This window comes from Balaenoptera physalus (genome assembly GCF_965194825.1).
Source record: "Balaenoptera physalus genome assembly, chromosome: 19".
Lineage (NCBI taxonomy): Eukaryota > Metazoa > Chordata > Mammalia > Artiodactyla > Balaenopteridae > Balaenoptera > Balaenoptera physalus.
Window position 1 is genome coordinate 7,853,057 of NC_138900.1, and position 137,744 is coordinate 7,990,800.

Consider the following 137,744-nt stretch of genomic DNA (forward strand, 5'->3'; position numbering starts at 1 on the left):
CCTCCTGAGTCTGGGCCCTTCCCCATCCCTCCAGCGGCTCTCCTCAGAGACAGCCCTCCTCATCCCACCTCCAGCCTGCAGCCTTGCTAGAGGGTCTGAGTGTGTTACATGGCCCTGCTAACTCCACTCCATGGATAGATACACACCACACACACACACACACACACACACACACACACACACACACACACACACCATTCTCTCGCTCCTGGACCTCCCTCTCTCTCCACCTCGCACATCCTTTACCCGTCTCCCCCTCTACGTCTTACTGCAATGTCACGTGGACTAACTTACAGACCATCCCAGCTATCCTCAGCTCCCCACTCTGTCCTCATCACACTTGGGTCCCCTTTGACCCGCTGTTCTCATCATCCCAGGCCTCTGTCCAGTTGGCCCATTCCTACCAGTAAGACCTGATGCCCCTACAGGGGAGTGAGGGAGGGGAGAAACACGTGGCCTGAGCGTGGGGTGGGGTCCGTCCTGGGGGAGGACAGGGCCTGGGAGCTGGGGAGGCTGCCCCTCTGTGGATCACATCCCCTCAGGCTGAGCTGGGCAGCCGACCCTCCGAACCTGGGTAACAGACCAACAGTGTTGTGATGGAGGACGGTCTGGGCAGACAGGATGAAACTAACTCCTGTGGCGGAGCTGTGGGCTTTACAGACACAGTGGCCTGAACCCTTCCCCCAATCCAAGTTTTCTAGTGGGGAGTGAGGTGAAGTGATCACTCTCAGGTCAGAAAGAATCCAAAGCCCAACTCTACTGACTGATAATCTCAAGAGCGCTGCCATCCCTAATGCCTATAAAAACCCTTGAGAGAGGAACTGAGATCCCCACTGGATGGGAGGAAACTGAGGCTCAGAGAGGGGGAGTCATTTTCCCAAGAACACACAGCTGTCTCAGCTCCCTGACCTTCCCGCTACTCCTTGGGGCCCTCAGGACCTGCCAGTCCAGGCCTCTCAAACCTCTTGGGAGTCAAAAACTCCTTACATCTCTCCAAAGAGTGGTCCATGAACCCCCTGCATCAGCATCTCACTTTGGGATGCTTGCTAGACATACAGGCTCCTGGACCCACAGAAGCCCCGGGTTGGGCCCTGGAATCTGTGTTGCTCTTTTTAAACATTTCCTCCATAATCTGGATAAGCGGTAAGGTTTGAGAGCCACTGCTTTTGAAAATCTGATCAACACTCCCCAGCAAAATGTACATGGTAAGTGGTCCTCATGTGAGCTGTGTGAGAAGCACTGGAGTGAGCCTGGGTTCCAATCCTGCCTCTGACCACCCCTCAGCTGCGTTTCTTTGGGCAGGTGACCTCGCCTCTCTGCCTCAGTGTTCACATCTGTAAAATGGGGATGATGACAGCCCCAGTCTCACAGAGCTGCTGTGAGAAGGAAACATGCCAAGCACTCAGCACATGGCACCTGGCACGTGGATGTGCTAAATGGGCAAGGGCATGCTCTGTGTCAGGTACTGAGTTAAGTAAGCACTTTTTACGTAGGTGGTTGCATTTAAACATCATGAAGTAGACACTATAAATGCCATTTTACACCAAAGGAGACTGAGCTACAGAAACGAGTCGTCACTTGCCCACGGAAACAGTGAGACACTTACACGCGGGGGTCTGATTCCACAGCCTAGGCCCAGAGCCGCCACTCTTCTTTACACCCCCTGGTTTCACACAGACATCCAGCATATTCATCAGTCCTCTCGGGCTCACCCAGCTCCAGTCCAGTGCACCCATTTTAAAGATGACAATGAAGAGCTTCTAGGACCCACACTTACCCAGGGACCCCCAGGCAGTCTCTTTCCTGAGGGCAGTGGGGAGAAAGCTGGGAAAGGGGAACAGAAAGCCGGGCCTGATGTGCCCTCACTCCATCCTGTTCCTAGCCTGTTCCTGCAACCAGCACGCGCGACGCTGTAGGTTCAACTCTGAGCTGTTCAGGCTGTCGGGCGGCCGGAGTGGGGGTGTTTGTGAGCGGTGCCGCCACCACACAGCCGGGCGGCACTGCCACTACTGCCAGCCGGGGTTCTGGAGGGACCCTAGCCAGCCCATCAACAGCCGCAAGGCCTGCAGGGGTGAGTGCAGCCTGAAGCCCAGCCTACAGGGAAAGGAGGCAGGCAGGTCTGAGGGGGGAAGGGCCGGGGGCCTGGATCCTGGGTCTGAGCAGGGAGGGGCTGGGGGGTCTGGATCCGGGGTCTGAGGGGGCAGGGGCCGGGGGCCTGGATCCTGGGTCTGAGGGAGGAGTGGCCAGGGAATTCCAGTCTCCTCAGTCCTTGGGGAGGAAGAGGCTGGGAGCCTGCACCCCACATCCCCAGCTCCTCTCCTCGTGTAGCCTGCCAGTGCCATCCTATCGGGGCGACAGGTGGTACCTGCAACCAGACCAGTGGGCAGTGCTCCTGCAAGTTAGGGGTCACTGGCCTGACATGCAGCCGCTGTGGTCCCGGCTACCAGCAGAGCCGCTCCCCCAGGATGCCCTGCCAGCGTGAGTCCTGAGGGACAGGGCCCAAGTCTGAAGTGGGGTGGGAAGGAGACATCCCAGATCTCCAGGGGGCAGGTGCCGTGAGGACCTGGTCCGTAGGAGACGGAAGCTAGAGAGTGGAGGCCGGACTCTGAGTCCTTAGGGAGGTGAAGACTGAAAGTCCAGTCTCCTCCATCTTGGGGACGAAGAGGGTGGGAGCCTGGATTCCTGGGTCTGAGGGAGGAAGGGGCTGGGGACCTGGACTTCTGAGTCTTAAGAAAGTGGCTAGGGACCAGGACTCCAGGTCCTGGGGGAGAAAGGCAAAGTGTGCTTCCACTCTTGGGCCTCAGGGGAATAGACATTTGGGGTCTGGATGCCTGGCTTCCTCGGGGGGAGCGGGCTGCGGATGGGAGGCACTAAGGCCCTGTCTCTCCTCTGCTCTTTCACAGGAATTCCAGAGGCAACCACCACCCTTGCTACAACCGCTCATGCTTACAGCTCAGGTAAGGCAGGCTGGCCTAGAAACCCCTGGCAGCAAGAGGGATCAGGGATGGGCTGACGGGGCCGCCAGGTGGGGATCCAGGGGTGCTCCACCGAGCCCAGTCCCCAAGGGTTCAGGCACCCCAGCCGTCCGTCAAGATGAAATGCAGGGGATGGGCAGGGGCAGAACGCTGCAGTCCAGGCCTCAGGAGCCCACTGCAGACAGCCTGACCCTCCCCAGACCCTCAGTGTCAAAACTACTGCAATATCTCGGACACCAGGGTCCACATGAGCCTTCGGAGGTACTGCCAGCAGGACTACGGTGAGTGCTGGGGAGGAAAAGGCCAGCAGCGGCACAGGGGTTCCGATCTGCTGCAAGCCACCCCCTTCTCTGGCCTTCAGTTTCCTCAGCTTAAATGGGAAGGGGTGTTGGACTCTACAGGGCCTTTCCTGATCTAGAACCTAACAGGACAGCAGACAATGGGCAGAAGGGGCAGTGGGGAGGGGCTGCTCCCTACCTTCCTAGGTCTCCTCTCTCCCCATGTTATTGGCCTTGCAGAGTTTCACGATCTCCTTCAGCCTGACATCTCTGAGGGAGGGAGGTGGCCTCCTGAGGATGGAAGGAGAACGGGGAACTGGTTGAATGGAAGGGACCCTTGCACCGTCTTGTCTGTCTCGGACCCTCTGCCTCCTATCAGGGTCTGAGATATCGGAGCCCCACTCCCACAGACTCACCCCACCGTTCCATAATCCACCAATCCACACCAGCCCCCGACCCCAGGGCCTGTGGCCGCAGGCTCTCTTGGACAATCAGTTCCGCCCAGTCCCAGTTACTTCCCTCAATGGTATAGGATCCCAGACCTCTCCTCCCTGAGGCTCAGCATCTGGCCACTAGTGTCCTTGAACTTCAAAGGTGGAGGCTTCTCCCCCCACCTCCCACAGGGACCTTCTGCCCCAAAAACCCAGCTTGTCTGCCAGAGTCCTGCTCCCAACACGTCTCACCTCACCCCCTCAGAGAGGACACGTCTCTGAATCACCACTAGTATGACCTCGACCCTCAGCTTCCAAGGACTGATCTCCTTCTGGCCCACAAATTAATCCTAAATGCAGATCCCTCCCGTGGCAATACCCCTGTTTTCCAAGGGCTCTGTCTGCTCCTAACACCTTCTGACCCCTTGGCATTAGAGACCTGGACTTGCCTCTTGGGCCTTGTTCCCAGCCCCACCCACTGCAGGGTCCTCCTGGGACCTCTAACCTTTTAAGTAATCCCTGTACCCGCTGCTTCTAATATGACCCCCAAAGCGCCCCATCTGGCATATTCCTGGTGGGCCCCTGGGTTCCTCGCCCTGTCTGGCCTCCTCTCCAGAGGGACCCCCACCCCCGCCTTCCCAATCACAATCCTGTGACCCAACCTCTCGCTCCATAAGCCCCGCCCTCCTTGCTTTGACCCATCTCCCCAGAAAGATCTCACTCCTCACAGCACACGACCAAACCCCCAGACCTCTCACCCTCAAAGGTTCAAGGTCTCTCCCTACTGATGCGATCCCGGAAGCCCACTCTCGGGTCCCGGGCCCCTCCCCACCAGGACTGACCCCACGGGACCCAGAGGCTCCCCACCGCCCAGGCCTGACATCTCCCCTCCCCGCAGTGCTCCGCGCGCAGGTGCTGGCGTCCGAGGCGGCAGGCCCGGCGTGGCAGCGGCTGGCCGTGCGCGTCCTGTCTGTATACAAGCAGCCGGCGCGGCCTGTGCACCGCGGCGGCCAGGACGCCTGGGTGCCCCGCGCCGACCTGGCCTGTGGCTGCTTGCGCCTGCGGCCCGCCACCCACTACCTGCTGCTGGGCAGCGCGGCCGCCGGCTCCGACCCCGCGCGCCTCGTCCTCGACCGCCACGGCCTCGCGCTGCCCTGGAGGCCGCGCTGGGCCCGGCCGCTGCGACGGCTGCAGCAGGAGGAGCGCGCCGGAGGCTGCCACGGCCTGCGGCCTTCGACACCGAGCCCCGAACCCAGGATCTAGAGCCGGAGTCGGGCGGCCTCGAACTCCAAGGAAGGAGCTGGAAGCAACCGCGAGAGGAGTCTTCTACCTCGACGGTGCGTCCCTCAGCAAGCCAATCAGACGCTGCGGAGCCCCTGACGTCACTTGCATGCGCCAGCACCGAGGAGGCATGAGGGACTTTTAAATAAAGGCGGCAAAGCTCTTGGTCTCTGGCTAGGACACTCGGCCTGTGACCTACGCAGCTAGTCCCCTCAATAAAGTCTCAACTCTTGGGGAAAGTCGGCTACAGACCCCTGACCTGTGCTGGGAGGGTATCTGAGGGGCAAATGAAGAAGGCCACGAGGAAATCTGTGGAGCCGAATATGGCTACAGCTCTCTGACACAATAGCCAATCCAATGAAAGAGCTGATATGACGTCACTGGGTGCTAGTCGGATTTATGTTGCCTGACGATTGGTTAAAGCCGGTGGGAGGGGAGGGTGGCTAGAAAAGGCGGGAAATACAACTGAGGAAAGCACAGCAGTGTCAGATTTCCAGAAAGTTCCAGATTGAGAAACACTTGGTTTCTGATGGCCCCAGGATGGTCTCTGAGAAAAGAATAATGGAACTTTGAGTGACTATCTGAACAGGGTTCTCATGGGTTCACCTGGTCTTGAAGCACAGCCTAAACCCCTGCCTGAGGGAATAGCCAATTGGGAGCCACAGAGTGGTGTGACGTCACTTGGTGCTAGGCAGAATTCGATTCCACCCAACAGCTGGGTACCTACAGGCCAGAGGGATGGGGTTAAAAAGGCAGGAAGCTTAAGTACTATGGAATGGAAGGCCGTCGAGGCCTATGATCTTCCTTGTCACCCTGGCCTCTGCCCCCACAATCAACAAAAAAATTTCAAATTTGGGTGACCTTGGTAGGAGAGAAAGTGAGCTAGTACTTTGAAGGAATCTCAGACAAAGTGATATGACTTAAGGTCCACTGGGGCCTAGAGAGCAACCTATTCTTTCCCTGAGAGAAAAGCAGGCCTCTTAGCCAGTGGGGAGTCAGGCTGGGCCATGCTGTCATTGGGTGCTAGGCAGAGAGAACAGACCCTCCCGCCAATGTTCTGGGTATGCTCCTGAGGAGACTAAGAAAGGCAGGAAATAGCCTTCAGGAGGTGACTATTTGACCCCCAGGCTACCAATACTATCCTATATATGGGGAGGCTTGCCTTTGGCTTCCAACTGGGACCTGGGTGCGGGCATCTCTGAAGCAGGAGTTAGGAGTCTTTAAGGGGTTTTCTAAGAAGAGTTCTGTGTTTCAGAAAAGTTCTAGATTCCTTATCTTGCTCTTTCCATCCTTTCTTAAAATCAGTTCAATTGGGCACTTACCCCACTACTTCACCCTCACATCTACTTACAACTTTAATAATATATTGGCCAGGGACTTCCCTGGTGGTGCAGTGGTTAAGAATCCGCCTGCCAATGCAGGGGACACGGGTTTGAGCCCTGGTCCGGGAAGATCCCACAAGCCGCGGAGCCCGGGCGCCACAACTACTGAGCCTGTGCTCTAGAGCCCGCGAGCCACGACTACTGAGCCCTCGTGCCACAACTACTGAAGTCCGCGCGTGCCTAGAGCCCGTGCTCTGCAACAAGAGAAGCCAACGCAATGAGAAGCACACGCACCACAACGAAGAGTAGCCCCCTCTTGCTGCAACTAGAGAAAGCCTGCACACATTGAAGACCCAATGCTGCCAAAAATAAATGAATAAAATAAATAAATTTATTAAAAAAAATATATTAGCTAGCTTTTTTACGAACAAAACTGAGTTTATTAGGGACTAGCAGAGAAATCACAATCAGCGATATGCAAAGATGGGTGACCATAAGCAAATACAGAGAACAAGCAAGGGGAACATGCTTTTATAGGGAAAAGAGGAGAGTTGGGGGGGCCGTAATAACCAAAGAGTCCATTGGAGGAAACTGGGAGTCCAAAGTATGGAGGTTTCGCATTGGTTGGCCTGCTACAGTCTGACTGGCTGAGCTGCCCTGGATGGAGAGAAGTTTTCTTCTTCCTTCTGATAGTAGCCTAGAGGTACCTTCCTATCACAGATGTAGGTTTACTTCTCTCCTGTTAATTGAGGTCTCCTGGCAGGATCCGAGAGCTCCCCCTACAGGCCTGTCCCAACTCCAACTCTACCTGAGGTTTCTTCAGTTACACATACTAAATATGTTCATAATTCGGCCATTTTTTTTACCATTTCCACTGCTACCACCTTGAGCCAAGCCATCACCACTCTTTGCCCGGATTACAGGTAGTCTCCATACTGGTCTCCCCACTACCCTCTTAGAGTCTTCTTCACACAAAAGCTAGGATAATGATTTCAAACCTAAGTCAGACCGTGCTGTTACTATGCTCAAAACTCTTGATTGTCTTCCCATCTTTCTCAGAATAAGATCCGAAGTCTTTGCCCTGCCCTACAAAGCCTTACTTGATCCACTCCCACCCCATACCTGACCTCACCTCTTACAACTCTCCCTCATTCACCCCTCTGCAGCTACACTGGTCTCCTTCCTGTTCCTTTAAAAACCAAGAACACTCTGCTTCAGGGCCTTTGCACTTGCCCTTCTCTCTTCCTGGGACACACTGCCTTGTAGAGCAGCAAGCTAGTTCCCGTACACCATTAAGGACTTCCATTAGTCAGGTTAGGCTAGCCCTGTTGGCTTGACACAATGAGAGTTGATTTCTTTCTCATGTCCCTGTCCCACGCAAGTCAGCAAGGGGCGATTTTCCACACAGTCACTGAAGCACCCAGGCTCAGAGGCAACCACCGTCTTGTCACTGCACCAGCTGCAACCCATGGTATCCTTGATCACTGGGGAGGGGGGAGAGAGACAGACAGACAGACAGACAGACAGAGGGTATTGAATGGTCCCACACAAGAAATAGATGCTTTGGCCCAGGAACGACTCTAGCCCTTCCACTCACAGCTCATTAGTCAGGATTACAGTTGCACAAAGGCAGGAAAGCAGAATTCTCCTATATGCCCAGAAAGAGAGAAGAACCAGTGTATTAGTTTTCTATTGCTGCCATAACAAAGTAACACAAATTCAGCTGCTAAAACAACACAGATTTATTCTCTGACAATTCTGGAGGTCCAAAGCCCAACATGGATTTTACTGGGCTGAAATCAAGGTGTCAGCAAAGCTGCATTCCTTCTGGAACCTCTAGGGAAGAATGTTTCCTTTCCATTCCCTGCTCCTAGAGGCCACTTGCATTCCTTGGTTCATGGCCCCTTCCTCTAACTTCAAAGCCAATAATGGTAAGTCGAGTCCTTTTCACACTTCAAATTTCTCCTGCCTCTTCTTTTTCTCCTCCTTCTCCTCCTCCTCCTTCTTCTTCTTCCTCTCTTTTTTTTTTAAAAAAAAATTTGTCTCCTGCCTCTTCTTCTGTCCTCACATCTTTTTCTCCTCACAGCCTGGAAAGTTTCTCTGCTTTTAAAGGCCAATGTGATTAGATGGAGCCCACCCAGATAATCTAGAATGATCTCTCCATCTCAAGGACCTTAACCTTAATCATATCTGTAAAGTACATTTTGGCATATAAGGTAACATAGTCACTGGTTCCAAGGATTAGAGTGTGGACACCTTTGGAGGCCATTATTCTGCCTACTACCACTAGATATGGGTGAGCACTAGAATTTTCCACCACAAGGCTCTGTTCAAATTTCAGAGCATCAGAGAAAACTTCCCTGATGACCTTAACTAAATAGAAGCTTCCTCCTATCATTCTCATTCTTTTGTCCTGCTTTATTTTTCTTTTTAGCACATATCTTTTTAGCACCTGATATATTAAATGTTCCTCTATTGTTTACTATTTCTCTATTTCTTCCACTAGAACGTGAGCTCCATGGGAGCAGGGATTTTGTATCCCCTACATCTAGAAAGGTGTATGACATGTAGTATATGCTCAATAAATACTTGTTGAAAGACTGGTCAACGAATGGTCTAACTTGCAGCCCAACTGAACCTGAAGTGGTACCTCAAGCATCTGTATTATTAGGAGCCATAGTAAACCCCAAATAACATTGGCTTAAACAAAATAGAAATTTATTTCTCTCTTGCACCAAAGAGGTCTGAAGATGGTCACACCACTAGGAACCTTGTTGCTTTCCTCTCCACCATCCTTAGAAGGATCCTTGTCTTCATGGTCCAAAGTGGCAGCTAGTGCTACAGCCAGCACATCTAGATCCATGCAGCAAGATGGAGGCAGGCAAAGAGAAAAGACCAAAAGCTCCATGCAGCTGACTTACCATGTTTTCCAAAAGCTGCTACACAATCCCTCTGTTCTCATCTCATTGGCCAGAATTTAGTCACATGGCCACACCTAGCTGCAAGAGAGTGTGGAAATATAGCCTTTAATGCTGGGCTGTCTCAGACCCAACTAAATAGGATGTTTTGATGTCAAGGAAAGAGAAGAGAAAGGATATTTGGGGAAATTAATGGGCCTGGCTTAATGCCAGGCCCTCAGCCAACCAGAATACAGAGTATACAATGACGTCATGAGGTGTTAGGCTGAGCAGTATTTTGACATTTCTAGAAAAAGAGAAGCTGAGATTGGAAGTAGATGATGTATGGCCATGACCTTTCATCCTATGTCCTGTTGCCCTCACCTTGGATTTGTGGCTGTTTCGTTTGATGCTCTAACCCAAGCCCCTAGGACACAGTAAGTACGCAACAAATATTTGCTGAATAAATGGGCAGGTCCTATTATTATACCCATTATACAGATGAAGCAATTGAGGCTTCCAGGGGGACTTCACCTTGAGATGGGGGCAGGGATTAAAACACACATGTGTTTGGGTTTGGCTAGAATCCTTAACCACCTCTTCGATAAAGAAACTGAACGAGAGGAACTTCCCAGGTGGTCCAGTGGTTACGAATCCGCCTTCCAATGCAGGGGACATGGGTTTGATCCCTGGTCGGGGAACTAAGATCCCACATGCTGCGGGGCAACTGAGCCCAGTGCACTGCAACTACTGAGCCTGCGCACCGCAATGAAAAACCCCGTGTGCCGCAACAGAAGATCCCACATGCTGCAACTAAGACCTGACACGGCCAAATAAATAAATAAATACAAATCTAAATCTTAAAAAAAAAAGAAGAAGAAGAAAGAAAGAAGCAATGATAGAGGCAAGGAGACTTAGCATCCATCACACAAGTAGCTGGCAAGTAGCCGGCATTCAAACTTAGTTCTCCAGAGCTGAGCTATCCAATCAGTAGCCACTGCCACATTGGTGGTGGATGGATAACATATCCGACAGAGCAGATAAAGAACATTTCCATCATCGCAGAAACTTCTATTGGACGGCACTGCTCTCGAGACGATTTTCATGAAGTGCATGGACTCTGGAGCCAGACCACCTGGGTTCAAATCCCTCTCTGTCCCTCAGTTTTCTCATCTGTGAAATGGGGGTGGTGATGATGATGATAATAGGAAGTAACCCACAGGGCATATTATGAGGATTAAATGAATTAACATGTGTAGGTAATGGGCTTAGAACAGTGTCTGGCACAGAGTAAGAGCCATTGGAGTTTGTTTTTATTATTTAAACACCGGTGGCCACACATCCCCCAGGAGAGGCGAACCCAGAAGGTGAGAACACAGATCGGGAGGATTTTTCCCAGGCTCTCCCAGAGAGTTAAGAGCAGGGAAGGAGGGGCGAGGAGGCCAAGGGGGGCTGTGGGAACCACCCGGGCCTGGAGAGTCCTGGCCCTGCTGCCTCCTACGCAGGGGTTGGGGATGTAGGAGACAAAAGTGAGGAGCCGGGCAAGCCGCATATGTTCTTTTTGACCCAAACTTTGTTCCCAGTGCCTGAGACGAATAGGCGTGAAATTCACATCTGGGACCCACCTCCGGCCTGGCCATTCCCTCCCGCCTCTGGGCATTGAGCCCAGTCTGTCTTGCTGCTATAATGGAAGCAGCACAGGTGGCTTCCAGAAGTCAGAAGAGGCCCCTGCCCACCACAGCATCACTGATGGCTTCCTGAAAGAGCAGACTCCTGAAATGCATATGAGCTGAGCACGAATTTGCCCAGCGGAGGAGGTAGAAAGAAAGGCCAAGTTAGAAGTTACAGTTTGTGCAAAGGTCCAGAGGCCAGAGGGCCCGGTGTGGTAAGAGAGGAGAAATGAGACTGGGGATAGGGAGTAGCCAGGGCATGTGGGGCCTCTAAGACCAGGCTGAGGGCCTGAGTTTTTCCCCAGTGCCCCTGGGGAACCCTGGGAGGTCTATGACCAGACGATGGGCAGGATCAGCCCTGTATGAGAAATAAACGTGATATGGACCATCACAGAGGCGGCTCTGTTCACTGGGCCAGCCCCAAGAAGGCCTTGAATACAGCCTGCAAGTCAGGAAACTTCTCTCAGAGGATGTGACATCTGAGGTAGGTCTTGAAGGACAGAGGAGGGACTTGGACATGACAAGAAAGGTGGAGAGGTGGGGACTTTGTCCAGAGGTGCTGGGGAGTTATGGGAAGGCTATAACTAGGGGAGAGGTGAGGTCAACTCTGAATGTAGAAGACCCCTCCGGGGTCCCTGGAGGGTAGACTGGAGGGGGAGGGAGACTGCGGTGGGGGGAGGGGCTGGAGGGAGGATCCTGGTGGGAGAAGATGAGTTCTGAGCCAGGGCTGGGGTTATGGGGACAGAAAGAGGGTCAGGAAAATGTTGCCTACACTGGGAAGACTTCCTCTTACCCCCATGTAAGAAAATCTTTTTCTTAGCCATTTCTGAATGCAATGCCACAGTCCCTATATTTTACTTCATTCACTCACTTATTCATTCATTCAACATATTCTCCCAAGTTCTCCCTGGGAAATGCTGGGACCAGGACCTGAGTCAGTCCCCGAATTTGCCCTGGAGGAGCTCCCAGTCTGGGAGGGTGAGGTAGGAGAGAGACCTGGGTACAGTCACATTGGTGTGATGTGTAATAATGGGGGCAGCACAGGGCCCAGCCTGGGAGGTCAGGGAAGACTTCTTGGAGGAGGTGAGGCCCTCCCTGGGCCTTGAAGGAAACCCAAGTGTCTCCCAGGCTGATGGGAGGGGTGAGAATCTCTAGGGAGAGACATCAGGAGCATCGTCTCATTCAATCACGCCCGACTTCTCTCCTGAGGACGCCCATGTCCTTTATGCAGGGTGATGCTGGGAACTCAGAGATGGGTCAGGCCTGAGCCCTGGAGGAAGGGCACACAGGGACACAGTCCCTCTCCTAATGAGATCTGTGCTCTAATGGAGGTACCCAGGACATTGGGAAGGTCCACAGAAGACACAGACCTAGCCTGAAGGTCAGGGAGGGCTTCCTGGAGGAGGAGAGTCAAAGTGTGGGGAGAGCCTACTCTTCCTGTCATGTCAGTCTGTCTTCTCTCCCTCCATGTCTCTCTGGTTCCTTCATTGGCTCTCCCTCTGATGAATTCCATGTCTTTCTCATGATGTCACCCCACCCGTGGGGTAGGTGGCTATAAAAAATTACCACAAACTGCGGGGCTAAAAATAACAGAAATTTATTCTCTCACAGTTTTGGAGGCCAGAAGTCTGACATCAAGGTGTGGGCAGGGCCACAGTCCCTCCGAAGGCTCTAGGGGGGGATCGATCCTCGCCTCTTCCAGCTCCTGGTGGCTCCCAGTGTTCCTTGGCTTGTGGTTGCATCACCCCAATCTCTGCTTCTGTCTTCACATCACCTTCTCCTCTGTCTCAAATCTCCCCCTGCCTTTCTTTTCCCTTTTTCTTTTTTTTAAGTTGAAATATAGTTGATTTACAATATTCTGTTAGTTTCAGGTGTGCACAAAATGATTCAGTTATATATATACATATGTATATATCTATGTAGATATATACATATGTATATATATCTATATTCTTGTCTCCTGATTCTTTTCCATTATAGTTTATTAGAAGATATTGAATGTAGTTCCCTGTGCTATACAGTAAACCCCTGTTGTTTATCTATGCCTTTATTTTATAAGAACTTATCATTGGATTTAGGCTTCACCCAGACAATGTGGGATGATCTGATCTCAAGATCATTATCTTAATTACATCTCCAAAGACCCTTTTGCCAAATAAGGTCCTATTCACAGGTTCTGAGTGGGCATGTCTCTTTTTGGGGGGAGGGAGGCATCAGTCAACCCATGACATGTTGGGTGAGTTACTTCCTTCTCTGAGCCTCGGGGTTCTATCTGTATAATGGGGCTAATACTAACCCCCACCTGATGGGGCAACTTTGAGGGTTAACAAAACCTAAAGAGTGCGTGGTACAGCCCCAGTGTCTAGAAAACTCTCAATCAGAGTGGCTTCCATTTATTTATTTGGTTGCACCGGGTCTTAGTTGCGCCGGGCAGGCTCCTTAGTTGCAGCTCGCAGGCTCTTTAGTTGTGGCATGCAAACTCTTGAAGTTGTGGCATGCATGTGGATCTAGTTCCCTGACCAGGGATCGAACCCAGGCCCCCGGTGTTGGGAGCACGACTCTTAACCGCTGCGCCACCAGGGAAGTCCCTGGCTTCCGTTTCTTACTGACTTATTTGTCTGTCAGAGCTGGTTTCTTCTGCCAGTCTTTTCCTGCCACTTCCCCATAGTCTCTGCACATATGTCTCCATCATATTTTCTCCATCCTTCTTTGCTTCCTTCCTGTATAACTCTGGGCAAGCCCTTTGAGACTTGGCTTACTCATCTGTAAAATGGGATAATGACATCTTCTCTTTCATAGAGCGGTTGTGATGATTACATGAGTCAGTTCATAGAAAGTGCTCAGAACTTTGCCTGGTATGTAGTAGGTGCTTTATGTGCTGGCTGCTATTACTGTAATTATTATTACTACTACTGCTTTGGTTTCCTTTGTCTTGACTCTTTTCCCTGTCTCCGCAGCTCCCTCTGTCTTCAAGAGTCTCTCCTGACACATTCCTGCCTTTCTGAATACGTGTCTCACCAACCTCTAAGCCTCACGGGCCTTTAAGAGTCTGTCTCTCTCCATTCCTCTCTCTCTTCCTCTCCCCACCTGTGATGGTTTTAAAATAAGCCCACATTCTTTGATACCCCTCTGTTCAAGAGGAGGAGCTTAATCTCTTTCCCTTTGAATGTGGGCTAGACTTAGTGATTCACCTCCAATGAATAGAATAAAGAAGTGATGGTGTCAGGAATTCCCTGGAGGTCCAGTGGTTAGGTCTCGGTGCTTTCTGCTGGGGCCTGGGTTCAATCCCTGGTCAGGGAACTGGGATCCTGCAGGCTATGCAATGCAGCCAAAAAAAAAAAAAGGGATGGTGTGTGATTTTGGACATAGGTCATATAAGACCCTGCTCTCTCTCTCCCTCTCCCTCTCTCTCTCCAATCACTCGCTCTGAGGGGGAAGCCAGTGGCCATGTTGTGAGGACACTCAAGCAGCCCTATGGAGGGGCTTACCTGCTGAGCAGCTGAGGCCTCTTGCCAAGCACCATGTAGGTGAGCTTGGAAGTAATCTTCCAGCCCCAGTCAAGCCTTCAGATGACTGCAGCCCTGGCCAATAGCTTACTGCACCTTCATGAGAGACTCTGAGTTCTCTGTTGTTATCTGAGCCAGAGCCACCCAACTAAACTGCTCCAAAATTCCTACCCCTCAGAAACCATGAGATAATAAATATTTGTAGCTTTAAGCCACTGAGTTTTAAGATAATTTGTTATGTGACAAGGGATAATGAATATACCTTTCTTTCTCGCGTTTTCTCTGTCTCTCTCCATTTCTGACTCTCCTGGGTGTCTCCATCTCCCTCCATCACAGGTCCTTGAATGTCCATTTCCAATTCTCTATCCCTGAATGCCTCTGTGTTTCTGAATCCTCTTTAGTCTCATCCTTCATGTCAGCTGACCTGTTTCTGGGACTCTCTCCACCTATCTGGGTCTCTCCGTCTCTGTCCGTCTGTTGGTCTCTGTTCATACCTCTTCCTCTGCATGAGTGCGTCTCTTTATAGATGTGCACATGTGTCTGCCTCTTTCTCTGTCTCCTCCTATCTCTGCCCCTTGCTCTGGGTGTGTGTTTCTCTGTCGCTCTGTCTTTAGATCTCTTTTTCTGTTTCTGTCTCTCCCCACACACCTCCTGCCTGGCATCTTGCTCTTCCATCTTTAACCTGGTATGTGGGACTCTCTCTCTCCCTCTCTCTCTCTCTCTCTCTCTAGGTCTCTCTGCTTCTATCTCCAAGTTTGTGTGTCTACATCTGTCTCTCTGTGGGTCTCTGTATCTCTTTCTCTGCCTCCATCTGCATTTGTCTCCTTTTGTATTTTTTCCCTGTCATTCTGGGGGGTCTCCCTCTCTATGTCTCTCTCTCTCCTGCCGCCACCACCTCCCCCAGCAACCCCCCAACCGCCCCAGCCTGCTTTCTCATCTCTACCCTGCATCTCCCTCCACCACGGCTCTCCGTACCCATCTCAGGCTCCCCTTCCCTTCCCAAGCCTCCACTGTTCCCTGACCTCACCTCTGCTCTCCTCTGCCTTCCCGGCTCCTCCAGCCTCTCTCTCTCCCTCTCCAAGTCTCTGCCTCCCCCTCCTGGTCAGCCGCCCACATCGCGCGCCAGTCTCCCAGGGGATCCCCCAGCCGGGTTAAGGGAGCCCCTGGCGGAGGCCCGAGTGATGCATTGGGCGGGGGGCTGCAGGCACTGATGCAGGCTCCAACCTGGGTCCCCGCGACCTGGGAGACGCCGGATCCTCCGGGGCCAGCGGCCCTGAGCGGGAAGACATCCGAGGACTCTCCCAGCTCCACCTTAAGCGCCCCCCTTCCCCCTTCTGCGGAGGATGGAAACTGCCAGCTCTTGGGCCCCAGGTGTCCGGGCCACCCCCGCCTCCATGGCCCCAGCGAGGCTGGGAGCTGGGGACCAGCCCCCCAACGACCCCTCCATCCTGCCCCTGGGGCACCCCACACACACACCCACGCCAGCCCGAGGAGGAGGGTTCTCTGCTGTGAGAGCTCCCCCCACTCCCAAACAACGACAGAAAAATTAAATAACAGCAAGAGAGAGAAGAGAGGGAGGGGGAGGAGGGAGGAAGGGAGGAGAGAGAAGAGAGAGACGGAGAAACAGAAGAGGCAGGAGAGGAGGAGGTGGGGAGAGAGAGAGGAGCTGGAGGCCGAGAGGGAGAGAGTGAGGAGGAGAAGAAGGGGAGAAGGGAGAAGGGAGAAGGGAGAGGCAGGAGCAGAGAAGGGAGAGAGGGAGGGGGAGGAGGAGGTGAGAGAAGCAGGATGGAGGTATGGAGTTAGGTGGCTTGGGAGAGCGTAATGAAAAGAGAACGAAGAGGGGGGTGTGGATCAGAAACCCAGAGGTAACCCGAGGGAGAAGCAGAAGGCAGAGAGGAGTAGGAAGATCGGGAGGTAGAGGGAGAAGGAGGCTTCGGGAAAAGAGGAGAGGAAGGGGAGGCATAGAGAGGGAGGAGAGGAGAGCGGGGTGGGGGAGTGGGGGCGTCTCAGTCCCCGGCTGCCTCAGTAATTGGGGAACTGGGACTCCCTGTGGGTAGGAGAGGAAGGCTGGAAGTCCGGGTGGGGTCGGGGTTCCACAAAGAGAGGAAGAAGCTGAGAGAGGGCGGGCCAGGGCATTGGGAAGGGGTCGCCCCGAGGCCTCCCGGGGATGGGGGTTGCAGCTCGTCTGAACGCCCCTCGAGCGCTGCTACTCTGGGCCGCACTGGGGGCAGCAGGTAAGGCCTGGGGGTTGGGGCAGAAGCCCCTGACGGGGGTGGGGGAGGGGTGCCAAAGAGAGGGGTTCAGGCTGCTCTCTCCCCAGCTCACATCGGACCCGCACCTGACCCCGACGACTGGTGGAGCTACAAGGATAATCTCCAGGGAAACTTCGTGCCAGGTGCAGCCAGGGCGGGGACCCAGGAGTCTGGGCTGCCGGGCGCTTTCTTCCTGAGACCCAGGAGTTCTCTCCTTCCCGCCCCCCCTCCCCCCAGGACGCAGGAGTCCCATCCCCTTCCTCCCTCCCTCAGGAGGCCCAGCTTCTGAACCCGAGGGACTCAGCATGGGACATTATACATGCGCATTTCAAGTAGTGAGTGGGAGGGAGTGGAAGGTAAGGGAGTGTGGGGCTGGAAAAGTGTGTGTGTGTTTCCTGGGAAAGAGGCAGGTAGGTCCTGGCTCCTACTGAGAACCAGAGGTTCAGTGGCCCCGTTGCCCACCTCGTCCAGCCCTCGCTTGCAATTCCTCCTCCCCACTACATTCATTATCCGGCTGTGGGACCAGGGGGACCAAAGGAACTACAACTCCCATGGGCTCTGGGGCAGGCAGGCACTGGATGGGTAGGCTGGCAGTCTCAGGGCCTGCTGGGAGTTGTAGTTCCTTCCCCAATGACAATTTAAGAGAGGTTTGATCAAAGAGACTTGAGGTGTTGGGGGGGCCGGGGCGGTCCTTAGGAAGCTCCTCCAAGATTCTTCTAGGACCCAGGATTCTGGATCCCAGCCCCCTCCTCCCTCAAAGCCAGGAGTCCAGATTCCCAGCCCTTCGTCTCCTGGGATCCAAGGAGTCCAGACCACAGCCTTCCCAGCAGATCCCAGCCTTGGGATCCAGTCCATATTTCTGACTCCCTTTCCTCCCTGCCCCACCCCTGCTCCCAGGGCCTCCCTTCTGGGGCCTGGTGAACGCAGCCTGGAGTCTGTGTGCTGTGGGGAAGCGACAGAGCCCCGTGGATGTGGAGCTGAAGAGGGTCCTTTATGACCCCTTTCTGCCCCCGCTGAGACTCAGCACAGGCGGAGAGAAGGTAAGGGGCCTGGAGGGCGGGGTTACCAAATCCACTGGGGCTGGGCCTGAGTGGAGGTGGGGGGTAGGGCTTTGAGTTGGGAGGCTAGCCTTGGGGAAGGAGGCCTACAACACAATGGGTGGAGAGGAGGCTACTTACACTCCACAGTGGATCACCAATTGTTCCCTCCTCAAACATGGCTCCTAGTCTTCCCATCTCTTAGAATCAGTGGTAAAACAGACTCAGTGTGCCAGGCACTGTTTTCAAACTTGATAAATCCTCTAATTTTCACAACAACCCCATGAAATAGGTACTAATATTATCCTTATTTTATGGATGCAGAAACTGAGGCACAGAGAGGTTAAGTTACTTACCTGAGGTCAAACAGCTAGAGAGTGCCAGGGCTGGGATTCAAACCTAGGCAGTGTGGTCCCAGAATCCATGCTCTTGCCCGCTTTGCAATACCATTTCTTTTTTTTTTTTTTTGGCCGCGCCCCGCGGCATGTGGGATCTTGCTTCCCCGACCAGGGATCGAACCCGCAACCCCTGCACTGGAAGCGCAGAGTCTGAACCACTGGACCACCAGGGAAGTCCCACAATACCATTTCTTATAAGAGGTGGCACTACCTTTCACTCAGCCAAAAGTCTCAGAGCTATTCCCCATCCCATTTCCTCCCTCACTCCCATTTCCCATCCATGTCCTTTCTAGTCTCCTTGCTAAACAGCATTTCACTTCTTGTCCCTCCACTGCTCCCACCATCATCTTGCACCTGGACTGGTGCCATAGCCTCCTTGCTGGCCTGCTTCTCTGCCTCCTGCAGTCCATTCTCCATCCCACAGCTAGAGAGATGTTTAAAAACACAAACCAGATCATATCACTCTCTCCTACTCAAAATCCTTCTATTACGACAAGTAATAACAGCACACACTCACACAGTACTTAGCATGTGCCTGGCACTGTGCCATGGGTGTTATATACATTCAGTTATTTAAATAAAAATACAAAATACCCCATCCTTGCCCACAAGGCTGTGCACCATCTGGCTCCCATCACCACTCTCTCCTTTGCTCACTGGGCTCTGGTCCCACTGGCTTCTTCACTGTCACTAAAATAGGCCATCTCAGGGCTTTGCACTGACTGTTCTCCCTTCTGGAATGCCCTTCTCCCTGCTCCTTGCAACTAACCCCTCCTTATCCTTCAGGTCTCCATTCAAATGTCACTTCCTCATGGAAGCCTTTCTTGACACCCCACCCCCATCCCAATCTATGGGTCCCCCCCCTCCTTTTTTTTGGCTGTGCTGCTTGCAGGATCTCAGTTCCCCGAGCAGGGATTGAACCCAAACCCTGGCAGTGAAAGTGCAGAGTCCTAACCACTAGACTGCCAAGGAATTCCCTGGGTTTCCCATTATACTTTAACAGAACTCCCAGTTCTCCCCAGTGTGAGCACAGGATGTAATTAACTAAGCATTTACTTATATGATTCAGAATTTATTGTCTTTCTCTCCTCCACTGGAGCAGAAGCTCCATGAGGCCCAGAATTTTTGTCTACTTGCTCATTGCTCTTTTCCTGGCAACCTGGCAACCATAGTAGCAGCTCAATAAATATTTGTTAATTAAATTCACCACTGTTGAGCACCTACCATGGACCAGCCCAGAGTCTGGAAAGACAGTAGTGTTCAGACTATGCTGAATGATTAAATGTTGGCAGAGGGAAATGTACGAATGGAAAACAGTAGGGAAAAGATCTTCTCTCTGCATCCCTATGAAGGCCTCCACCTCTCCCACAGCTCCGGGGAACCCTGTACAACACCGGTCGCCATGTCTCCTTCCTGCCTGCGCCCCGGCCTGTGGTCAATGTGTCTGGGGGGCCCCTCCTTTATAGCCACCGACTCAGTGAACTGCGGCTGCTATTTGGAGCGCGTGACGGAGCTGGCTCTGAACACCAGATCAACCACCAGGGTTTCTCTGCTGAGGTGATGCCTGCTAACCTCTGACCCTCGACCTTCACCCTGAGTCGACCCAATTCCTCCCACCTCACCCTCCTCTTAATGCCTCATCCCATCCTCCTCCACAGAACTACCCCCCCCAACCCTGAACACTAATCCTTAACCTGACTTGGAACCCCAAAGGCCCAGAGCTGCACCCATTGCCCATTCTGTCCCCCCTGTCTGCCAGGGGACCCCACTCTCTGTGCTCCCCTCGCAGGTGCAGCTCATCCACTTCAACCAAGAACTCTATGGGAACCTCAGCACAGCCTCCCGGGGCCCCAATGGCCTGGCCATTCTCAGCCTCTTTGTCAATGTGAGCCCAGGCAAGATTCGGAGGGAGGGAGGGGCTGGAACCTGGGGTCTGAGAAGAGGGAGGCTGGAAGGCCTAGACTCCGGGGTCCTAGGGGAGGAAGGGGTTGGGGGCTTGGACTTCTGGGTTCCTATCTCCTCACCTCATACCTCCACACAGGTGGCTGGTAGCTCAAACCCGTTCCTTAGCCGCCTCCTTAACCGTGACACCATCACCCGCATCTCCTACAAGAGTAAGTCCCTGGGCATTGGAGGGTGGAGAGGGTGGGGGTCGGGTGTGCACATAGGGGAGTTCAGCAGGGGCACCCCTCTTCACTCTGACCTGATATTCCCGCAGATGATGCCTACTTTCTTCAAGACCTGAGCCTGGAGCTCCTGTTCCCCGAATCCTTTGGCTTCATCACCTATCAGGGCTCTCTCAGCACCCCACCCTGCTCGGAGACTGTTACCTGGATCCTCATTGACAGGGCCCTAAATATCACCTCCCTCCAGGTGACCCTGGCAGCACATTGCCCCCTCCCTGCCACCCCCAACCCGTTCCTTGGCCTGGGTGTCCCCTTGCCTCACCTACCCTCCTACCCCCGGTTGACAGGGAACTGGAGGGGATTCGAGAGTCTGACAACCCTGGAGAGTCTGGTGGGGGCTGAGCAAGACCCCGCCCACCCGCTCTCGGGGGCCGGGCTTCCTGCGTGACGTCACCAGAGCCATTCATTATTCACTCCCAGTTTCCCAACCCCCCCTTCCACGGCAGATGCACTCCCTGAGACTCCTGAGCCAGAATCCTCCGTCCCAGATCTTCCAGAGCCTCAGCGGTAACGGCCGGCCCCTGCAGCCCTTGGCCCACAGGGCCTTGAGGGGCAACAGGGACCCCCGGCACCCCGAGAGGCGCTGCCGAGGCCCCAACTACCGCCTGCATGGTATGATCCAGTCTGCATCCCCTCCACGTCTTGGTCTAACCCGCCTATGTGTCTCCCCTTGGTGTCTTAATATGATACAGTCCTACCCCCCTCTGCTGCTCTGTATGATCCAGCCTCTTGAGCTCTCACTCGCTCTTTCTCCCTTCCCCCTTTGTGTCAAAGTGGTACAGCCCACCTCCCGGTCATAGACCATTGCTGATCCATGATTTGTCTTCTTCGCTGCTTGCAACTTGGTGTATAACCCGAGCCCCCTGGTTTCCTAATGGTACGATCAAGTACTGGTCCGTGGTGCCTATTACTATGGCTTTCCGAAATGGTACAGCCCGAATCCTTTTCCCTGTTTTCGTGTGGTACAACCCACCTCCCTTACTGAGAAACAACATGGTACAATCCCCTTTCCCCCCCACTGCCTCCTCGTGGTTCAGCCCAGTGATCTAACGTCTACCTCTCTGGCTTCTCAACATGGTACAGCCCATACCCCCCCCCATGAATACCTTCACGTAGTTCCACCTAATGCTGAAACCGGATGTCCCTATTCCACCCTCCTGCTGCCTCCCTATGGTTCAGCCCAGTGCAGTATAACTGACCATTTCCCCCAGCTTCTCAACCTGGTACATTCCGGCTCCCCCTTCGCAGCCCTCCCTGTGGTAGAGCCCCGGGCGGCCCACCCCACCATCCCCGCCCCCTGCATGCTCCCTTCAGGGTCCATCCTACCGCGCCTTAAACTAACGCCCCCAACCCGTGTCATCTTACAGTGGATGGTACCCCCCATGGTCGCTGAGACTCCCCATCGAGGATTGCGCCTGCCTTTCCCAAGCCTCCCCACAAGGGGAGGGGAGTCACCCCCAAAACAAAGCTATTAAAGGGACAGAATACTTCCTGTATCTCAGTGGTCTGATTCTAGGGGCGGCGGGGAAATATTTGGGTATTAAAGAATAGCAGCCTTCTTCTAGAAACCAATCTCCCTCTTCCTAAACCCCACTACTCGGTTTTTTGGCTTCCCGTTTCACCAGTCATTTGGATTCGTGGCTCCTTTAAGCGGCTCTTTTCCCCTCCCACCACTTTACCCACCCTCCCCGTCAGGCAGCACGCGCAAAGCCATGTGCTTCCCCCTCCCGTCTGCCTCATTGGCCCGAACTGGGTCACGGTCCCGCCCCCAGTGCCGTCTCCCATTGGGTGAATGTAGGTCAGGGTCCCGCCTCTCTCCAAAAGGCAAGGTAACTTCACGCACTGAGACCCTCTCTCGCACTCCCAGGACTTGGCGGATCCAGGGGTCCCATTGGCTGTGCGTCTCGAGGGGTCAAGACGCGATTGGCCCGCGCTTTCAGCCGGAGGGAGGCACGCGGCTGGGGTGCAAGGCCGGAGTCGGGCGGGGGCCGAGAGGAGGGGTGCGCGCTGTGGCGTCGGGTGTTTTGGTTTGGCTTTTTTTTTTTTTTTTTTTTCCGCGAAAGAAGTTTGCTTTGGCCACGCCTCAAGGCAGCCGCCTCCTCCTGCCCTCTCCCCGGCCCTCCGCGCACACCTCTTGGTGCAGATTGCAAAGCTCCTTCCTTGGAGAGGGCTGCAGATTTTGCAAGAGCCAGGCTCGCCCACCTTGTAGAAGGAGCGCCTTGTGTCCCCTTGAACCCTCGGTTGCAAAGAGCCGGCCGCCTGATTTGATCAGCCCCTCACCCAGACTGTATGGTCTCCTGGGACCCTCTTGAGTTGCACGTTTCTGCACCGAGGACTGCAAATCCCCGTCGCTCCTAGGATTTGCAGTGTTCTGGATACTGGAGGCTTGCAAGCTACGCTCGCCCGCCCCTGGGCAGACACTCGCCCGAACCACAGGAGTGTGCTGCTGACTGGCAAGCCAGCTGTTCGCCTCTCCATGAACCCGTGAGCCTGCGGGCAGGTGCCGGGCGATGGCGCGGCCCGTGAGCGACAGGACTCCGGCCCCCCTGCTGCTGGGCAGCCCGACCGGGGCCCCCCCTGGCGGGGGAGCGCTGCTTGGGCTGCGGAGCCTTCTGCAGGGGACCAGCAAGCCCAAAGAGCCAGCCAGCTGTGAGTTCTAGCCCCCATCTCGCCCAACTCAGACACCCTGCTCCCTTAGTGCCGGGAGGGTCCACAGCTACCTCCTACGTGCCAAGAGTCCATCCTCCCAACCTTTACCTATCCAAATATTGTACTTAGCTGTTTAGGCCCCTAGATCCCTCAGCACCCAGGACCCAAAAGTACCGGTTCTCATGCCTGTCCACTCCCAGGACTCAAGACTCTAGGCCCCAGCCCCCTCTTCCTTTTGGTTCCGAGAGTCTGGACCCCTGGGGTCCAGGGAGAAGGGAGGGGGGTGTGTCGGATGCTCACACGGTTGTTACACGGGCTTGGGCGGGGCCTTCTGGGGTCACATGGAGTCTAGGGATGAGGAATGTGCCCCAGGAATAGAGCCCCTTCCTGCCCCTTAGAGTGTGGGGGCAGGGAGGAGGGGGTACAGTGCGCAGAGAGTGGGGGGGGTTGTAGATTACAGAGGAATTAACAGAGCTGTCATTTTTAAAATCTCTCCTGCCCAACCCTCCACCTACCTCTGTCTGAACTTCCATCCCCCTTCTGTGTCTCATCCCTTCCTGGGTCTCTGTCCCCATCTCTCTCTTTGCGTCCCTGTCCTCCCCTCTTTCTGAGTCTCTCTTCCTCTCTTTATCCCTTTCTCGGTCCGCCGCCCCCGTCTCTGTCTTTTCTCTCTGGGTCTCTCTCCCTCTCTGAGCCTCTGTCCCCTCCTCTCTCTGGGTGTTTGCCCTCCCTCCCGGGTCTCTCACCCACTTCCCTTCTGTCCCCCCACTCTCTGGATCTCTGCGGTGTGGGGCTCCATCCCTTCGTTCCTCGTGTCTCTCTCCTCTCGGAGTTGCTTCTTCATCTCCGTCTTCCTCCTCCTCCCCACCCTGCCCGCTCTTTCCCTGGCCCGCAGGTCTGCTGAAGGAAAAGGAGCGCAAGGCGACCCCGCCGGCAGCCACGGTCCCCGGGCCGGGCCTGGAGCCAGCGGGACCGGCGGATGCCTCAGCTGGGGCGGTAGTGGGCGGCGGGTCCCCACGGGGACGCCCGGGGGCTGCGCCCGGCCCGGGTCTGTTGGCGCCGCTACTGTGGGAGCGGACGCTGCCGTTCGGCGACGTGGAGTACGTGGACCTGGACGCCTTCCTGCTGGAGCATGGGCTCCCTCCCAGCCCGCCGCCCCCCGGCGGCCCGTCGCCAGCGCCCTCGCCCGTGCGCACACCTGCACCCTCCCCGGGGCCCGGCTCCTGCGGCTCGGCTTCCCCTCGCTCCTCGCCCGGGCACGCCCCCGCCCGGGCTGCCCTCGGGGCCGCCGGCGGCCACCGCGCAGGTGCGACGGCTGGGGCGGGGCAGGGCCCTGGTTGGGCGGGGCTTGGACTCCAGGGGGCGGGGCTGTGAGAATCTGGGGGTCAGGACGGTGGGACTGGGGCTGCATGCCCGAATTCCGGGTCCCCTAATCGGGAGATGTCGAGAGAGGAGTCCGGATTCTGTGTCCCCTAATGGATCAGGGACTGCGTATCCTGGACCTATAGGAGATGAGGGACTTGGGACCCCAAGTTCCAGGAAGCCTGCCCAGTGGTGAGGTCGTGTGAATTTTTACGTGGGACGTGAGGACAAAGGCTCTGGATACTCGAGGAGTAGGGATTGGGATCCCAGAACACTGGAGTTATTTACTGGGGAGTGGACTGCACCCCAGAATCTGGACCAGGAAGCGGTGGAACTGGGATAGGACCGGAAATCCTAGGCCCTCTACGAGGGAGGAAGACGAGGGCCGGGCACAGACTTCTGTTTCCCCAGGACAAAAGGGACTGGCAGCCCTGCCTCCTCGGCCCCCCCCCAGTGGAGAGGGGCTGGCGCCCCGGGTCCCGGAGTCCTTCAGAAGGGACCTTCATCCTGCGTCTTCCATTGCGGCAAGGACCGAGCTTTCTATATTCCTGGGGGAGGGGCCTGGGGTCCCAGAATCGTGTATATCCTAGTGGCTAGGACGTTTGGGGCCTGAGAATATCGAGGGGGTCGGTTCTCGAGTGTTCCCTAGAGAGTAGAGGGGTCTGGCTCCTTGGCGGTTGAGAGGTTCGAGCTGGAAGACCCCAGGGAGCAAGAGGAAAGGTGTGCTCCCTCGGGCACCTTGGGGTAGCCAGGGGCGGACTGCAGGTCGGGGATTCCTGGACACACCTGCTCCTGGTCCGACCTCCGGGCAGGACCAGGGCCCTCCCCTTCCCAGTCGCACATTCCCGCGCCACGTGAGTCCTCTCCTCCCTCCTCCGTGGTTCGTGCTTCGCGCACGCGCGGTCACGCGGGAGGGGGCGGGACTGGGGAACATGAGGGCGCCCGTGGCGGCAGGGGGGCGGGGCGGGAAAGCAGGCGCCAGCACGTGACTCGGCCCTGAACCTGTGTCCTGAGTTGCCCCCAGCTGGCTCTCTCTTAAAGGTACAGGCCGCTCTTATGCTTGAACCAACCTGGAACCTCAGAGCCCTTTATGCTTCTCGTCCCTAACTCTGGACTTAGTAGTTCTTAAGGAGCTAACTTGAGGTCTTTTCGGTGCATTAAATTCCTTTTCCCTGAACAGCCGGGGGTCTAGGCTTTGGTTGGGGATTCAGTTAAGAATGGTAGGACTATAGAGAAGGAAGCTAACACTGTAACTCTGAAGTCCTGAGGTTTTAGAAGCAATAATTCAGGTTCCTGTGCTACTTAGGGCAAGTCACGTATGATTGGGCCTCAGTTTTCCTGTGTGTAAAAGTGGAACTGGTTTCATGATTTCTGAGCATCTCTGTGGCTTAAGGAACCTTCATATTTTATATTAGGGAGGTTGATCCCTGGCGGGCTTTATGTTAAACCCCATAAGGGCCTTCCTTGTGGTGGATATGATACCTGAGCAGGGGGTAACCTCTGGGAACCCCCTCCCCAAAATAAATACACACTCAGGCGGCACATTCTATTTCCCCAAGGCCTGACCTCTCGGGACACACCCAGCCCTGTGGACCCAGACACGGTGGAGGTGCTGATGACCTTTGAACCTGACCCAGCTGATTTAGCCCTGTCAAGCATTCCCGGCCATGAGACCTTTGACCCTCGGAGACATCGCTTCTCAGAGGAGGAACTTAAGCCCCAGCCAATCATGAAGAAGGCGCGGAAGATCCAGGTGCCAGAGGAGCAGAAGGTGAGCATTGCTGGGTGTAGGACACAGGCTTCGTGGGTTCTGGCTCCACAGCCAGGGATGGCCCTTTCTTTAGTCAGACCTGGGTTTCTCACTTGGGATTAGCTCTCACATTCTCCTAACTTACAGTCAAGGATCAGTCCTCCTTGGCCAGGGGCTGCACAGGGACAGAGGTTTGGGCTTGAGATTTGTGAAAACCGTATCATTGTGGGATTCAGACTCAGCCAGCACTGATGGGACCAGTTTTACAGGCTTGGAGCTTCTCCTATCGGTTGGACCCAACACCCTCATTGGGGCAGGCTTCAGGCTCTACCAGGCCCAGTTGCTAAGGATAGCATTCTTTAGGAATGTGATATCAGCCTGTTTCTTCTGAGCAGCCAACTAGGCAGGGGTTGGTCCTTTAATCTCTGATCTGGGGCATCCTTCAGGGCGATTGCATCCGCCTAGGATGATGACTTTGCCAGCCCCTCTAGGCCTTGTTTTCTGGACTCACTGGTAAGAGGCCTCAGGTTCTCATTAGCGGCCAGGGCCACATTCTGATTTGGGGTGCTTTGGGCAGTGACTGCATCTCTGTAGCATTCTGTCTTTGTCAGTCCTGGGTTCTTCCCTAACAAGAAGTACCTGGGCTTGTCTCACAAGACTTTGGCATGTCCTTGTGTAAGACACAACTACTTGAAGCAGTGAGTACTGGCCTGTAAACCAAATCTAGACCAGTGGTTTCTCTTGCCATGAGGCCCTGTTGCTAGGGAGTGGGTTTACCCTAGCAAGCAGGGACTAGGCTTTAATGAAATGGGGATGGAGGGGCGTCTTTCATAGCTCTGGGTGGTCCTTCTACTAAGGAGTGGTCCTCCTCCACAGCCAAATTCCAGGACTGGAGAACTCTGAACATAATGGTGTGGGGAGGTCTCAGGATAGACCCCTTTGCAACCAGGGACTGTTGGGGAGGAGGCAGCTCCCTGGCCTCTATTCAAAGCCAGTGGGTCAGAGACTGGCTGTGGTCATTGGGACCACTTACACCTCACTTTTGTTTGCTGAGGAGGGGTGAGGTTGCCTGGGCAGCAAGGTCAAAAGGGCCCAGCTCTGAGAGGATTTTATGGGACACCAAACCCCATCAGTAGGGAACCTAGGCTTTCCTTAGCAACCAGGATCTGGAAAGGTGATGTATAGGGCAGTGCTTTTCAATGGGAGAAGTCTTCAGACCCTGAAGGTCTTGTTGCTAGGGAACAAGAATCCTTAGCAAACCAGGAGCTAACTGCAGGCCTTTTGTCAAGTGAGAAGAGCTTGGGCCTGCTCTGCACAGTGGAGACTTGAAGCTCAGTTGCTTGGGGTGGGAGGCTATCTCATGCCTTAGCTGTTGCTAGGGGCCTGCTGTCCATAGCAACCGGGGCCCTAGAAGGCCAGACCCTTGGGTACCCATTCAGGGGAGATGGGGTATCTTTTAGGCCCCACTGCTGGGTGAGAAGCAGCCCGGGGGTTGGGGGGGCGCGGTTTCTTAAGTGCACTCTGGTCCTTGAAGGCACAAGCAAAGCTGTTCCTCCCTTCTCTCGCTGGGCCGGGGCCCCTCTGGACCTCAGTGCTTTCCCACCCATCCAGGACGAGAAGTATTGGAGCCGGCGGTACAAGAATAACGAGGCAGCCAAGCGGTCCCGCGACGCCCGGAGGCTCAAGGAGAACCAGATATCGGTGCGGGCGGCCTTCCTGGAGAAGGAGAACGCCCTGCTACGGCAGGAGGTGGTGGCCGTGCGCCAGGAGCTGTCCCACTACCGCGCCGTGCTGTCCCGCTACCAGGCCCAGCACGGAGCCCTGTGAGGCCGCCCCCACCCCAACAGGCGGAGCTCTCCTCCTCCTCGCTCAGACTTGCGCCCTGACGCCCTCTTCCCTCCCCGCCCTGTGGCCCACGGGCCGGCCAGCTGGGTGCCCCAGGGATGTGATGATGCAGATAAATACATTTATATTTTTAAGAAAAAGTGAGCCTCCCCGCTCCCTCGTGGGGGCGGGGAAGGTCCTCAGTGTGTGCCCCCCGGCACGTCGGGGACCCCATCCTCCCACCGCCTCCGTTAACACGATCCTGAATAAATCTTGAGAACCCCAGAGCCAGCTGTCGTGGGGGAGGAGGCAGCTCCCTGGCCCCAGTTCAAGGCCAGCGGGTCACGCTGGCCGCAGTCCATGGGCAGGTCTGGGCTTCGATCCATAAAAGGCAGGAGCTGCTGGAAGTGCCTAGAGTCTGTTCCCTCCCACGGGCTGCTGGATGGAGGAAGGGGCGAGGGCCTGAGAGGAATGAAGCCACTACCTTTATTGCATAGACCTTTTCAATTGCTTTGAAGTCTGGGGCTAGGGGACGCACAAAAGACAGAGGAAACGAACTTCCCCGCCCCCACCCACGGGGGGAGGGACATTAGTGCAAATCGGAGCGCCGCCCGGGGAACTTGCCCCTCCTGGGCTGATTGGCCAGCTTGGTGGAGGCACCGGAGTAGACGGGTCCAGTTATCTAAGGCCTCCCCAGCCCGTACGTTCCAGGTCACGTCACTGGACTACGCGTTAAGACAGGCTCCGCCCTCAGCCGACCTGGCTTTCTACGAGCCGTTCTCGAGGGTCTGGAGTGAACCCGCCCTCGTTGATCAGGCACTACCCTTGGGGCGAGCCCACTTCTCCGTGACCGTCAGGGCCCCAACCCCCGGAATTCGGGACATCCTCCAGCATCACCTCTGGTCCCCTAGGGTAGGGCGCAATCCTGAGACCAGGCAGGACCACTGTAGCCTCCGCCCTGACTCTAGCAGCCACACCACGCCCCCTAGCTCAGGCTCCGCCCCCTCAGGAATGTAAGCCCCGCTCCGGGCGAGCTCCAAGCTTGGTTGGAGTTAAGGCTCCCGTCCAGGGCAGCCTGAAGGACCCGTGAGCAGAGTACCGAGGCCGGGATGCACCTGCGCCTGCAACGGCCCGTACTCCACCTGCTCCCCGTCCACCGTGAGCACGCCGCGGGGCGTGAGCGGCTCAAGGCGGAAGGCACGAGCCGCAGCGTAGCCCAGCTGCGGACAGCCCAGGCTGAAGTGGCTACCGCGCTCCATGGCCAGAAACAGGCGCAGGAGCGCCGCCCGTGAGATGCCACCGCGCACCCAGCACAGGTGCACCAGGCCGTCGTCAAAGCGCGCGTGGGGCGCTGCCACTAGGTCAGCCCCCAGGTGACTGGGTGAGATGGCCAAAATAAGCACAAAGTCCCCCTCCATTGTCACCCAGCCTGGGGGTAGTGGAGTGCCTAGAGGAGGGAGCAGGTGGTCAGGTGGGCCCCCAGCAGAGATGGCCACCCGGGCATCAGGGGTGGGAGGTGGGAGCCCAGAGGATGCTGGCATTTCTGAGGCCCCCTCGGTGATGGGTGAGAGCTGAGCTGCCTTGGGGGAGCCAGGCGGCGAGGGCAGCAGTGGGTCTGGGGACAGTGGAGCATCCCCAGCCCCACCCCAGTCCCCAGCCAGCTCTGGGCCCCCACCGTTGAGGGACAGGATGGGCGGGGGTTCAGGTGAGCCAGGGGAGGTCAGGGCAGGCTGAGGCAGGGGCAGGGGCAGGTCAGACACTGAGCGGTGCAGGGGTGAGTGGGCCACGGGTGGGGCTGGGCCGGGGGCTAGGGTCAGCTCTGACTTGGCACGTGGCAGGCCATGGGCAGGGGCGGGTGAGGCGGGCTCCACCGTGGCAGGGAGGTAGGAGAGGCGGCCACGGTAGGTGTGCAGTGTGGCGAGGCCCAGGACCGTGCCCAGGGTGAAGCGAGCACTGCCCAGGGCCCTGAAGCGCTCGCTCTGGATGTCCACATCTGACACAAAGCCCCAGGCCACAGACAGGAAGGAGAAACAGCGGGAGCCGGAGGCCAGAGTGACGGAGAGCAGGTCCAGCGGGTGGCTGCCACCCCGGCAGAGCAGCAGGGAGCAGTTGAGCAGCAGGTCAATGCCCAGGGCCGGCTCAAACCTTCACAGTCACACATGGACGGATACAGCGGGAAAGAGGAAACAGGCTGGGTGAGATACACAGTGCCAGGCGGGGAGGAAAAACACACAGACGGGTGGGGCAGCAGACAATGGGGAGAGGAGGCCGGGCATGTCCCGGGGCCTGCCCGCAGCCATCTGGCCACCTCCAGACGGACTCTTCTTACTGAGCCAGGTTCCCTGTCAGTTCTTTCATTCCATAAGCATTCACTGAGTGCCTCCTGTGTGCCAGGCACAGTTCTAGGCACTAGGGAGACAGCTAGGAACAAGACAGGCAAAAATGTCTGGGGGGTGTGGGGAGCATCCCTCAGCCGGACTGATCTGGCTGAGGGGAAGATGTAGCGCAGATGTGCCAGGTCCCTGTTATCCCAGGAGGGCTCCTCCCACCTACCCCCCATGCTGGTTCACGGCTCCTGCCAGCGCATTGCCCGAGCCACAGGGGAGGATGCCCACGGGGGTCTTCACGGCCTCTTCCCAGTCGGGGCGTTCTAGGAGTCCATTCAGCACCTGGAGGGTGGGAGACCAGACACCTGCGTGTTGGTCCTGGCCTCCACAGTCCCCCAGGGCTCAGGCTTGGGGCAGGGTGGTCCTGCCCTACCTCATACAGCAGCCCATCTCCGGAGACGGTGACGATGCCATCCCACTCGCTCAGGCTCAACCCCTGGACCAGCTCCCGGGCGTGGTTATGTCGTTCTAAGGTGGGGAACCAGGAAGTGAGGCAGGCTGTTCCACCCCTGACCCACCACCACTCCCCAGGACTCAGGAGTCCTAGCCCCCAGCTCCCGCCTCCATCATGACACTGCCCTTACCTGTCTGGATGAGGTTGAAGGACAGCCCCGCTTCAGAGATCATGGGCAGCACATGGTTCTTACACCACTGCCAGGCCAGGCCCCGCCCCCCAAAGGGATTGACCAATAGGAGCAATCGGGGAGGCCTTGGCAGAAGGTCGGGGGTGATTTCTGCAGAGAGAGGAGAAGGAGTCTACAGAGGTCAGGGAACCAAGCCCCTCACCTCAGAAACGGTAAATGCAAATAGCCTCCAGTGGAGGTGGTGGAGGGCTGGCATCAAAATCTGCTGGGAGTTGAAAGTTTTTTTCTCCCCGCCCTCACCAGCTCAGGCCCAGGTGTACAGCCCACCCCCGTCCCAGGTGCTGAGACAAAGGCAGGGATTCGGTGTCTAATCCCAGTGCCCTTTGGACTCACGGGTGGGAGGAGAGCTGTGGTTTCCACCTTCCACACCCCCAAACACCTGGAACCCAGGAACAGGTTATTCCACTGTGCGGTCCTCACCCCCAGCCAGCCAGGACCAAGGAAGTCCCACCAGCTGGGGACCCTGGAACCTTTACCTTCCTGTGCCAACTGAGTATCCTAGGTGGGGCCCTCTGCCTGAAAGCCTCCTCTGAATCCCCACAGCTGGATTAGATGCCATCTCTGGGCTCCTGAGACGCCCCAGGGGACCTCTGCGAGTGCCTGTCATCCAGAGTGGTGACTGAGCGTGTCTCACTTGGCTGCTCTCACCAGCCCGGGAGCCTCTGACTCATCTGTGGTCAGGACCCATGGAAGGGGGGAGGGGACAGAGACAGAAATCTCATGAGAGCAGCACACACAAATCCTTCTCTGCCTGGGATTTTGCCTTCTGTGCCCATCCCTGTCTGTGCATCACTCTTTCAGTATGAACCCAGAGAGACACACCACACAGACAGACACACAGAAAAGTAGAGACAGAGATGCCCACAGAGGGAGATCTGAGGAGACACCAAGGTGGCCTTAGGACAGAGAGGCTGCCCAGCGCCTCACCCCCGTCCCCAGGAAGTGGCAGTCCGCGGAGCAGACACGTGAGGGCAGTGGCCCAGCGCTGGGCCTCAGCACGGTTCTCCTCATAGGTGGCCGCCCCGTCGGCCCGGAAGGTGCGTGCAGCTCTGCGCCGGCCCCCACGCCGGCCCCTCGGGTAGGTGTAGATGCAGAAGTAGGCTGCTGAGTCCGAGGGGCTTCGGCTCCGCAGGGTGCAGCAGCCTGAGACCTCAGCCAGCAGGACCAGGCCACCCCGGGGCCGGGCTTCAGGCTTTGGCCGCAGCCGCTGTATGTGCAGGGCTAGTGGTGTGAGAGTGAGGGCGAAGCGTGGGCCTCGGGCTGGGTAGGAGCCAAACTCGCCATGCAGGAGTGGGGTGCTGGCGGTCAATGGCGGTGGCGGTGGGGGGGCCATGGCCTTGACCCTGTCCAGGGCGCTCCTAGGCCTGTGGCCCCAGCTCCAGGTCAGCTCCTGCTCTGGCCTCTGTGGGGAGGAAGGAGGGTAGGAGTCAGAGTCCAGGACACCCATGGTGGGCAGAGGGAAGCAGGGGCAGGGCCTGTGGATAAGAGGAGACAATGAGGGGTGCTGACAGGCAAGATGGGAGCACCAGAGACAGGCCCAGACAAAGTGTGGGAAGACTGAGGACACAGGGCAGAGGTCAGACACAGGGCAGAGGTCAGCTGGACAGGAAGGGCAGCATCCTGCAGGGTCCACGCCCAGGCATGCAAACGTTCATTCCTTTATTCCCCAAATAATTATTCAGTACTATGTGCCAATCATGGTGCCAGGCCCAGCAAACACAGCAGGGAATGAAACAGACGAAAATCCCTGCCTTCGTGGAGTTTATATTCTAATCGGAAGACAGGAAAACAAGGTAAAGACATAAAATACATATCGTGTTGGATGACGATTAAGGACTTTGGAGAAAAATAATGCAAAGGAGAGCGATCAGGATGGTGGAGACATATAAATAGACATGTAAAGATAGAGAAAAACACAACACACACACACACACACACACACACACACACACACACACACACACACACTCAACTCCAGATGGAGAAAGTAACAAGGAAGAGGCACTCAGACACAAAGAAAAAGGTCTGAGAGCCAGAGAAATACTCGGAGACAAACAGCTTCAGTGAGATGAAACCTAGTGTAATGAAAGATACTTAGAGAGCAGAGTGAGAGTTTAGGGGCTCCAGAGGCCCTCTGAGAGTCAGACAACAGAGTTAGGAGAGAAAAAGCAGACAGGAGAGGCAAAAGGTAGGGGATGTAGTAGCTGGAGAAACTGAGAAAGGGGTGTGACATGGAGCAACTAAGGGGTCAGAGAGGTAGAGGAGCCACATGCAGGCACCTGCAAGGGACAGGAGCCAAGAGTTGGACCTCAAGCACTGACCTGGGTGTCTGGCCGCCTGCTCTCCAGGGAGAGAGTGGGAACTGGGCCTGAGGTCCCCTCCCCCTGCCCTCTGCCCAGTTTCTGCCTCCTCCTTCCAGCTCACCTTTGTTCCCCACTGCCCCGCCCACCCAGTCACCTATCAGTCCTGCCCCTCACCTTCCCCAGGCGCAGAACTGCCCCAGACACACCCCCATCTGTGGACTCACTCTCAGGAGCCACCTCTGCCCCCTACCCTGGGCAGCTCTTCAAGCCCCACCCCTAAACTTGCATTGACTCCCCCCCCCCCACTTAGAGCCCTAGGTCTCCCCCAGTCCTGGGGCCTGCACCTTGGTCCCTAGGTCCCCAGGTCTCCGGCCTGGTCTCCATTCTCTCCACCCTCCATGTACCCCAGACCAGGGCCTGGGTCTCCATCCATAGGTCCCCTCAATCCATAAGCCTGAGTGTCTGTCTCCGGTTCCCCGGGTCCCGGCCCTCCATCCCCACCCCATTTCCAGAACCCAGTTCCAGACCTGGGTTTTCATTCCTGGATCCCTCAGTCCTGGTTCTGGTTCTCCATCTCCATCCCACACCCCTAGTACCCAAGTCCCGGGCCTGCGTATCTGTTCCTCTTGCTCCCTCAGTCGTCCTGACTCGGGTCCCTGTCCCGACACCCCAGACCCTCCTCACACGCCGGATCCTCCTCCAGGCGGCCACTCAAGTCAGCACCAAGTGCCCCCATCAGACCCAGGGGTGGGGGGAGGGTGTGCATCCGCTCAGCCAATGGCCGCGCGGCCGGCCTAAGTTGCACCAATAAGAGCGTGCGGGGGCGGGGCCAGCAGACTCGCGAGCTTGGCGCAGGGGCCTGCCGCGGGAGAGCGGGAGAACTGGGCGGGGTATCGCGCTTCGCGAGATCAGCCGCCATTGTAGGTGAGGGCACACGCGCAGCAGAGGCGGCTTCACGGAGACAGGGCCAGCGCCCCTGTCGCCATCTTTGTTGAGGGCAAGTGGACCTCTCCCATCCTTTGACTTTATAAAAGAGAAGGGGCAAGGGGGAGAAGGTCTTTAACTGCAGATAGAGAATAACCCTAACACAGATAACACAGACCCAGAGATATGCAAAAACAGTAAAAGGGAAGAGTGAACCAGAGTCAGAGGCAATAAGAGACCTGAAGAGAGTGTTGTCTCTTTTTCAGACAGTTACAGAGAGTCAGAGAGATAGACATAAAGAAAAGCAGAGATACAAACAAAGAGACAAAGACAATGGAATTAAGAAAGTCAAAGGTGGGCTTCCCTGGTGGCGCAGTGGTTAAGAATCCGCCTGCCAATGCAGGGGACATGGGTTCGAGCCCCGGTCCAGGAAGATCCCACATGCCTCGCGGCAACTAGAGAAAGCCCACGCAACTAGAGAAAGCCCACGCAACTAGAGAAAGCCCACGCAACTAGAGAAAGCCCACGCAGCGAAGACCCAACGCAGCCAAAAATAATAAATAAATAAAATAAATAATAAATTAAAAAAAAAAAAAAGAATGTGCAAGGTAAGGACATAAGAAAACCCAGAAAATGATGGACACGGCGAGACATGGGGACAGACACTTTCAGAATGAAAACCAGGGAGGAGAGGTTCATTAATTCACAAACTATTTACCATGGGCACAAGCCAGCGTGGGGGCAGCATGACATAAAATGACCCAGTTACATGGTAGGACAGAGACTCAGGAGAGAGACTGGGAGTATCTGAGAGAGACCTCTAGGTCAGGGGTGAGGGACAGAGAGAATGTTAGAGGCTGAGAGGAACTGAGGCCAAGAGACAGAAAGCAAAGATGTTGACAGAGAGATACAGAGAGGCAAAGACACGATGAAATTGAAAGAAATCAAGGCAAGAATAATATCAGGTGACCTAGAAACAGAATTGTAGAGACAAAGACACATGCTGAAGGAGATAGGGACTGAGCTCGCTAGAAACAGATAAATGGAGGATGAACTTCATTTATTGCCAATCAATGTACCTAGTGTTCAACTGAGAACAGCAACAGCACCAGATAACATGTGCCAAAAAATGACCCAGGGAGAGAGAGGGCCAGAAACCCAGAAAGATGGAGAGACAGGCAAACACAGTGCGTGTGCTTAGGGCTCCAGGGGAAAGAAAGACAGATACAGTAATCAAAGAGGCTGGGACTCAAAGACCAAGGAACAGGGACAAGGAAGAGAGAAGGAAACTGTGTTCCATCGTATGGTGATCTGGACTTCCAGATGGACCCTTACCTGGTCCTGCTGCTCCTCTGCTTCAAGGTGTCCATGCATCTGCAGGCCCTCTGCTGTGTTATCACATCAGCAAGACCCTGGCCCTGGGTCGGAGGCCATGGGAGGGTGGTATGGACAAGGAGTCAGGCCTCATGGTGCCGGCCTGGCCTGTGGCTCTGTGGAGGAGAGGTAAGTAGGAGCATGAAGGGCAGAGGAAAGGAGGCCAAGCTAGAAGTGCTGCAGGGCTTCCACGAAAACGAGTGGACAAGTCAGCTTCATCACTGCCCCAACCAGTCCATCTGGTCCCATCCAGTAAGGGCTAATAACAGCAATAGACGCCCCTTTTTGCAGATAAGGAAAGTAAGGCACAGAGAAGTTATACGACTGGCCCAAAATCACAGAGAGGTTGCCCAAGGTCACACCATTAGTAAGTAGCAAAGCCAAGAATTGAATTCGGTTACAGATAGTATCACCATCTTTCTGTCTCTTCTCCTCCTTGGATCTCCACCTTCCCTCTCTTTCTAGGTCTTCTAACTCCCCGGGTCACCATTTCGCCACCCTTGGTCTCTCTCCACTCCCCTTCTGGGTCTCCATTCCTCCTCCTCTTTGAATCTCTGTCTCCCTCTGAGTCTCTCCTCCCCTCTTTCAGGAGTTTTTTACTTATCCCTCTCTCCACCCCATCCCCCAAGCCCCGGGGGCCTCAGCTTGCCTCCTCTGTGCTCCAGTACCTTGCACATCCCTCAAACCGAACCCTCTGGGCCACTTGAATCTCTTGGCTGGGAAAAGCAGCCTCCAGGTGGCAGGGGCTGAGTAGGGTTCAGGGAAGGGTCATCCGGGGGCAGAGGGAGAAGCTGAACCTAAAAGGTGGAAATACAGGATGCCACAGACTGGACTGCAGCAAGAAGATCTCGGGTTAGACCTCAAATAAGACTTCCCGAGCTGCGGCCGCACCTGGGAAGCGCAGCACGAGATAAGGCAGATGTGAGCCTGATAAGGAAACGCCCAAAGCCTGAGGTCAGAGGTTTCCCGAGGTCCCGACTAGCCCCGCCAGCCCCGCCTCCTCACCTCCAATACTCGGCCCTCTAGGTCCTCCGGGAGCCACAGAGAGGCCTTCGGCGTCGGGCCAGAGCGTCACCGCGCGACGCGTCTTCCTAGCTCCGCGCGACATCTCTCTAGCTCCGAGATCCCCTTCTGCCGGAAGACTATCAAGAACAGGGACTGGATAGGGCCAGAGAGGCCTCCGACGTGCTCCTTGGCGTAGCGCTTGTTCCCCTTTAGATGTTCCTCCACCCAATTCTGGAATCGCCCATCTAGCTGGTCCTCCGATTCACCATAGAGAGACACGAGTCAAGGTAGAGCGCCGCGTCGCGCCCGTGTGACGTCACGTAGGCGCCACTCGCTGAAGGCTTTCCCCGCCCATTCTGGTTCTGTTCTCTCTTTCCGGACCTGGCTAAGCAGGAGGCGCCATCATGGTAAGCGCGTTTTGCGGCGTTCGGGGCTTGACCATCCGCTGCCATCCGCCGCAGTCTCGAGCTGGGGACGTTCCAGAGTGAGGCAGGGGTTCCAGGGTGTTCGAAGGAGGCGACTCCCGCTGTGGGGAGCTATTTTGGGAGCCCGAAGACCAGGGATGGGCGTCCTCAACCTCCCGCCCCTCCCATAATCCTGTATTATAGGTCCCATCGAATAGATGACCATATTGAGGGGCAAGGAGGTTAAGTAATATGACCGGGGGGTCACAGTGCCAGTAAGTGGCGGAGCCAGGATTCGGACACGCGCTGGTCCCACAGCCACTCATGCCTGTGGTGTCCCTGGATCCGTCACTCCCCAGCCTGAAAAGCTGGGTTCTGGGGCGGGGTTGGGGGGTTGTCAAGCGTCCGGTGCCCGGGTTTGGGGGCCAGGCAGGCTTCCGTTCGAGTCTCAACTCCCTACCCACCGTATCATCATTCTTGTGCACAGAAAGCATCTGTTAATTGGAGACCCAGTAATTATGCCTCAAAGATGTGAGTTCGAGAAGAAATAAGTCAGGAAGTGCTCACCACGGGTCCCTGCATACATTAAGTGCTGGATAAATGAGAACTATTAATAATTAGGTAGTTCTTTATTACTCATGACACTGCCTGAAAAACTTGCAGGAAAGCAGGCAGGGGGTGTACTGGAAATCGTGGGCTCCCTTCAGTTTTAGCACTACTCTGGGAAACTATACTTAATAAAGAGGTCGTTCTAGGGTTGGTCTGTGCAGAGTAGGTTCTAGAAAAAAGGGTCGTTGCCTTTATAAGAACTTGTAGGCTGCCCTTGGTTTAACTGTTTTTGATAGCACTCCACGCATGGGAGCAAGGTTTGGGAGCTTAAATAATACTTACATTGTTGAAAAATATAGCTTCTAAAAAAGTAAAAACTTGAGTTAACGCGGCTGCTGTGTTAAGGTCTTTCACGGTGCTGTGTGCCATGTGTTGAAGGCTTTTTGTGTAGAATTAGGTTTCCCCCTCCTTTTTTTTTTTTAAACAAAGGAGTCACTTGAGGCCCAGGGAGTTTTAAGTATTTTCCCAGAGGGCTCCCAATGGTGGTCTGGGATTTGTTGTCTCCAGAGACTGGGGCTTTAGCTGTTTCTTAGAGGTGAGGAATAACAATGTTTATGGGGTGAGGAATTTGCCAGATCAGAGTTGGGTTCATGGTCTTCCCTTCACCCCGGCAGGGAGTTGACATCCGCCACAACAAGGACCGAAAGGTTCGACGCAAGGAGCCCAAGAGCCAGGACATCTACTTAAGGCTGTTGGTCAAGGTGAGGTTGGGGCCTAAGACCCCTGGGCAAGGCCACCCTGGAAATATCAATACAAGTTCTAGAGCCTCCATGCTGGTATTGGTCCCGGGCTCCTCGCTGGGGCCTGCAGGGCAGGCTCGAATCTCTACTGCTTTCCCTTAGCTTCTGGAGATTCCAGTGTTTTCAGCCTCTGGGCTGGTTTACCGCAGGGGAGTGGGGAGGGGGATTTTCTGGGTCCCTGGCCAGGAGGGACCTAGGCCAGCTCTCTCCCTTGGGCTTAACGGGATGGGGAAAGCCCTAAGTCATTTGTTTGCCCCTTTGTTAGAAAGCTGGGAGGGAGGGGGGCGGGAGGGCTGCCCTGGGTTTTCATTTGCATTTTCCTTCCCCTCCAGCTGTACAGGTTTCTGGCCAGGCGAACCAACTCCACCTTCAATCAAGTTGTGCTGAAGAGGTTGTTCATGAGTCGCACCAACCGGCCACCTCTGTCCCTTTCCCGGATGGTGAGGGGCTGATGCGGAGGGCATAGCCAGCCTGGGGAGCGACTGGATCATGTCTGGAGCTGGACTTCGGGTGGAAGGGCGGGCTTGGAGCTCTCTGGTAGCAGCCTGGCTATCAGCTGGCTTAACCTCATCCAGTGGTGGGTGCAGAGCTCTGACCCTCTGATTGTAGCTGAATAGTGGGGGCATTGGACTGGCTTGGCCTCTTGGTCTCATTTTCGTTCTCATTGTGTGTGTCTGGGGGCGGGTTACAGTGGCTTTATGAGATCTTCCTGAGGTTTCAAGTTATAGAGTGTCTTCTGTGTCAGAAGCTTTCTGTAGGAGAGATCCGTGGAAGAGTCTGTTTGTATTTTCTTTGGAGATTTTCCCAGACTGGACCTGAGATTAGGCTTGTGCTAGCTTGAGAGGTGCGGCATGGGTAGGTTTAGCCCAAACGGGACACAACTGTTGGTTCTTGGGATGGCTGAATGGGTGGGATTGGATTTAACCACCAGAAGGGACTTGTTTAATGTGCATTTCATCCCCACGCCCGCAGATTCGGAAGATGAAGCTTCCCGGCCGGGAAGGCAAAACGGCCGTGGTGGTGGGGACAGTGACTGATGACGTGCGAGTCCAGGAGGTGCCCAAGCTGAAGGTGCATGGGGGGCTCAGGAGCGTGTTGGGTGGGTCAGGGTGAGGTCCTACGGACCTGGCTCAACTTCTCGTGGTGCCGGCAGGCTCATCTCACCTCTGGGTGAGGCAGGCATCGTGCCTGGGTTGGAGGGGGGATTGTCCCTCACACTGTTGATGGTGGGTATCCCTGGACAAGCCCCTTCTGGGGCCCTGCTGGTGGTGGTCGCTCTGGAGCCAGACAGCCAGAGTTCAGACCTGGATCTCTCTGCCACTTTGTTATCTCTGGACAAAGTCTTGGATCTCTTTGTGCCTCAGTTTCCTTACACGTAATAGTTTCAGGTTGCAGTGTTAACGAGATTTCTAGAAGTAAAGTGGTAAGAATGGCTGTCGTGAACTCAGGAAGCTGCCTCCAGTAGTTGGTGGTGGTGGTGATGAGGCCGAGTAAGCAGCTGGGACTCCTGCTGGGCCTGGGCAGTGGACAGGCAGCCCCAGCAGCCCCTGGGTCGCCGTCCGGGGGGCTCTGACCACGCCCGTCCCCTCTGTCCCCCAGGTGTGTGCTCTCCGGGTGAGCAGCCGCGCCCGGAGCCGCATCCTCAAGGCCGGGGGCAAGATCCTCACCTTCGACCAGCTGGCCCTGGACTCCCCCAAGGGCTGTGGCACCGTGCTCCTGTCTGGTGAGTGGGGCTGAGCGGCTCGAGGCGGGTAGGGGGGTGGGAGGGGGTCTGTCACGAGCTGTGGGACTGCTAGCAGCCTTTACCTTCCCAGGCCTGGGAGGTCAGTGACACCCCACCCCACCCCAGATCAGCCTGAGCCACCCCTTCCTTCCCTTCCCCAGGTCCTCGCAAGGGCCGAGAGGTGTACAGGCATTTCGGCAAGGCCCCAGGAACCCCGCATAGCCACACCAAGTGAGTAGACCTAGCCCTGGACCCCATTCTGCAGGTCTCTCTAGAATATTCCCCCACCCTCTTACCCGCTTTTCCTTCAAGACTGCCTGAAGCTCTGTTCCTCGGGTGTTGAGCTCCCTGCACGGCCAGCATCACAAATGCAGGCTTCCCAGGGCCTGTCCCCGTCTTTCGGGTGGGGCCTGCATTCCGTCCAGCACGGGGCGCCCGGGTGGATGGCCCCGGGGCCTAGTGCAGGCGCTCCAGCAGCCACTCCTGCCAGTGTCGCTTCCTGCGCTGCCAGGCTTTTCTAGCAGCGGACTTGGTGTCACCACTGATGCTGCTTGGGTTGAGTGAGGGCCCTTCTGGTGTCCCTGTGCTGCTCTGTTAGAGCAAGCAGCTCTCTGCTGAGCTCCCAGCCGGCGAGCGGGCCCTGGCAGCCGCTGGCGGTGGCGTCTCTCATCCCTCACTTGTCTGTAACGGGAGCCTCTTCTCACCCTCCCTTCTCTCCCTGCAGACCCTATGTACGCTCCAAGGGCCGGAAGTTCGAGCGCGCCAGAGGCCGACGGGCCAGCCGTGGCTACAAGAACTAACCCCAGATCCTACCTTGTTATTAAAAAGATTTTGGATGCTAATGGCCTTTTGTGTATTATTGGGGAACGGGGTGGGGGGAGGGAGAGGGTCGGAACCGGCGGTGAGAACGCCTTTGTTTCGGGGAGTGGTTGCCACGCCCCTTTCTGGGGAGACCAGCCTTTGGGGTGAGCCCCTTCCGCTGTGCTCGGGGACTGAGCCTGCGGTCCCAGGTGTGCGTGGTGACTGCCCTAAGCCTGTTGGCGCCTTTGGACCTCGCTGCACGGTTGGGACCTGGCGGCCCTCCAAGGCCGAAGCCCCACCTCTTTCCCAGGTGTGGTGTCGATGCACCTGCTTCCTTTTCGAGTTAGCCACGCTTACTCTTAAAGGAACCGCGCTCCCCTCCCGGATCTCTGCTCGGGATGCCTGGCGGGGATGGCTGGCGGGGCTTGGACCGCGAAGTATAAATGGGGCGGGCCGCCGTGGGGGAGGGGGTGCGTAGGAATAGGTGATGCGCTCCCCCTCCCCCGAAGCCTGAGTCAGGCCGGCCGCCAGTCCTCCAGGGGCCTGTGTCAGCCCTCCCCCTGTGTTTGCACAAGGGGCTGGGTTCCCCGGATCCCAGGAAGAAACCCGGTGAATGAGGCGAGGTGGCCGGAAGAGCCGCAGAAATAAAAGGTCTCCAGGCCCTTGATCTGACTGTTCTCCGACAAGGCAAGAGAATGAGGGGTAGGGGTTGGAGACCTGGACGCAATGCGGGGGTCTGGGGAGGGCAGGAGGGAGAGGGAGTGGCCTGGCTTTATTCCCCTTCCTTCTCTTTGCAGGACTGGTCGCTGTGGTCTGGAGGAAGGGAGCCGACTGGGTGCTGGGATTGGAAGGAGGGCTGCTTGTTGGCAGGGATCAGGGGTCCACCCACCAGAGGCAGGGTCAGGATCCTCAAAGGGGCAGCTTGGGAGGGAGAGACGCGGGGTGTTCCTTGTCCAGGAGTAAGTGGATGGTCCGACAGCAGGAGATAGTGGGATTAAGGCAGAAATCCGGGCTGGAGTCAGCATTGATTAGAGGACAGCCAGAAACACCCCGGTGGCCCAGTCCGTGACAATCCAACCCCCCGTGGAGGGCATCCACCACTGCAGCAGCCTGAGTGGGTGTGAACGCTCAGGGAGCAGAGTCCTCAACCGGCAGAGGAGACTGACCTAGTTCCCCAGCTGGGGAAGGTGATGCCGAGGTTTAGGGCTGGAGTGCATTCTTCCAAGGCTGAGAGGGGAGACTCAAAGAGAAGGCTTCGGGGATGGTCAGCCAGTGAGAGCTGCTGAGCCAGCCAGCTGGGTGCGCCACTGGGCGGTCAGGTACCGAGAGTGTCAGTTGGAAGCAATCAGTGTCTTCCAGACAAAGAGACAGCCAGAGAGGGTCAGTTAGATGTGCTGTCTGCCAGGGACGAACAGGCATCTCGCTCTGCCTTTAGTTAGGGACATTTGGGTGTTCAGAGACGGGCAGACAGCCTGTTGCCTGAAGATGGGGAAGTCAGCCTGAGCCAGCCGAAGGGTCAGTTGGGGCATCATGCAGCCAGCGGGCTGGAGGTGGCTGGTGTGTCAGGGAGCAGCGATGGGCAGCTGATGGATCGCACCGTCGGAGACAGTGTCAGGTGGTCAGCCTGACCAACGCGCAGGGCCAGTCATAGGCTCAGCCAGACCATCAGAGGCTGGCAAGAAGCTCAGATGGCCGGTGGGCTGTTGGTCTGAGCCGTGCCACGCACCCGCCGGTTAGTCACTTGGGCAGTCTGAGTATCAGGACGGCAAGCCAGGGACAGTGCAGGGAGCCGTTTGGACTTAGGGCTGTCCTGGTCGCCTTGCACGGCTGCACAGACTCTGTCGGGAGACCCCCAGATGCTCAGTGCCCAGAGACGGCCAAGCCCTTGGACATTCAGACTCTCCATCCTCCCACCTGAACGGCCTGATGGCAGCCTCCCAGCTGGCAGCCCTGGAAGGAATGGAGTCAGGGGCCGGGCAGCTGCCCCTGACCGAGGCCACTCCCAGCTTCCTGTATTCCGAGGGCCAGAGGCTGGCGCTGGAGGCTCTGCTGAGCCAGGGCGCAGAGGCGTTTGAGGCCTGCGTGCAGCGCGAGGGGCTGCGGCCCTTCCTGAGTGGAGATGAGCTCCGGGGCCTGGTGGCAACGGCTGAGGACTGGACAGCCGCGAAGCAGGAGCCTAGCAGGGCAGCAGAGGGAGCCACCGCCACCGACGGGGACTTGGGCAGCCTGACCTACTGGCCTGGACACTCAGAGGAGCCGGTGCCCATGCTGCGGCTGGGCTGGCCGGAGGACTCAGCATGGAAGGGTATCACCCGGGCACAGCTGTACACCCAGCCACCTGGCGAGGGCCAACCGTCCCTCAAGGAGCTGGTGCGCCAGGAAATCCAGGCCGCCCACAAGGTGGGGGCCTCAGGGGCCTAGTGTCCCTTCCCCAGACCCGGTCATCCCCACATGCCAGCCCCCAGATGTGGGAGTGAGTACACATCCCTTGGGAGCCAGGCATTCTGAGCTGTGCCCTCCTGGAACTTGTGTGTCCACAGCCCTGGAAGCCAGGAATCCACACCTCCCAGCCCCCAGGAGCTGGGCATCCACACCCCCCAGATCTCATCCTCTCCCTCTTGCATATGGGGGGGGGGTCCCACCTTCTCCCCAGGACCTGGGTGTCTTAGGCATCCATGGCCCTTGGACCTAATTATGACCCCCCTGGTCTCAGTCATCTCCTCTACCACCTCCACCACCAGGGTGGAGGTCTCCATCCTCCTTTCGGGGAGGGCCCAGATGTCTCCCCTGCAGCACCCCCTGGACAGCCCTTTTTTTTTTTTTTAACAGTTTATTTAGTTACATATTTTATTTATTTATTTATTTATTTAATTTTATTTTCGGCTGCATTGGGTCTTCGTTGCTGCGCGCGGGCTTTCCCTAGCTGTGGTGAGCAGGGGCTACTCTTCGTTGCGGTGCGCGGGCTTCTCATTGCGGTGGCTTCTCTTGTTGCAGAGCACAGGCTCTAGGCGTGCGGGCTTCAGTAGTTGTGGCACGTGGGCTCAGTAGTTGTGGCTCACGGGCTCTAGAGCACAGGCTCAGTAGTTGTGGCTCACAGGCTTAGTGGCTCTGTGGCATGTGGGCTCTTCCCAGACCAGGGCTCGAACCCGTGTCCCCTGCATTGGCAGGCGATTCTTAACCACTGCACCACCAGGGAAGTCCCCCCATTCTTTCACAATTTTTCTGTTACTTGCTCCCGTGCTAAGTGCTTTATATGAGTTAACCTGCCTAATCCTCAGGAGGACCCTGTGAGGTTGAGACTTCATGTACCCATTGAGGAGATAGGGAAACTGAGGCATGGCATGTTGTCTCTTGCCTGTATGTGGCCGAGTGGGGATCTGAACTAAGGCTGTCTGGCCAGTGAGTCAGGGTTCATCACCACTACCTTCTTCTGCCTGCAAGAGCCAGGCCTTCAGCACCACCACCCCCGCCCCCCCAGTTCCCAGAGCTCGCCTTGGTGGCCTGGCAGGTCATCCCTCCGGAGGACCCAGGTGGGCAGCTGCCCACAGTGCCCTGCAAGGGCCTCCAGCCCACTGACCCCTGGGGCAGGGCAGCCATGTAGTAGTGTCACAGCTCAAGGGATACCGTTGCAGACATGTGATTTATGATGGCAGTTTTCAAGCAGTTAGAGGTGTGGGTCTCGAGGAAGGACTGTTTTCTTCTCATTCACACATAAGCGCTGCATGAACAGTAGTACATGTCTGGGGAGTCTCCCGCTCAGGCTCCCTGAACATCCCATGGAGACTGGGCCCTTAAACTCTCCAGAGCACCTCACCCTCCGAATGTCCCCTTGAGCCCTAGGCTCCACCCACAGCCCCTCTCCCCACCCTCAGCTGGTGGCCGTGGTCATGGACATCTTCACTGACCCAGACCTGCTTTCGGACCTGGTGGATGCTGCCACACGCCGCTGGGTGCCCGTCTACCTGCTCCTGGACCGTCAGCAGCTGCCTGCCTTCCTGACGCTGGCCCAGCAACTGGGGGTGAACCCCTGGGCCACTGAGGTAGGGGCCTGGCAGGAGGGACCCCTGAGTCCCCAAGGCCCTGGCACTTGGAGCATCAGGCGAAGACCCTTCCATGGGGTCCTGGGTCATCGAGGTGGATGCCAGCTGAGAGGGTCCCCTGAGATGTGATGCCCATGACAGGGGGGGAACTGGGGTGAGCCTTCTCATGGGGTCCCTCTGAGTCAGGAATATCTGCAACAGACCCCTGAGGCCCTGGGGAAGCTGGGACAGAACCTTCCAGAGAGTCATGGGCCACCTAGGTAGGACCAGCCCGGAGGGATCCTGAGCCCTCAGCACTGGGTGGAGGTCTGGGGGGTTGGCCTGAGCAAAGGCGTGCCTCCCCCACCCCAGAACCTGGACATCCGAGTCGTGCGGGGCTGCAGTTTCCAGAGCCGCTGGCGTCGGCAGGTGAGCGGCAACGTGCGGGAAAAGTTTGTGCTGCTGGACGGCGAGAGGGTCATCTCAGGATCCTACAGGTGCGGCTACCCCCCCTCACCACACTGCCCGGTCTCCTGTCCCCAACTCTCCCTCAGTGGCTTCAGACAGCAGTTGGCATCCCCTTTCCCAGACTCTCTTTCCTCATCTGTAAAATGGGTTTAAACCCCCTGCTCGGGAGAGAAGGTGTCCTGTGGCAGAACAGGCTGGCACTGGCCCTGCTGCTGGGCTGTTTAGTGGCCTGGGGGTAAGTCTTCATCTCTGTGACCCCTGTGTTTCCTCATCTGGAAAACTGGGCTCTCACTTGGTGTGTGTGAGTTTCCAAACCAGGGGGACCTGGATTGAAGTCTGAGCTCTGCTTTGGGTGAGTAACTCCACCTCTCTGAGCATCTGTACAAAAATCAGAGCTGGTATGCAAATGGCCCAGCCCTCAGACCATCTCATGTCCCTCCTCTGCTCTCTTTGGGGTCTGATTGACCCTGGAACCTGGCTCCGTGACTCCTTAGTTCTGTGACATTGGGCTGATGCCTTCCCCACTCTGAACCTCAGTTTTCCCATCTGGAAAGTGTGAAAATAGCAGCACTTACTTCCTGGGAACAGCATGTCAGGGGGCACGTGGACTCCAGGTCAAAGAGCCTGGGGTCAAATCCTAGCTCGGACAGTTACTGGCTGTGTGACTTTGCATAACTGACTTCCCCTCTTTGTGCCCCAGTTTCGCCCTCTAGACAATGGGATGGTTCAGTTAGTGCGTCTACAGCAAGGTTTCTCAACAGAGGTACTACTCACATTTGGGGCCGGATGACTCTGTGCTGTGGGGGGGGGGGGCTTTCCTGGGCTGAACTGCCCTCTACCCAGGAGATGCTGGTAGCGTTCCCCCTTCCTCAAGTACGACTACGCAAACCGTCTCCAGACTTTGCCCGGTGCCCCCCAAGGGGCAGAAGTGCCCACTTGATTACCTTTACTCTAGGCTGGACGACTTGTTAAAAAAAAAAAGCAAACAGATTTCTGAGCCCCGCTCCTTTTCAGCCGGGCTGGGATGGGGCCCGAGAACTGGCATTTCTAGCAAGTTCCCGGTTGATGATACTGAGGCTGCGTGTTCAGGGACCACATTTTGAGAACCGCTAGCATCGAGACTGGGAGGTTGGTTTTTTTTTTTTCTTTTTTTTGTCTGCAACGAGCAGCTTGCGGGATCTTAGTTCCCCGACCAGGGATTGAACCCCGGGCCCTCGGCAATGAAAGCGCAGAGTCCTAACCACTGGACTGCCAGGGAATTCCCGAGACTGGGAGGTTTTGAGGAGAATCCACGTTCCCAGCTTCACTTGGGGATTCAATGAGATAATGACGCCTGGCACGGAACATAAGAAGTGCTCCATAAACGTCAGCTGTCGTTTATTATTATTTGTTTTTTTTTACCATATTTCATAGACTCTAAGGTACCACCAAAGCAAAGAAGCATCCTGATCAAAATGTGAAAAGATACGCGTCTTAGAACCAGTGAAATACTGTAGTACAGTCAAACCCATCGGGCATGGTTCCCCACCACTAAATCAGGCCTGAGGATGCCTCGCCGAGCCCTGGACTCTGGTGACAGCCCTAGAGTGGATGAGGCCAGGGCCACAAGAGGTTGTCCAGGGCCTCTGACCATTTGATAGGGGAAGGGGATGGAGGCGGGGGACACGGGGGGCAGTGCAGGCGGAAGACCAGTCTGGAGCCCTGCCCTCCAGGTTGGTCACAGCAAATGTTGGAGGAATAGCGGCACGCCCAGCGCCAGGCCGGTGGTGGCCCCTGCCATCTGGCCGCCTGCGGGGTGGGGGGCCCCGTTACACAGGCGGCCGGTGCAACAGTTGGTGGTGAGGCTGTAGGTGACACCCATGTAGCTGACGGGCTCCTCGTGGCCACACGTGGTGGCCTGCACGCAGCCTTTGTTGATGATGGGGCTGATGCCGGGGGCCACCCCGTGGCCCGTGAAGCAGTCCTCGTCATCGCCACAGCGCATGTGGGTGCCGGGACAGGTCGTGGAGTCGGTCAGCTCACAGAAGACGCAGTCCTTGGTGCCCGTCGTGCCTGGGGGCAGAGCCATCACCAGAAGCAGCAACCAGCTGAGGACCATGGTGGCCTGGCGGCGGTGACGGTGCCCAAGCCAGGCCGTAGGCTTCCTGGGCCTCCCGGAACTGCTGAATGACACTCCTCACGCCCGCAAGACTTGTACCCCTGGTTCTGGTCTCCCAGGATCAGCACCTGGTGTGTCCTCGGTTCCCAATGCTCCGCGTCCCTCTTGGAAGCTCCGTTGTGACCACAGCTCTCCGGTCCTTGGGTCTCAGAAACTCCTTCGGGATGGAGACGAGCCAGTGGCTGCTGCCTGACAAGAGACTTTGTGGAGCGGAATGGGGTGACCTCACAGACCCCACCCAGGGTTCCCACTGGCTGCTCTGGGGGTGAGGTCATAGGTGGGGGAGGGGTGTCACAATCTGAGGGGCAGGCTGGCCGGCCGACCTGCCCGGGAGCAAGGACACTGCCACTCCGCCTAGGTAAGGAAGCTCAGACCAACTTTCATCATCTCGGCTGCGAACTCATCCGCTCTGCTGGGTGCTGTCCCGCCGAGTGCAAGATACACAGCCCAGGGCGAGCCTGTTTTTCCGATGGGCAAAGCGAATGAAGCTCAGGAAGGGAAATTGATATGTCCAAGGTCCCCTGAGCCAGGACGAGAGTCCAGGTTCATTTAATTCCAAAGAGAGCATTTACTGATCACCTGCTGTGTACCAAGACCTGTGCTCAATGCTTTAAATCACAACCACTGTGATCACAGGGATAGTAAGGGCACAGCTCACCACAGCTCGCAGGCTTTTAATGCTGGGCACCTACCAGGCCCTGGGCAGGAGGCCTGACCCATGTTCTCTGATTCTAATCTTCCTACGTTTTAGCTCCATATTACAGATGAACAAACTGAGGCAGGGAGCAGGCACACCTAGAGCCTGGCACACAGCAAGCACTTAATAAATGGCAATCATTGTAGGAAGCAGCTGAGTCTTCAGTCCCTGAGGGTGTCAGAATCCCATCTCTCTCCAGAGGGGGAAACTGAGGCATCCCTCCATGGGGACAGGGCAGAGGCCAGGTTTAAACTCGAGTCTGATTCCAGATGATCATTTAAGTACGTTAACTCATGTTGTCTTCACATCAACCCTCTGGCGTAGGTACTTCATTGTTCCCATTCTACAGAGGTGCATGTTGAGGCCAGAGGGATGGCAGGACTTGGCTGAGGTCACAGAGCCTGCCCTGGGACCAGGTTGGGGCCTGGTGATGGGGGCCAGACCAGGCTTCTGGGGCTGCTTGGAGATCCTGACACCCACCTCTGTGCCCCCCAGCTTCACATGGAGTGACTCACGCCTGCACCGTGGTCTGGTGACCCTGCTGACCGGTGAGATCACCGATGCCTTCAGCCGAGAGTTCCGGACACTCTATGCGGCCTCCTGGCCGCTCCCGCCCGCACCCACCCCGGGTCCCTTTGTCAGAGCCCTGGGGGGGCTGCAGCTGGCCTACAGCCCGCATCGCGTGGCCCGCCGCTGCTCCGTGGCCCCGTCGCCGCCACCACTGCCTGATGGCTCGCTGGCCCACCGCCTGGCTGCCTGCCGAGTCTTCGAGGGGGACAGGCAGAAGACCCTGGCCAAGCCAGGGCCAGCTCTTAGCGACATCCTGAGGAGTGTACAGCGTGCCCGGACCCCCAGTGGCCCCCTGGCCCAGCCCAGCCGCTCCCTATGGGACCTGAGCCGCCTGTCCCAGCTGTCAGGCTCTAGTGACGGTGACAACGAGGTGAGACCTGGTGGCTGGCCTGAGAGAGAATAGCTGGAAGAGAATAGAGGCATGTGAGGGCCTGCGATGTGCCTGGACCCGGGGGTGGGGGTTGGGGGGGGGAAAGCAAAACTGCTCCCCTGTGTTCATAATTGCATCGTCCACTTCCTGTATCCCTACTGTGTGCTGGGCAGGGGAGCACTGGGTAACACTGGGTAGAGACCCCGAGAGCCCTCGGTGTGAAACCTGGCAAGATACACCAACTGTGAGAGCCCGGGGGTGGGAGGCGGAGACTTGCCTTCTCTGAACCTCAGTGTTCTCATCAAGGAAATGGGCTGAGCCATCCTCAGTTTGCTTGGGAGGAGGAGTCAATGAAATCGAAAGAAATAGAATAATCACCATCATTACAATAAATTCCCAAAATGGAATTTATTTTGATTTCCTGATATCCTCCCAGGGCAGTGAAGCGATACTCTTATTATGCTCACTTTTACAGATGGGAAAGCTGAGGCTCAGAGAGGTTGCGTTTAACTTGCCCAAGTCGAAGCAACGATCTTTTGCGGGCACCTTGCCACGTGCCAGGCCCTGTGCCAAGCGCTTTCACAGAGGTGGTTAAATGTAACCCTATGAGGTGGATGTGATTACAGCTCTCCACCCACCCATTTCACAGATGGGGAAACTGAGGCACCAGGGAGGAATTGGACCTTAGCCCTGGTTGCCTCCCAGGCAGAACTTTTAAATGCTCTGCTCGCTGGCTTCCTGGATTCGAGTGTGCTAGGGGTATTGGGGAGGGGATTAGGGAAGGTCAGGGGGGGTCTCCCCTCCCTTCCCCCAGCTGCTTAGACACTGGGGTTCCAGCAGAGCCTGCCCCAGTTCTCTGGGGAACCCTGGGCGGGGCCTCAGTGTCCTCAGCTGTGAAGTGGTCTACGGAGAGGGTAAGAGCAGAGCCACGTGGGAGAAACCAGTGGATTTTCCCTGGATCCAGACAGACCTGGGGTCAGTTCCTCTGTGAGCTGTGCCCCCTCTGAGCCTCAGTTTCCCCATCTGCTAAGTGGGAGCTCAACACCTCTCTGGAGGGTGAGGGAGAAAGTCCCAGGAATCACCTCCCTCCATCCGGGTCAAAGGGAGAAGAGGGATGGGCAAGGGCCAGGTCCTCACTTCTACCCAATCCTGAGCCGCCCTCACCCAGCATCAACTCCCTTGGCAAATATTTGCTCCCCCCATGAAGCTGCCGGCTGCTTCCTGTTCCTCCCCCACTGCAAATCTGCACGTGGGGACGCAGCTCCTTGCCCCTTCTGTAGGTCTGGGCGTCCCCCGCCTCCCCACTCACTTCCCTCCTGGTTCTGGAGACCCCCTCGGAGTTTCACACCCTCCCCTCCGTCCTCACCTCCCTCCGGTCTCACCTCCTTCCTCCTCTGGGCCCCCAAGAGCCTCCTCTCACCTCCCTCTCTTTCCCTCCACAGCTCAAGAAGTCCTGGGGCTCCAAGGACACCCCAGCCAAGGCCCTGATGAGGCAGCGGGGCGCTGGAGGGGCCCCCGGTGGTGAGGCGGACTCCGGTCCACTGGTCCGCTTCCAGCCCCGGGGCGGCCCCTTGCCCCTCATCCCTGCCCGCCGCCTCCACTATCTGTCCCCGACCCGAAGGCAGTTTGGTGAAGATGCTGCCTCCAAACTCCCAGAACCCAGAGGCATCCGGCAGCCAGACCGGGCCGCCCAGCCAGGACTCAGGGGGTGGCGCTGACAGGAGCCAAAGCCAAATGGGGCTGGCCCTGTCCCAAGACAGTCGGACAACTGTCGCTCAAAGCCCCCTGCCTCACTGTTGTACCTTGAACAAGGCTTCTGGCCTCAGTGTCTGGGAAGTGGAAGGGATTTTTCTTTTCTTTTCACTTGTTCTAGAACTTGGGCAAGCCCAGTGCTCACTCCAGACCTCATTGTCACAGCCTAGAAAATGGGCACAAGGTCTCCACTAGCTGGGATCCTAGAACAGCACACTTCCTGTTCCGGCCGGGTCAGAACTTCTCTGAGGAGAGGCCTGGCTGAGCGGCCCCCATGCTGGAATTGTGTGGGGCGAAGATGGGGCGTCCCTGGGGCTGAGGGGAGGCTTCCTGCACCCGCCATGCTCAGGAGCTGGGGGTAAACTGAGCCTGGCCGAGGAGAGGAGAGAACCCGACCCGGGGAGCCGAGCTGAATCATGAGGGACTGGAAATCGGTGAGGACACACCTGTTGGGGAACAGGTCAGGGCCATGGAGCGGGACCCAGCAGGTGCTGCAAATGTTTTGTGGGCGCTAAGGGGTGATCGGTTAGGGCTGCCTTTTACCTCTGCTCAGAATAAAGGTGCTTCATGCCAGAAACTTGCATTTCCACAGTCTCATGGGAGACCCAGGAGTCCAGAACTGGCCCCCTACTCCCTCAGACCCAGGAGTCCGGGGCCCCAGCACCCTCCTCCCCAAGGACCCAGGGGTTCTGGTCGCCATCGCTCTGCTTCCCAAGGATCCAGGAGTCTGGGCCGCAGCACCCTGACCCTGGGGGAGTCAGGTGCCCAGTGCTGGCCTCCCTGCCCCCACCTTTGCCTCTGGGAGAGGCTTCTGAGTCACCGACCCCACCGGCGTGCCAGGTGGGTTAGAGGACCTCGCCCTCCCCAGGCCTTGGGTGCCCTGCTCGGGTCCCCACCCCGGCCTCGGTGGCCGGCGGTGGCGCCCCGTCCGCCCTCGCGCGCCCCCTGCCGCCCGCCTGCGGCACGCCACCTCCGCGGCGCATCGAGGAGCCGGGGCAGTAGCGAGCGATGCGTTTATTCTCAGGGTCACGGGTGGGGTGGCTCGGAGTCCTGGTCTGGGCTGGCACTCGGGTCGGGACTGGGGTCGGGGTCCGGACCGGCGTCCTCGGGGTCCACGTCCCAGGGGAAGGTCGGCAGCCCCCGCATCCGCTCGCGGTAGACTCGGTCGAAGGCTTCGCTCTGCGCCACCGTGAAATGGTTCTTCCAGTCACCGCAGATCCCTGGAGGGAAGGGAGGGACGGCCGAGGTGAGGAGCATCAAGAGCCTTGTCGCCCGCCCCCAAGATCCCAGCACCTTCTTTCCCACCTCCTGGCCTTTGCCTATGGCGTTCCCGTTGCAAGAAGCGCTGTCCTTCCCCCGCCCCCCTCCATCTCCATTTTTGCCCCTTTCCCTCCTGTGATGATGGCTGACACTTACTTACACTGGCCACCAGTCGCCTGGCCAGACCCCTGGGCGCCATTCTTGCCTCTTCCCTCCCTCAGCTTCCTCCTGCCCTACTCCTCCCTCCAGCAGACCTCCTACCTTCCTCCACCGACCTCTTAAATCTCTACCCAGAATATCCGCCTCCTCACCTAGCATTCCTGCACATCCTTCCCAGCCCCTGTATCACCTCCCCTGTGCCCTGTCCCTCACCTCCCTTGCTAGAACAGGGCTTCCTCGCTCCAGTACTCCTACAGCGCTCTCCACTACCTTCAGTATTGCTCTGACACTGGGAACCAGGGCTTTCCCTGCACTTAGTGGGTGCCTGGCATCATGCTGACCTTTTGCCAGGATTCACTCCTTAGCCCCTCACAGCAACCGAGCAGGTAAGGGGCGTGACTTTGCTAGTTCTCTGTGCCCCGAAGTGAGCACTCAGATCCCTCAAGTTTCTTATCGCATGGGATAACCGGGGCCACCAGCCTTTACCTGGAATCCTGGGGCCAAAGTCATTTGGATCACAGTATTTTTTTTAACATCTTTATTGGAGTATAAATGCTTTACAATGTTGTGTTGGTTTCTGCTGTATAACAAAGTGAATCAGCTATATGTATACATATATCCCCATATCCCCTCCCTCTCACCCTCCCTATCCCAACCCTCTAGGTGGTCACAAAGCACAGAACTGATCTCCCTGTGCGACGCAGCTGCTTCCCACTAGCTATCTATTTTACATTTGGTAGTGTATATATGTCAATGCTACTCTCACTTCGTCCCAGCTTACCCTTCCCCCTCCCTGTGGATCACAGTATTTTGAATTTTAGCAAATACACCACATTACATGACACCCCTAGTGAGGTCTGGGGGGCTCCCTGTGGTGGGCTGAATAATGAGCTCCCACCAAGATGTCCACGACCTAACCCTTAGAACCTATGAATATGTGACCTGACATGGCAAAAGGGACTTTGCAGATGTGATTAAGTTAAAGATCTTGACGCTTAATGGCAAACATCCTTATAAGAGGATGCAGGAGGGTCAGTGTCAGAGAGTAGAAGATGTTTTTGAAGGTGGAGGAAGGGGCCACGAGCCAAGGGATGCAGGCGGGTCTGGAAACTGTAAAGGCAGGGAACCGATTCTCCCCTAGAGTCTCCAGAAAGAACACGGTGCTGATACTTTAATTTTAGCCCAGTGAGGCTGATTTTGGACTTCTGACATCCAGAATGGTAAAGGAGTGAATGTGTGTGTGTGTGTGTGTGTGTGTTTTTAATCTTTTCTTTTTTTTTTTTTTCTTTTTTTGGCTGCGCCGTGCGAGATCTTAGTTCCCCAACCCCTGGGCCACGGCAGTGAGTCCTAACCACTGGACTGCCAGGAAATGCCCTGAATGTGTGTTGTTTTAAGGCACAAAGTTTGTGGTATTTGGTTCCAGCAGGAATAGAAAACTAATACACTCCCACCCTCAGCCTGTAATCCAACACTTGAATATTTCTGGGGTAAACATTAATGCTAAGAAGGATTCACAAGGACTCCAGTTAGCCTCATAGTGATCAGAGCTGGCTATGGCAACGCCTTGATGCGTTTTCTTCCCACGGGGAGCTCTCTGGGAGTGGTGGATCTGAGACGGCAGGCACATCCGCAGCACCAGCTGTGTGCCAGGCCCCGTGCTAAGCCCTGTGTGTGGATTCATGGGTCCACAGTGACCCCATGAAGGCAGTTCTGTTGGAGCAGCCCCATGTAACAGCCGGGAAAACAGGCCCAGAGAGGTTAAATAACTTGCCCAAGACACACAGCCAGGCAGTGGCCTAATGGGGCTTGGAACCCCAGAGTTCCCTCACCTTTCCGGAGGAAGGCACCGTGGCGCTGGTCCAGCAGGCTGGGGGGCAGCAGGGAGAAGTTGGACATGGTGTTGGCCTTCATGGCTTTGAAGGCCGAGTGCGCCACGACGGACTCCAGCGCCTCCTCGCCCAGCGGCCGGCCCAGGAACTGGCAGATGCGCTGCACGGAACTGTGGAGATCCTGGGGGCAGGGGAGAGGGGTCAGGGGATGAGCCAGCGGAGGGAGGGGACCCCAGACCAGGGAGCAGCACCAGTCCCGGAGTTTGGATGCCTGACTCCCAACCCAGACCTGGAATCTGGGTGATTCTGCCTCTTTGCCTCAGTTTCCTCACCTCCAAGCCGAAGGGTTGGGCTATGGCCTCTGAAGGTTTTTGACAGTTTGGGGTTTTGGAGGGTTCTGTGGGTGGGAGGGAAGGGGTGGGCCTGGGTCAGAGGTCACAGCAGGGGGCAGAGGTCAGTCCAGCATCTTCTGGAGTGTCACCCTCTTTCAGGTTTGAAACAGGTGTCAACTGGTCTGTGCCCCAAACCTGCCCCCCCACCCCTCAGGTCCCCATCCCAGAACAGCCCCGTCATTCACCCAGAGCCAGACTCCTGGCCCGGCCTAACCTCCCCTTGCCCCTTCCCCCTCTTGCCCCTGTCAGTCATCAGCCCCGTCCCTCCTGCTTCAACTCTCTGCCATATCCCCTCCTCTGTGTCCCCACAGCCCCTAGCACTGGCCAGGCCTTGTCCTCTCCCTCTGGAGCCTCGCCTCACCCTCCTCCCCGGCCTCCCTGCCTCCAGTGCCTCACACCCAGAGCTGACCCTGCTCCTCCCCTGCTCCCAGCCCTCCTGCGGCTTCCCAGGGCCCCAGTCCCCAGGCCTGGCTTTTAAGGACAGGCATGGCGTGGTCTTTCCTCTCCTTCCCTGCGCTTTCCTCCCTGCAGGCCTTGGCACGGGGCTGCCAGGAATGCCCTGCACCACCCTTCTCCACCTGGCAAACTTACCCATCCAGATGCAGCTCAAGTATCACCTCTCTCATGACTGATGGTTCAAGTCACTGTGGATTAAGCACCTACTGTGTACCGATCTCTAGTCCAAGCCCCTCATGTGTATTTGTGCCAATCCTCCCAATAGCCTGGCAGAGAGGTGTCATTACCCCCATCAGTAAATGGAGGCCCAGAGAGGGGAAGACACTTTCCAGGGTCACACAGCCAAGGAGGAGCTCAGATTTGAGTCCCCAAAGCCCACAATCCTCTCTTCTATTTCCCTGGCTTCCCTGATATGCAGCGCCCGGCACAGTCAGCCTTCTGGTCAGTTCCACCGACCCCACGGCCCTGATTTTCCAGGTCATTCTTGGTTTCATAAGCCTCCATCCCTTTATCCTCTTGAACCACTGACGTGTCCCAGAAATTCTAACATGTTGGCAGTTCCTCACACTCAGGGGCAGCCCAGAAGCTCGGTCAGGCTGCGTGGCCCAGTTTTTGGTTCAGAGAACAAAGCTTGATGGAAAACAGAGGGGAGGGGTGATGCCGAAATCTTTTCTAGATCTTGCCATCAAAAGAGATTTACCAGGGTGGAAAAAAAAAACCAAACCCATGGGGTCTGCAGTGGAGAGCTATGTGCCTCAGGCAGTTTCTCAACTCTCTCGAGGTTATAAGCCCCCACTTTCCTCCTCTGTAAAATGGGGGCAATAATAATATTGGGGTGAACCATTTAAAAATTACCATATTTTGCAGCTTGAGAGGCGGAAACATTAGCTGTTATGGTTATTATTAATCAGATAGGCCCTTGCTCAGAACCTAATTACTCTTACTTTGGCACACTATACTAACACTTTGCTGTACCTTGTCAGACGGTTACAATATGCCAACGCCAGGTACTGTGGTCCTCACAACAACCCTCTGAGCCAGCATTTTCCACCCATTTTAAGGATGAGACGTCTGAGGCTCTGAGATCTTAAAGAGGATTTTAACGGCTTTTTGAACACCAAAATCCAGGCTCTTTCTGCTACGCAAAGTATCAACAACAAGGAGGATACGAAAAATACATGAAATGCACACACGGGAAGAGAACGTGTCTGGGGCCGTTGGTGAAGGAACATGTATTGGGAACCACTTAGATTCCCAGCCTCTCAGAACAGATCTTTGTTAAGAACACAGAAGAGTTGGACACGTTCACTGGGGATTGGTCCATCTGGAAGCCCAGCGTCCTCCTTACAGCCGGGCAAAGTCGTAGTCATTCTGCATGGTCCCTTCTTCCAGGCAGCCCTTCCTGATTGCCCCAGCCAGAAGGCCTCTCTCTCCCAGGTGCCTGCCCCGGGAATGTTTGACGGGGTGCAGACAAGCTCCCCGTCTGCCTCCAAAGGCTGTTTCCTTCCACTGCTTCCCTCTGCCTTTCAGGTCACAACCATAGTGAAACCATCATCACTTCCCATGGGTCACAGTTTTGTATCGTCTCATTTAACCTATCACCTCCCCTGCTCAGAGGCCACCTGTAGCTCCCACCTACTCAGAGAAAAGCCAGAATCCTCACTGTGGGTCCCGTCCCCTCTGTGCCTTCATTTTCCACCCCACCCCCTCTCAGCTGTAGCCACTCCAGCCTCTTTGCTCTCCTTGGAACACATCAATCACACTCTCACCTCAGGGCCTTTGCACTGGCTGTTCCCTCTGCCCGAGACACTTTTCCCCAGATAGCTCCATGGCTCTCCCCTGACCACCGTTCTGAAAATCATGCCCACACACATTCCGGATCCTCCTTCCCCACTTGCCTTTTCTCCTTAGCTCTCTGCCATCTGGGGAGGGGAACTGGAGAGCGTGAGGAAGGGAGGAGTGGGGGGGGCGCTGGGTCGAGGTGCGGGAGGGGGAATCACCTGCTGCAGCTCCTCGTAGGTGATAAACAAGAAGTTCTCTTTGCCCTGCATCCGAATCCAGCCCTTAATGTGGTCGAACCAGGAGCCGAACTGCACTGAGGGCAGAGAGGCAGGCAGGGTGAGGGATGGGCAGCTGGGCCACCCCCCGCTGGGGCTCAGAGGGCCCCAACTAGCCCCACATGGCCCCAGGCTTTGGCCCCTTAGAGCTGGAGGCCTCCCTCCAAGCCCCCCATCCCTGCCTCTCCCCAGCTCCTTCTTATTCCTCCTCTGTCCACTAGGGGCTCCCCCCACCTCACTCTGCCCCAGTCCTCACCTTCGCCTTTGAGGAAGTTCTTCAGGAACTGGTCAGGCGTGCCAGGGTCCTTCAACTGCCTGGCGATCTTGGAGTAGTGATAGAGCGAGACCACCACGTCCCGGGGGTTCCGGCCCATGTAGATCACCTGTGTGTGGGTGTTGGGAAGAGGGGAGAAGATGTCAGACCCTGAGGTTTCGTGCCCTCGAGACTTCTCTCTTCTGATCCTGCAGCAAGACAGACTCAGGGTAGACTTCTCAAGGGACTTCCTAGCTAATGGGAGTTCAGATCAGTTCACCTCAATCCCCAGGAGGGGAGAGCTCCCTCCAACCACATTCTAGGAAAAGAGAGGGACTGTTTCAAGACCAGGTGGAGGGACAGTTTGGCTTCAGGAAATAAAGAGTGGAGGAGCAAGGCATGGGGTTCAGGGTAGGGGAGATCATGGTGAGGGGTGCTGACCAACAGAGAAGGACAGTCACCCTTCCTTCCTATTCCCGCAGCGGAGGCCCCAGCCTCCTCCTCAGCCTCCCAACCTCCACACAGCCCCAGAGGGCCTTTCTGTACCCAGAGCTGACCGTGCCCTCCTTGGCTCTCCAGCGCCCCAGAGTGGAGTCTCAGACCCTGGGTCTGGCCTTCAAGGCCCTGATGACCTGGTTCCAATCTGTTTACCAGCTTGATATTCCACAACTAACCCCACTCCAGCCCCATCAGATCTGTCCTTCCCCAGGACCAAGGTCAGCCAGCCGGGTGGTCAGCCATGGCTATGTGGCCAACCTCCAACAAAAGCCCTGGATGCCGAGGCTCGGGTGAGCTTCCTTGGTGCTACTCCGTGTGTGTTGTCACATGTCATTGCTGGGGGACTGAGCACTGCCCATGCAACTCCACTGGGAGAGAGAGAACTTGAAGCTGGTGGCTGGTCTCACCTGGATGCTCCCCCAGGCACCTCTTCCCTTCATCTTTTTTTTTTTTTTTGACTCGCCACACGGCTTGTGGGATTTTAGTTCCCTGACCGGGGATTGAACCCGGGCCCTCGGCAGTGTGAGCGCAAAGTCCTAACCACTGGACCGCCAGGGAATTCCCACCTCTTCCTTTCATTGACCTTAATCTCTATCCTTCCTCTGTAATAAGCTGTAACCGTGAGTATAACAGCTTTGCTGAGTTCTGGAGTCCTTCTAGTGAATCACTGAGCCTGAAGGTGGACTTGGGGACCCCTAGATTGCAGTCTGATCTCTTCTCTGTCTATACTCACTTCCTTCCTTGGTGATCCCACCAGTCTCCTGGCTTTAATTTCTCTGTCTCTGTCTCTCTGTCTGTCTCTGTTTCTCTCTGTCTCTGTCTCTCTCCATATATATATATATATACACATCTCAATAGGCTGCAAATAGATGTGTCCAGCCCACATCTCTCCTGTCAAATCCAGATTTGTCTATCTCACGGCCCACTGGCATCCTCCACCTGGGTGTCGATGGGTCACAGCAGAGCCATCTTCCCCCCAAACCTCTCCTCCCCAACCTCCCCATCTCAGTTCATGGCAGCCCCATCCTCCCAGTTGCTTAAACCAAACCCCCTGCAGTCACCCTTGACTCATCTGTTTCTCTCACACCCACATCCAACCTGCCAGCCACTCTTCCTGGTTCCACCTTCCAAATACACTCCAAACCCAGCCCTTTTTCTTCACCTCCCTGTGACCACCACCCTGTTTGCCTCCATTGTCACCTCCTCCCTGGCACCTGGCTTCTGCCCTCACCCTGATGGTCTGTTCCCTGACTTGCAGCCAGAGGGCGCCTGTGAAAACCTAAGTTGGATCCTGTTTCTCCTTGGCTCTGAGCCCTCCCCTGGCTCCTGTCTCACTCAGCGACAGGCAAACTCCCCACCAAAGTCCACACAGCCCTGCACATTTTGGTCCCTGTTACCTCTCTGACCTCATCTCTCTTCCTCTCCCCCTTGCTCACTTAGATGCAACCACACAGTCCTCCTTGCTGGACCTCAGGCATGCCACATCGACCCCAGGGCCTTTGCACCTGCTCGTGCCTCTGCCGGGAATGTTCTTCCCCCAGACCCCCCCTTTGGCTTCCTTCCCTCACCTCCCAGGTCTTTACTCAAACCACGCCTTCTTACTGAGGCCTCCTTTGACCACCCTATTTATAATTGCACCCCCTACCCCTAACTCTAACCCCCACCTTCCCCTCCTTCTCAATGTGAACTGATCACCTTGGATGTATTCAATCTTTTCCTTATTTACTCCATCTATTCTTTGTCTGTCCCCTTTAGAATGTGGGCCCATAAGGCAGGTGTTCCTTGTGTGTGTATTTGCTGCTGTTCTAGATCAGGGCCGGGCACACAGTAGGTCCTCAATAAATATGTGCTGAGTTCATCAGTTAGTTATACTTTGCCCCACCAACACACACTCCCCTCCATCCTCCCACACCTTGGCCTTGGAGTTGAAGAAGGCCTTGGTGAAGAGCTGGATGGGGAGGTGGGAGCTCATGAGGCGAGGGCTGGGCTGGTCGGGGAGGCTGAAGGCACCCATGATGGCCTCACACCAGGGCGACCGCTTCCAAATGGGCACTGAGCGGATCCAGGAGGGGTCCCCGTCCTTTAGGATTAAGCTGAGGATCTCAATCATCCAGTTTGTGCCTGTTGGAAGAATTGGGCAAATTAATCAGAGGTGGGGAGGGGTGAAGGGCGGATACAATCAAATTCATAATGGCTGCATTTATTGCACAATTTGCTGCATATGTTCATTGCATGGATTCCTCACACAGCACAGAAGTTAGGATTGCTTATCTTTTTTTAAAATTGAAGTATAGTTGATTTACAATCTTGTGTTAGTTTCAGGTGTACAGCAAAGTGATTCAGATATTTTATATATATATATATACATATATATATATATATATCTCTTTTTCAGATTCTTTTCCATTGTAGGTTATTACAAGGTATTACATATAGTTCCCTGTGCTATACAGTAGGTCCTTGTTGTTTATCTCTTTTATATATAGTAGTGTGTATCTGTTAATCCCAAACTCCTAATTTATCCCTCTCTCTTCCCACTTAGGGTTGGTTATCTTTATTTTCAAAGCAGGAAACTGAAGCTCAAAGAAACAAAGTTGCTAACTAAGGCGGCAAAGCTAGGAAGTGGCACGTGGCCAGGATGGGCTAGCTGTCCCCCCAACCCCATTTCGTTTCTCTACCGGGAATATAACAGGACGACATTTTTCCAGCCTCCCCTGAAACTACATGTGGGACCGTGTGAATGAGTTCTGGCCAAGGAAGTGCAGTGGCAGCCACGTGCAGCCATTTCCAGACTTGGCCCATAAACACGGGCCACGTGACACATCCTCCCCACCCCCACCTCCCCGCCCCCTGCTGGCTGAGTGCAGAGACGCCAGTGGAAACTGGGGCTCCTGGGGATGGCAGAGCCATAAGATGGAAGGAGCCAGGATGCTGGAGACTGCATGGATTTCCCCGCAACTTCCCTCCATCTATCCTGCACTAGGTGGAATTTACAGGAATGAGAAATAAATTTCTTTTTTTTTTTTGACGGCGCCACGCAGCTTGTGGGATCTTAGTTCCCCGACCAGGGATTGAGCCCGGGCCCTCGGCAGTGAAAGCATGGAGTCCTAACCACTGGACTGCCAGGGAATTCCCAAGAAATAAATTTCTATTGAAATTTCTTCTGAGATTCTGAAGCACTCCATTAATACATAGAGGAAGCTGGAACTGAATTCAGGTGGCCAGACTTAAAATCTCAGCTCTTTTCACTGCCCTTTCATGCTAGACTTAAAATCTTAGCTCTTTTCACTGCCCTTTCATGGGAGTAAGCCCTTGATTTCTTGAGGGAGCCACAAACATCCCATAGTAGGAAGGGATCTCATCCATGACCCAGTTCACAGGTCTGGATTCCAGGAGATTACAGGTAGGTCAGATGAGAAATAATAGTAATGTGAACAATCACTTGGTATTAGTATTATATTGTCCTGGGTTCTGACAACTACCCTGTGCCAGTTCCCAGTGTATTGCCTCTCAGCTCCAAATCCACTCTTGGTTGCCCTGTTTTGTGCCCTGGGAGCTGTGTAAACGGATCTCCTTTGCCACCTAGTGCAATGTGAAGCTTTGTCAGTAGAGGGCGCAGAGGAGCCCTGCAGAAGGATGGGGTTTCTCTTCCTGGTTCTCCTGGGCTTCTCCCAGCCAGCTCTTGTGATGGACGGAGGCCAGCAGTGCAGTAGACCCCAGTGACACTGACTCCCCCTCACCCCGCCCCTCGTCCCAAAGCAAATTTCCTCGGGGGCTCTCTGCTTCAGCCCTAGAGGGAGGGGCTTCTCCCCTCATTGGCTCTTCCTGTATTGTTCAGGGTTCTCTTTAACCCTTGGTGTTTTAATCCCCTGTTACCAGTTAATAATTCTTTTTTTGTGGGTATGTGGCAAAAGATACGTAACATGAAATTTACCAATTTAACCATTTTTAAGAGTACGGTTCTGAGGCATTAAGTACATTCACATTGTTGTGCAAACATCACTACCGTCTATCACCAAAGCTGTTTCAAGCAAAGCCTGCTGTTTGGGGAAACAGATTTCCACAACTTCTGTGGAGGGAAATTTGGCTATATTCATCAAAATTGCAAACACACAGAGGCTCTGACCAAGCAATTCCGTATCTAGGAGTTTGTTCTACAGATAAATGCATACGTGTGCAAATGACACTTGCACAAGATGTGGCATTGTGTGTAAAGTTTATATTGTGTATAAGTGCAAAAGACTGGGGACTTCCCTGGTAGTGCAGTGGTTAAGAATCCGCCTGCCAATGCAGGGACGAGTTCGAGCCCTGGTCCGGGAAGATCCCACATGCCGCGGAGCAGCTAAGCCCGCCACAACTACTGAAGCCCGTGTGCCTAGAGCCCCTGCTCCGCAACAAGAGAAGCCGCCGCAATGAGAAGCACGTGCACCGCAGCGAAGAGTAGTTCCTGCTCGCGGCAGCTAGAGAAAGCCCAGCCCGCGCGCAGCAAGGAAGACCCAACGCAGCCAAAAATAAATAAATTAATTTAAAAAAAAATAAATGCAAAAGATTGGAAACCAGGAAAAGCTAATCAGTAAGGAACTAGTTAAACAAGAATTCTTGTACATCTAATGTTATGCAATACTATGGAACTGTAAGAAAAACCAAAAACCAGGAAGCTCTTTGTTTACAGTTCTAAGATGGGATGATATCAAAATACAAGGAAAAAGAAGGCACAACCATAAAACAAAACAAAACAAAACAAAAACATGAGGCAAAATGGCATGTATCACATGTTAACTTTTGTGGGAAAAAAGTAAAAAAAAATTATGTACATTTTTTCTTGTACATGCAAATTCTGGAAAGATACACAGAGACTACTGGTGACTGGGAGAAGAGAGATCTTACAGTGTAAACCTCTTTGTACCTCTTGAATTTTGAACTATGAATGCATTACTTTCTAAGAGAGAAATTAAGATATTTTAAACTTTAAAAAATAGCTAGAATAACTGGACAACCATATGCAAACAAAGAACCTTGATCTATACCTCATACCACATATAAAAACTATCTTAAAATATATCATAGACTTTAGTGTAAAATCTAAAACTGTAAAGCTTCTAGAAGAAAACATAAAGGCCGTCTTTATGACTTTGGTTTAGGAAAAGATTTCATAGCTATGACATCAAAAGTCTGATCCATTAAAGAACAAATTGACAATTGGAGCTCATCAAAATTTAAACTTTTGCTCTGAGAAGACACTGAAAAGAAAATGAAAAGACAAGCCACAGACTCAGAGAAAATATTTGCAAAAGGCATATCTGATAAAGGATGTGTACTCAGATTATATAAAGAACTCTCAAAACTCAATAATTAGAAAACAAACAACCCAGTTAAAAAGAGCAAAAAAAAAAAAAAAGGAACAGACACATTACCCAGAAAGATAATGACGGCTAGTAAGCCCCTGAAAAGGTGTTCAACATCATTAGCCATTAGAGACATGCAAATTCGAACCACAATGAGATACTAAAACACATCTGTTAGAATGATTTTTTTTAAAACTTGACAATATCAAGTGCTGACAAGGAAGCAGAGCATCTGGAACCCACCTGTGTTGCTGGAGAGAATGCAAGATGGTAAACCAGCTTGCTTGCCAAAAAGTGCAAGATGGTTTCCACTATGGAAACCAGTTTGGCAGTTTCTCATAAAGTTAAGCATACATAATTCCCATAAACTCAGCAATCCCACTTCTAAGTATTTACCCAAGATAAACGAAAACGTATTTCCATGCAGAGACTTGTACACAAAGCTTCCTAGCAGCTGTATTCATACTCATCCCAAACTGGAAAAAAACCCAAGTGTCCTTCAACAGATGAACAGATAAACCCACCGTGGTCCATCCAGCTGATGGAATACTCCTCAGCAATAAAAAAATACAACAACTTGGATGGATCTAAAATGCATTATGCTGAGTGAAAGAAGTCAGTCTCAAAAGCTACATAGGGTACGATTCCACGTATATGACATTTTGGAAAAGGCAAAACTATTGGGGCAGCAAACAGATCAATGGTTGCCCGGGGCTGGGTTGAGGAAGGAGCTGACCACAAAAGGGTGTGAAGGGTTTTTTTTGTTTGTTTTAGGTGGGTGATGGAACTATTCTATATCTTTTTTTTTGGTCATGCCACATGGCTTGCAGGATCCTAGTTCCCCCACCAGGGATTGAACCCAGGCCTCCTGAAGTGGAAGTGCCAAGTCCTAACCACTGGACCGCCAGGGAAGTCCCTGAACTGCTCTATATCTTGATTGTAGTGTATCTTGTATATGTCTCCCAAAACTCATAGAACTCCAAGAGAAATGAAAACACGTCCACAGACAGACTTGTGTATCAATGTTCCTACAGGCATTATTCATAAGAGTCAAAGAGTGAAAACAACCCAACTGATTGTTTATCAGCTGATAAATGAATAAGCAGAATATAGTATAACCATATCATGGAATATTATTCAGCCATAAAAAGGAATGCATCACTGACAACAACTTGGATGAACCTCAAAAACATTACTCTCGGGCTTCCCTGGTGGTGCAGTGGTTGAGAGTCTGCCTGCCAATGCACGGGACACGGGTTCTAGCCCTGGTTTGGGAGGATCCCACATGCCACAGAGCGGCTAGGCCCGTGAGCCACAATTGCTGAGCCTGCGCGTCTGGAGCCTGTGCTCCGCAACAAGAGAGGCCGCGATAGTGAGAGGCCCGCGCACCGCGATGAAGAGTGGCCCCCGCTCGCCGCAACTAGAGAAAGCCCTCGCACAGAAACGAAGACCCAACACAGTCATAAATAAGTAAATAAATAAATAAATAAGCTTTTTTTAAAAAAAAACATTCTCTAAGTGAAAGATACCAGACACAAAAGACCATGTATTGTATCATTCCATTTATCTGAAATGTCCAGAATGGGCAAATCCATACAGTGAGAAAGCAGATACCTAAGGCTTAGGGATGTGGATGTGGGGATTGGGAGGTGATGGCTAATGGGTACAGAGTTTCTTGTTAGGGGTGATGAAAATGTTCTAAAGTTGACTGTGGTGATGGTTGCACAACTTGGTGAATATACTACAGCCATAGATTTGTACACTTTCAAATGGGTGAATTGTATGGTATGTGAATTATTTTTTTTAATGTTACCAAAAAACAAAAAAACCCTCATCGAACTCTATGCTGGAAAAGGTGAATATAGTATTTTGAAAATTTTCAAAAATATTTTGAAAAAAAGTAAGAAGGCAGCTCCAACATTTTAGAGAAGAACCCCCCCACCCCCTGCCACCGGGCCTCTCCTGTCACTCCCTCCACCGCAGTCCCACTGACCTTCTCTTGCTTCCTCAAACTCACTGAGCCACCTCCCACCTCAGGGCCTTTGCACATGCTGTTCCTCTGTCTGGGATACCCTTTCCCACTCAAACCGCTCTGCAGATTCCAACTCTCTGCATGAACATCTCCCCAGGAAGCCTGCCCTTATCCCGAAGACCTTCTTATTACCTACACTCAATGCTCTCTTCACCTTTCCTTGGGGGCGGTGGGGGGGGAACCCACCCTAACCCTAATTAGATAGTAATATAGGCGACTGCATGTTTAAATGAAGCCTGTATCTCCCAACAAATGTCTCCTTTGTTCAGAGCTGTGTCTCCGCACGTGGTAGACAATCAGTAAGTAGCATTTCAGTAACCGAATGGAGAAAATTAAGATCTTTCTTTCCTTCCTTCCTTCCTTCCTTCCTTCCTGAAATGTTTATTGAATAAGTTCCAGGCACTGTTTTAGGTTCAAAGAACACAACCGCGATCAAGACAAACCGGAATATCTGCACTCACTGAGCCATGTTCTAGTGAGGAAACCAGAGACTAAATCAACAAATGAATATATGATATAGTGGCCGGCAGCGAAGAAAAATATGAGGGGCGTTAAGGGATAGAGAGGGACAGGATGGGGACGCTATTCTAGCCAGGGAGGTCCGGGAAGGCCTCCCAGGGGGTGTGAGAGCCAGCCTGGTTGGAAGGGAGGGAGCGAGGCACACAGGGATCTGGGGGAAGGGTGCCCCCTGGCGGAGGGACCGGCCAGTGCAAAGGCCAAGCTCACCTCGGTTCTGAACGGACCAAGGCGTCCCCTGTCCGCCCCACCCCCGCCCGCTTTCCTCTTCCATTCTCCTCAGTGTACCCGTCTCATCACCCACAACACTCTCCGTAGCACCCCTGCCCCGGCCCAGCGGGTACCTGACTTGGGGTAGGTGATGATGAAGATGTCGTCGTCCTGCACTTCCGAGTTCTCTGCGATACTGATGCTCTCAGGTGAGTAGATGCCGACGGGAAAGAGGATGCCTTTATACCTGAAGTATTCGCCTGACAAATTCTGGCTGTAGGAGGGTGGGGGAGAGACACCGTAAGGACCGGGGAGGAGGCGAGGACAGAGGTCACCCCTGGGAGAGTGGGGTCCAGGGGCCTGCTTTTTTTTTTTTTTTTTTTTAGGTCGGCTGCAGGCGGAATCTTAGTTCTCCGACCAGGGATCGATCCCGTGTCCCCTGCAGTGGAAGCGCGGAGTCTTAACCACTGGACCGCCAGGGAAGTCCCACGGGGCCTGCATTTGAGTGTCCTTCGAGGTCCCAGGAGCCTGCACAGGGGTCCAGCTTTACAGCTGAGGCCTCCAGGACAGACGGCGGCAGAAAGTGGCGGAGGGATCTCGGGGCAGGTGACGGAGGGCAAGCGAGGAGATGGGCGAGGTGCACCCCGCTCGCTGGTGGAACTCTGGCAAGGAATTTTCTCTGCGCCCTTTTCCTCATCTGCAAAGTGAGGATGATTTACTAACACCCCATAACAATCCTACGAGGTGACAATGATTAGTATCCCCATTTTCTGGATGAAGGAAGCGAGGCACAGAGAGGTTGAGTGACTTGCCCAAAGCCACACAGCTGGCGGGACAAGCAGCGCTTCACCTCTGCAAAGTGGGACTAAGCGCTTTCCACACGTTTACTCTTCACCCCAACCCTCCAGAAAGGCGCCACCCCCATTTTACAAACATAGGCCAAAGAGTCAGGTGTCCTGCCCATTCCTAAGCAGCCACAGAGCGGCAGGGCCACCTGCGAAAACCAGATGTGGAGTCCCTGGGAAGCTGGGGCAGTCTTAAGCTTCAAGCCCCTCACTCAAGCTGCTTTTCCCAAAACCCTGCAATGTGTTCACATAACCATACAAGGAAGTACAGTTTTCCAAAGTGAGGTGTTTTGAGAGCAATCCGTTTAATTCGATCACTCTTGCCTTTGCAGGCTCCCTCGAGGTCTCCTGACCCTGGCGTGGGTGAGCGATAGGTGTTTGGGGGACCTGGCTAAGCTAAAGCTGAGTTGGGGATACATTTCATTGGACTTTCCTGGGATATTTACAAGGTTTGCGGTCATGTCTGTGTATAGTTATGGGATGGCGAGCTGGCTGGGTGCAGGATTTGCTTCCGGGAGCACTTGCTGGGAGCAAGTAATGACAGGGAGGCTGGGGACACGGAAGTCGGATCACGCTATCACATGCCCGGGGGCGCTTGGAGCCAAAAGTATGGGGTGGAGGAGGAGACTCAAGGTTTGAAGCCAGAAGCTGGTGTATTATTTTTCTGGAATGTTTGGAGTGTTTGCCAGCTTTCAAAATGAAACAAGTCACTGTAATTTCTTTTCTCGTTCTAAACAAACATTTCATCTTCCTAATGTTGCAGTCACACGTACTGATTCTTTCTTTCTTTCTTTTGAAAAATTATTTATTTATTTTTTTGGCCTCGCCAGGTGGCTTGTGGGATCCTAGTTCCCAGACCAGGGATTGAACACGGGCCCCCTGCAGTGGAAGCGCAGAGTCCTAACCACTGGACCGCCAGGGAATTCCCCTGATTCTTTTTCTTAAGGGGAATCCCATCAAAACAGTATAAGCTTCAGGCCCCATGAAACACGGATCTGCCCATTCTTAGCCGTTACTCGGCGCTAATTTCCATTTGTGGTCCTTTCTGGTACACTTAGGACAATACATCGAACTGGGGGAAAAATTATGCGTGTAAGTGGGTTATACTGTCTGTGGATTTCATTTCAGGATAGTGAAGAGGATTTATAGATATTGTGAGGATTTATAAAGAGGGCTAGGGTCCGACCACACAGGTAAAACTCAGAAACAAAATGTTGAGCGAAGGATGAAGGACACAAGAGTGTCTAGATGATATGATTCGAATTAGGGGAAGTTGAAACACAGGGACAAATAACCTATGATGTTAGAAGGCAGGATGATGGTTATCCCTGGGAAGTGGGGGCAGATGGGGGCGGAGCTGGTTACAAGGCGTGCCCTCTTTGCAAAATTCCTTGGGCAATTGACTGAAGCTCTGTTCACAGCACTTGTGTTTTACTTTAATAAAACTTGCAATGCACATACGGTCACCTTACCTTTGATAAACGAGGCAAGAATATACAATGGAAAAAAGACAGCCTCTTCAATAAGTCGTGCTGGGAAAACTGGACAGCTACATGTAAAAGAATGAAATTAGAACACTCCCTAACACCATACACAAAAATAAACTCTAAATGGATTAAAGACCTAAATGTAAGGCCAGACACTATCAAACTCTTAGAGGAAAACATAGGCAGAACACTCTATGACATAAATCACAGCAAGATCCTTTTTGACCCACCTCCTAGAGAAATGGAAATAAAAACAAAAATAAACAAATGGGACCTAATGAAACTTAAAAGCTTTTGCACAACAAAGGAAACCATAAACAAGACGAAAAGACAGCCTTCAAAAAAAAAAAAAAAGAAAAAGAAAAGACAGCCTTCAGAATGGGAGAAAATATTTGCAAATGAAGCAACTGACGAAGGATTAATCTCCAAAATTTACAAGCAGCTCATGCAGCTCAATATCAAAAAAACAAACACCACAATCCAAAAATGGGCAGAAGACCTAAATACACATTTCTCCAAAGAAGATTTACAGATTGCCAACAAACACATGAAAGAATGCTCAACATCATTAATCATTAGAGAAATGCAAATCAAAACTACAATGAGGTATCATCTCACACCGGTCAGAATGGCCATCATCAAAAAATCTACAAACAATAAATGCTGGAGAGGGTGTGGAGAAAAGGGAACCCTCTTGCGCTGTTGGTAGGAATGTAAATTGATACAGCCACTATGGAGAACAGTATGCAGGTTCCTTAAAAAACTAAAAATAGAACTACCATATGACCCAGCAATCCCACTACTGGGCATATACCCTGAGAAAACCATAATTCAAAAAGAGTCATGTACCACAATGTTCATTGCAGCTCTATTTACAACAGCCAGGATATGGAAGCAACCTAAGTGTCCATCGACAGATGAATGGATAAAGAAGATGTGGCACATATATACAATGGAATATTACTCAGCCATAAAATGAAACGAAATTGAGTTATTTGTAGTGAGGTGGATGGACCTAGAGTCTGTCATACAGAATGAAGTAAGTCAGAAAGAGAAAAACAAATACCGTATGCTAACACATATATATGGAATCTAAAAAAAAAATGGTCATGAAGAACCTAGGAGCAGGACGGGAATAAAGACACAGACCTACTAGAGAATGGACTTGAGGACACAGGGAGGGGGAAGGGTAAGCTGTGACAAAGTGAGAGAGTGGCATGGGCATATATACACTACCAAATGTAAAATAGATAGATAGTGGGAAGCACAGGGAGATCGGCTTGGTGCTTTGTGACCACCTAGAGGGGTGGGATAGGGAGGGTAGAAGGGAGGGAGACGCAAGAGGGAAGAGATATGGGGATATATGTATATGTATAGCTGATTCACTTTGTTATAAAGCAGAAACTAACACACCACTGTAAAGCAATTATACTCCAGTAAAGATGTTAAAAAAAAAAACTTGCAATGAATGAATGAATGAATAAAACATTAAGGGGAAAAAAATACGCTTCCCACTAAAACAACTGTTTTTAATTAAAAGGAGGCAAGGGAAAAAACAATGGAGACGAGGTGCTGGGCCCAGTGAAGGTGAAACCCCAGCTGTCTTGCACAGGCCTTTTCTGTTAGTTTCTCCTCGTGCGCCCAGTTGACAGATGAGGAAACTGAGGCCCATTGAAGGTCTTGACTTACCCAGGGATCTCCCAGTGTCTTTCCTGAATGCCTCCACCAGCTTCAGAGATTTGACGGATGGGGAATTTCTCCAAGGCTTGGCACCAGGTTCAGGCTTGCAGGAGAAGGACAAAAGCTAGAGAATTGTTTCCTCTGCCTGGGGTCGAAGGAGGGCTCTGGGGAGCCCAGGTAAGGCTCAGCCCAGCCAGGGTTTCCAAAGGGCAGTGTCCCAAGGCGGGGCTGGGAGGTGGCTATGGAAGAAGCTGGCATGTGGGCTAGGGTCTATTGGAAAAGGCCCCCTTTCTTCCTGGCTGGGGGATGTTCCCGAGGGGACCAGGAAGGAAGGGCTGGTCACCTCAGAGGGGTGGTGGCAGGGGCTTTGCAGGCCCTGCTTCTAAGCTTCTAAGCTTCTAACCGAAGTAGGACAGATGTGAGAAAGAGTGTGGTTCTGGAGCTGGACATTGCAAGCTCAGAGTCTGGCTTTGGCACTCTCTAGCCGAGCTGAGGCCTGGGGCTTAATCTCTCTAGGCCTCAGTTTCCTCAACTGTAAAATAGGGATAGGAGAAGTAGCATGGTGTCTTGGTTAACGGCATAAACCCTGGAGCCAGAATACATGAGTCTGAATCCTACCTCTCTCCAGTCATGTGGCTGTGGGCAAGTCACTCATCCTCTCTGTGCTTCAGTCCTTTCATCCATAAAATGGGGATAATAAGTAAACATTACCTCATAGGATGGTCGTGAGCATGTAAAAAGTGCTTAGAACTGGGCCTGACATAGGAATATGCATTATATAAATGTTTCTTAATTTTTAAAAAATAGAGATAGTGGGAGGGTTTAATGCACCCATAGAAATAAAAATGATTAAAATAGAGCCTGGCTTGTGGTCTGCATTCGATAAATCCAGGCTAAAATTATTGTTATTATTATACTTAGTAATAGAGGCAACACCGGGCATCGTGTGAGCCCAGAGAAGGGGCTGCTTGGCACCGCCTTTGGCACACAGTAGGCCCTCAGCTTACTGTAATTACTTTATTGTTCAGTGATGTCATAGGTTGAGCGCAGGCAGCAGAATTAGTGATGTCACTAGTTGCCAGGCAGATTTAGGCCAGTGGGCGGGTCTGTGAGGCCATCAGTCACTAGGCAGATTAGCTGCTAAGTGCCTGGGTCTTGGCTCTGGAGGGTCACATGTGCTCCCTCTGTGCCCTGGGCAGCAGATCTCACCTCTTTGAGCCTCAGTTTCCTCTTGTGACACATGAAGATAACAGTAATCTCAACCTCAAGGTTTTAATCCTACCTAAAGATTAAAAGGGATAATATACATTAAGCCCCCCCGCTCCTAATAAATGCTCAGGACACTGAAGCTCCCTTTAGCGTACAGCGCTATTTTTGTCTTTGATCTCACCAACAGCTCCTTGAAGGAGAAATGTCCTCCCCAGCTTACCAGAGAGGAAAACGGAGTTGCCAACCAGGAAAAGATACTGTGCCCTTCAGGAGTCCCTGAAATAGTCACTGAATGCATACATGAATAAATATGAGAGTGTCCCGCCATCCCCCTCAGCACTTACAATCTCCAAATTGGTCGTCCAAGCCCCACCCCAGGAGGCCAGGGTGGAATCCACAGTTCTGGCACATGGTTGGCGCTCAACCAGTATTTGACTGAATGAATGAACGTGTGAATGAATGAATGTGTGGTTGAATGAATGTGCGAATGAATGAATGAATGAATGTGTGGTTGAAGGAATGTGTGAATAAATGAATGTGTGATGAATGAACGTTTGAATGAATAAATGGGCAAATGAATGAAGTGGGTTACCAGGAAAAAAGTTAAGGAAAGTCAAAGAGCACTTGTTACCTCCTTTCACCTGCCTCCGTGGTTCTCAGCCCTGGGCATTTTAGAATCCCCTCTGGCGACTTTAGAAACTTCCAAAGCCTGGCCTCATTCCAGGTGGACAGTGTCCAGACCTTACCATGCGCCCTCTGGGCCCAGAACAACTAGTTACGCAGTAAATGATTGAGCATCAGTGTTCAATAAATAATCGAAACATGACTGGGGGAGAGCTGGGATCTCCCTGCATGTTACGAGGCGACAGGTGAGAAAATGGAGGTTGAGGGAGGGGAAGCGATTTGGCCAAGGCCATGCAGCAAGCACCGAGCAGAGCTGAGATTTGAACCTCAGCCCCGTAGACAGTTCCGTTCCAGGCCCTCCTTCCCCACGTCCCCCCACTCCAGTCAAAGCCCCCCAATGCACCGAGCACTATTCCAGCCTCTGGCCTTGTATCAGCTGTTCCTCCCGCCAAGAAGCTGGAGAGGGGGGACCCCACCTGGATTCCTGCTTGGCTGAATCTTACTGTGTGTCCCCAAACAGGTGCTGTGCGTCTTCTCTCCCTACCTTGTAAATTAAATCTGGCCCTGGGGTGACCTTTCCTCTCCCTGGGCTCCAAGCCCATTCTTTTCCCATGCCAGGTCCAGGGCCTGGCATACAGCTATTGCTTGGTTGGAGCAGAGGAATGAAGATGATAATTGGGCTGGGGCAGAGACCAGCAGCAGGAGAACAGCGGACAGAGCTACAGCCCACGTGATGGGCAATGGGCCAAGGACGTACTTAGCCTCCTCGAAGGGGCCTGGCCTGCCCTGCCAGGGAGACCCCAGGACATGAAACTCTAAGAATGGCCCAACCTGGCGACCCTCCTTCCTCCCATCCCCCCGCCCCCCAGTCTACCAGGACTTAGCTTTTCTTCTCTGCCCCCACTACCCCTGTTCAGCTCAGGTCTCCTCCTCGCCCCCCTGGACCCTCAACGAAGCCTCCTCCCCAGTCTCTTGGCCTTCAGTTTCTCCTTCCTGTTCATCCCCCACGTGGCCCAGAGCTCAAGGCCCTCCGTAGCCTGGGGTGGGTGGGGGGGTCTGTCTGGATTGCCAATGTATCAAAACACGGAGGGCCTCCATCAATATTTATGAAGAAATACAAATAACACTCACAGTGCCCCCCTGGCCTCACTACATTATGTGCCTTAGTTTGTTTATTTCCTCAACAACCCTAGGAGGCCACCCGCTATAGTATGTCTATCCCCACGTTACAAATGAGGAAGTAGAAGCCCAGAGAGGCAAAGTCACTTGGCTAATATCACACAGTGGCAGAGGCAGAGCTGGGGTTTGAACCCAGGCAGTGTAGCCCCACAGTTTGCACCCCTAGTCACCCAGTGCCATGGGGTAGCGCCTCGCCAATCGTAATACAGTTGTCCTCAGGTGTGCTCATTCTGGGCAGGGGCTCTGGGGTCTTGGGGGTGGGGGGCGGTCAGGAAGACACAGGTTTGACCTCAGGCAGCGTACATGACCTCTCTAAGTCCCAGTGTCCACCTCCTTCCCCTTGGTCACAGGAATATTTAACTCCCAGGTGTATATTATAATGATTATCATTATATTGTATTATATTCTATATCGTATATCAATAGACCTCAATGAAATATCTTAAGATAAGCACAGATTTTAAAGCAGAGTTCTTCCTTCTCCTGGGAGTTCACCCAAGAGAAACAAAAACTCTTTTTCACACCAACATCTGTACTCGCATGTTTATAGCTGCCCTATTCATAATCGCCCAAAACTGGGAACAATGCAAACGTCCGTCAGCAGGTGAGTGGATAAACAGTGGTACATGTACACCACACGGTGCTACTCAGCAAGGACCAGAGGCAAACCTTTGATACTCACCACCGCACAGATGGGTCCCAAAGGCATTGGGCGGAGTGAAGGAAGACAGACTCAGGAGATGACCATCTGTACAATTCCATTTAATGACTGTGGTGGGTGAAATGATGACCCCCCCCCCCACAAAGATGTCCATGTCTCAGTCTCCAGAAACTGCAAATATGATCCACTGCACCATAAAAAGGATTTTGCTGCTGTGATTATGTGCAGGATTTTGAGATGGGGAGAGAATTCAGTGGGCCCTAAATGTCATCACAAGGGTCCTTGTAAAAGGGAGACAAGAGGGTTAGAATCAGAGAGAGAAGATATAATAATGGAAGCAGAGGTCAGAGAGGAGAGAGATCGGAAGAGGCTACGCAGCTGGCTTTGAAGAGAAAGAGGAAGGGGCCACGGGCCAAAGGATGCAGGCCCTCTAGGAGCTGGAAAAGGCACAGAAGGGAACGGGAGGAGTGCCACCCTGAGGACGCTTTTGATTTTAGCCCAGCAACACTGATTTCAGACTTCTGACCTCCAGAAATGCATGAGCACAAATCTGTATTGCATTAAGCCACTCAGTTTGTGGTCATTTGCCGCAGCAGCAATAGGAAACTAATATGTCATTTTTGACAAGAGACAAAAGTATATGGAAGGGGAATAGATCAGTAGCTGTGGGGATGAGGGGTGGGAGGGGAGGGGGCAGCTAGGGATGGGGGAGGGTGTGACTACAAAGGGCTGATGGTGCAGTTTTGTATTCTGATTGTGGTGATGGTTACACAAATCTATACATGTGTTAGAATTCATAAAGCTATACACACCCCCCTACACAAAAATCAATTTTACTGATTGATTTTTTAAAAAAAAAAAAAACCTCATTCGTATAAATGTCAATACTTAACACCCATTAACCACTATTATAACAAGACATCCCGTTGGCCGGCGTCCCTCTTGATTACCCAGGGTTGTGCAGAGAAGCAACACCTGCCTATATTACAGGCCTGCCTTTGATTTGCCGTGTAACCTGAGGTCACTCTCAAAACCTCTCTGGTTTCATTTGATGAACGAGCAGTGATGGGCGGGCAGGGACCAGGGACCTCTTTTCCAGGGACCTTCCAGTCTGATGTTCAAAGAGAGCTCACCATTCCAGGAGCTTTAGGCCATCTTGCCTGAGATGGGGCAAATTCATTCATTCCGCCCACAGATATTTATTGAGCCCCTACTATGTGCCAGGCCCTGGGGGATAGGAAAGTGAGTGTAACTGACAAAAAACACAACAAAACAAAAAACCAACAAAACAAAACAAAAAACCCTATTGCAGTTTATGTTTGAATGAACAATAAAATTAACACAGAATGTTTTAAATGTAGCGTATCGGATGGTGATGGAAAAAATGAAGCTGGTGGGGGCAGGGAGCATCTGGGGTTGGGAGGGTTTGCAATTTGAGATCGATGGAATCAGGGGAGGGCCCTCCGAGGAGGTGACATTTGAGCAGACCTGAAGGAGGTGAGGGAAGAGCTGTGTGTGTGTGTGTGTGTGTGTGTGTGTGTGTGTGTGTGTGAGATCCAGCCGCAAGAGGAGTATTTCCGCAGCCCCGCTGTCCTGCTGACTCACAGTGGGTGCCTGTGGTCAACTCGCCTGCCTTTCTCCGGAGAGCATTGCCAAGGCTCCTCGAGCCTGAGCTGGGTTCAGTGTGCCTTATTCCCAGGGCACCTTGTGCAGTGGCAGCCGCCCTCCTTTGCCTGAGCTGCTCTCGCCTGCAGGAGTGCCTTCCCTCACCTCCCGAAATTCCTCCGCCTGAAGCCCATCTGGGCAAGCGTCCCCATCTCCTCAAGCGTCCCCATCTCCTCTGGCCACCTCCGCCTCAGTGGAATGACTCACGCCTTGGCCAGAGCGCAGAGAAGCGGGCTCTTTCACTCTCCTGCTCTCATCTGCTGCGGCCGAGGAGACTGATTAGAATAACCTCTTTGGAAGATCACTTGGCAACATTTTAAGTTATACAGGCCACCTCCACTCAAGCAGAGGACACCCGGTCCATGCGCATTTTTACCCCTCTCAGCATTCTATTCTTTTCTTTCATAGCCCTTTTAATACTTAGTAACTATTTTCTTTGTCTATTGACTTCTTGAAATCAATCTTCCCCACTAGTAGTGGAGCTACAAGGGAACAGAAATTCTGCTTCTCCCATGTCCCACTTCCAAGAACCAGCATCAGACAGGCAGGCAGCACTCCGTTATATTTGTTGGATGCACAAATGAACGTGACCTCCAGAAATTTATGGGATGGGTGCCCTTGAGGAAGTGCCCGGTGATATATGTACCACCATGCTAATTGCAACATTGTAAGAGGGACCCGAACAACAGAGAACTGGTTAAATAAATCAAGACTGGATAAATAAATCACTGCCTGCAAACCTTGGAATCCAGTCATTCAAAAGGAGGCATTTATGTTTTGATAGGGATTGGGGTTACACATGTATTTCTCAAAATGGCACACTTAATAAGTTTGTGCAGTGCCCTGTATATAAACATCATCTATTAAAAAAAAAAAAAAAAGCCCATAAACAAGTGTTGAAGTCTATTTCATAATATGCAGCCTGGAATGTTTAAGGTGAAATGTTCTGATGGTTGCAAATCACTCCTTTGAAATGCATCACCAATTAAGATTGCTGGATGGATAGAAAGATGTACAGATATATGATAAAACAAGTATAATAAAATTTTAGGAGTAGTGGGTATAGAGGGGGTGCATGCTGAATAATTCCTCCAACGTTTTTCTATGTCTTGGAATTTTCATTATGAAAATTCCAAAAGATTGGAGGGGTGAGGAGGTGGCATTTATTTAGGAAGATGTCTGAGATATTACAGAGACTGAAAAGACAAGGGGCAGAGCCAGATATAAAGTAGTATCTTACTTATGTTTAAAAAATAAGTAAGTAAAAACAAGATACACACATAGAGAAAAATTTTCTGGCAGGCAAGCATTAGAAGTGGTTACTCTGGGGATGAGTCTGGGGTGGTTGCGAGAACCAGAATTTTGCATTTTATGTCCTTCTGCACATCTTGAATTCTGAATTGTGAACACAGTGGCAGTGACTGCCATGTTCTCGCACTCTGCCCCCGTGGCTGGTGGGACCAGAGAGGTTTCTCCGGGGACTTGGGAGTCATGGGTGGAGGATGGCAGAGCCGGGCCTGGCATCACATCACCAGGAGAGCCCACGTGGGGCTGGGATGTGAGTTTGAAATGAACTTCTACCGTGTTAAGATCCAGAAGTGGGGGGATGATTTTTACACCTGCTAGACTGCCTTAATGCGGCACATGTGTACCTTTCCTTCTTTTTAGAAAATCTAAATAGGAAAATAACAGGAATTCCCTGGAGGTCCAGTAGTTAGGACTCAGTGCTTTCACTGCTGTGGCCCGGGGTTCAATCCCTGGTTGGGGAACTGAGATCCCACAAGCTGCATGGCAGGACCAAAAAAAAAATTAAAAGAAAAAAAGGGAAAATAACAAATTATTGGATTGTATCTCTGTATCTATTGATCATCTGGGTTTATTAATAAGTTATATGTATTTATTATCATCTGGGCTTGTTAACAAGTTAATGGTCTCCCCCAGCACTGCCATGCCAGCCTCTGGGGATCCCCATACTACCAGCTTGGTGTGTAACTTAACCGCACTTATAAAAGTACATGCGAGCACAGAGTGGGCACTCAGCTTCCTTCTCTGCTCCTCCTTGTCCTGCTTTTTTAAAAAACAATTTATTATTTATTTATTTATTTAGGCTGCTCCAGGTTAGTTGCGACATGCATGTGGGATCTAGTTCCCCGAGCAGGGGTGGAGCCCGGGCCCCCTGCATTGGGAGCGGGGAGTCTTACCCACTGGACCACTAGGGAAGTCCCCGTCCTCCTTCTAAGCAATATTGATATCAGACCTTACTCTGCATCTTGCTTATTTTTTAGTTACTCTACTATGGCAGTCTTTTCAAATCTGTAACTATCTCCTTGTTTTTATCTTATTTTATTTATTTTTTTAATTAATTTTTATTGGAGTATAGTTGATTCACAATCCTTGTTTTTAAAAATAGCTGCCAGAGCATTATTTACAATTGCCATGGTATGGAAGAAACCTAAGTGTCCATTAACACATGAATGGCTAAAGAAGATGTGATAAGGACTTCCGCGGTGGTCCAGCGGGTAAGACTCTGCACTCCCAATGCAGGGGGCTGGGGTTCGATCCCTTCTCTGGGAACTAGATCGCGCCTGCATGCCGCAACTAAGAAGTCCGCATGCTGCAACTAAAAGATCCCGCATGCCACAACTTAAAGAAAAAGAAAAGAAAAGAAGATGTGACAGATATATATATATATGTGTGTATATATATATATATATATATACATATATATATATAATAGAATATTAGTCATAAAAAGGAAGGAAAGTTTTCCACTTGCAGCAACATGGATGGACTTTGAGGGCATTATGCTAAGTGAAATAAGTCAGACAGAGAAAGACAAATACTGCATGATATCTTTTATATGTGTAATCCCCAAAACACAACAAACTAGTGAATAAAACAAAAAAGAAGCAGACTCACAGATATAGAGAACAAAGCAGTGGTTACCGTTGGGGAGAGGGAAGGGGGGAGGAGGAACATAGGGGTAGGGGATTTTTTAAATAGGGTTATTATGGGATTATATGAAATCATGTTGTGAAACTTTTGAAAATTTTAAAGCACTATAGAATTTAAAGAATCTTTCATTCAATAAAAAAATTTTTTTTAATGGCTGCGAGATATCCCATTTCCATCTTGAACATTATTTTCCTGTTGAGGAAACGTCCTAATTTTTTTTTTTCGTGTTTTCAATTATTTTAATAACAGATGGAAATTATTATCACCTAAAGTTTTAGAATCATTATTTTTCCGCTTATGAAAAATTACATATAGAACATTTGGAAGATACAAAAAATAATAGAGAAGAAAATAAATATCACCTGCAATTCCCCCACATAGAAATGACCATGATATATAGAGATAGGTGGATAGCCAGCTAGAACTTTGTCTCTCAAAGCCTCCTAATTTTAAGTGAATTTTGACAAATGCATAATACCTCCATGCAATCCAAACCCCTATCATAATATAAAATAGTCCATCACTCCAGAATATTTCCTGGTGCTACTTCCCAGTTAGCTCCCACCTCCACCCTCAGGCTACCACTGTTCTGAGTTTTTCCATCATAAATTGACTTGGCTGGTCTTGGGCCTTCTAGAGCTGTCAACTTATAGAAAGTACTCTTTGGCATCTGGCTTCGTTTGCTTAGCATAATACTCTTGACATGCACCCCTGTTTGTGTGTGCATTATAGAGTTTGTTCCTTTTCATGGCTGAGTAAAATTCGACTGTATGAATAGATTACGGTGTGTTGACCCATTCTCCTGTTCATGGCTGTTTCCAGGTTCCGCTTGTATGCATAAACCCACTGTGACCATACTTGTCTTCATGTGGAAACTACATGATCATCTCTCTTGGGCAAATAAGTAGCATTGGAATTGCAGGGTCATAGGGTGGGATGTCATACTGTTTGGATTATAGTAACTTTATAGATTTTAAGTTCTGATAGGGTAAATTCTCCCTCCCCATTCTTTTTTTTTTTTTCTTCCCTGGCTATTCTTGCACATTTAAAATCTATACACACTTTTAAATGATTTTTTGGTTTATTACTTTGATGATGATGATGATAGAGGACAATCTAGCTAAAGAAATGAATCACTCTCTTCAAATTCTCAGGGTTCTTTGTACTGCATCCCTGGCTCTGTCCTTCAAAGCCCAGCAGATTCTTTGTGGGCCCGGTGGCCTGCACTGCCCCACCTCCCCTCGATTCCCACGCTAGCACAGCCAGTGTTGTTCCGTTCCCACTGTCAAGTTCAACTTGTTCCCTGCATACGCCATGCTCCACCACACCGTTGGAACTCTGCATGTGCTGTGCCTTTAGCCTGAAGGCTCTTCTCGACTTTTCTCTCTTCCCTTACCCTCTCTCTCTCTCCCTTCCAACATATATTTATTAAGCCCGTACTATGTACCTCTCCCCACCCTTGGGGCCTTTGCAGTCTAGAGCCATGCCATCCAATAGAACTTCCTCTGATGATGGAAACGTACCATTCTGTACCATGGCGACTGCTGGCCTCGTACAGCTACTGAGCCCTTGAAATGTGGCCCATGCAACCCGGAGCGGGGCACAACTTTTAATTTTATTGAATTATTATTGACTTCAACTGAAACACTGACACTCAATTCAATTATTGGAATACCTTTTAATGCAGGTTTGGAAAAGCTCAGGCCTGAGAATCGACTTTTGTCAGCTGTAACGGTGATGAGAACTGAATGCAAATCAGATCTTTCTGATGTAAGGTTAGCACCTGATTTGAGAAAGTGCACAGTGTGTTCAGAGGCTTAGTATGAGAAGACTAAAATATCTTATTAATAATTTTTTTCTATCGATTATAGGTTGAAAGAATATTTCAGATATAATGGATTAAATAAAACATCTAATTAAAATTAATTTCAACTGTTTCTTTTACTTTTTGTTTAATGGGACTATGAAAATGTTTACCTAGGGGGCTCGGGTTATGTATCCATGGGGCAGTGTTGGTCTGGAGGGTGGACAGACCACAGACTCATTGATCCCATTTGGGGTGACCAGCTCCCACCCCCACCCCGTGAAGGTGATGGCCACAGAGGGGCAGCCCCTCCCTGTAGTTCCAGGCCCCTGTCTGATCCCTTTCTCTAGCATGGAGGTAAAGAGAGGGGTCTCCGGAGCAAATCCCAGATGTACGAGTCCTCTCTGGGCCTCAGCTTTCCCATCTGTAAAATGGGAATCCTAACATCATCACCCTCACAGGACTGTTGTGAAAACGGAAGGGGTTCAGCCACACAAAGCTCCGAGCACAAGCCTGGTGCATGGCCAACGTTCAGGAAAGTCGTAATTATTACCATCTTTCACCCCGTCCCCACCCTTCCTGGCACCTAGGTTCTTGGCTCAGGAGTGGTCACGGGAATTAGAGAAGGAGGAAGGAAAACTGTGTGATCCCTGACTCAGCAGAGAACGGCAAGTCTGACATGTCCTGGGGCATCACCCACCGCACCCATTTCACTGATGTACAGCTATCTGCTGGACCCTGTCTGCCCGGCGGGTCCCAGCTGGCGGGTGACATGGGTGGGATTTGAACACAGGGTTGACTTCCTGCGGGTTGCTTGACTCGTGATGCGGGCATTCTTGTCTGTAGTGGCAGAGACCTCGGGGTCCCTGGTCCAGGTCCCCCTGTGAGTAGCTGGCCACGCCACTCTTGGGGTCTCTGATTCAGGCCTCCCAGCAAGACCAAGGTCTCCCTTCTTGCCTCAGCGTTCGATGCCACTGATGGTCCACTGGGTCCCGCTCTGCATCCCCCAGAGCCTGCTTTCGGCAAACTGGGCTGCTCTGGCTCTTTCCAAGTGTGTCCTGGATATTCCCACTTCCTGATCCCTATGCAGGGCCGCAGGCCTAAGTGGGATGCGGGCACACATCCTACCGCCCCCTCCCTGGCCTCTAGAGAGCAAGGGACCCGAAACACATCCTTCCCTTCACTCTCCAAGCCTGGGTCCCTTGCAGGGCGTGGTGGGGAGAAGGGAAGGTGGGGCTGTGAGCATCTTTCTCTAATCCTCACCAGGGCGCCTGATTTATTAGTGGAGGTCCAGAACCCCACCTCCGCTCTGCCTGCCCAAATTCCACCCAGACAAGAGGTCCAAGGTCTAATTATTTGTTTATTGCCTTTTTATTAGCGGCCCCCTTCCCCTTGGGAAAAGCAGCTCTGAGACTGGCAGGACTATAGCCATAAAATCATCCAAGTAGCTTGGCCTCCCCAAGGAAGGAGGAGCCAGGGCTGTAAAACCAGGGTTGGTGACTTCAGCCATAAAAACGGTGAGATCTGAAAGGAACTTGTTTGGGGTTCTCCAAGATCAGAGGTAGGGGAGGAGCAGCAACCTCAGGTCCAAATGCTGGCTAGGCTCCTCCTGGCCTTGACCTTCACCCTCTCCAGAAAGGGCTGGTCAAGGTGCAGCCCGGTGCCCGGGGTATTCCAGGAAATGTGGCAGAGCACAATATACCTACTAAGCCTCCTGTCTGGGCAGGGTTACCTCCTGCTCCCTCATCTTGCTTATCCCCAAATTCCTTCCACATCTGCCCACCCCTTCCAGGGTGTGATAGAGTCAGGCTGTCCTGGTTCACATCCTGACTACAGCTCACTTGACAGCTGTGTGACTTTGGACAAGTCACTCAACCTCTCTGGGCCTCAGTGGCTTTCGGCATAAATAGAATGATAATAGTTAATCTTTCTCGTGGCTTAATCTCGAACAGTTGTTGTGAGGATTAAATGAGGTAATAGGTGGAAGACACTAAGCAAGGTGAGCATGAAAAAGATTCTCTAGGGATTAACATCTTCTGGGCTTGTCTCTGTGCCACCTCTGCCTCCTGAAACTTAGTATAACTGCCTGGGTCCTGCTTAACTCCTGCTTCTAGCTTTTTCCTCGTAAAATTTTGGTTTCGCCCTTAAGATCCCTTTTGAGTCCTTTGGATACATACAAGTCTCCATGGAACACATTTAACATTTCTAAACCATAATTTGTAACAGATTATGAACTAATGAACTAGAACGTTCCAAGCAATATGTCTCTCGGGCGCCTGTGGGCTCCTCCTTGTCCCATTGGCCTCTCCCCCTCCCCACCATCCGAATTAAATCCCTGTCAGTCACTTGTTTTTTTTAAAAGACAGTTTTTTTTTTTTTAAAGATTTTTTTTTTTGATGTGGACCATTTTAAAAGTCTTTATTGAACTTGTTACAATATTGCTTTTTTTTGGTTTTTTGGTCCTGAGGCATGTGGGATCTTAGCTCACCTGCACCCCCTGCATTGGAAGGCAAAGTCTTTAACCACTGGACCGCCAGGGAGGTCTCTATGCTTGTATTTTAAAAATGATATCTTGCTTAGCTTTTCTTGTTTTGGGGGAGGTGGGGAGCTTAAAAATGGAATCTGGCTGCAGTTAGTGTCCTGGGAATCGCTTCTTGCCCTTGACATTAGGACTCATTCATGTCACTTCCAGCACCCGCTGTCCTTTTCCTCTACTGTCTCCTCCCCTGCATGCCCTGCCCCTCCTCACTTGTCTTCCAGCCCTGACTCATCCTGCAAGTTCCAGCTCAAAGCTTGCCTAATCTCTCCTCCATTCATTCCTTGACATCATTCTCAGAGCCTTCACAGGGTCCCCGAGCCGAGGACTGCAGAGGTGGTCCCGACTCTGTCCCTGTCTGTGAACGGTTCCGCCTTTTGGTACCACGGCACAGGTTTGAAGCCAGAAGTGTGATCAGGGACCTGCCTGTGGTGGCCAAGAATCTTAAATTGTGTGAGAAGGAGTTCGCCAGGTGAAGGAGAGAGATCATTCCAGGTGCAAAGGCTTCAAGGTGTGAGATCTGGGCTGGAGGGGACGTGGAAGCAGCCAGGTGGGGCCCGTGGAGCAAGGAAGGTGGGGAGGGGGCTTGGGGGGCAGAGAGGCGCTCCCACAGAGGGAGCAGGGCCAGCAGCAGGGCCCTAGCCCCACTCCCCCATTTTAAACCAGAGCAGCTCTGTTTTGATCTCTATTACGTATTTCTGTATGGATGTAAGATTTCTCCTGGACAAAGGAATCTGTGTCTTAAAAAGGTTTTGGAAACCATCGCTGTGGGTGCTGGGGAGCCATGGAAGGGCCTTGAGCAGGGGGGTGGCCAGGGATAGATTTAAAGATTTAGAAAAGACTTCTCTGAGAATCCCTGCAGAGGAAACCATGTATGCAAAGGCACTGGGGCAGGGAATAATGAGGTATAACCAGGGAATTTGAAGTACTGGGGTAGATGGAATGCAGGTGAGGGAGGGGATTGACCTGGAGAAGCCAGGGTGCCAGGGCCTGGAGGGCCTCTGGACTGGGAGGAGGGGAGGGGCAGCTCTGGGAAAGACTGGAGGCGTGGAGGCCAGGGCGAGGCTCCAAGGGCAAAGATGAAGTCTGAGCTGAGACCATGAGAATGGAGAGAGTCAGGGGTCAAGAGAGTGGGGTTGGGGAGTGACAGGCCGTGGGAGGGAGAGGAAGGAAGGGACAAAGACAATTGGCGGGGGTGGGGGTCTGACCTGGTGACCGATGGGGCCATCCCTGAGATGGCAACCTGGGAGGAGGAATAATTCTGGGCAGCCACTGAGTTCCCACACAACGCTGGGGACATTATGTGTCTGAGGGGCCTGAAGCAGGGAGTCCAAAGGGATGTTAAGGGCCCACATGAGAGGCATCCTTCTGGGTCCAGGGGATTCCAGAAGCTCATGGAAAAGAAGATTTTAAGCCACCTCCCAGGGGGCTGCAGAATTTTGGTCCAGAAGTGTCTTATAGGTGAGGGTTATTTACTCCCATTTTTCAGATGAGGAAACTGAGGCTGGGAGAGGACAAATGACTGAATCAAGGTCACGCACTGAGCAAGGGCTGGGGATTTTATGGCCAACTGGCTGTGTGGGAGCAAAGAAGAGGGAGGCTCCCAGGGCCTGGTGGGAAGAAGAGGCTTCCTAGATGTGGGAACCCAGGAAGGGAACCAGTTTATCTCAGGAGGGAGAAATGGCAGAACCCAGAGGCCCAGAGAAAAGAATGCTGAAGAGAGAACGCTGGGAGTTTCTTCAAACAGAGCTGGGACCAGCCTGGTAGCCACTCTCATCCTGAGAGGCCCAGAGACCCAGGAGGCTTGTCTATGTCACACAGCACTCAGAATTCAACTGCTCGTCTCTGGAGTCTGGGGCATGAGGGTGAGGGAGGGGAGGGGCGAGCCTGAAACAGTACAGTCAGGGGTGGCTGGAGGAGCTCAGGAGGCCAGGAGAGACTTGCCTGGCAGAATGCAAGACATGGAGGGTTGGGATCATCTAAACAGCTCACTGTGTGATCTTGGGCAGGCTGCCTGCCCTCTCTGAGCCTCCACTTTCTCCTCTGAGAAATGGAGCCGTGGGGAGGGGTATCACTGAGGCTGTTGAAGAGAGGGGAAAACACGGGCTTTGGGGTCAGGTGGACAGGGTTCAGATTTGCTCTGGCTGTGTAATCATGGTCCCATCACTTTCCCTCTCAGCCTCAGTTTCCCCATCTGGAAAGTGGGTACTATAAAAGCGTCTGACTCATTCCTAGGAACAAAGGAGTCACACTTCTGAGGTGGGGAAAGCTCTGTCTTGGGGACCCATCCTTTGGGTCCCCAAGCCCTCCAGGGCCACAGACTCTGACTCTGAGACTCAGCTGTATCCCAAATCCAGTCCACCTCTGCTCTCCCATCCTCCCCCCACCAAACAGAACAGAAGCCCCTTGAGGGCAAGCACCCCCATTTGAAGGGCTTTTGGTCGTGTCTGGGAGGAAAGTGGGTACAAAAGGCCCTCCTGTTTCCCGGACAACTACCATGCACCAAGCCCCTGCTCTCATCCAGTCCTACATCAGGCAGGCAAACTGCTTCTGGACCCGTTTGACAGAGAGACTAAGGCCCTGAGACGGACAAGACACCCCAAGCATCCCAACTGGTGACTCAAGCACAGCCCGGGTCCTCGAATCCCTTCGCAGGAAGGATCTGCACTCCAGGGTGGACGAGCCAGCCCAGCCCAGGCAGTTCTGAGGCTCCAGGAGGCCGGGGGCCACCTTTGCAGGGACCCCCGGCTCTTCCCCCAGGCCACCTCCTCCAGGGGCGCTGCCGGCACGTGCCCAGGTCTGGGCCTCACCTGATCTCCGAGATGTTTTTCTCATAGGGGTCCCACGCAGACTGGTTCCCGGGCTCGGCAGGCTCATCCATGGCAGGAGGGCGAGGGTGGGGAGAGGAGGACGCGCTGGGAGCAGATAGCACGGGGAGCAGGTGTGCGCGGCGGTGGCGTCTGCCACGCAGGGAGCCTGCCAGGTGCCTACCTCCACGCCCAAGGGGAGGGGCGGTATCCAGCCGGTTCTCCCAGCTGCTACCCACGCCTCCGACAGTGGGGAGAGGCCAGGAGGGAGCCACCCTTCTCTGAGGGTGTAGAGGAGGGTGATGGGCACCTCCTGGGCATCTTGCCAGTGGCTGGGGACAGAGTCCAGGGGGTCAGAGACAATCCCACACCGGAACCTTCCGTGCTGGTGGCTGTGGGCATGTCTGTGCCCATCTGGAGTCTCAGTTTGCTCATCTGGTCAAGGAGCTAGTCCCATCTCAGAGTTCATTCATTCATTCATTCATGCCTTTATCCATTCAAGAAATATTGATTGAGCGCCTCCTGTCTGCCAGGCGTTGTTCTAAGGGTTGCAACACTGCTGGGAACCAGACCGACAGGAACTGCCCTCGCGGGCTGACACTTGTAAGGGGCACACATCGAAACAGATTGAGAGACGGGGACAGACGCAGCCAGGGTCACAGGGGCACAAACAGGAGAGAGGGGGCCACCGAGAGAGGGTCAGAGACAGCAAGAGACACAGAGAGAACGAGGTAGAGACAGAGAAACATGCAGAGCGTCAGAGACGGGGAGGAGCTGAGGGAAAGCGAGAAACACTGAGGGTCAGAGATAGTGAGAGACATTGAGAGACACAAAGAGATACAGAGATGCAAGAGATAAGGGCCAGAGCTGGTTGGTGTGGGAGCTTGAAGCTCGCAGTGCCTGGTCTGAGTCCCAGCTCCAGCACCTCCCAGCTGTGCGGCCTGAAACCAGTCCCATCAGCCCCCGGGCCTCAGTTCCTCCCGTAAATGGTACCCTCGTCATCGGGCTGTTGTGAGGACCGGGTGAGACATTTCTCAGATGCTTTGCGGAGAATCTGACACACAGGAGGCTCCACAAAGCCCACGTCCCCTTCTGCTCTGTCCCCCACCCAAACCCAGCTCCTCCCCACCTGCTGGTCTCCTGACCCTTCAGACACTTGGCATCTGGTCACAAAACCCAATCTCCTCACAAGAAATGACTGCTTTTTATAGGACAAAGAATGTGTGTACCTTGTTTAAAAAAAAAATGATCTGAGCCGATAAGTCCAGAAAGAAAATAAGCATCCCTGGGACCCGCCTTCTACCCACAGAGATAAACACCGTTAACGTTTTGGCAGACTCTTTCTAGAAACTTCTTCTCATCTTTCTACTATGTGCCAGAGAAATTTTGGTTGGATAAATAAATACAAAAATATCATCATTTAAAACTCTATTTAGTAGAGACACAGATGTAGAGAACAAACGTATGGACACCAAAAGGGGGGGGGAAGTGGCGGGGGGTGGTGGTGGTGGGATGAATTGGGAGATTGGGATTGACATATATACACTAATATGTATAAAATAGATAACTAATAAGAACCTGCTGTATAAAAAATAAATAAAATTAAATTTTAAAAAACCACCTCTATTTAGGAGGCTCCGTTATGCCCTCCTAACCAATATTTCCCCAAAGCTAATACTATCCTGACCTTTATAACCACAAATTAGTTTTGCCAGCTTTTGATCTTCATATAAATGGGCTTATACAAAAACAAACAAACAAAAAAAACTACTCTAAAATTAAATGTTTGTTTAAAAAGAAAAAAAACCAACTCATTTACTGACCAATTACAGTTTGCCATGTTGTGTAGGTGAGGGGGGTGGGGCATGTCAGACTCACGTAATCGATGCAGAAGGGGGCTCAGAGACGTAGAGTGACTTGCCCAAGGTCACAGAGCATTGCCCACCCTCACTCCGAAAACAGGCAGAAGACAAATGTCCTGGGGCGTCACGCCCCCTCAGTTTATCTGCCCAAAGGCCCATCTCTAGGATGTTGGGATATGAAGAGCCTCCCCCTACCTCACACCACCACAACTGAGTTCGAATTCTGTCTTGGCCACTTTTTTTGGCGGGGTTAGGGGCAGGCCACACTGCATGACTTGTGCGATCTTAGCTCTCCACCAGGTATGCAACCCGTGCCCTCGGCAGTGAAAGTGCAGAGTCCTAACCGCTGGACCACCAGGGAGTTCCCATGCCTCAGCCACTTTCAGTATTAGCCTTGATGTTCCCATCTGTGAAAAGGGCTCCCTCACAGGGAGGGGGAAAATCAAGAGGGCCAGCTCTCTCTGTCTGGGGCTGAGTGGATTTCCCATGTTGGGGTTGTGGGAGGTTGAGCGAGACATCCCGCCTGGCCTTCTGGCCTGGACTGCCTGGCCTTTGTTCTGCCTTCAGTGACCCTTTGTTCCTAGCTCTGAGGAGGTGACAACCTTGCCCTGTCCCTCCTGTGGGAACCTCTCCTGAACCCCGTCCCCAGGGGCCCCACAGAACCAGAGGGGAAGAGCACATGTGCCAGCCAGAAGCCTCAAGTTCCAGAGGAGAGGGAGAGTCTAGGGGGAACAGAATGCCTAGATCCTTGAGGGAGACTGGGGGGGAACTTGGGGGCGCAGCCCTGGGGAACAAGGAGATCCAGGGAGACCCAATGAGAATTTCAAGGAAGATGTTTAAGGGAGAAGGTGGGCCTGGAGGCTGTGCCAGATTGGGCAAGGGACCAGAAAACAAGGGGGCCCAGATACACAATGCTCCCACCCCAGGGCCTTTGCACTTGCTGTTCCCCTGTCTGACATGCTCTTCCCCAGACACCTGTGAGCTTCACTGTCTCCCTTTATCCAAGTCTGCCCTGTCTCACCTCCTCCGAGCTTGCCCACCAACCTCTCCTCCCACCTTTCCTGTTTTGTTTTTTCCAGTAGCACTCATCACCATCTGACATTCTCAATGTTTTAATCTTTGGTCTTGTTGACTGTCTCCTCATCAGACTGTCAACCCCATGAAGATGGGGCTTGTTATCTCTTTGTCTCCCATTGTATCCCAAGGGAAGTGCCTGGCGGAGCTCCTGGAACGTGGTAGTTGTTCCATAAACACTGCTGACGGAATGCGTGAATCATCACAGGTGATGGGGAATGAGTGATGGGTCGCGGTGGTGATGGAGGAGTTGGTTGAGTCTCTTCAGAACATGGGGATGGGGATGGGGAGATGCAAAGCCTGATTATAGATGGAGAGGGGCCCAGACTCCTGAGGAGGTGGCAAGAGGAACCAGAAGGCACCAGAGTAGCATCTTGCCCAGAGACAGGAGGGGAGGGACAGTAATGGAGACCACTGACCCCACAGAAATGGATCTGGTGGGGGGAGCCTAGGCATCTGGGGACAGGGAAGAGACTTGGAAGGGTTGGGAAGGAGAGAGTGGGAAACCCAGTGCCAGCTGCCATGGGGGTGGGTAGGTTCTGGGAGGAGCAGGGATTGTACAGTCATCCACTCCTCTGTCTATCTATCCATCCGTCTATCCAACTGTCCACCCAATTGTCCATCTATCAATCCATTCCTCCACCCATCCATCCATCCAACTGTCCATCTATCCATCCATCCATCCGACCATCCACCCTCTATCCATTCATCATCCATCCATCTATCCATTCATCCAGCTGTCCTTCCTTCCATCCATCTCTCCCTCTGTTCAGCATCCATTTGTCTATCTGTCCTCCAAACATCCATCCATCCATCCCTCTGACTAATATCTGGGGAAGCCTCTTCTAGGTCAGGACCTGGCACTGCGTCCACAAATGAGACAGGTATGTAGAAACAGCTTAGAGCTGTGCTGTCCAACACAGAAGCCACTGGCCACATGTGGCCATTGAGCATTAGAAATGTGACACCTGTAACCGAGGAAATGAACATTTCCAATTTCATTTCACTTTAATCAACTTAAATTTAACTTTAAAAACAGAAGCAATGTAATTCCTCTTAAATACAACATGAATGCTTTGGGAAGACTGTATTTCACTTAACCCTTGGAAACGGAGCATCGGAATTGAGATGAAACATGTAAAATATCTCACAGGTAATTTCTGTATTGATGACGTTGAAATGATGATATTTTGGATATATTGGATCGAATGAAACATATTTCTAAAATTAATCTTACTTTTTTTTTTTAAATGAGGTTACTAGAAAGTTTAAGATGACACACGTGGCTAGCATAATAGTTGAATTGATTCTGCTGGCCTGGGGGACATTGTCTGCTTGGTATCCTGCCTGTAGATACGGGTCTCTTGGGGAGGAAGAGGATGGTTTCCCAGGGGCAAGGCTGCCCCAGTAGGGGAACACACCAGGTGAGTGATCTGAGTGAAGAAAGCATCCAGATGGAGGGCCTGGTGGGGCAAAGGCATAGAGGCTGGGGAGACAGATGGGAGGTATTCCTTCCAATCCAAAGAGGGGACATCCGGGGATAGGGCGCGTTCCTGGGTCCATGGGTGGGAACTCACACCCATCCCTGGGGGCTTAAGGGCACAGGGAGCAACGCCAGGTAGGGCTGGGCTGGGCTGGTCAGGACATGCCCTCCGCTCCTGGGAGCCCCCAGGAAGATGAACACGTCATCCACATGTGTCACTGAACACGTAGGCCCCCTTCTGCTGCAGACCTCAGGGACTGAATGTGAAAGGGTAGCAGAAACTGGTCTACCCCGCTGGGGCTGAGGGCCGAGGGCAGAGATGGGGAGCTCTCAAGTGTGCCACCACCACCACCCCAGTCCTGGGCCCCCCATGCCAATTCCCTGGCCTCCCCACCAGGCTCCACACTTGGGTTCCAGGAAGCCCCAAGATGTGTCGTTTTGCGCCTGGAGCTCAGACATGGGCAAAGGGAGGTCACTGGGTCACGAGGTCATGTTTCCACAGAGTCGGGGCCATAGTCACCTCCAGAGCCCGACCTTTCCTTTAAAAGCTAGTAATTGCTGGGAATTCTGGGAAAGCTGAGGACAGGCCAGCGAGGGCGCTTATAGGCTGGGTTCCCCAGAGGGCAGAGGCTGGAGGTAGGGCTCCCAAATCCTGGAGGTGGGAACAAGGACTTTGAATGGGATGAGGAAGGAGGACAGTACAGGGGCTGGGGGCCTGGACTCCTGGGTCCTGGAGGAGGAAGGGATGAGGGCTGGGATTCCTGCGACCCAGACAGAGATGAAACTGGGACACCTAGACATCTGGACCTGGGGAAGGGGTGGGTCATGGATGGCGGGGGGTGCCCTTGTCCCCAGGGCTACCAAGGTCCCCTCTGAGAAGGAGACGAAGAATCATGCTGGGTGGGGTGGGAAGAGGGCAGCTGACACAAAGCCGGCACGGCTCCCTCCCCCCAGCCCTCTAATCAGTGGGTCCATCTCCGGGTGTGCAGCGTTGCAGAAAGCTCCTTCTCCGCTCCCCACCCCGATTTCTCCATCCCCATGGAGGAGCCTGCCGCAGGGCAGATACCGTAGACCCAGCTCCACCCCACGCGCTCACACACGCAGGCGCCCCGCCCACCCTGCTCCTGGAGCCCGGACTGGCGGGGGCGGAGCCACACCTCGCCTCCCGGGGAGTGGACGGCTGGAGGCGGACCGAGACGGGGGAGGGATGCTCGGGCTGGGGGTCTGGACTCCTGGGTCTGAGGGAGGAGGGGCTGGGGGTCTGGACTTCTGGGTCTGAGGGAGGAGGAGGTTAGGAATGGAGAGGTTAGGTTCCTGGTCCCTGAGGCTGGGACAGACAGTGCCAAGTGAGCCTCCCGGGGTTGGGGGGCGTTGGGTATGGGAGTCTGGGGTCCACAGCGATGGATCCAAGAACAAAGGAGCGGCCCCTCCCCCGCGACTTTTGGTGGACGCTCCTCACCTGTCCCCAGGGCTCTCTTCTGCTGAGATGCCAGGACCGGCCAAACCAGCTGTGCCAGTTGGGCATCCCCGTGACCCACTCCCCACATTCTCTCCCTTCCCTAAGATGGCCCCAGGGAGGCCTGGGCCCAGCTCCAGGGAGAGGATGGTGAGTAGGTGGATGGAAGGCAGGCTCAAGTGCTGGAGAACAGGACGCCCCAACGGCTGTTTCATTTCTCCGCCTCCTTCCTGCCCTGCCTGCCCTGCTTGCCCAGCTTATGCCTGCTCCTTCCATCATCCTGCCCTGGGCAGCAGGCACTGCCCCTACTCCCTTCTGAGGTCGGCACTTCCTCCTTGACCCTCAGTCCCCACAAACCCTGCTCCAGCAAACATCCATCCTGTTCTGCCCGCTGTTTCTGTCCCATTTATTCATTCAGCAATTCCTACCGAGGGCCTATCCTGTGCCAGGTGCTGTTCCAGGCACTGGGGCTACAGTGGGAACAAAAACTGAACAGTGACCCTACCTCCTAATCCCAGAATATGTCGGGAATTCCCTGGTGGTCCCGTGGTTAGGACTTGGCGCTTTCACTGCCGGGGGCCTGGGTTCGATCCCTGGTCAGGGAACTAAGATCCCACAAGCCCAAGCCACCCAGCATGGCCAAAACAAAACAAAACAAAACAAAACCCAAAATATGTGCCCTCAGACAGCAAAAGGCACTTTGCAGATGTGATCAAGTTAAGGGTCTTGAGATGGGGAGACGGCCCTGGGTAATTTGGGTGGGCCCAGTGTAATCACAAGGGTCTTTACAAGTGACAGAGGGAGGCAGGAGGGTCAGAGTTAGAGAAAGGCTGAAGTCACTATGCTTCTGGCTTTGGAGATGGAGGAAGGGGCCGCAAGCCAAGCAATGCAGGCGGCCTCTGGAATCTGGAAAAGGCAAAGGAACGTATTCTCCTCTAGGGCCTCCAGAAAAAAACAACCTTGATTTTAGCTTAGGAAGACCCATTGTTTTTAATACATTTATTTATTTATTTTTGGCTGTGTTGGGTCTTCGTTGCTGTGTGTGAGCTTTCTCTAGTTGTGGCGAGCAGGGGCTACTCTTCGTTGTGGTGCGCGGGCTTCTTATTGCGATGCCTTCTCTTGTTGTGGAGCACGGGCTCTAGGCGTGCCGGCTTCAGTAGTTGTGGTGCACGGGCTCAGTAGTTGTGGCGCACGGGCTTAGTTGCTCTGTGGCATGTGGGATCTGCCCGGACCAGGGCTCGAAACTGTGTCCCCTGCATCTAATTTCTATTTGTGTCAATTAGAAAAAGACACATCTCCCTTTCTCAAATGAATTTTTAAAAATATTAATATATTACTGAACAGTCTTAAGAATGTTATGTGGTTGCCCTGCAAGGAGAGCTGTCCAATAAACATGTCAGTAGAGTGCTATGGAAGAAACGAAAGCGGTGGGGGTGGGGGGACTAGGAGACCGGGGGTGGGCATTGAGTTGAATTGCAATTTTAAACCCACATGGTGACATCTGAGCAAGCACTTAGAAGAGGAAAGGGAAACGATGAAGAAGACAGCAAGGGCAAAGCTTCGGAGGTGGAACAGTGCCTCTCAACAAGCAGAATGGAGAGATGGAGGGAGCTGGGTCCCCTGTGATGTGGCAGGTTCTCTCCCAGCTCAGGGAAACCGACACGCCTTGCCAAGGCACAAGGACACCCTTGTGATACCAAGATACACAGTCATAGTTTTAATGTATCTGTCAAACCCTTATGTGGCACTTAGTGCCTGGGGCAGAGCCAAGAGATCTACACAACTCCTCATTTAATCCTCGTGATGACTTCAGGTGGCCGGCACTTTTATTTATTGGGTTGGCCAAAATGTTTGTTTGGGTTTTTCCGTAAGATGTTACAGAAAAACCCGAACGAACGTTTTGGCCAAGCCAATATTTCTTTATTTACTTATTTATTTAGGCTGTGTGGGGTCTTAGTTGTGGCATGCAGGATCTTCATTGCAGCATGTGGGCTCTTAGTTGTGACATGCATGTGGGATCTAGTTACCTGACCAGGGATCGAACCTGGGTCCCCTGCATTGGGAGTGCAGAGTCTTACCCACTGGACCACCAGGGAAGTCCCCCGGCCGGCACTATTATTAAGCCCATTTTACAGATGAGGAAACCGAGACACAGAGGGCTAATGTCACTTGTCCAGTTTGGATTCGAATCCGGCAGCCCGTGCTGTTACCTTAAGGCATGAACGGGGCTGGAGGAGAAAAACATTTTTGCACATTTCCTGGCCCACCATCAACGCTTAATCAATAGTAGCTCGGGGTCACCAGTTCTCATCCTGGCTGCCCATCAACATCCTCTGGACACTTTTTAAAAGCCACTCCCCAGGCTAAGTCAGAAGATCCAGAATCCTAGTGTAACTGTCTGTCTCTCCTGTTGGTTGGTTGGCGGTCCCTGGAGGAGGGATTCTGTCCACCGCCCTCACCACCAGGAACCCACAGCTCTTCTCGGAACAAACTAGGAAGAATTCACAACGCAAATGTTGAGCCCGGCGGTGCTCAACCGGAGACAATTTTGTCCCCTCCAGAGGACGTTTGGCAACGTCTGGAGATATTTTTGGTTGTCACAACTGGGGAAGGAGATGCTACTGGGATTAACGGGTCAAGGCCAAGGATGCTGCTGAACGTCTAACAGGGCACATGTGGCCCTGCGACAAGGAATCATCCAGCTCCAAACGTCAGCAGTGCCAAGGTGAGAAGCCCTGCTCCAGACACAACTTCCAGTTTCCCCCAGAATCTGGTGGCGGTAGTGGGAGGGTCCAAGCTAAAGAAATCTACAAGGAGAGAGAGAAATCCGGGAGGTGGGACGTCCCAAACAGGACAATATGCCAGTGTCTTCAGTGCCTCAGATCGACAACGGCAAAAGGGAAGAGTCACACAAGTTAGATTTTTCATGAAACTGAGTTAAATTTTGTGCATTTCACATTATGTAAATTTCACCCTGTTCTGAAAAATACAACTGTGAACGCTGAGCCCTAATTAATGATATGTTTGTTGAAGGGTTAGATGTGCCTGTACTCTTTTCTGCAACTCTGAAATGCATCAGAAAATTATCATATACCTTGATATTGTGATTTATAATAAGAAATATGCACTTTGTCCCTGTTTCCAGCACAGAGCTCCTAAAACCCTTGGAATTTCCTAAGTGATAAGAATGATAAAGTTGTCTTGATACTCATAATAAACCTCTTTCTACCACACCAGGGCTTATGTTAATAAGGTGACTTTTGGAAAGCACCTAAGGATGGAGGCTGGTTGCCAGGACAACCAATCAATGTGATTGAAAGGTTGGAACTTTCATCCAAGGCCTGACCTTGTGGGAGGAGACAGCGGCTGGAGGTTGAGTTCAATGACCAGTGGCCAATGGTCGAATCAATCACACCTATGTCAAGAAGCCTCCATAAAAACCCAAAAGGGTGGGCTTTGGAGAACTTCTGGGTTGGTGAACACATGGAGGTTTGTGAAGAGTGACGTACTCACAGAGAGTTTAGAAGCATCATGCCCTTTTCCCATACCTTGCCTTATGCATCTCTTCCATGTGGCTCTTCCTGAGTTACATTCTTTGATAATAAACTAGTGATGTAGTCAGTAAAATGTTTCTCTGAGTTCTGTGAGCTGCTCTAGCAAATTAATCGAACCCAAGGAAGGGTCATTGGAACCTCTGATCAGCTAGTTAGAAGCACAGGTGGCAATCTAGGCTTTCAATTGGTGTCTGAAGTGGGCGTGGGGGTGATCTTATAGCACTGAATCCTTAACTTGTGGGATCTGACACTATCACCCAGTAGATAGTGCCAGAACTGAGTTGAATTGTAGGACACCCAGTTTGTGTCTGAGAATTGCTTGGTTGCGGGGGGGGGGGGGGTGGGTGGGAAACCCACACATTGGAATTGGAACTGGTGGTAGAATATTACATACCCACTAGAATGGCTAAGATTTAAAAGATCAAGAGCTGGCAAGGATGTGGAGTAATTGAAGCTCTCCTATACTGCTAGAGGGGGTACAAAATATTCCAGCCAGTTCGGAAAACAGTTTGTCAGGGATGGGGTTCAGGGTAGGCCAACCCACAATGTACCGCTTTTTTGGCACATGGATTATTTTAGGCTGAAGATAATCAAGGCCCAACAAGACCTTTTCATCTCCCCCTTAACTGCCTAAAAGAATTCAGATAGGGAGCTTGGTCCAGGAAGAAAACTATCACCAGAGTATGGGTAGGTATGGAATCTGGGGGGGAACTAGCTTGGGCCTGTGTGTTCAAATTCCTCTGTGTCCCACTGTCTTTCCATGGCATGGCAAACTTTTGTTAACCAAACATCTCCCATCTTTCTGTGAATTATCTTCCTTCCCTTTGAAGCCACAGGCCCCTACCCCCTTCTCCTTAGCTCAGGATGGCATATAAGCCTCAATTGCCTGTCTTTGAGCCTCTCTTGTCTATGCGAGGCTCCCGTACACACAAAATTAAATTTGTTTTTCTCCTGTTGATCTATCTTAATTCAATTTAATTATTGGACCAGCCAAAAGAACCCAGAAGGGTAGAAGAAATTTTTTTCCTTCCCTATAATCGGTGATCATGAAGGACCAAACCTCACTGACTGAATCCTGCTTGCTCTGGGTCTCCTACAGCTGAGAGATCCTGGGACCTTGCACAGAAAGCTGGCAGAAGGGTATTATTTACGATAGCCAAGATATGGAAGCAACCGAAGTGTCCATCAACAGGTGAATGGATAAAGAAGATGTGGTTTATGGAATACTACTCAGCCGTAAAAAGGATGAAATTTTGCCATTTGCAGCAACATGGGTGGACTTGGAGGGCATTATGCTAAGTGAAGTAAGTCAGACAGACAAAGACAAATACTTTATGATATCTCTTATATGTGAAATCTAAAAAACACAACAAACTAGTGAATATATATATACAAAATAAAAAAGGGACTTCCCTGGTGGTCCAGTGGGTAAAACTCCACACTCACAGTCCCTGGTCAGGTAACTAGATCCCGCGTGCATGCCACAACTAAGAAGCCCGCATGGCACAGCTAAAAGATTCCGCATGCCACAACTAAAACCCAGAGGCCCAGAGCAGCCTAAATAAATAAATATTAAAAAAGAAAGAAAGAAAGGAAGGAAGGAAGAAAGAAAGGAAGAAAAGAAAGAAAGAAGGAAAGAAGGAAAGGAAGAAAGAAAGAATTAAGAAAGAATGAAAGAAATCCGGCAGAAGGTAAGAATTCTTACCATGTCAGTCTCCCAGATCTCTGCCTGAAGGTCCAGTGAGGATCTTTTTTTTTTCTTTTTTTAAATTTCTAAATTTAGATTAGCAGGAGAAAATATTTGTGGAACTAATTTCTTGGGTATAGAGACACTGGTGAAGATGTGTTACACTTACTCTTGGTTTTTATTGATTCTTTTCCTCCCAGAAATGGTCACTGTCATGGTCCGAATGCGGGTTGGAAAAGAATTTCCAGACACCAGGCAGAATGTAAAGAAGATAGAATTTATTAGAGGGAAGAGTCGCTACCAGAACAGCGGGCCTACTTTCTAGTAGTCTGAGAGAGTCGGGCACGAACATGTGCTATTGATCAGTTTTTATAGCCAGAAAACAAAAGAATGGTCCGAGGTGAAAATCTTGTTTACTGATTGCTCGAGGCACATATACCTTCCTTCTATAGGTTGAGAGTGGGACAGGCCAGATGCCTTTCCTTATTTGGGATAGGTCCCGTTGCCCAGGTGGGCAACGCCCAAGTGGGCTCAGGAATTTCGTAACCATCACAACATGATGGGGAGGGCGATTAAGAGTCCGGTAGCAGGTGCAACGCTGAAACTTTTTCAGGCAGGGTTGTCCTTGAAGCACCATATCCTTGGAGCACCACAGTCACTGTTTTTCTTTGTCTGTTGTGTCATTTGTCATAAGGGGGAAAACCCTAAGGCAGAACCTGGGCATCAGCCCTATAAGCCCGCCGAAAAGCTACTAGAGGGCTTCCCTGGTGGCGCAGTGGTTAAGAATCTGCCTGCCAGTGCAGGGGACACGGGTTCGAGCCCTGGTCTGGGAATATCCCACATGCCATGGAGCAACTAAGCCCGTGCGCCACAACTACTGAGCCTGCGCTCTAGAGCCTGCGAGCCACAACTACTGAGTCTGTGAGCCACAACTACTGAAGCCTGCACACCTAGAGCCCGTGCTCCCCAACAAAGGAAGCCACTGCAATGAGAAGCCCGCGCACTGCAAGGAAGAGTAGCCCCCGCTCGCTGCAACTAGAGAAAGCCCACGTGCAACAACAAAGACCCAACGCAGCCAAAAAAAAAAAAAAAGCTACTAGAATACTCGCCACCTAACTCAAAGACTCCTGTGTTAGGGTAAGTTGGTCACAGAATGGGTTAGATTAACACTTGGTCACCCATCAACCTCAAGAAAATTTCCATGCAGTGAGCTACACTGTAAAACGCCACACAATCCCCAGCCCAGTGGCACATCCCTCTCAGGTATTAGTTTGGTTAGACACCCAAGGTTTAGCTAAACCTGTTCATGTACATATAAGAAAATCAGGTAATTCCCTGGTGGCGCAGTGGTTAAGACTCCACGCTCCCAGTGCAGGGGGCCCAGGTTCGATCCCTGGTCAGGGAACTAGATCCCACACGCATGCCGCAACTAAGAGTTCGCATGCCACAACTAAGGAGCCCGCGTACCACAACTAAGGAGCCCATGTGCCACAACTAAGGAGCCCACCTGCCGCATCGAAGACCCAGCACAATCAAATAAATAAATATTTTTTAAAAAAGAAAACGAAAAAAAAAAAAAAGAAAATCAGATAAGGTTTTCCTCTTGTCTTGTTCTATGCTTTGAGTACTTAGCTTTGTGACCAGTGAGAATATTCTCTCTGGTGTCCACCACCCGGAAAGTGCATGTGTGGCATGCATCTTGGGGGCCAGTCAAATATACTGGGGTTCTGAGACGCAAAGTCACAAGCAGCACGCTCTTTGTTTGGTTATGCCAGCTCTTAGGGGGATTTATCATAAGGGGTCCCAGTGCATAAGGGGTTTTTGTCATCTCGACCTTCGTTGCTCGGTCAGTGCGGGAGAAGTCTCATTTCATTAACATCGTCAACCTTCTGGTTCCAACCAGTCTGGGGTCTCAATACTTACCATCCTCTACCTGGGTGGGGACCTTAGTTCCTGCAGGACCCAAAGATATGTATCAGATTGTTATGTATATCCCTTGAGGAGGAACTGGGGCTCTGTTTTATCACGGAACTATTGTTTCTTGACTGCTTTTCCTTTGTTTCTGCATTCCGTCACTTCCCTAATTAGTAACTGCTGGTCTCCTCATTGGAACAAAGGGAAGGCCTAGGAGTCTAAAGCCTTTTTTTTTTTTTTTACAAACAAGGACTGGGGGACACAGGGGGGCTTTTGTACCCAGGAGGGCCCCTCAGAGCTCTGCTCGGTTTCGGTTCTACTAATTCTCTTTCTGAATTGTCTGTCCACTCTAAAGAGACTACAAGACCCTAAACAAAAGTCTGTCAAGCTCGTTGCCTTACAGATGCTCCCATATCTACCCTCTAAAGAGGGTCCCCCTATGGGCGCCTCCCAGAGTTGATGGGACCCTGAGGGATTTTCTGGTAAACTACTCTGCTATTCCCTTAAACAGCCAAGGGGAGACTAACATTAAAATTAATGGAAAACTGTTGCAGGAAGGGGGACCCCCTTCCAGGGCCCAAGAGTGGGCCCTTGTCTAACACTCAGTAATGAATTGTCCAAGGACACACACGTGCTGACAAAGCAAGAGACTTTATTGGAAAGGGGTGCCTGGGCAGAGAGCAGCAGGGTAAGGGAACCCAGGAGAACTGCTCCGCCACGTGGCTCGCAGTCTCAGGTTTTATGGTAATGAAACAGGAGGGAAGGGGGCAGGGCACAACATTTGAAAGAATGACATAGCCCGAGGACATGACATAAACTGATTAGAACCAAATGGGTCCAACCTGGCGGACAAGTTGACTTCCACTAGACCTTGAGCCTCAGTGTACGCTCACTGTAACACATCAGCAAGCTAAATGACACACCTTCAGGTGCCATGACAGTTCCAAGACCAACCATAAGCACCAAAAAGTGGGCGGTGGCCCAGTTACTGGAAATCCCCACCCCTTCCTGAAATAGCTGGAATACTCCGCCCACTCATTAGCCTATAAAAACTGACAACCCCCATACCCTGGTGCCTTTCTCACCTTCTGAGATGGCCCACACTCTGTCCGTGGAGTGTTTCTCCCAAGGCTGCTCTCCCCTTCTGAGATGGCCCACGCTCTGTCCGTAGAGTGTTTCTCTCTAAATAAATCCACTTCTTGCATATCACTTTGTCTCTCACTGAATTCTTTCTGCCATGAGAGGTTGAGAACCTGAGCTTCATTAAGTCCTGAAACCAGGTGTGTGATCTCAGTTGGAAGACCGTGGGTTTGGGCTAGGTCCTGGCCACGTGGGTTTGAGTCCCAATCTGAGTTTTGGCCGGGTTCAGTTCCAGCCACGTGGGTTCAAGTCTCCATCTGAGGTGCACAGTTTCAGCGATGGGGTTAGTTTCCCGGTTGTCTCTGGCCAATCATTCCGACTCAGGGTCCTTCCTGGTGCCGCGTGCATCGCTCTCAGCCAAGATGGAGTCCAGCGAAAAGGATTCTGGGAGGCTGGTAGGACATATGGACTGGCATCTCCTCTCTGATTCTGACCTTTCCTGAATTCTTCCAGTTGGTGGTAGCTTGTTAGTTCCACGTTCCTTACCAGGACCTCCTGTTTTAAGATAACGCATGCAAGTGATTATTATCATGGCTGGCCAGGGCAGGCAGTTTCTGTCAGTGGTTCCCCTAACAAAACCTTGCCAATTTCTGGTAGCTTACTGGAGCCTGCAGATGGGATTCTGGGAAAACTAGCAGAAGACAACTAAGGTTTAGAATTCTTACCAGAGTTAGCTTTTTATTTTTTTATTTTATTTTATTATTATTATTATTTTTGGCTTGTGGGATCTTAGTTTCCCGACCAGGGATAGAAACCGGGTCCACGGCAGTGAAAGCCTGAGTCTTAACCACTGGACCACCAGGGAATTCCCAGAGTTAGTTCTCCTTGAGGCAGGAGCTAGATGGGCCCCAGGCTGAGCAGCTGTCCCCTGTGGACAGATAATCCAAGATGAAGATAATAACAGGAGGAGGAGGAGCTGAACCCTGCCCAGATAAGAGATAAAGAGACCACATATTTCTCATTCTCGAGGTTGAGGAGACCTTCCCAACTACACACGCACAGAAAGGCTCCTCGAGGGCCAAAAAGGGAGGGGGCGCCACCCCGTAGTAAGTGATGTCAACCTACCCATAGGCCTCTTTGATAGAATCCATCTTGGCTGAGATGTACACGCACACATGGGAGGACCCTGAGGTACACCAAGTGCAGACTCAGAGGCAGACAAAGCAAGATGATTGACCAAAGGAAACCCAGAAGAAATGCCCCATATAAGTGATTCAAACTACCACGAGGGCTCGACTCTCTCTCTGAGCCCGCTGGTGTGTGCCTATTCACACGTACTGTACTCTTTTTCCTCCTAATAAACACTTTACTTGTTTCACTAATTTCCCTCTCTTTGTGGAAATTCATTTCTACAAAGCTGGTAGGCCAGAGCCTTATCACTGGCTATTGGCCCTTGTGGTCTAGTAGCTAGGATTCAGCACTCTCACTGCCGGGGCCTGACTTCAGTCTCTGGCCAGGGAACCGAAATCTTGCTTCCAAACGCTGCAGGGGGAGACCACCCAAGATCATCCTGAATCTCTGCTTGTAGTGCCCAGTCAAGAGAGGAAAATAAAATTTCACATTGCCACTTTCTTTCCAAATCCAGACCCATTGGTTATCGTTCTTTTCTCTCCCAGAGGTATTTACTGCCTTCTTGTTTGTCTTGTTTTGTGTCCTAGGAAATTAGCTTGGCTTTCTGCCTGCTTGGAACATACACATTGTCAGTTCTTCCTTTTGGCTATCTTTGGGATTGACTCTAGAACTCGTGAAGGTATTATCTTTTACATACTCTTTGAGGATGCCTCTTGAGTCCATGGGTTGTTTAAGACTGAAACAGGAGGGAAGGGGGCAGGGCACAACCTTTAAATGAATGACATAGCCATAGGACATGACGTAAACTGGTTAGAACCAACTAGGTCCAAGATGGAGGAAGATTCAACTTCCAGTAGACCTTGAGCCTCATTATGTGCTCATTGTAATACATTAGCATATGCTAAATGACACACCCACCAGCACCATGACAGTTCAGAGGTTAATCATAAAAGGCCAAAAACTGGGTGGTGACCCACCCCTTCCCTGAAATAGCTGAAATAATCCTCCCACTCATTAGCCTATGAAATTACCCAGCGCATAAAAACTAAGCACCCCGTATTTCGGGGCCTCTCGCCTTCTGAGATGGTTCACATTCTGTCTGTGGAGTGTTTCTCCCAATGCCATTCTCGCCTTTTGAGATGGACCACATTCTGTCTATGAAATGTGTACCTCTTTAAATAAATCCACTTCTTACCTATCACTTTGTCTCTCCCTGAATTCTTTCTGCAAGGAGACATCAAGAACCTGAGCTTCATTTTAAGTTTTGAGACCAGGTGTGTGATTTCAATTAAGAAAACCATGGGCTCAAGTCCCAATCTGGGTTTTGGCTGGGTTCAAGTCCCGGCCTGTGGGTTCAAGTCCCACCTGAGTTGCACAGTTTCAATACTGCCACAAAGGGGCTTCCTTGGTGGCACAGTGGTTAAGAATCCACCTGCCAATGCAGGGGACACGGGTTCGAGCCCTGGTCCGGGAAGATCCCACATGCCGCGGAGCAACTAAGCCCGTGAGCCACAACTCCTGAGCCTGTGCCTAGAGCCCATGCTCTGCAACAAGAGAAGCCACTGCAATGAGAAGCCCGCGCACCGCAGCGAAGAGTAGCCCCCCATCACCGCAACTAGAGAAAGCCCACGCACACAGCAACAAACACCCGGTGCAGACAAAAATAAATTAATTAAATAAATAAAATTTTAAAAATACTGCCACAAATATTTACTGTTTGTCCCACATGAAACCTGACAAGGATTTAATAACTCTATGATCAAAAATTTGGCCAAATTGGAAGCTGACCTTCAGAACCTGATAGAATTTTTTTAGGCCATTTCCCCTAAGCTAAATGTTTCCAGAGAGAAAGAAAAACATTCCAACATAGGTGAATGGGTTTATCAGTTCTTTGATGTCATTTTGGCAGCAACAGAATTCTTCAAGGGATTTTAAAAAACTGTCCATGTTTTACAAATCTAGTCTTTACGGTATCAGAGGTAAGGCTCCAGACACAACTCAAAGGCCACTTACCCATTTTATCACTTCCCAAGTCTCCCCATTTATCTCAATAGGCTTATAAATATTGTAAAAATTCTGGCCTTAAGGGAACAAGAGCCCTTCTAGGAAGTGCTTGCATTCTTCCTCTGTGCCTTTGAGATGTAAATGTTTTACCTAGTCTTCTCCAGGAATTGTTATCTAGGTCATTTCTTTAAAATACCAACTTCAGGGAGGTAATTTTAATCAGAAGAAAAACAAAAGGGGGAAAGGTTATTTGGAACATAGGCAACAAAACAAAAACTAGCAAACAAGAAACCAAACTAAACCCATGCCCCGTAGAGTTAAATAATCCATCCTGAACATGTGTGCTAACACAGTTAGGTGTTAGCAGACATTCTTGAGATTTTCTTACAGCTTGCTAAAAACCCCTTTGCTCGTAGCCCACCTTCACTGAGCAAGCTTGCCTTAATTCTTTTGTTACAAATTACATACCCTCTAAGCTTCACATAGCTTAAACAGTAAGATGTTTGTTGGAGTTGTTTTCCAGGAACTTGGAGTCAGCTGTGTCTAGTTTGACCTGGAGCCAGCTGGTTGGGACCATTGACCCTAAAACTGGGCCTGTGCAGGTGTCTGATGAATGACTTTTTGACATCAGAGAGCCAAAAACTTCACCCTCAGATCATGCTAAGCACTTCCATTTTTTAACATACATCCCATGAAGAAGCATGTGACTCAGATATGCCTGCACAGAACACCAGTTATCTCACCTTTTCTCCATCTCCAGTAAACTTCCCCACTCCCAAGACCACCCTGCTCCTTTATTCCATAAATATCTCAAGCCCCTCACCTTCGCGGAGGTGGGTCTGAGACTTGGTCTCCTGTCTCCTCGCTTGGCTGCCTTGTGAATAAATTCTTTCTCTGATGGAAATCTCAGCATCTCCGCATCTTGTCTTGCTCTGCGTCAGGCAAACAAACCTGGTTTGGTAACAAAATCTTAAATATCTTCTCCACAAACACCCATCTCATGATTAAAACTTTAAAATAGAAGCTATGAGGTCTCTGCATCTGTCTGCATGGTCATGTGTGTCTATATATATGTGTTGTAGAAGTGTGGTATTTTCTACCTCTAGTTGGTATTGCCTTGAGTAAGGAAGGCCACTTCCTGGCAAGGGCAGGAACCTCAGGATATTCTGGGGACCCTGAGAAGAGAGGAATTGACCCAAATCTATAAGTTTGGCAGGCAAAATCTGATGGTAAGTCTTTGGCTTGACTTCCTAGCCTTGAGAGGCTTTTAAAAGTCCAATATGAGATTCCTTATAAAAAGTTCAAGCAAAGCAGATAAAAAGATTCTATATGGTCAATCGCTGTTCTTGCTGCAGTTACGTAAATAATCCAAGCTTTTTTAAACTAGACTTAATTTGTCTCACTGTGGTTATCTTCTTTCGTAAATATTTATTTATTTATTTGTTTATTTATTTATTTGGCTGCACTGGGTCTTAGTTGCAGCACGTGGGATCTTTGTTGCAGCATGCGGGATCTTTAGTTGCTGCATGAGAGATCATTTAGTTGTGGCATGCAAACTCTTAGTTGTGGCATGTGGGATCTAATTCCCTGACCAGGGATTGAGCCTGGGTCCCCTGCATTGGGAGCATGGAGTTTTAGCCATTGGACCACCAGGGAAGCCCTCACTATGGTTATCTTTGATAGAAATGAGAGTGATCGTAGAGAGAAAAATTATATTTCAGTAGACACTGTAATACACAAGTGTGGATATTAGATTCTAGTTCTGTTAATTGTCTTTGATATTTTGTTTTCTACCTGTACACTGAACTAGAGCCTGAACTCATCTAGTTTCCTCCAATATTTGACTACTCTCCACACTAACGTTTCCAATTTTCTTCCCACCCTTCTGACTTGGAATCACTGAAGACTAAAACTGTCCTTTTCCCAAAGCCATGCAAACTAAAGTTGGACAACTTGATATAAAAACCACAACAACTCATGTATGAACACTCTTCAGGCCTGTTGCAATGTGACCACACAGAAAGATCACCAGAGACATTCAAACTACAAACCAGGAAAACCTGTCAGATTGCCACGGCCTGTCCCCACTCCATCTGAAGATGCTTTGAGCCCAACATGTAAAAATCTTCTCAACTGTCTGACTTCAGAACTCAGAAACAGGGATTATAATCTTCTCCAATCATTAACCATGGTTTTTCTTTTGTTTCCATAGAAACGCCTTATTAAATACCCAATTTCTCACGCAGTAGAGGCCTAACTTTGGGAGCCCAGCTGTACCACCACCTCCTAAAAACGAGATACAACTGTTTAACTGAACTGACCTATTTTCAAGACTAAAAGATTAATTCAATGAAATAATGGAATGATCTACCAGTTCAGCTTTTTGTATGTGAAATTTTCAAGGAAGTTTCAGAGGAGGGGACTGATGGGTTTCAGGGCAGGCTGCCCCAGAATGTGCCACTTTGGTATGTAGATTATTTTAAGCTGAAGAAAATCAAGGCCCAACAGACCCAAGAAATGCTTTTTACCTCTTCCTTAACTGTCTAAAAGAATTCAGATAGGGACCCTGGTCCAGGAAGAGAACTATCACCAGAGATAACTACAGAAAGAGTAAGTGTGGAAGCTGGGGGGAGCTGGCCAGGGCCTGTTTGTTCAAATTCCTCTCTGTAGCCCATTGTCTTTCCAAACATGTTAACCAAACATCTCCTAACTTCCTGTGAATTGTCTTCCTTCCCTTTGAAGCCTCAGGCCCCTACCCCCTTCTCCTTAGCTCAGGATGGCATATAAGCCTCAATTGCCTGACTGCCTTTGAGCCTGTCATGTCTATGTGAGGCTCCCGTACACACAGAATTAAATTTGGTTTTCTCCTGTTGATTTGTCTTAATTGAATTTAATTATTGGACCAGCCAAAAGAACCTAGGATAGAGGAAATTTTTTTCCTCCCTACTCTTATTAAGTTAAATTTACATTTGTCATATGACCCAGCAATTACACTCTTAGGTCTTTACCCAAGAGAAATAAAAGCACATGTCCATAGGAAGACCCAGACATGAATGGCCATAGCAGCTTTATTTATTATAAGCAAATACGAGAAGCAATCCAAATGTTCATCAACAGGCAAATGAACAAGCAAAGTATAGCACAGCCAGACCATGGAACACTGCTCAACAATAAAAAGGAATGAACTTCTGAAGCACACAAAAATGTGGACAAACCTCAAAATAAGTCTGCTGAGTGAAAAGAGCCAGACAAAAAATAGAACATTCTGTATGATTCCATTTATATAGAAGTCTAGAAAATGCAGACTAATCTACAGTGATAGGAAGCGGGTCAATGGGTGCCTGGGGATGGGGGGGTGGGGTAGGAAGGAGGAATTACAAAGGGGCACAGGAAACTTTTGGGGTGATGATGTGTTCACTATCTCGCTTGTGGTGATGGCTTCACAGGGGTACACATATGTCAAAACTTACCAAATTGTGCACTTTCAAATATGTGCAGTTTATTGTATGTTAATTATACATCAATTAAGCTGTAAGTAAATAAATGGAAACAAACTCATTCAACTATATACTTTAAAAGTTTAACCATGTAATTTAAGAAGGTGTGTTTTATTGTATGGAATTGTATGATTATTACATAAATTATACCTCAATAAATCTGACTTGAAACAAGTGATTGCAACTAGTAGATAAATAAGTCCTGGAGCTCTAATGTAGAGCATAGTGATTACAGACAACGATACTGGATTATCAACTTCAAAGCTGCTAAGAGACTGGATTTTAATTGTTCCCACCACAAAAAAGAAATGATAATCAAGTGACATGATAGAGATGTTAGCTAGTGCTACAGTGGTAATCATATTGCAACATATAAATGTATCAAATAATCATATTGTACACCTTAACTTACACAATGTTATATGTCAATTATATCTCAGTTTAAAAAGTGGATGGAGGGGGCTTCCCTGGTGGCACAGTGGTTAAGAATCTGCTTGCCAACGCAGGGGACACAGGTTCGGGCCCTGGCCTGGGAAAATCCCACATGCCACGGAGCAACTAAGCTTGTGCACCACAGCTACTGAGCCTGAGCTCTAGAGCCCGCAAGCCACAACTGGTGAGTCCACGTGCCACAACTACTGAAGCCTGCATGCCTAGAGCCCGTGTTCCGCAACAAGAGGAGCCACGACAATGAGAAGCCCGTGCACCGCAACCAAGAGTAGCGCCTGCTCGCCGCAACTAGAGAAAGCCCACGTGCAGCAATGAAGACCCAACGCAGCCAAAAATAAATAAATAAATAAACTAATTAATTTTTAAAAAAGTGGATGGAGGGACTTTCCTGGTGGTGCAGTGGTTAAGAATCTGCCTGCCAATGCAGGGGACACAGGTTCGATCCCTGGTCTGGGAAGGTCCCACATGCTACGGAGCAACAAAGCCCATGCTCCACATCTACTGAGCCTGAGCTCTAGAGCCTAAGAGCCACAACTACTGAGCCCATGTGCCACAACTACTGAAGCCCACATGCCTAGAGCCCATGCTCCACAACAAGAGAAGCCACTGCAATGAGAAGCCCATGCACTGCAACAAAGAGTAGCCCCCGCTCACTGCAACTAGAGAAAGCCCGCGCACAGCAATGAAGAACCCAATGCAGCCAAAAATAAATTAAAAAAAAAAAGGTGGGTGGAAAGATAAGCCATAAAGCAAATGGAGTGAAAATTCTACAATGAATATAAAGGGTGGGTATGGAATATTCAGTGTATAATCCTTTTGATTTTTCTGAGTTTGAAATATTTTATATTAATGTGAGTAAAAAAGGGGTAAAGGAAAACGTTCTCTACTCACACTTCCGACACCAAATATGTATTCCTCCCCCCACCCCCACACCAACCAATTCTACAGACACCAACTGGGTGTTCAACAATTCAATTCAATTCTGACACCAACTACCCAGAGTCAGCACAGACCCCACAGGTTAAGGGCTCAGTCCCACAAGACTGGCCTGACTTCAGACACCAATCACAAGTCCCAGGTTGTCACCTGTACTTCCAATGAACCAGCTATAAATCAGGGGTTCCCATGACCCTCTCCTCAGGTTCTGGCCTCTAGAACTCTTAAGAGAATAGATGTGTGTTGTTTTAAGTCACTTAGTGTGTGATGATTTGTTACAGCAGGAATAGGAAACTAATACAGCTGGTCTTTTTCAGGATTGAGTGAGAAACAGGGAACCAGCGATGGGTTGGGGAGACCAAGCTTAATTATGATGTTCCCAGACTCTGGAATCAAGGGTCCTGCCCCCTCACCTACTGCCCCTCTGCAATGTGGTTGAGGGACTCCAGTCCTGGAACCTAAGGAGAGACACAGCCCCAGCCTCATCTCAGTTTCCTGAGACTCTTCTCTGAGCCTCTCTGTGGGTAGAGTAGGGGCAGCGTGTCTGGGACCTGGACAGACCCCTCCTCAGACCTGAGACAGGACCAGATCACACTCAACACACTGGGGGCTCACCAGAGGGGGATAGAGGAACTTTGTGCAACAGTCTAGGGGTGTCCTAGACTGGTTCCCAGAAAATGGAGTGCAAATTGCATTCTTCCAAATCACACCTTAGTTTTGTTTTCATGAAAACACAGGCTCGAAATGGAAAATCGGACAATTACAAAAAAGGAGGAAGAGGAAAGGGCAGTCTTCCTGGTGGGCCGCTGGTATGGCCCCTGAACCTTTTCATGTGTCCTCTCCAACCTGCATTTTCATTTCTTGGAATCTCCCTAGAGACGTACTTGAACATTAACCCACGGCAGGATGTGCAAGTATGTTCACCGCGCTGTTGTTGGTGACAGCAAAAGCATTTGAAACCACGTAGATGCTGCCAATACGGGGATAATCAAATAAACTGAGACTCGCCCTTCTATGAAATGCGATGCAGCAGGTTAAAATCACAAGATGGTGCTGGTGATAGATTAAGTTCTCTGAGGCTTATTAAGTGATAAAACCAAGTTGCCGGACAATTCATCCAGGACGCTGTACAATGTTTAGGTGAAAAAAAACCTACAAAAATGTGTATTTATGAAGATTTAAATATGTGGGAAATACCTAGGGGAAAAAAACCCCTGAGGAGACGGTTGATCCTACAGACAAGAATTGGTCCCCCTGGAGAGACTTCCCTGGTGGCGCAGGGGTTAAGAATCCGTCTACCAATGCAGGGGACATGGGTTCAAGCCCTGGTCCGGGAAGATCCCACATGCCGTGGAGCAACTAAGCCCATGTGCCACAACTACTGAGCCTGTACTCTAGAGCCCGTGAGCCACAACTCCTGAGCCCATGGGCCACAACTACTGAAGCTTGTGTGCCTAGAAGCCATGCTCTGCAACAAGAGAAGCCACAACAATGAGAAGCCCACGCACCGAAACGGAGAGTAGCCCCCGCTCGCCGCAACTAAAGAAAGCCCGGGGGCAACAACGAAGACCCAACGCAGCCAAAAATAAATAAATAAATTTATTTTTTTAAAAAAAGAGTTGGTCCCCCAGGACAGACAGGAAAGACGTGGAGTGGCCAAGGGACTTTCTCTATAAAGTTGAAGAGGCAAGATTAACCCCCAGGGGTCCTCCACCAAGAAATAACCAGGAGTCGTTTTCTGACATATTTATTTTTAAAGCTTTTATCTTTGTAAAATTATATTGTTAACATCATGTTTTTGTCTCCTAATTTCATATATACATATGAATATTTTATATAAATATAAAATTTATAATATAATTTTTAGTATAAATTTACAAACATTTAATATAAATTTATAATATAAATTTTTATGATAATAATATAATATATTATAAATATAAAATATAAATTAAATATATATTTAATTATATAATATAAAATATAAATATAAAATATAAATTTATAATATAAATGTATATACTTTATGTTTACATTATATATATATGTTCATTCCCCTCTGTATGTGTGTATATAAAACCCCCTCTGTGCCTCTATGTTATGTATGTGTGTATATATATAAAAAATACTCTCTATGTATGTATACACGTGTGTGGGTATGTGTATGTATATATATACACACATAAGTGTATATACAAACATACACAGAGGGGATGATATTACATATGTCATTTTTTTCTTTTTTCTTTTTTGCATGTGTCATTTTATATCTTGCTATTTTACACACGATTTTCAACACAAATATTTGCCATGGTGCTTCAGGCTCTTCATAAACATAACTTTTAATGCCTACCTAGGTTTCTCTGGGTGGATTATGATTTACTTCCTCAATTCCCTCTTGTTGGACATTTGGTTCCTTGCCAAGTTTTCTCTGGGATAATTATGTTTGTACCCAGCGCTGTTTCTGCATTTTGGATTCCTTCCACCATCACCAGAACTGAATCCCTGACTGGTCAGAGGAAGTAAAGACTTCTCTCTGAAAATGATTTTCTTTCTTTGTGGTTACCAAAAAAAATCGCATCCATGTTTGTGTAGAAAATTTGGAAACTACAGATAAGCAAAAGATGGAAAAGCAAAACCACTGGTGATTCTGACCCCATTACTGACTATGGAGACTTCCAATAATTTAAAATTGAAACGTTTTCTTCCATTTCTTGTTGAGAATACATTACACAGCACTTCCACTTTCTGCTTATTTTTACTTAATATATCACAAAAACGTTTCCCTTTCATTTAAAATGATTGCATAATATTCCGTAACATTGCTATTCCATGATTTACAAAGCCTTTCCTCTAAAGCTTATTATTATAAATATATAAACTTATTATAAATATCTTTTGTATCTAATTTTTTTTACTGATACAAATAATGCAACAGAGAAAATCTTTGTGCACAAACTCTTGTGCAGATCTTACATTATTTCCTTCCCACAGAGTCCCAGAAATGGAATTACTGGGTACGAGTGCCAACTCAGTTTCTAGAAAGATTAAAATAATTTCCACTTGTTTACAATAAGCACAGTAAGGCAGAGTTTGTGTCACCACATCCTCCCTATTGAATGTTATAATTTTATTAGAGCTTGACTATTGGTCAGAGAAAGTTAAATCTTGCTTTCATTTCTATATTCATTCATTGAGTCAGCAAATATTTATTGACCACTTGCTACAAGGCTGGCAAAGTTCTGAGCATTGGAGAGGCAGCAATGAACAAAACAGACTCGTTCTAGTGGATGAAGGGAGGGGAGATGAATGAACAGTAAATAAGTAAATAACTAAGTGGATAGGGCATTTCAGAAAGCAATACGTACCATTAAGACAATTAATACTGAGTGTAAATGCTTTTCCACAGGCTTGTAATCCACTGTATTTCTGCCTTGTGACTTTTCCGTTCATGTCCTTTGACCATTTTTTACTGGCATAGCGGTTCTGCATTTTCCATCTCTTTACCCGTTTATCACAACTACGACAAACACAACAGTGGTATCGTGTATTCAACATCTGCTCTGTGACAGCTATTCTACTAAATGCTTTCCTCTCTTTATCTCAGGCAATTTTGCCTGAAAGGCATTATCTTCATTTTATAGATGTAAAAATTAAGGGTCAGAGAGGTTAAGTAACTTGCCCAAAGCCACACATCCTTGGTGGCACAGCAGGGATTCAAAGGCAGACAGCCCAGGCTCTTAACCACCAGGCACTTCTTTTTTTTTTTCAAACATCTTTATTGGAGTATAATTGCTTCACATAACCACCAGGCACTTCTGTTTCTAAAAAGCTTGAGACACTAATGAGTTATCTTATTCGATAATTTGCTTCCCTGGCAATAAAATTTTTTATAAAATTTGGACTACCAAGTACATATGTAAGAGAACACATTTCAGAAGTGAACAGTTTCATGAATTAATTCTAGGTACACACACCAATTATCCAGCACCAGATTTAAACAGAACAAAACAAAACCGGGGCCCTTGTGCCCTGCAGCCCCACCCAGCAATGTAATCATGCCCATAAATTCTCCTATCTGCTGCTAATCATGTTTTAACTGCCAGCTCTGAATTCCTGAAAGGCATACTTGATGAGATGCCTTTGTCAAACCAATGGAGCATTGTAGGCAGGCACTCTTTTCCCTTTATACTAAAGGTACGATAAAACCCACAACTTTTCATTCTCTGCATTCAGAGGGTAGACTCCGCCTCATTTAAATTAATAGCAGACGTGAAAACACACAAGCTCAAAGCCAGGTGACATGGGGACAGCCAGATGGATGTAGAAAGGGCATCAAGGTCACGGGGAAAAGAGCAGGTCCCCTGGGGTTTGTCAGGAGTGTCACTGGCCACTGGGAACATTTCAGCTATAGGTCTGAAAGCTGAGTGTCACAGACAAACAGGGCTGGATAATATTCAGTCATTTGCACCCCATGTGATATTGGTCCCAGATTGCAGCAGGCAGCCTCCAAGGCGGCCCCCAAGAATCCGCGTCCCTAGTGTTCCTACACAACTACATTACATTTAAATGACTAAGTGACTGGAGGCAACCATAGTGGACAGCGCAGCCCTAGGGCACTAAGAAGCCCACCTAAGGGTCTCCTGACATTCTAGGGGTAGGGAGGCAAATTTTTTTCTGTAAAGGGTCAGATAAATATTTTAGGCCTTATATGGTCTGTATTACTACCACTCAACTCTGCTCTTGCAGTGTAAGAAGAGCCCGGGGGCGGGGGGGCGGGGTGAGGGGGGGAGATAAATTAGGAGTTTGGGATTAACATATACACACTACTGTACGTAAAATAGATAAATAACAAGGAACTACTGTATAGCAGAGGGAACTATACTCAATATCTTGTAACGTGTAATGGAAAAGAATCTGAAAAAGAATATATATATGTACATATGTACAAAAAAAATATATATATATATATATATGCATATAGTTACACAACATTGTAAATTAACTATACTTCTATTAAAAAAGAAAGAAAAAAAAGAGCCATAGACGATACATAAAGGAATGGACGTGGCTGTGTTTCAATAAAACTTTATTTATAAAAAAGGACTTCCCTGGTGGTCCAGTGGTTAAGAATCTGCCTTCCAATACAGGGGACGCTGGTTCCATCCCTGGTCGGGAAACTAGGATCCCACATGCTTGGGTTGGGCTGTGGGGGGCAACTAAGCTCACATGCCACAACTATTGAGCCCACGCTCTAGAGCCCATGCGCCACAACTAGAGAGAAGCCTACCCGCTGCAAGGAAGAACCCGCATGCCCGCCACAATGAAAGATCCCCCATGCCTCAGTGAAGATCCTGCGTGTCGCAATTAAGACCCCATGCAGCCAAATAAATTTTTAAAATAATAAATAAATACATAAAAAATAATAAAAGATAAAAATAGGTCAGTGGGCCGGATTTGGCCAGTGGGTTGTTATTTGCCAACCTCTCTTCTAGGGGAATGTATCTTTGACTTTTTTTTCTTTTGGTGAGTATTATTGATGGGTTTTATATAATTGCTCAATGATTCTTAAGATTTAAAATTTCTATAGTTATATTTTATTATTTGTATTATTTTTTAGGCTTCTAATTTTATTTATTTATTTATTTTTTTTAATTTATTTACTTATTTAGTTATTTATTTTTGGCTGCGTTGGGTCTCCATTGCCGCGCCCAGGCTTTCTCTAGTTGCTGTTAGCAGGGGCTACTCTTCCTTGCAGTGCGAGGGCTTCTCATTGCGGTGGCTTCTCTTGCTGTGGAGCATGGGCTCTAGGCACATGGGCTTCAGTAGCCGTGGCACACAGGCTCAGTAATTGTGGCTCACGGGCTTAGTTGCTCCACGGCATGAGGGAGCTTCCCGGACCAGGTATCTAACCCGTGTCCCCTGCATTGGCAGGCAGATTCTTAACCACTGCGCCACCAGGGAAGTCCCTATTTTTTATTTTGTATTGAAGTATAGTTGATTTACCATGTTGTGTTAGTTTCAGGTGTACAGCAAAGTTTCAGTTTACATATATTATATATATATATTATTTTCCAGATTCTTCCTCATTATAGGTTATTACAAGGTATTGAATATAGTTCCCTGTGCTATACAGTAGGTCCTTGTTGTTTATTTTATATATAGTGGTGTGTATCTGTTAATCCCCTGACTTACTATTTATTACTGATTTTGGGTCCCCATCTGTAAAGTTAGATGTTAACTGGTTTGAAATCAATAGATTGAAATGATGGTTTTTCAAGTAGAAAGACAATCCCCAAAGTTATTGCCCTTTAGGTCATTAACTATTTTTGTCTCTAACTCCATTATCTCATTCTGGATTTTGTCTCTCTCTCTCTCTTGGTTTTTTTTTTTTTTTTTTTTTTTTTTTGGCCTCCCTGTGTAGCTCTCAGCAGTGAAAGTGTGGAGTCCTAAACAATGGACCTCCAGGGAATTCCCTGGAATTCTCTCTCTCATTGACTATCTACCCATCAGTCTCTCACAGCCTCTCTTAAACAATCTGTCATTCTTCTGGTTTTCTCATTAATGGGTTACATAAATTTTTGACATGTGCTTACAATACATTTGTAGGGATCGTGTTTTTAACTGTTTTTTGAAAATTATCCTTTGACAATACCTTCTAAATAATGATTAAATGCATAAAGGAAATCCAAAGGATTACAAGAGGAACCAACTAAAACACAGTTATCAAAATATTTAAAAGATTCATTTTTGATATAATATACATGCTTCTTTATTAATATATTAAATGACAAGAACTAGCAGCTGGTTTAGTAACTGCTGTAATTTCAAAGTGGCAATGAAACAGTGTTTTAAATATCTGCAACAGCTGTGATGTGGTTTGGAAATAGCTGTGATTTCTATCACTAGAATAAGAGATTCCAGAATAAACAAAGTCACAGGTATTGCCAATACTACTGTGGTTTGTTACCTACATTCGTAACTGTATGAGGTATCCACTGATGTGGAGCAAACATCTGCAAAACTTAGTGGCTTAAAACAATAGCAATCTTTTATTTTGCTCTTGAATCTGCAATTGGGGTGGCACTGAGTGGAGGTATCTCATCTTTGATCCATGAGGCAACAACTGAGACAGCTCCTCCGGGAGTTGGGGAACCCACTTTCAAGATGGCTCACTCACCTGGCTGGCAAGTTCGTGCTGGCTGTTGGCCAGCAGCTCAGCTGGGGCTGAGGATTTGGGGACCTCAAGTCCTCTCCATGTGAGCCTCCTCATGGACTCTTGGGCTTCCTCACAGCATGGAGGCTGAGTTCTACGAGTTTGTCCCAAGAGAACAAGGCAGAAGTGCATGGCATTTTTATGACCTCAGAACTCACACAGCATCACTTCTATTGAAGCTTATTGGGCAAGGTAGTCAACCAGGTTCAAGGGGTAGAGACACAGACTTCATCTTTTAATGGGGAAGTGGCAAGATCTGGAAGAGCATGTGGAATGGGAGATACTGTTGAGGTCATCTTTGAATTCAGCCTGTCACAAAAATGGAACAAAATGCTAGATTTTAGTTAGAAGTTAGTGAAAATAAAGATGCAATTTCTTTTTCTTACCCAAGTTTACAGATCCCATGAATTCTATCTACAAACATTTTGAGGGTCCCCGGACCCTAGGCATTTCTAAAAAGTGACTGCTGGGGGAAGGGATTCTACATATCCTGCCTTGCTCCAAACTCTCCCATGGTTCCCTACTGCCCAAAGGATAGAGGCCAATGAACTGAGCCCAGCATTCAACATCTTTCCTGACTGGGCTTAAGTTAAAATGCAGAGACTTGTTGCCCAACATCAATTCTCTCCTTCCTTAGTCATAGAACCCCAATTTTATTTGAGGCAGAAATATGCCCACTTAAAAGACTTCATTACCCAACCTCCCTTGCAACTGGTGGTCAATGAGATATAAGTGGAAATTGTAGGGTGGGACTTCTAGGAAAGCTCCTTAGAAAGGGCACAGACATCTGGCATGTTCCCTTTTCCCTGCCCTCTGCCAACACCACCACCTCCTTCTTCCCGCCTGGAATATAGACATGAAGGTTGGAGCTGCAGCAGCCACCTTGGACCATGAGGCAATCTTGATGATGGCAGTCACATGCATAAGATGGTAAAGCAGAAAGTTAGAAGAAGCTGGTCCTGATGGCATTGTGGACTCCCCAGATCATCCCTAGACCGCTGCCTTCCAGACTTTTTTAATGTGAGTAAGAAATAAACATCTATCTTATTTAAGCCACTGTTATTTCTGGGCTACCAGTAGCTACACAATTCCTAACTGATGCACCTCTCTTACTGTTTCATTTTCTCCCTCACTCTCCACAATGCGCACACTCACACTTGCATCTTGTACTCCAAGGTGCTCCAAACTGCTCCCTGCCCTCTCACACCTCCTTACCTTTGCACCTGTTGAGCCCTCCTCCTGGAAAGCTCTCCCCATCTGCCCTCCCATCTACCTGGCAAACTCTTGGCTCCTCAAAGCCCAGGTCAAATATCAACTCCTTTGCTTCTCTGAATGATGCACATCCCCTGCCCCAGTAGAAACATTTGTTTCCACCTCTGTACACAACAACATTGGTTCGAACCTTTGTTTGCATCCTTAGTATTACCTACGTTTTTAAATCAACAATTAAAAATATAGCGAGACACAGTACGTGTGAATACTTTCTTCTTTAAAAAGTTCCAGATATCTGCTATACAACACAGTGCCTATAGTTAACAAGTGCTATTGTGTACTTTAAGTGTTTTAATCTAAGAGTGTAGAGAACTAAGATCTAAGAGATCTAAGAATGTAGATCTCATGCTAAGTGTTCTTACCACCAAAAACAAACAAACAAACAAACAAAACCACACGCGCACACACACACACACAAACCCACACACAAAACAAAACAAAACCACACACACGCAAAGGGACTAACAGAAGTGTATACATATGTCCAAACTCACCAAATTGTGGGACTCCCCAGATGGCACAGTGGTTAAGACTCTGTGCTTCCAATGCAGGGGGCCCAGGTTTGATCCCTGGTCTGGGAACTAGATCCCACATGCATGCTGCAACTAAGGAGCCCACCTGCTCCAACTAAGGAGCTGCCTGCTGCAACTAAGACCCAATGCAACTAACTAACTAAATAAATAAACTCACCAAATTGTATACATCATGTGCAGTTTTTTGTATACCAATTATACCTCAATAAAGCTGGGGGAAAATTAACTGAGTTTCTTATAACCAGAATATTTTTAAATTCAAATGACACAGACTTCATATTTTATGCCTACCTCCAGTTTTGCTGTCATTAGTTTGCTTTATATCCTTGCATACTTTTTTTCTGAGCATGTATATGTATGTGTCTCAAAAAGCAGCTTTGGATTGTTATTGCTTTCTTTTCTTTTTTTTTTTATAAATAGTATCACACTGTACTTATTGTTCTGTAACTTACTTTTTTCAGTCAACTATACATCTTAGAGCTCTTCCTCTGTCAGTCCATGGCTCTGTCTCATTTTTTTAAACAGTTGTATAATATTTCATAAGATAGATGCACCCCCATTTATTAACCTACTGCCTACTGGTGATCATTAAGTTAGCTTCCAATTCTGTGGCTTTTACATAAATAATGATCAAAGACAAATAAATAAACAGCAGACAGAGAGTACCTCAGTGGTGGAGATGTGGCTTCAGATTCTGTAGGCAGATCTGCACAAATCTCTCTCTCTCTCTCGCTAGATAAAATCCAGTGGACAGAACTGGGTTTTGTGGCACAGCCCTTGGGTGCACTATCTTCAGGCCTGAGTTCAGGTTTCAGCCTTGTCCCTTCCTGTGTTTGGGGCCTTGGCCAAAGACTGTTTCCTCTCTGAGCCCATGTTTTCTCTTCTACAAAATGGGCTGATAATAATATCTGTCTCTGAGTGTTGGTTGACAACATATGATGCCTGGTGAGTGTTCAGCGTGTTATAAACACTCAAAAAAATGCTGCTGCTTTTCTTATCAAGTTAAACATACCCCCAACCTCTGATCCAACAATCCCACTCTAGGTATTTACGCAAGAGTCATGAACGCTTAGATCCACACCAAGACCTGAAAACAGGTATTCACGGCAGCTTTATTCGTAATCGCCCCAAATTGAAGAAGACCCATCAGGATGTGGATGAACAATAAAAAGCAACAAACTATTGATACGTTCAATAATATGGCTGCACCTCAAAATCATTATTCCGTGCAAATGAAAAACTCTAAAGATACAAACTGTATGATTCCATTCATACAATGTTCTAGAACAGGCTAAATTAATAAATAGTGAAGGAAAACATATTGATGGTTGCCAGGGGGTGGGGGGTTGACCAAGAAGGGGTGCAAGGGAATTTTCTGGAGAAAGAAAATGTTCTATATCTTAACTGGGATATTAAGCTTGCACGGGTGTATTCATTTGTCAAAGCCCATCAAATTGTACTCATAAGATCTGTGCATGTGACTGTATGTAAATTATACCACGATTGGACTTCCCTGACGGTCCAGTGGTTAAGACTCCACACTCCCTATGCAAGGGGCCCAGAGTTTGATCTCTGGTCAGGGAACTAGATCCCACACGCATGCCGCAACTAAGAGTTCACATGACGCAACTAAGGAGCCCATATTCTGCACTAATACGTGGCATAACCAAATAAGTAATAAATTAAAAAAAAAAAAAACCAGGCTCCGTGCTTCCACTGCAACAGGCGTGGGTTAGATCCCTGGTTGGGGAGCTAAGATCCCGCATGCAGAGTGGCCAAATATATATATATATATATATATGTGTATATATATATATATATATAGCACAATTAAAAGTGAAGAAAAGGTGCTTCCCTGGTGGCACAGTGGTTAAGAATCCACCCGCCAGTGGTGGGGACATGGTTTCGATCCCTGGTCCGGGAAGATGCCGCGGAACGACTAAGCCCGTGCGCCACAACTACTGAGCCCGCACTCCAGAGCCCACAAGCCACAACTACTGAAGCCCGCGCACCTGGAGCCTGTGCTCCGCAGCAAGAGAAGCCACCACAATGATGAAGTCCGCGCACCTAAACGAAGAGTAGCCCCCGCTCACCGCAACTAGAGAAAGCCCGCGTGCAGCAACGAAGACCCAACGCAGCCAAAAATAGATACATAAATAAATTTATTTTAAAAAGTGAAGTTTTGTTATTAACATTGTTGTCCTTGCTGCCTCCTTTTCTATGCCCACACCAACTGGTCAGCTGGAATGGAGACCTGTGTATTTGCCAAATGAATGAATGGGGGGGGGGGAGGGAATGAGGTCTGAGGCAGCATCCTGGGCGCATGGAATATCCCTCCCCAAGCCCTTCAGTTTCATAAAGGAGGAGGAGGCTGTGTGCCCCCCACTCTGATCACGCTGGTCCAAGGCCCCTCCCCCGCAGCAGACACTCAGCATCTTGGCTCAACAGACAGAGCCTTCTGGCAACCGCACGCCTGTGCACCGCTCCCCCATCACCCCAGCCTCACTCCTCTAACCACTTGACACAGAATCCTCCAGCGCCTTCTGTGTGCAGGTACTGGGGAGAGAGCTGGCGACCAGATAGGCAAAGGTTCTGCCCTTGGGAGCTCCATAAACAAACATGTAGCCTGATGTCAGGTGGAGCTAACTGCACTGAAGAAAAAGGAATCAGGCTAAGGACCTGGAGGAAGCGAGAGTTGGGGCTGCAGCTTTGGTGGCCAGGGAGGGTGCTCTGGGAAGCCACGTGTGGGCAGAGGCTGGGTTGAAGCAAGGACACCAACCACGTGGAGAACTGGGGAAAGGGCGTTCCCTAGAGAAAAACAGCCGGTGCAAAACTCCTGGAGCAGGTTCCTACTTACACAGTGTGTTCAAGGAACAGGAACGAGGCCAGTGTGGCTGGAGGGGGAGGGAAAGAGGGCCAGAGGTGAGAACAGAGAAATATTGAGGGGCAGACCATTCAGGGCCTTGTGGGCCAAGCGAAGGATTTTGGCTTTTACTGCAAGTGAGATGGGAGCCATGGGAGGGCTGGGAGCGGAGGAGGGATGTGAGCTGGGTTAGGTGTTAACAGGTTTCCTGGGCAAGAAGAACCTGTGGAGGAGGGGGGAGGACCAAAGTGAGAAGCCCATTGAGGAGACTACTGCAATAGTCCAAGCAAACTGTGATGGTAGTTGCAGAGGTGGCGAGAGGTGGCAAGGCCCTGGGAATATTTTGAAAACAGAGCCAGCTGATGGATCGGACATGGAGGTGTTAGAAAAAGACAGGAGTCAGTGATGACTGTGAGGTTTTTGGGCCTGAGCCACTGAGCTGGGGAGGCAGGTGGAAGTTTCCTGAATGTCCCAACCCATTTCACACCTCCAGGCCTTTGTGCACTCTATCCTCCGAGCCTGGAACACTGTCCCTTCTCCACTTCCCACCCCCAGCCTCAGCCTTGCCCCCGCTGTCATCACAGCTAAGCCCAAATGTCACCCTCTCTGGAAGCGTCTCTCGAAGTGACCTTGGCTCAGCACGGTGTGCTCTCCTGCATCCCACGGCACCCTGCTCTTCTTTTCCCAAACGGATGATCAGAGTTTATTTGCCAGCAACTTGCACACCAAATAGGTGACACTTGAGTGACTGGGGAGGGGCCATGGCTTTAACCCTGCAGCAAATGCATCAAAAGGAAATGATCTTGAATTCTTTCCTTCATTCAGCATTTTGTGCCAGGGACTCTAATAGGTGCTGAAAAGCAAGCAGGGAACAGGAGAGGAAGATCTCTCCCCTCATGGGTCTCTGCAACAAGAGATGACAATAACCCAAGCAAAGCAGTGAAAGATCTAGCGTGTCACATGGTGATGGTGATGGAGAAAAAAGTGGGATTCCATTTGTGAGATGGGGTGGAGGGTGCAGTTATTCATAAGGTGATCAGGGAAGTTTCACGGATTCACTGAGGAGGTGACATTTAAGCATCAACCTAAAGGAGGTGAGGGAGGAGCCATGTGGCTATTGAGGAAGAGCAAACAGCAAGTGCAAAGGCCCTGAGGTAGGACAGTGCTTAGAATATGGTAGGAACTTGGAGGCCAATATGGCCAGAGCTCATAAATAGAGGGTAGAGAGGGTTGAAGCTGAGATCCAGAGAGAGAATGGAGGGGGAGGGGACATTCTGGCAGGACCTTGGGGGCCATGGCGAGGACTTCACTTTTACTCCAAGTGAGATGGGAGCCATGGAAGGGTTCTGAGCAGCAGAGTGAATGGATCTGATTCAACTTTCAACAGGATCACCATAATAATAACAATAATAATTGACATTTGTTCACCACTTCCTACTGACCAGGAAATGTGAAAAGTTTGTGTAAGTGATGTTGACAGAAGGCCCATAGTCCAGATGTCTAAGCCACCCTCATGGGCATTCTAGACCCTTTCCTTTCTCTCAGCCCAGACCAATACCAAGATTGGTACAGTCTCCCACTAAAACATATCCTGAAGCAGTTTATTTTTTTTTTCTTTTTCTGAAGCAATTTTCAACAGCTTTATTGAGACAAAATTCACATACCATGCAATTCACCCATTTAAATTGTATGGTTCATGGACTTCCCTGGTGGCACAGTGATTAAGAGTCCACCTGCATGTAGGGGACACGGGTTCGAGCCTTGGTCCGGGAAGATCCCACATGCCGTGGAGCAACTAAGCCTGCGTGCCACAACTACTGAAGCCTGCGTGCCACAACTACTGAAGCCTGCGTGCCTAGAGCCTGTGCTCCGCAACAAGAGAAGCCACCGCAATGAGAAGCCCGTGCACCACAACGAAGAGTAGCCCCTGCTCACTGCAACTAGAGAAAGCCCGCGCACAGCAACGAAGACCCAATGCAGCCAAAAATAAACAAATAAATTTATAAAAATTTTAAAAATTAAAAAAATAAAAATAAGTAAATAAATTGTACAGTTCAGGGAATTCCCTGGTGGTCCAGTGGTTAGCACTCTGCACTGTCACTGCCAAGGGCCAGGGTTCAATCCTTGGTCGGGTTAGGGTAAGGGTTAGGGTTAGGGTTAGGGTTCGGAGAACTAAGATCCCACAAGCTGAGTTCATCCATGTTGTGGCATCTATCACTAATTCATTCCTTTTGGTGGCTGAATAATATTCCACCGTATGAATGTAGCCTGTTTTGTTTATCCATTCATCAGTTGACGGACATTTGGGTTGCTCCCACGTTTTGGTTATTATGAACAAGGCTGTTATGCACATTCACATACAAATGTTTGTGTGAACATGTGTTTTCATTTCTTTGAGGAGATACCTAGGAGCAGAATTCCTGAGCCACATGGTAATTCTGTGTTTACCTGTTTAAGGAAGCATCAGACTGTTTTCTAAGGTGCCCGCACTTTCCTCACCAGCAGTGTATAACGGTTCCGAGTTCTCCACATCCTTGTCAACACTTATTATTGTCCTGAAGCGATTTGCTCCTCTCTGCCTCCACCTCCATCTCTTACCTGGACCATGGAAGTCACCTCCTCCCTGGACTCCCAGCCTCCGCCCTCAGTCTCTGCCCACACCACAGGCAGAGAGAGCCTGTTAGCACCAAGGGCAGATCCCATCCCTCCCCAGCTTAGAACTCTTGGTTAGCTCCTCACTGGCTGAGAATAAATTCAATTTCCTCATCAGGCTTGGCCCATCTCTCTCTCCAGTGACATTACTCATGTCCCCACTTCCTGCCCATTCAGACCCAATCACATCAGCCTCCTATTCACTTCTTGAAGCCCCAAGGGCTGTCCAGCCTCAGAGCCACCCCCAGTGCTATTCCCTCTGCCCTAGTACTCTTTGCCTTGCTCTCCTCCTACCTCTTTCCTTCCCCTCACAGATCTGGGCTTTACTGTCACCTTTCAAGGAAAGCCTCCCCTGACTCCTCCCCCAACCTAAATTACACCGCTCCCATCCTCTTTCTTATTGCATTTAACACTGTTAGAAGTTGCATGTCTGTGTGCCAGTTTGCCCAATGGCTGCCTCCATCTTAGGAAGGGGCCGGTGAGGGTGGGTGTGCATCAGTGCCTGGCCTGCGATGAGAACAAACTAAATATTTGTGCTCATTCCTCCCCCTCCCCAACAGCCACCTCCTACCTTCCTCTTTGCACGTGCAGTTCCCTCTGCCCACACACACTGTTCCCTCTCGTTTTCGCTGGCTCATTCCCACAGGGCCTCAATTTCATGTCACTTTGTCTCAGACTGAATTTCAGCTATTACCGTGTACTCTCTTGTTTCTTTTACTGTGACCCATGGAGGGGCGGGGGGAGGGGGAGTGGGAGGAATATATATATATTTCCTCCGAATGTTCTAGATTATTCTATTTTTCAAAAAACTCTGGTCACAGCCCGAAAGCTTGATGTCAGCCCTCGGTAATGGCTCACTGTTCTCAGTTTGAAAAACTCTAGAGGACTTTCTACAAGTCTCTGTGACATGCACCTACCCACGCCCAAAGTCAACGCAGGGAAGGGGTTCACTTGTTCCGTGCTGCACCCCCAAATTCTGGCGTAGGGTCTGGCTGAGCACAGTGGGTTTAATGAACGTCTGTTGAGTGAATAAATGAACTAACAGCAAACCAGGGACAGAGTTAGGACTGCAACCCCGCCTGTGCCGCTCCCTAGGACTCCAGAGTTCTGCCCACGTCATCTCCAAAGACTCGGGCAGCTGTGCCCCGCCTCCTGCTACCTTCACCCACCCGCCGCTTCCTCGGGGTGGGGTGGGTGCGGGCGGGGGAAGGCGACGATTAACCCGAGCCTCCCTTCTGGATGAACCAGAACTCCATTTCCCACGTCTCAGGGATGGGACTACATTTCCCATGAGCCTCTGCTTTCTCCAGGGTCTGTGCCCTTCAGCCACCCTGGCAGATAATTGCATCTTTCCTCATCCCCCAGCCCCCAATTCCGTACTCTCTACCTGCATATGGTCAGTCCACCCTGCAGCCCTGGTCCCGGCACCCCGTCCCTACCACCCCTCCTGGCTTGATGAACCTGCCTCAGTTTCTCCAATGAGCCTCACTGAACCTCTCTCCCTCCCCCTCCCCTCGGGTCGCCTGTTCTGAGTGCGCAGGCTGCGCGTTTTGGACCCGATGGGTCCTCGACCCCTACTGGGGGGCGGGGGGCGGGGGGCGGGGGTGGGCCTGCTGGGGAGGGGGTGTCTGGGTCGCCTCCGCTGTGTGTAGTGAGACTGCGCCTGAGATGCGCAGCTCCCGCCCAGCCTCAGCCGGGAGGGACGCATCGCAGGGGCTCACGGACTACAGAGACGTCCGCGCGCAGGGTGGGCGTCCGTGCTTCCGGTGTGTCTGCAGCTCGGGGTGCTGTGCGGGGGCGGGGGTGGGGGAGGGTGACCCCGAGACGGCGGCGGCCTGGCACGTGATGTGTGCGTCCTTGTCTGTTTTGTCTGTGTCCCTGATGGACCGAGTTCCAGTCCCCAGTCTGCCACTTCCCGGCTGTGTGCCTTGGGGCAGATGTCTGCTCCTCCCTGTGCCTGTTTCCTCATCTGTACGATGGGAATGATAAAAGAACCTGTCTCGGAGGCAGACGTCAGGATTTCAAAGTAATATGTGTAAAGCGCTGAGAACAATGCCTGGCGCGCAGTAAATGCTCATAAAATAAATAAATAAACTATGATCATGTATCTTTTGTATGAGGCAAGTGCCTATGTTGTGTAATGGCTATGTAACCTCATAGGAAATGTGGGTATTTGTGATGCGTGTGCCTGTGTGTATCTTTGTATGTGTTCTGTATGCCTGTGTGTATTTGTGTATGTGATATGTGACTACGGTGGGGTACTGTGTCTTTGTAACCTTGTGTGAAATGTGTGTACATCTGTGACGTGTGTGCCCAGGTATGTTTAGGTATGCAATGTGTGTATCTGTGTGTTCAATGTGTGTACTTGTGTTGTGTGTGTCTGCGTGTTTCTTGTATGTAAAATGTGCGTGACTGTGTATATGTGTATGTAATATGTATGTATCAGTGTAATATATTTATGTGTATTTTTGTAGGTGACTTTTGTAGCTTTGTATAGTCTTTGAATGTGTCGTGCTCTATATCCATGTGTGAGTTGTGCTTGTACATGTGTATCTGGTTGTGTGACATGTGTCTCTGTGTATTCATGTGAGTGAAATGGGTCTGTGTGAGACATGTGTGTATCTTTGATGTATCTGTATCTGTATATGTGTGTGTGTGGTGTGTGTGTAGTTGCATATGTGATGTGTGGGTCTCTCCATGTATCTGCTGTGTGTCTGTGTATATTCGTGCATGGTATACTTGTGTCTGTGTTAGTGTGTGTCATGTGTATGTCTCCGTGCAAGTGATGTCTGCATATTCGTATGATGTGCATCTCTGTGTTTATCTGTGTATCTGATGCGTGTGTCTATGGGTCTTCTTTGTTGCCCATTTGTCTGTGGAATGTCTGTGTTCGTGACTTTGTGCCTGACACGTCACCGTGGTGTCTGCGTGGATCTTTGTCTGTGGCGTGTGTGTCTGTGGATTTGGGGCTTTACTTTGTCTGTGGCATGTGTGGGTCTTTGTGATGCACTTGGCGTTCCTGCGTGGCCGGGTGCATCTGTGCAGGGGGCCGGCCTGCCTGTGCGTTCTTAGTGCAGCCTATCATCCCTGCGTCTTTGTGTGTGACGTGTACGTGTCCCCGTCTGCCGATAGCTTTCCACCTTTGTATGTGATGTGCTTGTCTATGAGGGTCTCTGCGACGTGTGTCAGCCATGCGTGGGCTGCGTGTGCCTGCCTGACATCTGCATCGTGGCGCGGAGCACACGTGTCCCTGCTGGTGGCATGTCACAGCAGTGTCCGGGCCAGGCACTGTGGGCCCTGTGTCCCCCCCCCACAAGGATCTGCTGGTCCCTGTCTGTCCCTCCCCCTCCCCTCCCTCCTGGCAGCCAATGCTACTGGGGAGCCAGTTGCCATGACGACGCTCCATCCTCCCTCCATCCTCCCTCCTCCCACCCTTCCTCTGACAGGCTCTCTGCTCCCCCAATCCCGGCTGCCTTCGGGGGCGGGGCCCTCATTCTCCCCCCCCCCATCCTACCCTCTCCCCCCCAGCAACCCCGGCTCCCCAGCTCCTCTCCTCTGTCCGCCTCTCCATCCCTTCATCTGTCTGCCCCTTCAAAGAGGGGGAGGGGGGTACCTGAGCCAGTAAGCAGCCCCTCCCTCCCCCTGTCCTGAGTCTCCTGCCCCTCTCCTGGGCTGGGGGGAGGCCAGGGTCGCGCGGGTCCCCATGGCTGGGGGCTGAGGGCCCGCCCCCCCCTCCTCCCCAGCCGCCACCACCTCCACCTCCCTTCCATCCTCGACAAGATGCCTGCTCCCGGCGCCCTCATCCTCCTCGCGGCCGTCTCCACCTCCGGCTGCCTGGCGTCCCCGGCCCACCCAGGTAAGTCTGTCCGGCCATCCGGCTGTCCAGCGGCCCCCACCCCCACCCTGGCCTGCCCTGGAGGTCTGTCTGCAGGGCTCCGGCTCCATCACCTGTGTGGCGTCTTCCCGCAGCGAGCCAGGGCCTGGGGAGCCGCGGGGACGGTGCCTATGTTAGCAGGGCCTGTGGGAGGAAGACTGGGGGCTGGGTGGGGAGGGGGTCCGTTCGGGCAACATGTGTGTGTGCACACGCACGTGTGTGTGCAGGTGTGTGCAGGGAGCCGGAGAAGGACAGGGCCTCTGGGAGAATTGGGGACACAGGGGAGGAATACTGTTTCTAAGGGGGACACAGCATTGGAGGCTGTCTCTGGCTTTGGGGGAGACCCAAGGCTTGCGGAGCTCCCTTCACAGGGGCTTGGGCTGGGAACAGAGGACATGTGTGTGCTCCAAGCGTCCCTAAAAGAAACAAGCCTCAACCCCCGTAACTAGGAGGTTCCAGCATGGGGCAAGAATCTTCTCCCAGCCTGCAGTTGGGGGCTCATCCTCTTCCCCAAACAGGGGGTAAGAAGGCTGTCGTGGGAAGCGTATTTTAAATTCGGAGAGCTCCAGGCTCCACTATTACTCCTCTTTCCCTCAATCCTCACTGAAATTCATCCAAGCCTGGGGGTGAGGTGATGGGGGGGGGTCCCAGCTTGGGGCGAGAGGAGGGACCCCACCCCCAACCCAAACACTTGAGAAGGCCCCAAACTACAACTCCCACAATGCCCTGGGCCATCCGGCTACTCTGCCAAGGGGCCCTGGTTGCAGAGCATCATGGGAGTTGTAGTGAAGACTAGCTGGACGGGGAGGGGCAAGGAATCCGGGAGCCAGGGCCTTGCAAGCCGGGACCCCAGCCCAGTCCTGTGCCCACAGATGGATTCGCCCTGGGCCGGGCCCCTCTGGCTCCTCCCTATGCCGTGGTCCTCATTTCCTGCTCTGGCCTGCTGGCCTTCATCTTCCTCCTCCTCACCTGTCTGTGCTGCAAACGGGGCGATGTCGGCTTCAAGGTGAGGTGCATGAGGGGATTCAAGGTCGGGAGGAAGACGCCAGCAAGTCCTTTTCCCCTCAATCCAGGTGGTAGGAGGGGGAGCGGCGTAGTGAGTCTGAGAGCCCTTCAGGCCTGAAGTTATGGCAAGGTCCAGAGCCTTGGGATGGGAATGGGACTGGGACTGGGGGACAGTTATGAGAAAGATGGGGATACTATTGATGAGAAGGACCATGGCGTGTCTCAGCCCTGTGTTCTCCCACCCCTCACCCCTCCCGGCCCCAGGAGTTTGAGAACCCGGAAGGGGAGGATTGCTCCGGGGAGTACACTCCCCCCGCCGAAGAGACCTCCTCCTCACAGTCACTGCCTGATGTCTACATTCTCCCTCTGGCCGAGGTCTCCCTGCCGATGCCTGCCCCGCAGCCATCCCACTCAGGTACTGCCCCGCACCCTGACTAGGGCCCCATGGCCCCACAGGACAGGGTGGAAGGCCCTGAGAGTTTTCCCTCGGGGAACAGGGAGCAGAGAGGCCCAAGGCAGCCAAGGGGAAAGGCAGAGGTGGGAGCCCCGGAATCTTGGAAGCAGCCTGAAGGAAGTCAGAGAACATCTTGGTAGAAGCCATTGCTTCATCCACAACCAGATTTGGGGATTCTTGTGGGGCAATCAATGGTAAGGTCAGCCTAGATCTTAAGGTCAGAGGTAGCCGATGGCAGGCTGAAGTCGTGTCATAGGATCTTGGGACGCCAAAGGGAAGGACAGATTGGACGTTGGAACCTTGTGGGCAGCCAATGAGGAGGCAGAGCTCCCATCGTGGAATGTTGGGGCAGCCAATGAAAACAGATGTGCTGTGTCTGCTTTGACCCCAGTCCCCACTGGATTGAGGGGTGTTGATGGCACTTGGGAGGGGAGAGAGGCTCAGGTGCCTCTCCCGTTTGCCCCCCACCAGACATGACCACCCCCCTGGGCCTTAGCCGCCAGCACCTCAGCTACCTGCAGGAGATTGGGAGTGGCTGGTTTGGGAAGGTAAGTAAGTGGGGCTGGGGGTGGGCGGTGGAGGGCGCATACAACCCAGGGCGAGGCTCCTGTTCTGTGTCCATCCCCCCTGCTCCCACCACTTCTCATCTGCCCCCTGCCTCGTCCCCCTGCCCCCCTCAGCCCACCCATTGCCCTCCCCTCTGTTCACCTCTCACCCACTCCCATCCACTCCATCCCCCCGCCACCTGTCGGTCAGCGCCTCCCTCCTCACTCCATTGACCACTCCGCCTCGCCATCCGGCTCTCCACGCGTCCGTCTGTCCATCCTTCCACCCGTCCCTGCGTCCATCGGACTCTGGGCCTGTGAGTCTCTAACCCCGCGTCTGGTGGGAGTACGAGGGTGGTGGGATTTGAAGGAAGAGGCTGGAAAGAGGGGGAAGATGGGAGCCATACGGTGGGGTGGAGGTGGTCCCTGGGATGGGGCTGGGGAAACCACAGGCGCTGATTCCTGGGTCCCCCTTGATCAGGTGATCCTGGGAGAGATTTTCTCGGACTACACCCCAGCCCAGGTGGTGGTAAAGGAGCTCCGAGCCAGCGCAGGGCCCCTGGAGCAGCGCAAGTTCATCTCAGAAGCACAGCCGTACAGGTATGGGGACTTCTTGGTGGACGCGGGGCTCTGAAGGCCCAAATATCTGAGTTTGTGCCTCAGGGGGGTAACATTTGGAAGTGGGAGGAGTGCAGTATGGGGTCAGATCTGGATTCGAATCCTCCATCTACCTTTTCCTGGCTGTGCCACTCAATCCAGAGAATCTCCCTCCCTGAGCCTCAGGTCCTTCCTTGGGACAGAGCCAGGGAAAGGAAGGCAGTGTGATGAAGGCGAGGGGACAGCGCAGAAGCTGAGCTGGAGACCTGCCCCTCTCCACTCTGAACCTCAGTATTTTCATCTGGAAAGGGAGTCCGGGAAGTCTGAGCAGCCTCATGTAGAGGGCAGCTGAGAGGATGCGAGATGACCCTGTGTTAGGCACTGGTACCCCATGGTGGTTCCCTTCCTCGGGCCCCTGCTTGTGCGTGAGGAAGGACAGAATCAGAATCACAGACCAGGGTCCTCCCACCCCTGCCCCCATTGGACTGGGAGGTCTGGGAAGGCAGGACCCTGTCCCTCCCCTGCCTGGTCTCCCCTCCACTCTAAGGGCTTCTAGACAAGAATTAAATAAACATTTGTTACATGAATGCCCTGTGGGGTAGTAAGTGCCCTGTCATGAAAAGGGTGCATACACGGGGACCTCTTATCAGAGGGTTATAAACGTGAGCTTTGCCCAGAGATTTTATTAGCCCCTTCCTCTGAAACCTCCCATGGTTTTCTGTGGCCCGCAGGACAAAGCCCCACTGGTCCCTACAGCCCACAAGCCCTGTTCCCTTCCTGCCACCAGCCCTCTCGCCCCCTGCCACCCGGTCTCCCCACTGACCCTCCCACATGCCAGCTTCTTTCCTGCCGCAGGACCGCCGTCCTTGCTGTTCCCTCTGTCTAGAATATCACTCCTGCCTCACCCAGCCGCAGTTTCAGATGGTGGGAACCCTTGCCCTTCCTGGGTCTCAGATCAGAAAGGCCTTCCCTTACACATACACACTCACACACACACACTCTCTCTCTCTCTCTCTCCCTCCCCCCCCCCCACCTAAGGAGGACCCTGGGATGCTCCATCACATCAACTTGTGTATTTTCTGCATAACACGTATCCTAGTTTGTCGTTATTTCATCCATTTACTTGCTTCCTTGCCTGTCTCTCTCTAGGCCCGTGCTGGCAAGCACTAGCCACATACGGCTATTTAAATTCATCTTAAATAAAATGCAGTCAAGTTCAAAATGTCTTTCCTCAGCTACCTCTGCCACATTTCGAGAGCTCAGTTGTCACATATGGCCGGTGGCTCCCGTGTTAGAGCAGATCTAGAGGTGAAATGACTTCTGTGAGGTTACACACTTGGGAAAGGTGGAGACAGGATTCAGACCCGCAAGCCTGACTCTTACCCACAGTGTGAGGATAAAAGAGGGGCATCCCCCAGTGTTGGAGGGGACAGTGACATTTCTTGAGGAAATGATGCTGACACTAAGGGATGAGGAGGACTTTGACGAGAGGAGAGTACTCTCCACAGAGAGAAGTACATGCAAAAGGCCTGGAGCCTAAGCAGGCACCTGGGAGTTTGGAGAGAGGTACACGGGCGTGAAGAATGATGCTGGGGAAGGCAGAGGGGCGGGAAAGACCGAGGAGTGAGCCAGGCTCTGTCCCAGGGTACCGGGGAGCCATGGAGGGTCGTGAGCAGGTGGGCATCAGGTCAGGGACAGACTGGAAGGGAGAGACTGGAGGCAGGGAGGCCGGCAGGAGGCTGAGAAGAGAGTCCAGGAGGTGAGGAGGAGGCTTGAGCTGGGGCTGTGGGGAGGGCAGGGGAGGGGGAAGAGTCAGGGGGCAGGAAGAAAGGCTGAGGGGGTGGTCAGCCAGAAGGAGGGGCAAGGAGGTGCCTGGGGGTCTGGCTTAGGGACTGGGAGACAGTGGGGTGGTCCTGAGGCGGGGATGTGGGGAAGGAGTAAGGAAACTGAGACCAAAGAGGCTGAAGCAACAGTTTGGTTTTGCTGGGAGGCTGGGGTGGGACAGAGGGCTGGGATGGGATAGAAGCGGCTGTTTCCTGACCCAGGCAACCCCCTTGCCCTCCCAGGAGCCTGCAGCACCCCAACGTCCTCCAGTGCCTGGGCGTCTGCGTGGAGACACTGCCCTTTCTGCTGATTATGGAGTTCTGTCAACTGGTGAGGGTCTGGGGCGGGGGAGGCAGAGGCGGGAGCTGGGCGGGGTGAGGGCTCAGGGCAGTTCCTAGGGATCTTCAGCAATGACATCATCATCATCAGCATCACACCAACACCTGTGACGAGCACTGCCGTCTCTGTAGATGAGCACTCACTCTCCAGGTGGTGTGCCCTGAACTAGCGCGTGAGGCGGGTGGGTGCCGTTCCTGCGCGCTTCTAAGCAGCAGGGGAAACTGAGGTCCAGAGGGGGCTGCCCACTGAGGGCGGAGGTCGCCCCATCCTCGCCTCGGATTGCCTGGCGTGGGTGCCTGGGAGGGGGCGGTGGTGCTGACCCCTCCCTGCCCTCTCTCCCAGGGGGACCTGAAGCGTTACCTCCGGGCCCAGCGGCCCCCCGAGGGCCTGTCCCCTGAGCTGCCCCCTCGAGACCTGCGGACACTGCAGAGGATGGGTCTGGAGATCGCCCGTGGGCTGGCACATCTCCACTCCCACAACTATGTGCACAGGTGGCAGCCCGGGGGCCACCGGGAGGAATTGGGGGGGGAGGGGACAACTTAGGGGAAAGAGGCCAGGCTACGGGGGTGGGAGGTGAGGCCACAGGGGAGGGGTTTAAGGAGGGAAGGAGGCCTGAGTGGGAGACACAAAAAGGGGGGAAAGCCCAGGAGGGTCAGGGGGAAGAGGCGGAGTCAGGAGAGGAGGGGAGGAGTCAGGAAGGGAGGAGGGGGTCACAGAAGAGAGGGAGGAGTCAGGGGAGGGGGAGGAGTCAAGGTAGGAGAGGAGGAGGGAGGAAAAGAAGAGGGAAGGGGAGCAGCGCGGGAAAGTGGGCGGGGCCTAGGAAGGGGGGGCGGGCTTCCCCAAGCTACCCCCTTCTTACCTCGCCCCCCTCGCCCGCCCCCAGCGACCTGGCCCTGCGCAACTGCCTGCTGACCTCCGACCTCACCGTGCGCATCGGAGACTACGGGCTGGCGCACAGCAACTACAAGGTGAGGGCTGGCCTCCATCAGAGCGGGAGGGGGCGGGGGGCGCCCCGGCCTGCCTGACCGCGCCCGTGCCACCCACGCCCAGGAGGACTACTACCTGACCCCCGAGCGCCTGTGGATCCCGCTGCGCTGGGCAGCGCCCGAGCTCCTCGGGGAGCTGCACGGGACCTTCATGGTGGTGGACCAGAGCCGCGAGAGCAACATCTGGTGAGGGGCCCGGGCGTGGGGGGCGGCCGAGGAGGGCAAGGAAGGCGGAAGGGTCACAGGTTCTACGGCTCGGGAAACTGAGGCCTGGAGGGGCGGCCCCCTGGCCGGTCAGGGCAGGGCTCTGACCTTCCTCTGCCCTCTGCTCCCCGCAGGTCCCTAGGGGTGACCCTATGGGAGCTGTTTGAGTTTGGGGCACAGCCCTACCGCCACCTATCAGACGAGGAGGTCCTCGCCTTCGTCGTCCGTCAGCAGCACGTCAAGCTGGCCAGGCCGAGGCTCAAGCTGCCCTACGGGGACTACTGGTGAGGGCGGGGCCTGACCCCGGACCCCTGACCTTCTACCTCCCACCCCAGGATGATCCCAGAATCCCCCGCCTCATTTCACACTCTCCCCCCTCCACAATTGCACCACTTGCTGCCAGCCCTAGAATGGAGTGGGGACGTCCCCCCACCCCTTCCGCCAGCATCTGCTACTTGGAGCGGGGAAACTGAGGCATGGAGTGACAGCTGGTGTTTGAACGTAGTTTCTCCAGCCCTAGAAGACCCTTGCTGCTTGCTTGTCTGTGATTCCAAAACTTGTAACCCAAACGGGAAGGCCGCCTTAACCGTCATTTCCGCACATGCGCCTTGCTGTCCTCTCTTCTTCTAGGTCTCTGTCGCCCTCTCTCTGGTTTCTGTTCCCCCCTCTCCCTGGGTCTTGGTCCTCTTCTCCCTGGGTCTCTGCCCCCCACTTTCTCCTGGTCTCTGCCCACCCCCAGTGACGCCCCCCGTCCCCCAGGACTCTGCCCTACTCACTCTTGCCTCCTCCCCCTCCCCAGGTATGACATCCTGCAGTCCTGCTGGCGGCCGCCTGCCCAGCGCCCCTCGGCCTCTGATCTGCAACTGCAGCTCACCTACCTGCTCTCTGAGCGGCCCCCAAGGCCCCCGCCGCCGCCGCCGCCCCCCCGAGATGGTCCCTTCCCCTGGCCCTGGCCCCCGCAGCACAGCGTGCCCCGCCCGGGGACCCTGTCCTCTCCGTTCCCCCTTCTGGATGGCTTCCCTGGGGCTGACCCGGACGACGTGCTCACGGTCACCGAGAGTAGCCGTGGCCTCAACCTTGAGTGCCTGTGGGAGAAGGCGCGGCGGGGGGCCGGTCGGGGCGGGGGGGCACCCACCTGGCAGCCGGCGTCCGCGCCCCCGGCCCCCCACGCCAACCCCTCCAACCCCTTCTACGAGGCGCTGTCCACGCCCAGCGTGCTGCCGGTCATCAGCGCCCGCAGCCCCTCCGTGAGCAGCGAATACTACATCCGCCTCGAGGAGCATGGCTCCCCGCCAGAGCCCCTCTTCCCCAGTGACTGGGACCCCCTGGACCCAGGAGTGCCTGCCCCCCAGGCCCCCCAGGCCCCCCCCGAGGTCCCCCAGCTGGTGTCCGAGACCTGGGCCTCCCCCCTCTTCCCGGCGGCCCGGCCCTTCCCGGCCCAGTCCTCGGCCTCCGGCAGCTTCCTTCTGAGCGGCTGGGACCCCGAGGGCCGGGGCGCCGGGGAGACCCTGGCAGGAGACCCCGCCGAGGTGCTGGGGGAGCGGGGAACCACCCCGTGGGCCGAAGAGGAAGAGGAGGAGGAGGAGGGCAGCTCCCCGGGGGAAGACAGCAGCAGCCTTGGGGGGGGCCCCAGCCGCCGGGGCCCCCTACCCTGTCCCCTGTGCAGCCGCGAGGGGGCCTGCTCCTGCCTGCCCCTGGAGCGGGGGGACGCCGTCGCCGGCTGGGGCGGCCACCCTGCTCTTGGCTGCCCCCATCCCCCCGAGGACGACTCGTCCCTGCGGGCGGAGCGGGGCTCCCTGGCCGACCTGCCCCTGAACCCCCCCGCCTCGGCCCCCCCCGAGTTTCTGGACCCCCTCATGGGGGCGGCGGCGCCCCAGTACCCCGGGCGGGGGCCACCTCCCGCTCCCCCCCCGCCGCCGCCACCTCCTCGGGCCCCCGCGGACCCGGCCGTGTCCCCCGACCCCCCCTCGGCCGTGGCCAGTCCCGGCTCAGGCCTGTCGTCTCCGGGCCCCAAACCGGGCGACAGCGGCTACGAGACCGAGACCCCTTTTTCCCCCGAGGGAGCCTTCCCCGGTGGGGGGGCAGCAGAGGAGGAAGGGGTCCCTCGACCACGGGCTCCCCCCGAGCCCCCCGACCCGGGAGCGCCCCGGCCACCCCCAGACCCGGGTCCCCTCCCGCTCCCGGGGGCCCGGGAGAAGCCGACCTTCGTAGTTCAAGTGAGCACCGAGCAGTTGCTGATGTCCCTGCGGGAGGACGTGACAAGGAAGCTCCTGGGGGAGAAGGGGGCAGCCGCCCGCGACACAGGGCCCAGGAGGGCGGGGAGAGGCCCCGGGAACCGGGAGAGAGCCCCGGGCCCAAGCAGGGGCCCCACAGTCCTGGACAGCGGGAAGCAAGCCCCAAGCCCGAACGCGGGCCTGAGCCTCCGCGTGAACGGGGTGACAGTGCTGGAGAACGGGGAACAGAGAGCCCTGGGCGTCGAGGAGAAGGCGGCGGAGAACGGGAGCCCGGGGTCCCCAGAGAGAGAAGAGCAAGTGCTGGCGAATGGGGAGCTGCCACCCCCAAGGAGGGAGGAGAAAGTGCTGGAGAATGGGGGCCTGGGGTCCCCGGAGAGAGAAGAGCAAGTGCTGGTGAATGGGGGACTGACACCCCCAAAGATCGAGGAGGTGTCAGAGAATGGGGGCCTGAGACTCCCCAGGAACCCGGAGAGGCTGCCAGAGACTGGGCCTTGGAGAGCCCCAGGGCCCTGGGAGAAGATGCCCGAGAGTGGGGCTCCAGCCCCCATGAACGGGGAGCCAGCCCCAGAGACCTCGCTGGAGAGAGCCCTGGCACCTGGCGCAGTGGCCTTGGCCCTGAACGGCGGGGAGACAGCCCCTGGCCCCATTGGCCCAGCCCCCAGGAGCGGGGTGCCGGAACCCGGGACCGAGAGGAGAGCCCCCGAGACTGGGGGGGCACCGAGAGCCCCCGGGGCTGGGAGGCTGGACCTCGGGAGTGGGGTCCGAGCCCCAGTGGGCATGGGGATGGTCCCCGGCGGCGGCCTCGGAAGCGGCGTGGACGCAAAGGCCGGATGGGTCGACAGCACGAGGCCACAGCCGCCTCCACCGCCGCTGGAAGCACAGCCGACGAGGCCGGAGCCAGCGCCCCAGAGAGCCAGGCCGGAGGCAGCCTCCGAGGGAGAGCCCGGGGTCCCAGACAGCAGAGCCGGCGGAGACACAGCACCCAACGAAGACGGGGACCCCCCCAAGCCCGAGAGGAAGGGCCCCGAGATGCCACGACTGTTCTTGGACTTGGGACCCCCTCAGGGGAACAGCGAGCAGATCAAAGGTGAGCAGGCTGCTGGGGGCACGGAAGCGCGGTTGGGGGCCGAGGCCCAGCTCCTTCCAAGATGTAGGGTGCAGTTGAGAAGCTCAGGCTCCCGGGTACCAGACAGGTCAGCCTGGTGGTGACAAGTGCAGACCCTAGAGCCATACTCCCTGGGCTCAAATCCTGGCTTTGCCCCTTCCTAGCTCTGTGATCTTGGACAGATGACCTTCTCTGTGCCTTAGTTTCCCCATCTGCCAAAAAAGGATAGCGCCTACCTAATAGGATTGTGAGGGTTAAATGAGTTAGGACTTCCAAAGCCTTTGGCCCAATGCCTGGCACTTCTAAGCACCTGCTGTTATATCACAATTCACGTCAACTAGGGGTTGCAAACTCAGATGCCCATAGGGGGTCAGACAATATAAGGGAATGAATGACAGGTGGGAATGAATGAATGAATGAGAGCTGGAAGACATGGGGTAGGAGTTGGGGAGGAAATGCAGCCACTTCTCAGCTCCATTCAGGAATGCCCACCTGGTGTTGCCAAATCTGCTGCTTTCCCCCTTTAAGCCAGAGTTCTGGGTGTTTTAATGGTTGAAACCAATTCAAAAGAAGGCTTTCTGTGGGCTGGGCTGCCAGTGCGTGATCTCTGGTTTAAACTTAACAACAAGCTGAGGCATCTATTCATTGTGCCAGGCCTCCTGTGCGCCAGGCCCTGAGCCGTCCAGGGCTGAGACCCAGAGAGCCTCAGACCCTGCCCTGCCCACCACAGTACTGGTGGCTTGAAAGCCTAGTAGAAAGGCCTTTTCTGGAAACTGAGTTTTGATAGGAACACAGGAAATAGTTTGTCATAGAGAGGGGACAATTTAAGAGAAGATAAATGGAGAGTAAAATAAACAGCCCCTGTTTAGATGTGGACATAGGGACTGTGGTTCCACTGGAATCATCCAGAGGCCTGATTTCCTTAAATCCTGGTATGAAAGTTATAAATGACTGGGCCTGTGTTATACTGGCAACCTCACAGCCACACTTGAGGGAAGAGTTATTATCTCTGTTTGCCAGAGGAGCCTGAGGCTCAAGAGGGAAAGGTCAGGAAGGGGACTGAGCACAGAACATTCCTTCCTCAAACCCACGGCATTAGAACACTACCACTTCCTCAAGGTTGTTGTGGGGAGTTTGCAACCAGCTGTGTCAGCAAAGACCCTGGGCAGCATGAAAATGACAGGGGATGAGCAACTAAGATGTCTCAGAGGATCTGAGGCGAGGGTGGGGGGGGTCGGTGTTGTTGGGTGAGAAGAGACTGGGAATAGCATGCTTTTCTTTTTTTTTTTTTTAAAATCCAGTGAACTCCTACTCATCCTTCATGACCCCACTCAAATTTCCCCTTCCCTGGGAAGCCTTCCTGATTTCGAAAGACTGTCACCCTGTCCTTCCTCTGGGTATCCACAGCCCTTGATAGCTTCCTCTATAAAGCCCCACTCCACCCCATCACCTTGAGATGGATGGTCAGGGAAGGCCTCAATGAGGAGGTGACTTCTGAGCAGACATGAAGGAAGTGAGCCAGGTGGACATCTGGGAGAAGGATGTTTCAGGTAGAGGACACTGAGATGGGCATTAACTTGGCATGTTCAGGGAATAGCAAAAGGCTGGTGAAGCTGGAGTTGAGTGAATGAGGGGTGGAGAGTGACTCGGTCCACATCCATCTTTCTCCTTGCCCTGCCCTGACCCTCTTCTCATCCCCACCATCGCCCCCCACAGGGCCTGGCACACAGCTCACTTATGCAGTAATGGAGGAATGAGTGGCCCCCCCTCCATTTACCAGTGAGGAAACAGAGGCTCAGAGAGGTGGATCTGCTTGCCCAGGGACACACAGCAAGAGAGCAGGGTAGGCTTGGTATTTGAAGTGAGGTTTCCTCCTCCAGGGACCTGAAGTCCTTCCCTCCCAGCAGGCTGAGATCAAGGAGTCTTAGGGCAGGGAAAGGACCTGGAGATGCCTAGACACCCCAATTTTCTGGCAACTGAGGGCCAAAAAGGGAAAGAAAGTACCTTGGTCAATGTTATGTAGCAGGGAACATTTATTCACTAATCCCACAAATATTGACTGAGTACTTCTATGTGCTTGGGGTTTGGGGACACAGCCAGAATGAGCCCGACTCAGTCTCTGTTCTGTGGCAAGGCAAACATTAATCACACTGCCACAGAATTACAGTTCTATACTGAGATCAACCGCTCGGAAGGCGAGGTGCTTGGTACTATGGGGTGCAGAGCGGGTTGCCTGGCCTGACCTCTTGGGAGATCTCCAAAGGCTTTGAAAGTCCAGACAGAGCTGGACGATGAATAGGACTTGAGTTAGATAAGGAAGTTCCAGGCAGAGGGAACAGCCTATGCAAAGGCTCAGAGGTGGGAGGAATGGGGATGTGGCCCATGTGGTTGGATGGAGGTCAAGCCAGAATGAGGTGGGGGCAGAACCAGGAGAGGTCAGCACAGCCAGGGCACTCGGGCCTGGCCCCGGGAGAAACTGGGGCTTTGTGCTGTGGGCACTGGGGAGCCACGGGGAGGGTTAAGCACTGGAGTAGGGGGAAGACCGCTACCCTTCTGCCTGGAGACCCCCAGTGCAGCCTTTTGGTTCACAAGGGTGGAAACAGGCCCAGACTGTGGCTGAGATTACCTGAGGACACAGAGTTAGGCGGGAGGGCATGCCTCAGTTTCCCCAGGAACAGGAGCTCACCGG

The 137,744-nt window shown here is 52.2% G+C and overlaps 9 protein-coding genes across 25 annotated transcripts in view; 6 read left to right on the top strand and 3 right to left on the bottom strand.

Annotated features, from left to right (window-relative positions):
- The window catches only part of NTN5 (netrin 5), an 11,785-nt gene extending 3,890 nt beyond the window's left edge, over positions 1 to 7,895 (top strand). Inside the window, exons 3-7 of one of the 2 annotated variants that reach the window (XM_082437396.1) lie at positions 1,883 to 2,071; positions 2,329 to 2,478; positions 2,904 to 2,957; positions 3,176 to 3,256; positions 4,583 to 6,381. In XM_082437396.1, the coding sequence (XP_082293522.1) occupies positions 1,883 to 2,071; positions 2,329 to 2,478; positions 2,904 to 2,957; positions 3,176 to 3,256; positions 4,583 to 4,947 (839 nt within the window). In that variant the 3' untranslated portion in view covers positions 4,948 to 6,381. Of the gene's footprint in view, positions 1 to 1,882; positions 2,072 to 2,328; positions 2,479 to 2,903; positions 2,958 to 3,175; positions 3,257 to 4,582 lie in introns of both variants that reach the window. The other variant, XM_082437395.1, reaches the window with a different exon arrangement.
- A 7,828-nt stretch (positions 7,896 to 15,723) lies between these two features.
- CA11 (carbonic anhydrase 11) lies at positions 15,724 to 22,709 on the top strand (the record flags this gene model as incomplete). 5 transcript variants are annotated; one of them, XM_082437432.1, is made up of 9 exons in its annotated part: positions 15,724 to 16,594; positions 16,681 to 16,755; positions 17,540 to 17,652; positions 19,419 to 19,604; positions 19,837 to 19,932; positions 20,089 to 20,161; positions 20,266 to 20,420; positions 20,680 to 20,845; positions 22,101 to 22,501. In XM_082437432.1, the coding sequence occupies exons 1-9, from the start codon at positions 16,528 to 16,530 to the stop codon at positions 22,499 to 22,501; spliced, it is 1,332 nt and encodes a 443-aa protein (XP_082293558.1). In that variant the 5' UTR covers positions 15,724 to 16,527. The 5 variants fall into 5 exon arrangements, with proteins under 5 accessions (XP_082293558.1, XP_082293557.1, XP_082293559.1 ...); XM_082437431.1 differs by having other exon boundaries at positions 15,725 to 16,594; positions 17,510 to 17,652; XM_082437433.1 differs by lacking the exon at positions 22,101 to 22,501 and adding an exon at positions 22,592 to 22,709 and having other exon boundaries at positions 15,729 to 16,594; positions 17,510 to 17,652.
- Positions 22,710 to 22,735: 26 nt separating this feature from the next.
- Positions 22,736 to 28,103, top strand: DBP (D-box binding PAR bZIP transcription factor; the record flags this gene model as incomplete). 4 transcript variants are annotated; one of them, XM_082437462.1, is made up of 5 exons in its annotated part: positions 22,736 to 22,882; positions 23,778 to 24,188; positions 24,656 to 24,768; positions 25,804 to 26,015; positions 27,606 to 28,103. In XM_082437462.1, the coding sequence occupies 2 exons, from the start codon at positions 25,860 to 25,862 to the stop codon at positions 27,819 to 27,821; spliced, it is 372 nt and encodes a 123-aa protein (XP_082293588.1). In that variant the 3' UTR covers positions 27,822 to 28,103. The 4 variants fall into 4 exon arrangements, with proteins under 4 accessions (XP_082293588.1, XP_082293586.1, XP_082293587.1 ...); XM_082437460.1 differs by lacking the exon at positions 24,656 to 24,768 and having other exon boundaries at positions 22,744 to 22,882; XM_082437461.1 differs by lacking the exon at positions 24,656 to 24,768 and having other exon boundaries at positions 22,744 to 22,882; positions 27,587 to 27,790.
- A 178-nt stretch (positions 28,104 to 28,281) lies between these two features.
- Positions 28,282 to 36,590, bottom strand: SPHK2 (sphingosine kinase 2). 8 transcript variants are annotated; one of them, XM_082437378.1, is made up of 8 exons: positions 36,342 to 36,429; positions 36,119 to 36,247; positions 35,412 to 35,566; positions 31,777 to 32,251; positions 30,790 to 30,939; positions 30,579 to 30,673; positions 30,372 to 30,487; positions 28,282 to 29,963 (listed from the first exon to the last, which is right to left on the bottom strand). In XM_082437378.1, the coding sequence occupies exons 3-8, from the start codon at positions 35,448 to 35,450 to the stop codon at positions 28,871 to 28,873; spliced, it is 1,968 nt and encodes a 655-aa protein (XP_082293504.1). In that variant the 5' UTR covers positions 35,451 to 35,566; positions 36,119 to 36,247; positions 36,342 to 36,429; the 3' UTR covers positions 28,282 to 28,870. The 8 variants fall into 8 exon arrangements, with proteins under 8 accessions (XP_082293504.1, XP_082293502.1, XP_082293503.1 ...); XM_082437376.1 differs by lacking the exons at positions 36,119 to 36,247; positions 36,342 to 36,429 and adding an exon at positions 36,456 to 36,590; XM_082437377.1 differs by having other exon boundaries at positions 36,100 to 36,425.
- A 130-nt stretch (positions 36,591 to 36,720) lies between these two features.
- RPL18 (ribosomal protein L18) lies at positions 36,721 to 40,773 on the top strand. The gene is made up of 7 exons (XM_082437481.1): positions 36,721 to 36,862; positions 38,083 to 38,169; positions 38,541 to 38,648; positions 39,181 to 39,279; positions 39,808 to 39,931; positions 40,093 to 40,162; positions 40,656 to 40,773. Exons 1-7 carry the CDS (start codon positions 36,860 to 36,862, stop codon positions 40,729 to 40,731), a joined length of 567 nt encoding a protein of 188 aa, XP_082293607.1. The 5' UTR covers positions 36,721 to 36,859; the 3' UTR covers positions 40,732 to 40,773.
- Positions 40,774 to 41,270: 497 nt separating this feature from the next.
- On the top strand, positions 41,271 to 51,384 carry FAM83E (family with sequence similarity 83 member E). The gene is made up of 5 exons (XM_082437420.1): positions 41,271 to 43,132; positions 44,605 to 44,772; positions 45,124 to 45,248; positions 48,570 to 49,014; positions 50,457 to 51,384. Exons 1-5 carry the CDS (start codon positions 42,659 to 42,661, stop codon positions 50,730 to 50,732), a joined length of 1,488 nt encoding a protein of 495 aa, XP_082293546.1. The 5' UTR covers positions 41,271 to 42,658; the 3' UTR covers positions 50,733 to 51,384.
- Positions 46,182 to 48,603, bottom strand: SPACA4 (sperm acrosome associated 4). Its single transcript, XM_082437488.1, has one exon. It carries the CDS (start codon positions 47,315 to 47,317, stop codon positions 46,937 to 46,939), a length of 381 nt encoding a protein of 126 aa, XP_082293614.1. The 5' UTR covers positions 47,318 to 48,603; the 3' UTR covers positions 46,182 to 46,936.
- A 379-nt stretch (positions 51,385 to 51,763) lies between the features above and the next one.
- On the bottom strand, positions 51,764 to 85,424 carry SULT2B1 (sulfotransferase family 2B member 1). 2 transcript variants are annotated; one of them, XM_082437458.1, is made up of 7 exons: positions 85,228 to 85,424; positions 65,908 to 66,047; positions 59,583 to 59,791; positions 57,176 to 57,302; positions 56,863 to 56,957; positions 54,015 to 54,195; positions 51,764 to 51,986 (listed from the first exon to the last, which is right to left on the bottom strand). In XM_082437458.1, the coding sequence occupies exons 1-7, from the start codon at positions 85,296 to 85,298 to the stop codon at positions 51,793 to 51,795; spliced, it is 1,017 nt and encodes a 338-aa protein (XP_082293584.1). In that variant the 5' UTR covers positions 85,299 to 85,424; the 3' UTR covers positions 51,764 to 51,792. The 2 variants fall into 2 exon arrangements, with proteins under 2 accessions (XP_082293584.1, XP_082293585.1); XM_082437459.1 differs by lacking the exon at positions 65,908 to 66,047 and having other exon boundaries at positions 85,228 to 85,407.
- Positions 85,425 to 125,409: 39,985 nt separating this feature from the next.
- LMTK3 (lemur tyrosine kinase 3) overlaps positions 125,410 to 137,744 on the top strand; it is a 17,875-nt gene continuing 5,540 nt past the window's right edge. The window contains exons 1-11 of the mRNA XM_082437359.1: positions 125,410 to 125,744; positions 126,635 to 126,768; positions 127,032 to 127,182; positions 127,693 to 127,769; positions 128,248 to 128,366; positions 130,430 to 130,517; positions 130,869 to 131,017; positions 131,410 to 131,494; positions 131,577 to 131,698; positions 131,851 to 132,000; positions 132,516 to 135,037. Of these exons, the coding sequence (XP_082293485.1) occupies positions 125,669 to 125,744; positions 126,635 to 126,768; positions 127,032 to 127,182; positions 127,693 to 127,769; positions 128,248 to 128,366; positions 130,430 to 130,517; positions 130,869 to 131,017; positions 131,410 to 131,494; positions 131,577 to 131,698; positions 131,851 to 132,000; positions 132,516 to 135,037 (3,673 nt within the window). The 5' untranslated portion in view covers positions 125,410 to 125,668. The remainder of the gene's footprint in view (positions 125,745 to 126,634; positions 126,769 to 127,031; positions 127,183 to 127,692; positions 127,770 to 128,247; positions 128,367 to 130,429; positions 130,518 to 130,868; positions 131,018 to 131,409; positions 131,495 to 131,576; positions 131,699 to 131,850; positions 132,001 to 132,515; positions 135,038 to 137,744) is intronic.

Excerpts from the sequence above, each read along its gene's own strand:
- SPHK2 (XM_082437376.1), bottom strand. The coding sequence starts at position 35,450 with ATGCATGGACACCTTGAAGCAGAGGAGCAGCAGGACCAG. Across the intron at positions 32,252-35,411 it reads CAGAGGAGCAGCAGGACCAG|AGGCCAGAGCAGGAGCTGAC; the intron begins GTAAGGGTCCAT and ends TCCTCCCCACAG. Across the intron at positions 30,940-31,776 it reads GCCACTTCCTGGGGACGGGG|AAATCACCCCCGACCTTCTG; the intron begins GTGAGGCGCTGG and ends CTCTCTCTGCAG.
- RPL18 (XM_082437481.1), top strand. Across the intron at positions 38,170-38,540 it reads ACTTAAGGCTGTTGGTCAAG|CTGTACAGGTTTCTGGCCAG; the intron begins GTGAGGTTGGGG and ends CTTCCCCTCCAG. Across the intron at positions 39,280-39,807 it reads AGGAGGTGCCCAAGCTGAAG|GTGTGTGCTCTCCGGGTGAG; the intron begins GTGCATGGGGGG and ends TCTGTCCCCCAG.
- FAM83E (XM_082437420.1), top strand. The coding sequence starts at position 42,659 with ATGGCAGCCTCCCAGCTGGCAGCCCTGGAAGGAATGGAGTCAGGGGCC. Across the intron at positions 44,773-45,123 it reads TGAACCCCTGGGCCACTGAG|AACCTGGACATCCGAGTCGT; the intron begins GTAGGGGCCTGG and ends CCCCCACCCCAG. Across the intron at positions 49,015-50,456 it reads CTAGTGACGGTGACAACGAG|CTCAAGAAGTCCTGGGGCTC; the intron begins GTGAGACCTGGT and ends TTCCCTCCACAG.
- SPACA4 (XM_082437488.1), bottom strand. The coding sequence starts at position 47,317 with ATGGTCCTCAGCTGGTTGCTGCTTCTGGTGATGGCTCTGCCCCCAGGC.
- SULT2B1 (XM_082437458.1), bottom strand. The coding sequence starts at position 85,298 with ATGGATGAGCCTGCCGAGCCCGGGAACCAGTCTGCGTGGGACCCCTAT. Across the intron at positions 59,792-65,907 it reads CATCACCTACCCCAAGTCAG|GCACAAACTGGATGATTGAG; the intron begins GTACCCGCTGGG and ends TTCTTCCAACAG. Across the intron at positions 54,196-56,862 it reads CCTACGAGGAGCTGCAGCAG|GATCTCCACAGTTCCGTGCA; the intron begins GTGATTCCCCCT and ends CCCTGCCCCCAG.